At 41.8% G+C, this 136,697-nt stretch overlaps 3 protein-coding genes across 5 annotated transcripts; 1 reads left to right on the forward strand and 2 right to left on the reverse strand.

Annotated features, from left to right (window-relative positions):
• Nucleotides 1–6,558: 6,558 nt before the first annotated feature.
• On the forward strand, nt 6,559–65,700 carry ARMC8 (armadillo repeat containing 8). Of its 3 annotated transcripts, XM_056849785.1 has the most exons (23): nt 6,559–6,669; nt 10,249–10,325; nt 20,289–20,360; nt 34,128–34,270; nt 34,353–34,450; nt 36,593–36,685; nt 39,503–39,562; nt 42,185–42,265; nt 44,362–44,437; nt 44,527–44,617; nt 45,525–45,585; nt 46,722–46,922; nt 47,689–47,784; nt 49,281–49,363; nt 49,671–49,752; nt 52,262–52,348; nt 53,592–53,684; nt 54,249–54,398; nt 56,329–56,424; nt 58,047–58,142; nt 60,474–60,546; nt 64,255–64,348; nt 64,959–65,700. In XM_056849785.1, the coding sequence occupies exons 1-23, from the start codon at nt 6,625–6,627 to the stop codon at nt 64,990–64,992; spliced, it is 2,082 nt and encodes a 693-aa protein (XP_056705763.1). In that variant the 5' UTR covers nt 6,559–6,624; the 3' UTR covers nt 64,993–65,700. The 3 variants fall into 3 exon arrangements, with proteins under 3 accessions (XP_056705763.1, XP_056705765.1, XP_056705766.1); XM_056849787.1 differs by lacking the exon at nt 39,503–39,562; XM_056849788.1 differs by lacking the exon at nt 20,289–20,360.
• Nucleotides 65,701–71,839: 6,139 nt separating this feature from the next.
• Nucleotides 71,840–89,512, reverse strand: AGXT (alanine--glyoxylate aminotransferase). Its single transcript, XM_056850100.1, has 11 exons — nt 89,175–89,512; nt 86,098–86,290; nt 82,996–83,060; nt 82,665–82,765; nt 78,732–78,802; nt 77,758–77,842; nt 76,407–76,502; nt 75,820–75,889; nt 74,206–74,301; nt 73,229–73,357; nt 71,840–71,968 (listed from the first exon to the last, which is right to left on the reverse strand). The coding sequence occupies exons 1-11, from the start codon at nt 89,421–89,423 to the stop codon at nt 71,861–71,863; spliced, it is 1,263 nt and encodes a 420-aa protein (XP_056706078.1). The 5' UTR covers nt 89,424–89,512; the 3' UTR covers nt 71,840–71,860.
• Nucleotides 89,513–94,551: 5,039 nt separating this feature from the next.
• On the reverse strand, nt 94,552–116,659 carry LOC130478277 (allantoinase, mitochondrial-like). Its single transcript, XM_056850427.1, has 12 exons — nt 116,629–116,659; nt 114,864–115,021; nt 110,352–110,503; nt 106,163–106,277; nt 103,807–103,953; nt 103,279–103,324; nt 102,026–102,119; nt 100,216–100,402; nt 98,555–98,693; nt 97,160–97,332; nt 95,241–95,273; nt 94,552–94,713 (listed from the first exon to the last, which is right to left on the reverse strand). The coding sequence occupies exons 1-12, from the start codon at nt 116,657–116,659 to the stop codon at nt 94,552–94,554; spliced, it is 1,437 nt and encodes a 478-aa protein (XP_056706405.1).
• Nucleotides 116,660–136,697: the final 20,038 nt, after the last annotated feature.

Here is a 136,697-nt window from a genome sequence, read left to right on the forward strand (position 1 = left end):
TGTGTGTGTAAAATGTTGTCAAGTCACAGCTGATTTATGGCGACCCCAGCAAGGGGTTTTCAAGGCAAGTGAGAAGCAGAGGTGCTTTGCCATTGCCTTCTTCTGCAGAGTCTTCCTTGGCAGTCTCCCTTCCAAGTACCAAACCCGCTTAGCTTCCGAGATCCAACAAGACTGGGTTATACCATGCCACCTTTCCTCCATGTGGTAATATATTCTCTAGTTAATCTGCAGTAAAATTATATAGGCAATATATGTTTGCATCATGAGTTCTGATAAATTTGTATATATCAGTATCTCCATCCTAAAATATTCTCTATCTTCTTAGTCCAGGGATGGCAAAAAATGTTAGATGATTACAAAAAAGATATGGTGTGTTTGTGCCAGTTTTATAGGTTGTGAAAAATTGTTATATGTTAGGATCTCATACTACGTTTTAGCAAAACAAGGGATCAATCCAGGTTTTAACAAAACAAGGGATTGCTAATCCAGAAATAATATGAAGGTCACTTATGCCAGGCTGTAAAAAATTACTGCATGACTGGATATTCCTACCAGTATCTTGGGCTGATTCTGAACATTTGTCAGGCTCCCCCATCTGTTCATTAGTGTATTCTCCATTTCAGGGGCCTATAGCCATTTAATTTATCTGCTGGGGGTTTGCAGAAAATCAATAGGATATTTGATTTTCAAACAGCCTTGTTTGTATGTGCTTTTTGGACATTAGCTTGTTCTCCAATTCAGGAATAGTAAAGGTGTACGAGGGGGTTGCTTTTAGCTTGCTTGTACTTTTCTGATGAGTTTGTGTAAATTGTCACATGGCAGAACCCTATCTGGAATACAATCTGATATAGCAAAACACAAAATCAGGTTTTTTTAAATCACAACTTTTGGGCGGCACTATTGACTCAAGGGTAGCAAATCTAGATAGAATGTTATTGTGACAGACTTAGGGGTTATGAGAAATTGCTGTGTGTCAGAATCACTCATCTGAAGCCTAACCTGCCTTTCTGATGTGGGTGAAACACAGTGTTTGATTTCTTATGCCACCAATAGTGGGAATTTCTTATACCACCAATCGTGAGCTACTCTGAATCTTTTGATGTGTTGACAATGATTGACAAGGCAATAGAAGGAAATGTGGGAAAGTAATTTTTAGGGTATTTCATACAATTGTTTGTTTACTCTGAAATAATAAGTCCCACTGAGTTCAATGTGCCAATGACAATGAGCCTCTTTTATGGTATTTCTTCACATGCATATGAAGATTTTAAATTCTGGATAACAATGGAAGAGAACCAGTATTAAATTAAATGTACTTTATTTGCAGTATAGGTTACACAGCTGCATTTCATGTCTGGTAAATGCAGGTTTTGGTCAGCAAAAACTCTTTAAAAATGATAAGAATTTGTTAGGTTTTGTGCACCATAGGCTCTGACACAAGATGTTATAAAAAGTAACATTAATGCTTTCTCACATAGGGTAAACTTATATTGGAGGAAAAATTAATCCTAGGAAACACTGTATTATAATCTCTCGGGAGATAACCATTCAGGTAGCCAAATTTTGCCTCCGGTCTAGTGGGATTCGTAAACGGCTAATTGAAAACCCTTCCCCATAGAAGATCTTTCCTCCTACTCTTCAAATCATCCTTCCCAGAATCATCACCTTTTATTATCTTCTTTTATTATTTTAAACCTAACTTTGATTTTTATTCAGAGCTGATATTGTATTGAAATAAAACTTGATTGATTGAAGACTGTATCATAATACTGAAATATATCATCCTTTCATTTATATTTGATAAATTCATTTTGACTAATTGACATTTCTGTGAAACTCCATTATCTAGATAAATATTACCAACTTATTCATGTACAAGTATCAGTGTATGACTGAACACTGCAATGTCATTGTGGTAGGATCATAAGTTATAATGCTAGGATCCTCTGGTGGGTCATTCTGCTTTATCAGAAATGGGTCACTATGCCTTCTCAGAGTAACTGGTCACCGAATCATCTCTGCTGGGTGGAAGCTTGCAGCACTGGAATTCTTGGAGTGTGGTGGTGCTTTATGAGAATCTATAGAGTCAAGCGTGCCTTGATCTGCGGATACTTAAATCTGTGTATTGAAGCTGCTTTCATAGAAGTAAAGTTTTCCAACAAACTTGGGGGATCTCCCAGGTTTGCAGAAAATCTGAAAACCAGGGGGAAAAATTGTGCATGTATAAATTCCCCCAAACATAGGAGCTTTGTCTGTGCATGGGCACACAACACTTCTCTAGTATATGGTTGAGAGGGAGGCAGGCTGTGGCAGCACTTCAGCTGGGCAGGCTGGCTGGCAAATGAAGTGGGGAGGATGGGAGGACAGAGCGGTGGGGAGAGACAGGTCTCCATTGCTGTGAGGTGGGAAGCGGAAGTCACAACCACCACTCTACTTGGCCAGGAGAGGAGCAGTTGTTGTTGCTCTCGAGCACTGCTGCTGCGCCTCCCAGGTGCAACTTCCAGCATTGCTGCTGAGGCTGGTGCAGCTCCCCACATCACAGCTGTGGCCCATTGGCCTGGCACAGCTCTCTGTCTTGCCACCAACTCCCACCATTGCTGATGTTGCTCCTGGGCCCAGCACAGCTCCCAGCATCACCACTAAAGGCCGCAGGCCTGGCGCAACTCACCAACACTGCCCCTGGGCCCAGCATGGCTCTCCTCATTGCTGCCATGGCCCTAGACACAGCATGGCTCTCAGCCTTGCTGCTGCTACCACCACCATTGCCACAACTCCTGGGCCCAGTGCGGCTCCTGGTGTCACCACAGCTCCCAGGCCCAGTGCAGCTCACCGCTGCTGCCCCGGGCCCAGCGTGGCTCCCAGCATTGCTGCTACAACTCCCAAACTCAGCATGGCTCTCCACCTTGCCACCATTGTCCCCAGGCCCAATGCAGCTCCTAGCATTACCACTGTAGCTCCCTATGTTGCTGCTCTGGCCCTCCTGACTCACTGACCTGGGGCATATTCATAATCCTTGGTGCTGATTCTTAGAGCTGCCTTGTGGGCATGTATGAGGTATCAGGGTATCAGGTTGTGCAAGGCTTTAAAAGGTGAACAGCAGTACTAAGAACAGAGGCAATTTAGCAGTCCATGTAGTGAGCTTAAACCCAGGGTAGACTGTTCATAATGCACATGCTAGGCCTGGTTCATGTGACCCTTTGAAACATGATGAATGGAGGACACGCTGTGATGGGGAGGGGGAGCGAGCAGGCAGACCATTGGGCAGGGGATGGGTGTGGGAGGGTACACAGAGCAGCAAAGATTAGGGTGGGGGAAAGGGGAGGAAGGAAAGGCAGGGGGAGTGGGATGCTCCCCTGCAAGTTCCTTGTGGGTCCCTGTCTATATTCCTATATTTCTGCTGTCTCTAGCCTGGAGAGAAGGGGTACCCAGGCAAAGGAGTATGCTAGTAGTTTGGAATGGGGCTGCCAGTGTCCCTGCCCCCCTCTACCAGGTCAGCTGGATTCCTACTCCTGTTCACTTGTCACTGCATGGTCAGCTCATCAGGAGATGGGCTATCTGTTAGAGTTCTTAAATGAGACATGTTAGCCACACAACATGAACCATTCGGATTTCTACTGCAATAGTCTCAGCAGGTGGCGTATCTGCGTCCTGGCTGTCTGAGGGCCCAGGAACTGTGGGGTCTTCTGGGATATTGATCTCCACGGGGTTAGCCACCACAGCCTCGTCTTCTGAAAAGAACTCATCAGGCCTAACTACACTGCCTGGCTAGGTTGCAGTGCCACCAGGGTGCTCTGTCAGCGCATCTTGAAGGTATTGTATTACCTGGTGTATTGCCTAATCAGCTGCCTGTGTGCTTTTGCCGCCCACCTCAGGACTGCACTGTTAGTGTACTTATTGCTTTTCATTCTTTACATACCCTCACAACCGCTCCAAAGTTAGGTTAGGCTGGTAAGAGGTAGTGACTTTCAGTGTCCTACACAGTGAGCTGAATGACAGGGTGACTAGGGTTTTAGGTGGAACACTCACAACCCAACACAACCATCAGAGGATGCTACCGGGTCTGAAAAACTTGAGGCTTTGTTCTCTACCTTTAATTGATTATCAGTATTGTCCATCAATGGAGCATCTTTTTTGCTTTGTTTCCTCTGGGTTTCTTAAAACATGCCCTGGACCACTACCCCATTTTTGTCATTGAGCAGAATAACTACCATGAGGTGAATCATCTTGTTAGTTTACTAGTTACACAAGGAAAAGATGGAACAGTTGCTTTCTTGAATTAAGGAAACATTCTGTGGCAACATTTGAGGAAGCCTTGCCCTTCCCATACATTTGCATTAGACAGGCAGGCAGTTGTAGATTTTCTAGTACCATGGCCTAGTCTACATAAGCATCAGATCATGTGGTAAAATTGTTCCAGAATAGAATTACATCATACTGAAGGTGAAGAATTAAATGCTTCCATCATATCAAAATACTCCTTGTACACACAAAATAAAATATCAAAGGTTCTAGCTTAGCATTTGCCCTGACACACTAGTTTCTAAACTGAGAAAGTGACTGGCCCAAGATTACCCAGTGAGCTTCATGACTAAAGGTTAATTCATATGCTACCAAGTCCATATGCTCCCCATGTGGATTTTCTATAGATGGGTTCTTGGAGCCCCTAGCTGAGAATTTCATTCCCAGGCATGTATAGGGCCATTCTGGATTGGGATACTAATGCATGAGAAGGGGTTTCAGCCTCCCTCAGGGTTGCCATGTCTCTTGCTATGGTGGCAGACCTCCTGCCAGCAACCCTTTTCTTTCACCCCCCACTCAGGATAGTGGAAGGAAAAAATAAACAAAAAACACTGCTGTGCCATCACTTCTAGGGAAAACCCAGATGTCAGTCCGTTCTAGCAATTGCTAGAAACTGTATGGTACCATAGATTTTCTGGTGATTCCTAGAGAGGGCTGCTGTCACTTCTAGACCTTCCCTGGAAGTGACATCACACTGTCGCCTGCAGCCCCCATGTCCTGCCACCCTGGACTCCCACCAGTTGCCAGGCTGTACCTGGCAACCTTATCTTCTTCCCTTTCCTTGATCTGAAACAGCCCAGAGGGGGAGCCAGTATCTGGCCATGAGGGAGACTTACTGATGGCTACATGTAAATTTCCCCAGTGGGGCAGAGAGTGTCTCACTGGGTAAAATAATGTGGTGGAGAAGGCTGTAGCCCCTTCTCATGTGCTGTGGTCTTGAGTTGTGCCCATATATGCCTGGGAATTAAGATTCCAGGAACTCCAAGTGCACATCTGACCCAAAATCCTTGTGTTGACTGCATGTCTGTCACATGGACTTTGTAATGTGAATCACCCCAGAGTGGTGATCTGAAGCTGTGTCTCACACATTCTAGTCTGGCATTCAAGCCACTACACCACACTGTTTCTATAGATCAGACATCAGAGGATTAAATAATCGCCACTACCCTCACATACTAACTCTCCCCACATTGTCAAGAGACAATGCATGAGTGGATTCTGTCTACTTCATAGTAAACAGTTTAGATCTGTATAGCTAGTGCTTAGGGTTTGGGGGGCATTTGCCCGCTATCTCATGTTTGTTTATTTAGAAGAAGAAGAGTTGGTTTTTATATGCCGACTTTCTCTACTACTTAAGGAAGAATCAAACCAGCTTACAATCACCTTCCCTTCCCCACCCCACAACAGACACTTTGTGAGGAGGGTGCGGCTGGGAGAGCATGACTAGCCCAAGGTCACCCAGCTGGCTTCATGTGTAGGAGTGGGGAAACAAATCCAGTTCACCAGATTAGCCTCCACTGCTCACGTGGACAAGTGCAGAATCAAACCCAGTTCTCTAGATCAGAGTCCACCGCTCCAAACCACTGCACCACACTTACTTCATTTATAGCCTGCCTTTCTTGTATACATAAAACTGTTTATTTAAAGGAACTTTCATAAAGGAAACCTTCCGATTCTAAATAATAATGGCATATAAATCTCACAGAAATATACAGTCGTAGAATGTGCTCGTTATATGTGGTTCGCTAAGCGTACAAATCTCCCGTAACAAAATTAATATTTCCAAGTTCTTTTCCCAAAACCTATTTTCCCAGTAGATGGCGCGCTAGGACTATGTGTAAACTCAGCTCTCCTTCTACCTCCATCATAATACTCTCCTAATTCTCTCCTCCCTTCACGGCCAAGGACAGATTTAGACAGGTGGTTTTAGACTTCGCACATGCGCTTAACGGAACAGCTGCCGAGCCCTCATTCCGCTTCCCATTGGCTGACGCACAAATGTCTAAAAGCGGAGCTCGCGCCGCGCTCCTCTTACCCTGAGTTCCGTAAGCAGGTGGGAGTAAATCCACCAACTTCCGGCAATAATCCCTCCCTCAGACAAAAGTTCTTATGACGCATGCGCGCTATCAACCGTAAGGAGAAGCAGTTTAGTTTTTTCGTTAGCCGATTCGCGCTTCAACGGGAAACCCTCCCTCCCGCCCTCCTTCCTTCTCCCTTCCTCCCCGTTCCCGGCGATGTGGTCTCGCTTGGCGGCGGCGGCGGTGGTAGCGCTCGTGGCGCCGGGTGTTGCGTGGGGTTGAACGGCCAGCCCTGGCGCGCACCAAGATGGCGTGTGTGCTGGAGACACCACTCCGCATGAGTGTCCTGTCGGTGAGTGGAGGCCTGGGGCGGCGGCGGCAGTTGTGGGTCCTGGTGGCGGGGCTCCCGTCGGGCGGCTTCCTTTTGCCTTAGAGCGGAGACGGCAGGTCTGCCCCTGCGGTGGCCAGCGGGGCGAGTGAGGGACTGCCTCCTGAGGCTGCTTGTAGCGGGTCCCGCCCTCCTCCCGGTCTTTCCCTCCACCACAAGAGCTCCCCGGCGGGTGACACGGAGGCCTTTCCTCGCGCGGGTTCCTTTCCCCTTTGGCGGTCCAAAACAGGAATTAAGTGGCACCTTTAAGGCTAGCCAAGTTTATTCCAGCAACAGCTTTCTCTCACTTCGTCAGATGTGTATGGCATAGAAAATCTTTGTAGAGATTTTATAGACAGAGAAGGCATTGGGCTGTGGGTGATCCTGTCTGACAAGATAGAGTGAATTGCCATGCAGGGTCAGACTACCAATGCATTTAATTCAGTTCTCTTCAGTATGGTGTCCAGCCAGATACCACGGGGTAGGATGGCATCAGCCCTTTGATGACAGACAGCTCTTGTGTATTGAGACGGAGTGAATAATATTTCCATTTGTGTGTTTTTTGTGCCCAACTTGTGACTTTTAACCATGATCCCTTTTTTCTGAATCCCCCCCTCTTGTGCTAAAGACGTTCCAACTTTGAAATTACTGTACTTGAATGCACAAACTTGCATAATTGCTTACTCTCAAGCTGTTTTATTATCTTCCTAATTAGTTTGCTTTTCTGATGTCATCAGGGGAGGACTTATTGGATATGCATATGAACTTGCATTTAAGTTGCTAGAGTGTTGCCTTCTCTGTTACTTTCTTTGCTACCCTGCCGGTTCACATTGACTTGTTCTCTGTATGTCAGAGTTCGAGTACAAAACAAGATCCTGCATAGTTTGGCATGAGTGTAAAGCCAAATCCTAAACCCTACCTAAAGAGATCCTTTATTGTTAAATGAGTGGAATATCTCTGGAAATGCTGCATAGGAACATCTCTAAGCATTTTTATTCTTGATTTTAGTTGTGAGAGATGGGGTGAAGAAAAATATTTGAGTGTGGATTAGATTGATGTGCAAAGCCCTGCTTGATCACCTGAAGTCAGTAGTATGAAACTGGGGCAATCAAGTTGAGCAGTCTTTTGTAAAGCTTTTAAATAGAGTCTGGCTTACCTGTCTAGCAGAGCTTTGATATAAGTGTATCCTCAACCGTTTTCTATGTTTCTCTTCTGCAGTAAGGGTTGTACTCTTCAAGATGATAGTCACACTTGTTGCTTCAAAGAAATTTCTCTTGCCACTTTTTTCTTATCTATACTTTAGTGTTCTTACCACAGTTGTCAGTCTTGTTGCCTACATGATGATTCCTTGATCTAATATTTAAAAAATGACGCAGTAGACTGTAAGGCTCTAAAAAGAAGTTGCAGATGCATAGTTAATGCTTTTCTGTAGCTAATTTTTACGTAAGTTTCAGAATTGTAGAGAAGAGTACTTAATTGAGCTGTAGATAATCTAATTTAATTGTGCTGCTTAGAAGAATCTTTGCATTTAAGATGGAGTTCTTACTCATGTCGAGTGTGGTTTTTTATTTCTTTATTTCCAATTTTATCTTTAAATTTCAGAGTCAGGCCTGGTAATAAGTAATTGAGTTTACTAGCTGTTTCAACTTACTGCAAGAAATGCAACCATGCAAATAGTGAGCTGAGATTTGGAGGAAATCTCCTTCATCCTGCAATTATTTTTATTAGAGTTTGTGTTGGTTTCCATTTCCAGCCTTGCTGTCCAGTTATTTAAATTAGCCAATGACTTCATCTCTATTGAAGCTGGAATATGGTCACTATGCTACTATGCCATTGTCTAGTGGCTTCAAATTGTTCTTCAGAACAGTTCATTTGACACTTGTCAAGAACTTCTTGAAGAGAGGATCTGTGGTAGTGTACGGTATAAACTTCTCTGAAAAATAGCTTGTCCACAGTTTGTTGCACCTAACAATCTTCCCCTGCAATGTACTGTTCCAAAAAAGTGTTGAGTATGTTTTGTGTTATACTTCTGGCTTCTATGGAACAGCATCTGACCCAGCAAACCTGGCCAATAGTGATGTTGGGTTTCCAGAAAAATTAAGAGAAACATTCTAGTGCCCTAAACTGAGCATGATTTCCTGTACCATGTTTATTTGGCTTACATTTAGTCAACAAATGTAATATCCCAATAGCAGAACTCTTGTCGTTTGGCTGTTATCTCTGTGTGTGATTACAACCCTATAGGGAGGCATTTAAATAAAAAATTTAGCTCTGGGTCTGATTTTACCTGCCAAGTCAGTCAGGTGAATTAAATTTTTTAAATTAGGATTGATATCTGTTTTTGATTGTGTTCTCCATCCTCACTTTACAAGCCAATGAAACATTAATTACTCTCACACAATTCATTACAGCTTTGAAACTGCCAAGTTTGCCTAATATCATATTGACAGTGGTGTCACTTGTTAGTTTTATGAAATGACAAATATTTAGAAAAAACAGCACTTGAAAATGTTCCCATATTTAATGGCCAGAGCTTCACATGAACTGAATATGTACCCTATAAAATGTTCAGAGTCCTCTGAAATACACTTTAATTATGTGACAAATAAGTAAGTGTTCCTTGTCAGAAAAGTCAGTGTGGAAAGGGTTCCCTGAAGATAAAAAGTTTGAAAACCACTGCTCTTGCCTAAGTGATTACAGAAACTGGTTTAGTGGCAAAGCATGCAGTGATTTCTGAGGTAGTTACTATAGTATGGGTGGAAATCTGTATTGGTATATTGAAATAGTATAGTATAATCCTAGTATAAATAATTTCAGAAGAAGGAATGAAATTAAAAGTAGAGCATTGAATCTAAAACCCTGACTATAGGCTTTAAAAGTCTTTTCTGCAAGCTAACACTACCATATTGGAAGAGCAGAATAAATGTACATTTCAAATAAAACAAGGTCCAAAATGGTGCTGCAGTGTCTACCTGTAAACAATAAACAGCAATATACTGCAATTAATGTGATTTATCTACAGTAAGAAAATAACAATTCGTTATACATGTAGTGCAAAGAATGTCAAAAGCATTTATAAATGCCCTGAAAAGGAAACATTATTAGTCCTAGAACATATGGCTAGGAAAGTGTCCTTTTCTTCAAGAGGTAAATAAGTTGGTCTACAGACGTCTGGTTTACGTTCTGTTTCGGCTTGAGATAGCCTTTCTCAGGGGCCACTACAAAGATAAAATAATACTACAGTGCAGAATACGGCATAAACATGAGAACAAGATAAAGATAACAATGATCCAATATAAAAAATTATATACTTACACACTTGCTGTTTCTAACACTGCTTGCGCGTTGGCAAAGCAGCCGTGCTGACATAGCGTATTTAAGACTTAGTCACATGAGTGCAATACTCTTCAGCTGACATCAATTAATTATGTCTTTTAGTTTTGCTGCCAGAATAGCTTTACAGTTTGTCGCTAAGTTTAAGTCATAAATGTACATTATTTTTGCCTTCTTCGGTATTTAAAACTTTTTCTGCCAAATTGACCATAAAATGTCATTTTTTTACAGGAAGTCACGGCTAGCAGTCGCCATTATGTTGACAGATTATTTGATCCTGATCCCCAGAAAGTCCTGCAAGGAGTCATGTAAGTAATAAACATTTTTCTTCAGTCTTACTGTCATTTGTGTTGGTTTGGATTCTGTTTTCACAGTTTTTGCAGTACATATGTGTAGCTGCACATTCTCTCCCCTGCTCCAGCAAGGTATATTAGGAAACTATCTTCTTGTATAAATCATGGATAGCACTCTTACTCTTAAATATATACTCTTTGCCATTTGTTTACCTTGCATAACAGTTCACTTCTCTATTTGGAACAATCTCTGGATGATAAGTCAAAAACTTTTAAACAGTTATTTCTTAAATTTATACTATTTTTTAAAAAAAATCCGTAACACTGAATATCTGTTTCAAAGATAACTTTACATGCACTGTGGATTAATTCAAACAAATTAGAGAATACATTTTTATTCTGTTAAAGTTTAAAAATGGTTCAGGTATAATATCAAATTGGCTCATGGTGTTTAAATGGGTTTTTGCCTTCCCTTCCTTCCCTTTTCTTTTGCACCAAATCAGTTTTCTTGGTTCAGATGCACCAGCAAATTCATGCTGCAAAAAAGAGGCAAGGGGGACAATCCAAATATGAATGGGAAAGCCATGGTTTGCTGTTTGTGTGAACCAAGCTACTGAATTAAAAGCTGTCTTTTTATGTCTAAAATGGGTGGGTGGGGATTCTATCATAGATTATACACCATTATGTGTTACTGTGGGTTTTCTGTCAAATCCAGGAACTAATAAGGCATTGTGCTAGGATCCCGGAGATGCCATCCTATATCTCATCAGAATCATCCACAGAGCCCACATGAATAATCTTGCTGCTCTTTATGCTGTGCAACTACTTAGGTTCTGTAATATGTTCAGTTTTCAAATTAGAAGACGAGTTGGTTTTTATATGCCGACTTTCTCTACACTTAAGGGAGACTCAAACCGGCTTACAATCACCTTCCCTTGCCCAAGGTCACCCAGCTGGCTTCATGTGTAGGAGCGGGGAAACAAATCTAGTTCACCAGATTAGCCTCTTCCGTTTATGTGGAGGAGTGGGGAAACAAACCCAGTTCTCCAGATCAGAGTCCACCACTCCAAACCACTGCTCTTAACCACTACACCACTCTGGCTCCATAATAATAATAATAATAAAATAATAAAAATTAAGATTTTATTCTGAAATGCATTGACCTTCAGGTTCAGTTTGGGTTTCACAGACAATACTGAAATTATTTGGGTGGGATCACAACCCTGATTTACTGTCAAGCTGAGTATTTATTCCCTGTTCTCCCCCTCCCCCATGCTGTGTGCTGAGATTGAAAGCCAGAGTCCTTAGCAAACTCTAGTTCATTGTGGGAGCCAATAGTATTTACTTTAACAAATTGTGGTTCATGCTAGGAAAGGAACAGATCTCAGTGTGCTGGGTGGCAAATGTGCAAACCCTACAGGTAATAAGGTTTGTTCCAGTCACTGAAGAAATTTGGATTGTTTACAATATCTGAATAGAGCCTAAATTGTAATTCCATGATAGAATACTGTGTTGCCTAGTAAGTACTAGCCCTTGCTTCTGATATGTTTTGCATGTTTATCATACTCAGTATCTTTGCATATGTAAGGGTAGACTCAGATAAATCTTCTGTGTCTAAGCAAATAACATTTTGCAGTGCACATAGACCACATGATTAAAGGGTTTGGATTGTGTTCCTAACCGTTATACTTGGTCTCTATTAGTCCATTGTTTGTATCAACTAGTTGCATGCTTGTTTAGAAATTATACAAATTTGAAAGTAGGGCAATTTAAATTATTTAAATCAAAATTTCAAATCTGTCTGTCCTGGACTGTCGTTGCTTATATCATGCTTCTGTGAATTTAGAACAAAGAAGTTAAAAATTGCTCAGTTTCAGAGGCACGTACCCCTTTCAGTTTGATGCTTTACTGTTCAATGTGGTGGATCCATTGCAAAACTTCTGCTGATGGAATTTTTGCTGATTCCCCTCTCATGTTATTTTTGGGGATCTCCTGTCTCTCATGAGCAGCATTCTGGGATGCATTTGGAGCTCCACAAGGGGATGGAGGTAGAGAATTCCTGCTTTGCTGTTGGAAATTTTTTCAGTGAGTGAAGACTTTGCATGAGATCCAACCATAAGACTTCTCTCCCATTTCGCCAGAACGTCTTTCTATTATGAAGTGGTTATACATATAATATGCTATAATGAATCGTATGGGTTGAATTCCTTGGTGGCTTTGTGTCCTTAGAAAAACTTTAATTAACAGAAGTGTCATTCTGTGAAGGCGCATTCTGAAAAGAGCAAGAGTCTTTCCATAGGGCATCTTTGGATCCAACTCTGTATCCAAAAAAATACTTAACTCTTAAACTTTTAAGTTAGTAGAACTCTTCAAGCTTCTTCTGACTACTTTCCAGGTCCCTCAGAAACTCACAATATGGTAAACAGCTCAAATATTTCTTATTCTCACACATTTTCTTAGTCTTTGATTGGAAGTACTAAAACGTCCTAAAACAGTGATGGTCAGGAATGGTAGCTAGTTGCTTATTAGAGTTATCCAAGGAATGCTACACATTCAGAAGTGCAATAATAGGGGGAAACAGTTACTTCAAAGGAGATGACCAACTTTACATTTGTTGAACTTTATTTATTTTCAGGCTCACCCAATCTCGTCATTATCTCGGAAGCTAGGCCTGGTCGGCCCTGGTTAGTATTTGGATGGGAGACCACCAAGGAAGTCCAGGGTTACTATGTAGAGGCAGGCAATAGCAAGCCAACTCTGTTAGTCTCTTGCTTTGAAAATCCAACTGGGTCGCTGTAAGTGTGCTGTGACTTGACTGCACTTTTTGCCACCATTTATTTGTATTTGAGTTTTACAGTGATAGGAGAAGGACAATTTTTTCAGTTCCGTTGTTACCATGACCCAGTGTGGGCTTTTTGTGGCAAGAGAAAATAGAAGTCAGCCCTCTAAATTGAGGTGGCTTCTCATTACTCGAAAACCTTTTCTCTTTGAAACAAACTAGAATTGCTGTTATAGCTAGGATTGAGTACATCTTTGTGGAACCTCGCCTTTACATTTGGATGTCTATGTTCTAAAAAAATGTTTTCTTGTAATCAGCCTTGAGCTGTTACTGTAGAGTTTTTCAGTGTTGGTTCTTAAATGCAACTTAAATTAAACTCATATGTATGAATGGGGTAGAAGTACAGTTTGATAACTGAGTTCACATTTTGTAGGCATGCAAAATGCTTTGTTTGAGTATTGAGTATGGTATCTTTACTTGAGCATGTCCATTCTTTTAATGTGGGAGGGAGCTGAGGGAACAATCAGAATGACTAAAAGGATAGAATTGAACTAGGAAGAGCTATTGCAAGTAGGAGTTGTAATGGTACATATTGTACCCTAGATCCAGGAGCAGATAACCTCTACTACTTAAGAATTCTTGGTGAATACATACCCATATCTAGTATGTATTATATGCCCAGTTTCTCTTCTCCTTGGGTTCAGTCATGCAACCCATGAACAGAAGGAAAGTCCACATCTTTCCTACCTACCCCATCAGGCTCCTGAGATGGGCAAAAAAGCTTGGCATCACTGGAGCCCCATGAGCAAATAGCCATGAAAGACTATTGTGAAGAAGGGGCGTGGAGCAATGTTGTCCCTACTTGTCTTTTGTACTGATGGAGCATCAGTGGAAACTCTGCCAGGTGAAGGGAAAGGAGGGCAACCTCACCTCATTCCCTGTCTTTACAGCAACTGCCAAATTAAAATTCTTACAAGACTCCCATAATTCTGAGTTGCACCAAAAGTTGTCTCTCATGAGGCTGCTGGGAAAGGGAGAAGAGTGAAAGATCTGCATCTTGCCCTGTACCTGAAATTTGTAGGGGGTGGTGTAAGCATCTAATTCATGCCCAAATTTGTGGTATCAAGGCACAGTTTATGAACATAAGAACATAAGAGCTGTGCTGGATCAGACCAGTGATCCATCTAGTCCAGTATCCTATCTCATACGGTGGCCAACCAGTTCCTCTGGAGGGTTAGCAACAGGACATAGAGGGTGAGGTCTTCTCCTGATGCTTCCTCCTGGCCATGGGATTCAGAGATTAACTGCCTCTGAATGTGGTGGTTTCCTTTAGTCACCATGGCTAGTAGCCACTGGTAGACCTATCCTCCGTGAATCTATCTAATCCCCTTTTTAAGCTGTCTGTTCCTGTGGCCATCACTTCATCCTCTAGCAGCGACTTCCACATTTTAATCACTGTGTAAATAAGTATTTATTTTTGTCTGTCCTGAATCTATTTCCCATCATCTTCATTGGATGCCCTCAAGTTCTAGTATTTTGGAAGAGGGAGAAAAAGTTCTCTTTGGTCATTTTTTCATGGTGGCTTGCAGCGGTTTCACTTTTGTTTTGCCACGCTGCTAATTTTTTATTTTTCATGACTGCTTCGAATTTGAGAAAACCGCTTCATCCCCGCATCAAGTCAAACCTGTTTTGGTCCGTTCTTTGCTGTTGCTATGCAGTTTTTGGTGCAGAGCTCCATGAAAAAAGAGGGACCGGCATCTAGTGGCCAGATGGAGCAAAGCAGCAGCAGCACCCAAGAGAGGGAAAAGTGGGCAAAGTGGGGGGGCGATGATGGCCCCGGAGCAGTCTGACGGGAGGGGGGGCAACGCTGACCATTCGTGAAAGGAGGGGAAGAGTGACCAAGTAAGGGGCGGGGGGAAACAGGGAGCATGGCAAATAGAAAAATTATATAAGGAAACCAGAGGGACTGGGGTTTTTTTGGGGCTCCGGGGCCATGTCCACAGAGTTGAACTGCACAAGGTAATCCGCTGGACGGAGCTTGGGCAGAGTTGGGGGTGGTCATAAAGCATGAGCTAGGTGGAAGGGGAGGCCTCCTGCAAAGGGGACAGACATAACCGTTATTGAATACTGCGTGTTTTGTTCCCATGAAAAACCATAACTACTTTGGGATAGACAGGGATAAATCGTGCCCATGAAAATCTTTTTTAAATCGAGGGTTTTTTTTCCTCCGCTGCAAGAGTGAAACAAAATCTACTGTGAAAAGTTGGCCTTTGTCAACTCTCTCCACCCTGTATGTAATTGTTTGGTTCCTAAACTGAGAAGTCCCAGACTCTTCAGCATTTCCTAATAAGGAATGTGCTCCAACCCCTTAATCATCTTGATTGCCCTCTTCTGTACTTTTTCCAGCTCTTCAATGTCCTTTTTGAAATATGGAGAACAGAACTGTACACAGTATTCCGATTGAGGCTGCACCATAGATCTATACAGGGGAATTATAGTATTGGCCTTTTTATTCTCAGTCTCTTTCCTAATAATCCTCTACATAGAGTTGGCCTTCTTCACTGATGCAGCACACTGGGTTGATACGTTCATTGAGCTATCTACTACAACCCCAAGATCTTTTTTCCTCTCAGTCTCATCAAGTTCAGACCCCATTAGCCTATACTTGAAACTGGGATTTTTTTGTTCCAATGTACATCACCTTACACCTACCAACATTTGAACTTCATTTGTCACACTCACCCAATTTGTGGTGATCCTCCTGGAACTCTTCACAGTCATCCTTGGTTTTCACGATCCTGAATAATTTTGTCATCTGCAAACTTGGCCACTACACTACTTGCCCCTAGTTCCAGATCATTTATGAACAAATTAAATAGTACCAGCCCCAATACTGATCCTTGTGGGACCCCACTGCTTACTTTTCTCCATTGGGGGAACTGTCCATTTATTTCTACTCTTTGCTTCCTGTCATTTATGGTTGCTAGTGAACCACTGCCCTGAGCTGGATGACCCAGGGTATGCTGATCTCATCAGATTTCAGAAATTAAGCAGGGTCTGCCCTGGTTAGTACTTGGATGGGTGACCACCACGGAAGTCCAGGGTTGCTACACAGAGGCAGGCAACGGCAAACCACCTCTGAGCATCTCTTGCCTTGAAAAACCCTTGATGGGGTCATTGTAAGTCAGCTACAACTTTACGGGACTTTCCATTATCACCAGTCAACCCACTTCCCCACAACATTCTGTAGCACATAGAGGATTTGAGGGGATGAGGACTTGACATCATTCACTTCATTCCAGGCTTTGGATACTCATAGAAGATCATGGGTTGTACATGCAGCAAGAGACATTTTTGCTGCTTCTGAATATCGCCAAGCTTGAAGTGAAGTGAAGCCGGCCACTCACATTCTTTGTAAACTCAGGAGACGGTGGGGTCCCTCTGCCTCCTCTGGCATCAAACAAGGTCTCCTCACCTCCAATTTCTCTCTGATGCCTGAATAACTTCAAGGGAAGGAATATGTTATTTATGCTGGGCAGACAGTAGCTAACATTTGGTTGCTTCTAGGTTCCTAGACAGCTGTACACCTGAATCTCTTTCCAGTATAGCACTACTGCCCATATTGTACTTATTTATTTGTGGAGTGATGTGAGCACAAAAGTCTGCTCCTTTTGAGTTTAGCACATATCCACACAACGTAATTTCTTCCATTCCTGAGATTACTTTTTACCAATACACTCATTAGTTAAAGATTGTCAAGATTGTCCAGAAATTAAACATTACTGATAAGAAAGGATGATTTCGGCATAAAAGTTATTAGATACCTGAGTGATACCTTGGTTGCTTTCTAAAGTTGCCCAAAATAATCTGGCCTGCAAAGCTATGTTTGTTAACTCAGAAGTCAGAGTTGGATGTACTATCCATTATTTTTAGATGCTAACTTCCTTTTTAACTGTAATACAAAACAAGTACAAAGTGTAATATAAAGTGTCAATGTTGTATACTGATTAACATTCCTGCCAATACTGGTGAATGCTCGCCATCTATTAATGGGTGGCGTCTGTGTGTCTGATTTTGGTAAAAGCTTATTAGTTTTGCCTGAACTGGTAATTATCATATTTTTCTTAACCGTTCCTTCCAATTCTACACTAACTGTGCTGGCTGCCACCCATACCTGTATGAGGATAGCAATTTCCTATCATACCCCATATTTAAAATTTCTAAGTGTATGTTTTTGATCTTGAGTAAATGGTATTGTGTTATCCCCTTAATGTTCATTATTTTAATTAAGGGTGTATTTGATTCTTGGGCAGTTATATAGAATCATAGAGTTGGAAGGGACCACCAGGGTCATCTAGTCCAACCCCCTGCACAATGCAGGAAATTCTCAACTACCTTCCCCACACACACCCCGTGACCCCTACTCCATGCCCGGAAGATGGCCGAGATGCCCTCCCTCTCATGATCTGCCTATGGTCATAGAATCAGCATTGCTGACAGATGGCCATCCTGCCTCTGCTTAAAAACCTCCAGGGAAGGAGCACTTACCACCTCCCAAGGAAGCCTGTTCCGCTGAGGAATCACTCTCTTAGAAAATTCTTCCTAATGTCTAGACACCATAGCATACAGTGGGGAGTGAGACTTTTCCAGGTCACATTTTTTTCAATATTTTGAATGCTATATATTTTTAAATGAGGATGCTTCAGGTACTACTTTGTCATAATGAGCTGAGAACTCCCAGTTCAGATCTTCCCTCAACCATGAACTCAAAGGGTGGCCCTTAACCAGGTTGTGAGAAATCAGTCTAAATTCCAATAATTAAGTCTGTAATATCGGTTTACTTTATAGCATGATTGCAAGGATTATTGCATTAACGTATATAAAGCACTTTGGCTAATAAACTGTAACCCTCATTCAGGGGTAGACCGGCTCTTAAACTTACTGGGAAAGTTCCTGGTAGGCTGTTCATTTGGATCCAGAAGCAAGCTAAGCGGCCCATGTTATGTTGATGGTAGAGATGTGGAAACCTAGGGGGGAAATGGGAGCATTTGGAAATACCACTCCCCCCGTTTTTTTCCTGAGGACTTTTTTTTTCAGTTTTTCAATAGAAAAACTGGACATTTTGGAGAACTAAAAAGACTTGTATAAAATATTTTCTCCTTAGAATGCATAAAATGCTTTTAAAGACAGGGTGGGCATACACAGCTCTTAAATCAAAGTTGAATTTCTGCACCTAGAAGGAAACTTAATCCTCATGAGGGGGACATGCAAGTCTTACATTGATTTTCAACTGTAGTATGCCCTCTGTTGTCCTTTTGACCTGATTTGTCTCTTGTGGTTGACCTGTTCACCTGTTCCTTTACTGTGACACACCCACCCACAGATTGGTAACTTAGCTTATTGCCCTACCTTACTGGAGAGAAAAAAACATTGGATTGAGGTGGGGCAGAAACTGTACCAAAGCCTCATGGAAAAGCTCTGAACATTTCATTGCAATCTGAGATCTTTAACCAGTAGCCACAGAAGGAAGAAAACAGCATCTAGCTGGAACTAAATCTAGCTGTGCAGATATTATTATTGACCTTTTGTGTGACCCTTTTTTGACCAAATAATATAATGTTATTTGCCACAAAGTTTGTGTTTTCTGTTTAACTCCTTTTAAATCTATTTCTCAAATAGCAAAAATTAAGGTACATGTACTAGGGTAGCATCAGGTGCATCAATTTGCTGTTTTCTCTCAGGTGTTGGGTATACTGGCAATTTAGCTTGTATAAAACTAAGGTGTTTATAACTAAAAGGCAAAGGTTGTCCCCTGTGCAAACACTGGGACATTACTGACCCATAGGGTGATGTCCTATCACAACATTTTCTAGGCAGACTGCATTTACGGGGTGGTGGTTTGCCAGTGCCTTCCCCAGTCATCTACCCTTTACCTCCTGCAAGCTGGGTACTCATTTTACCTACCCTGGAAGGATGGCAGGCTGAGTCAGCCTTGAGCTGGCTGCCTGAAACTGACTTCCATCAGGATCAAACTCAGGTTGTGAGAGGAGCTTTGACTGCAGTACTGCAGCTTACCACTCTGTACCACAGGGCTTCTGTGTATAACTTAAGTTCCATAAATATGTCAAATATTGTAATCGTATATGCAAATCAAGTTAGAAATGATACCTTTTATGTTGTTGAAGCAGTAAAATTAGTTTAGTTTTGGTAGGGCAGTAAGTATGGCATATATTTCAATCCCCCCCCCCCATTTCCATTTTTTTCCTGGAAAAAAAGCTCCAGAAAAGAAGTTTGTGTCTTTGGCTTCAAAACTGCCAGAAATTTTACTTCTCTAGCTGACAGGACCTTAGGGGCTGTTTTCCTTAGCTTACTCCAGTGCCGTGTGAATGTCCCAATCTGTCCTGCCCTTATTAATCATCTTGCAGCTTGATGTTTTTAGAAATTATTCTTACAGTGGTTTCTCAAGGCCCCTTAGATTATGTTCTAATTGTAAATAAGTTATCCATGAGAATTCCAGTAATAATTTTTTTGTTCCATTGCATAACTAGTAGAAAAATTGTGTAAGTAAAGTCCTTATTTTTAATTAAAATGTATATTTCTTTTTGGAGACTCCAGTGCTTTAGAGGTTAAGTAGCTGTGTTAAACTCTTCAAGTCTATATTCACTATACTTAAAATACCAGGGAAAAGGTGGTTCAGAAAGTAGGTCTGACCTTGCATCGCAAATATTAGTAGCCGTATTAGTTTGTAGTAGTAGTAGAACTCAAATTTTGTTCTGTTCCAAAAAGGAAAATGCTGTAAATACCTAAGCACTGGAACTGTGTGACCATGCTCTCAGAATAACCTGGGGTTAACAAATGTCCTTTCTCCCCATATTCATTGTTAACAAAATGTTATGGCTTTACCATAGTATGAGAATCAGTGTTTCTGCAAATGGCCCAAACAACAATAACCATCACTGGTTCCTTTGCTATCCCCTAATACATGTGAGAGAACAGGTTTATTTTTTGAATGGCTGGGTCATAGACATATACCATAGATTTGAATGGACAGTGCTCATGGGGAGTGTTGCTGATGTCTTTTTCAGTATTTAGATACAGTGTGGCAAGCTGTTTGATCTCAGTGGAACTAAATTCTGCAAAACTGAGCCCTTAGTACCTCAGCATAATTTACTAGGGTTTTTCTCTTTCTGGATTTACAGAGATATGAAAAATGCTGTAATTGGAAACAACAAACAAAAAGCCAACTTGATTGTTTTGGGAGCAGTTCCAAGGTATGTCCTCTGCTACTCTCCTTTTCACTAACTCACAGCAGGTCTGAAGCTCAAGCTTTTAAAATTATGGCACTTCAGTTTGACTGTTGACTTTATCTTGTCTTAACTGTAACTGAGACTTAGTATATCTAGTTCTTGTAGAAGTAATTGTTTAGATACTTCAAAAATTGGAATTTATTTTGCTTTTAAACTCCTATGTGTATGTCTCCAGTGCCAAAAGGTGCATTGTTAGCAAAGCCATTGGAAACCACTATAGGCATTTCTTTGCATTTTGGTTGCATAGAACAATTGAAAACAAGAAAGGAACAAGACAAAACAAATAGCAGCATGAGGAAGAACAAATCAAATTTGCAAGTTTCATTTTGAACCTCGAAGCTTAATGTCTTTTATAGATGGTATTAGGCATCAGAATTTCTTATGACCCTGATTAAACATAAGGATTCCTTTATGCCAATAAGGATAATTATGCCAACAAGGTTAATCACTGACATAAGGATTCCAAGGCCTGCTAATTGTAAAATGGCTATAACACAGAGTGAATAGTTTATTTAAAGTTGAATGTTCTATCCTCTTGTTGTATGTGGTGGTGGTGGTGGGGAAACAAGGAACAAGTCTGCTTTCCCAATATCACTGTTGCACCAGCAGTACAACAGAATAGTTGTATTCCAGTCTGTCTATCTGATAGTAGTGTCCTTGCAGTGTATTAGACTAAGATTCTCTAGTACATCTACTGGTTAGTAGGTATAAGACTTCTTCTGAAATGTCATTCAAGACAAAGATACATTTTTAATGCAAACATCTATGTTGCATTTGCAATTGAATAATAGCATACATCTTCTCCAGAAAAGACACACATTTTCTGGACCATTTCCCAGAATTCTGCCAAGCACTTTTGACAGTGTATTTCCATCTGCAAAACAGACTTGTTGTCTTTAAAAAAAAGTTTACCATAGCTCTTCCACAAGAAAAAAAAACCCTCTGAAAGTAGCTGTTATAAATGTATTAAATGTTCCTGTAATGCCCACCACTTCAAGAAGCTTTGTTTTATGATTCTACCTAATCCTCACTTAAGATGTCTGTTAGTAGAATTTTTCAAGACAGATTTCAAGTTAATTTACTTAACTCCAACTCACATGGTGTAGTTTTAATCTACTAATAAGACAAAGAATGACACTGCTTGTGTTCTTGGCCTGTGGTTGGCCAAGGGAATTTGTACTGCTTGTTCAATGCTGATGGATTTCGTTTAATGTAATGTTTATGCTTTTTCTGGTAGGGGTATCACCCTAGAGGAGTGTAAGCTCTGTAGCTACAACCAGAGCTGTGATGTAGTGATGGATTTTTGTAGCTTTGCAAATGCAGACATGCTACCTTACTCATGAGTATTGCTGGGCAGGAATTGCATTTATGTTGGCTTTTGTTTAATTTCTTGAGAATTGAGAATTATAACCACTGAAAACAGAATGGAAATGAAATAAAGATGGGCATTAGCTCAGTTTATTTCGTTTGTGAAATTTAAATACATTTAAATATATAAAATACTTGCTTTTCAAAGCTGTTCATTGTAGGCCAGTGCTTCTAAAGGCAGTGTATTGAGCATCTTCAGTATTGTGAAAATAGTCAGTGTGACCCAAGATTTTCCTGTTGGCTCTAGTCTGTGCTGGCTTGATAAGTTAATTTTTCTGTACTCATAATGTCTCAATCATAAGCTATTGATGAAAACTTCCAACAGTCTGGAAAATATTACCAATTCCTGGTTGAGTACTTATGTGAATGTATAGTGAAACTGCTGTGTAGAAATCAAGCCATCTGCTTGATCAGATTTCTTTTAAGGCTTTGGATGCAAGCCAATGAAGTGGCTAGAAGTTTGGTAGCATGTGGCTTAAATGTGCTGAGATGCCGGACATGCTGTTCCCTCTCTTCTCCCTCCTTCTTTCCTATGCCACTAGATTTCTATCTTCTTCCTTTAGTGCAGATTATGGGTAGTGTTGCATCTGCATTGAAAGCCAAACTAAACATGATGGCAGCCACAGGTCCATTCTGTGGCTGCCTGTGCCATTTTAGAAGCAGTTGTAATTCTTTAAAAATTGCTGTGAAGCCCTGATCCAGATTGGGGCACAGCATGGGGGGACTTCTGCACCTGAAAAGACATGTGGGGGTACAAGAGCTCCTGGGACTGCTGTGTCCCCAGTCTGGATCAGGACCTCCCTTTGAAGCTTTTCTTTTTGAAGACTGCAACTTTTAGGTCTGCAATGGAATGACCTGGAAGATTAAAGTGTTCTTCCACTGTTTTTTTAGTGTTGTGGTTTTTTTATGTTGGGTTTATGTCCATTTGTTCTTTTGCATAGGGACTGACCTGTTTGATGTAGAGAATGGAAGGACATTGCTGGAGGTGGGTAGATATGTTTGGTGACCCATATGTTTCGAGTTTAAGATAGTTTTTAATTCTTCCATTAAGTGCTTGCACAGTGCTGTCCAGAAAATGTACATCTTGTGTGGATTGGTTCATGTGGTAGTATGGTGGATCACCAAACATATCTACATACATCCAGTCATTATCCTGAACCCACCAAACAATCCATTGTCTTATAGCCAAGCTCTATGCTACAGCCGCATCTGTTCTGATCCCTCTGACAGAGATTCTCACCTGCAGGATCTACAGCAGTCATTCTTGGAATTACAGTATCCACCTGATGTAGTAAGGAAACAGATAAACAGAGGCAGAATTATACCAAGGAATACCCTGCTACAAGATAGGCCCAAACAAAACAACAACAGAACTTCACTAACTCACAGCTCTCAGCTGAAATTGGTTCAATGCTTCATTAATGACATACAACCTGTGATGGACAATGATACTCCTCTATCAGAGGCATTGGGAGGCAAGCAGTTTCTTGCCCACAGGGAACCGCCAAACCTTAAACAACTTCTTACCCACAACAATGCCCTTCTTAACACAAACTGTGGGGTCAGGGCCTGCAACAAACCAAGATGCCAATTCTATCCCCATATTCATTCTGACAACACAATCTCTGGACCTAACACCACCAGGGATACCATCTCAGGTTCATTCACTCGTTCATCTTCCAGTATTATATATTCCATCAAATATCAGCAGTGCCCTTCCGGTGTCTACAATGCGAGGTTGCTGAACTTGAGTTCATTCACAAATTCAGAACAATGAACCTCCTGTGCGGAACAGGGACATAGGATTCTTGTCTCCCTATAGATGCTAATTTTCTGCCCATAAGCATTTCTCCTCCGCTCAGTCAATTTGATTACTGTGTACATTGTACCTCTGCGTCCTGTGTTCTTTCTTTGCATCACCCCTCCAACCTTCTGACTGGGGTATAAGGACTCAGATCTCCATTCCGACTCGTGTCTGATGAAAGGTGCATGGACTCTCAAAAGTTTATACCTCCAAAATCTAATTGGTCTCTAAGGTGCTACTGGACTGGAAACATTTTTAAAAATGCAAAAAATTACTCTGGTAGACACTGGCACATTCTGGCTAGGAAAAAAATTCTGTATTATGGAATGTGTCTTTTATTTTAACATATAAAAATAACAAAATGATGTCAACCAGGGAGTGGGTAGCAGAGGAAGAAGGTTGACTCAAAGCTTCACTGATGGAAACCTTGGGTCTTGATGTGCACTCAAGCAAAGCTCACAAATTAGGTCAAATGCTTCAATTTGATTTTCAATTTGAAATTAAATCAGAAGAGTTTCTGTCTAGGCATTAGAAAGAATTTTCTAACAGTGGTTCCTCAGTGGAACAGGCTTCCGTGGGAGGTAGTAAGCGCTCCTTCCCTGGAGGTTTTTACGCAGAGGTTACATGGCCATCTGTAATCAATGCTGATTCTATGACCTAATCAAATCATGAGAGGGAGGGCCATCTTCTGGGCATGGAGTATGGGTCGCTGGGTGTGTGGGGGGGAGGTAGTTGTGAATTTCCTGCGTTGTGCAGGGGGTTGGATTAGATGACCCTGGTGGACCCTTCCAACTCTGATTCTGTGATTCTATGATTTCAAGCAGAATAAATATGCATTAATCTCTTGAATCAGTAGATATAAACTATCAGATTTCAGCAATATGAAAACAAGTTATTGAAGGTGTATGTGTAATTAAAATGGTTCCTAACTTCAGTGTAACAATGCAGAGAGGTGAAGAAAGAATGGTGCTGGAAGGAAGTTCAGCTCATTACTCAAATTGGTACATTAATTGGGCATGTAACATACAAAATATCTTCTACATATATAGGGTCAGCCAATATCACTGGGGCAATTGTTTGGGACTGATGAGTCTAGTGTATAACTGAGTCCCAGTCTGATAAAGCACTCCAGTTAAGTAGGAAGAACAAAGATTTTTTTTCTCCGGATGATAGCTGTGTCTATATCCAATAGAACAGCTAGATCCGAGTCCCAGTAGCACCTTACAGATCAACAAGAATTTTGGGGTATAAGTTTTCAAAAATCAAAGCTCCCTTTGTCAGATCTGATGAGGGGAGCTTTGACTCATGAAAGCTTCTTATACTCTGAAAATCTTGTTGGTCTCTAAGGTGCTACAAAAAAGAAATAATTTCAGATAAAACAGCCTTTATTCACCTAACAAGACACAAAGCTAGAAAAATGAAATGCAAGAGAAAGGAAAAAACACAAAACATTTCCATAAAGTAACACAATCCTAGTAATGCTGCCCTTGATAATTGGCTAGAAGAAGAAGAGTAGGGTTTTATACCCCACTTTTCTGTACCCTAAGGAGTCTCAAAGGCTTACGAACAGATTCCCTTCCTCTCCCCAGAACTGGCACCTTGTGAGGTAGGTGGGGCTGAGAGAGTTCTGAGAAAGCTGTCACTGGCACAAGATCACCCAGCAGGCTTCATGTGAAGGAGTGGGGAATTGACCCTGGTTCAGATTAGAATCTGCCACTCTTAACCACTGTACCACACTGGCTAATTGTGGGGGGGGGGTAATAAAGGGTGAAAGGAAAAACATACGTAGTCTTGTGCTGAGGTCAGGGGTAAGAACATAAGAAAGGCCCTGCTGGATCAGACCAAGGCCCATCAAGTCCAGCAGTCTGTTCACACAGTGGCCAACCAGGTGCCTCTAGGAAGCCACTAACAAGACGAGTGCAGCAGCATCATCCTCCCTGTGTTCCACCGCACCCAAAATAATAGGCATGCTCCTCTGATACTAGAGAGAATAGGTATGCAGCATGACTAATATCCATTTTAACTAACAACCATGAATATCCCTCTCCTCCATGAATATGTCCACTCCCCTCTTAAAGCCCTCCAAGCTGGCAGCCATCACCACATCCTGGGGCAGGGAGTTTCACAATTTAACTATGCGTTGTGTGAAAAAATACTTCCTTTTATCTGTTTTGAATCTCTCACCCTCCAGCTTTAGCAGATGACCCCGTGTTCTAGTATTATGGGAGAGGGAGAAAAACCTCTCCCTGTCCACTCTCTCCAAACCATGCATAATTTTATAGACCTCTATCATGTCTCCCCTCAGCCGCCTTCTTTCCAAGCTAAACAGCCCTAAGCGTCTTAACCGCTCCCCATAGGACAGTTGCTCTAGTCCCCTAATCATTTTGGTTGCTCTTTTCTGCACCTTCTCAAGCTCTGTAATATCCTTTTTTAGGTGTGGTGACCAGAACTGTACACAGTATTCCAAGTGTGGTCTCACCATAGATTTGTACAAGGGCAGTATGATATCAGCAGTTTTATTCTCTATTCCTCGTCTAATTATGGCCAGCATGGAATTTGCCTTTTTTACAGCAGCCGCACACTGGGTTGACATCTTCATTGAGCTATCCACTACCACCCCAAGATCCCTTTCTTGGTCTGTCGCTGCCAGCACAGATCCCATCAGAGTGTATGTGAAGTTGGGATTTTTTGCCCCAATATGCATCACTTTACACTTGCTCACATTGAATCTCATTTGCCATTTTAATGCCCATTCTTCCAGTACGCAGAGATCCTTCTGGAGCTCTTCATAGTCCGATTTTGTTTTAACCACCCTAAATAATTTGGTGTAATCTGCAAACTTGGCTACTTCAATGTTTAACCTCAACTCCAGGTCATTGATGAACAGGTTGAAAAGCACCGGTCCCAACACAGATCCCTGAGGCACCCCACTGCTCACATTCCGCCATTGTGAGAACTGACCATTGATTCCTACTCTCTGCTTCCTATTTTTCAGCCAGCTCTCAATCCGTAAGAGGACTTGTCCTCTTATCCTGTGACTGTGAAGTTTGCTGAGCAGTCTTTGGTGGGGGACTTTGTCAAAAGCTTTTTGGAAATCCAAATATACAATATCCACAGGCTCTTTTCTGTCCACATGCTTATTGACGCTTTCAAAAAACTGTAATAGGTTAGTAAGACAGGACCTACCCTTACAGAAGCCATGTTGGGTTTTGCCCAGCAGACCTTGCCCTTCTATATGCTTGACAATTCTATCTTTAATAATGCTTTCCACTAATTTACCCGGAACAGACGTTAAGCTAACTGGCCTGTAATTTCCTGGGTCCCCCCTGGAACCTTTTTTATAAATGGGTGTTACATTGGCCATTCTCCAGTCCTCTGGTACAGAGGCTGATTGAAGGGACATATTACATATCTTTGTTAGAAGTTCAGCAATTTCCCATTTGAGTTCTTGAAGAACTCTAGGATGAATACCGTCTGGTCCCTGTGACTTGTTAGTTTGCAGTTTGTGTAGACGTTCTAGAAGGGTAGAAGGAGAAAAAGCTGGTCCTGGTCAGGGAATTCCCAGTGTGAGGGGAAACTTCCCAAACCAAATAGGGATTCAAATAAGGGATAAAGGTACAGGGCCAAGGAAGGGGATTCACTGGTTTAGCAAAGAGGGTAAAGGTCCAGGAAATAAGCCAACTGTGAAGCTGGGGAAGGAGGTTTGGGTGCAGAGTCAGCTCCAGAGTTTGGGGGTCTTAGTGTGCCCTATTTTTGTCTTGGAAATATGTGATGCAGAAAGTTGGTCATCTAGGGGGATGTGGCTGTCCAAATAAGAGCACGGGAGATCAGAAAGCAGGATGCAGCAGGACAACTCAGGAGAGGTGACTGAATTATCAGAGTAGCAGACCAATTTGGGCTGGTCCAATAAAGGCTGAGCAGTGGCTTGATTGAATTAGTGGGGTTAGCTGTATTGTGAGGAAGGTTCTGTGGCCTCAGGTTATTATCCAGCAAATGTGAGTCAATGACTACTTCATGGCTGTGAGGGAGCTTTCGAAGGATGAAAACAAACCAGTCCTCTTGCAGCATTCCAGCAGGTGGGCTATCCCCATGTGAGTTCAGGGTACTTTTATGTTAAACTGGATAGCTTTATCCAGGCCTGTGGTATTCAAGTCAGATGATGTTTTGGGATGAGCAAATATGAGGGGGGGGGGCTTGTTCTCATTAAGGGCCAAAGAAAAAATGGCATGCCTATTAGGTGCCATGAAACATAGGCAGGATGCTACTGCAGTTGTCTTGTCAGTGGGCTTCCTAGAGGCACTTGGTAGGCCAATGTGTGAACAGATTGCTGGACTTTATGGGGGTCTGATCCAGCATGGCTCTTCTTATGTTCTTATGTGACTACTGAAGGATGAGAGTTGCACTGAATAACTTCATTGACCTTTTAATCTTAAAAAATGTAGTTTGAAATAGTTATATTTCCAGTTTCTGCCAAAAATTACTGCCAGGAAAGAATAATCTTTGTTTTTTAATTTTTTAATTTTTGAAAAAAAAATCAAAAAGAAAAGGGGAGGGGAGAAATTGAAAAAATGATATACAATACATTTAAAATTTCTTCTTTTTTGTTACTTTGTTACTGCCACTCTTCATATAAAGTGTGGATGAAGGTAGTTCACCAGTAGATCTGAGGGAAGGCTGACTAAACATCTGTCTGCACATTTGGCCTCCTAGAGGTTGAAGTCTTGTCTTTATTTTCATCTGGATGATGAAGCGTTAAGGGGCTAGTTCTGTGTTCCTGGATTTTCCCAGTTCACTCACCTGAGGCATGGGTGCAGGTATGTGCAAGGAAAGGCCAGAACAAGGGTGTGGACCATGTTCTGTCTGTGGGCTTCTTGTTGGCAATCTCTAATCTGTCCGTGTTGTAGTAGAATGACAGTTCCTCAACTATCTAATATGTTACTTTGATCAAAAGGTAGGTGACTTCTGTAGAACAAATGCAACCTTGTTCATTTGCCTCCAAGTGATTAAATCACACCGTTTTTGGGGATCAAAGTGTCTATATTTAATATAAAGGAAAGTATCTAAAGGGACCAGAAGGTTGGTGTGAAAGTAGTTATTAGCTATAGTTTCCTCAGTTTTAATGACTTTCATTAATATAATAATGGTGACCAAAATCTTATAATGTTATTACACATGACTCTGCCTGATCACTAAGCATGATAAACTGTGATCACGGTGATAAAATGAAGGAGCGCAACACTAAAGGGCTTGGTATTGAGCAGTGGAATAAGCAGAGTATCGGAGCCTGAAGTGTCAGGATCACCAGAACGCTGATGGGCTGCGACTGTATGCATTGCTTTGCTGAGAAATAAGGTATGCCAGCACTGCAGTACCCTCCTTTTCCCTACTTGTGAGGAATAAGGGCTCTCCCACCTTGATGTTTCCATGTCAGCGTTTGCATTCCTTGGGGGGTCTTTGGGCTCACCTCGCCGGTTTTGATGTCTCTTTGGATGGGAAATGAACTAGCATGGACTGTCTTGGCTGATGCGGACTGGTCAGGCTCTGCTGAAGATCTCCTGGGCCTTGCTGATTCCACCAGGGGTTTCCTGCATTCCCCAGTCACCATTTCCCCCCACTTCTTCATAACATAAGAAAAACCATGCTGGATCAGACCAAGGCCCATCAAGTCCTGCAGTCAGTTCCCACAGCGGCCAACCAGGTGTCTCTAGGAAGCCCACAAACAAGACGTCTGCATCAGCATCTTGCCTGTGTTCCACCGCACCTAATATAATGGGCATGCTCCTCTGATACTGGAGAGAGTAGATATGTATCATGACTAGTATCCATTTTTACTAGTAGCCATGAATAGCCCTCTCCTCCATGAACATGTCCACTCCCCTCTTGAAGCCTTCCAAGTTGGCAGCTATCACCCCATCCTGGGGCAAGGAGTTAGCTGCAAAGCCAACCATGTCTCCTTGACCCATGCCCCTCTTGGCTGGTCATGGCCAGCGTGGAGGGGGTACGAACTGACGTGGAAGCAAGTGGATTAGGAGTTCCTCCAGGACATAACCACCAGAAGTCTTGCTTTATAAGAAACAGTGTCTTTTATTTACAGTGCACAGATAAAACATACCATCAAGTACACTTCTCCACTACTACTTCCAGGCTGCAATTGGTGTTACTGAAGCACAGTTACATATACACTCACTGCAGCTGATCTGAATTAGGCCACCTGTGGACCTTCCCAAAGCATTGCATCAGCAAACTGCCCAGATCCGGATTCCTGCAGTTCCCTTTGGTACCAGCAAGGCTATTGCTTCTGCTTACATCATCTTTGACCTCCCAGATCTCTCAGATCTGACAGCTATCACACAGCTGTTACTGTCAGATTATTACAATCCACTTGATACTCTGACACGAACTTCCTTAGAAGATATTATAAACCTGTTCCTAACTTCAGGGTTCTTCCCTGGAATGCTAAAAGAGGAATTGCATGGGCTGTTCTGCGCTGGGCGGCTGGGAGGGGCCTCCCGCCCCCAGCTGGCTGGCTGCGTCCCAGCCGGCTCCCGGGGCGGCCCGGCTCCGTGCCCCGCTGCCGCTGCATTCGCTCCATAAGACGCACTGACATTTCCCCTCACTTTTGAGGAGGAAAAAAGTGCGTCTTATAGAGCGAAAAATACTGTAGCTTCCTTGACTTGCAATGTTTACCATGCAGGCATTCTTTTGGAGTTGGCAGTGCTTAGGGTTATAGCATACAGAGAATCAAGCTATGGAGAAAGGGGAAAAAGCAGTGCTGAAGGGCAAAAGCTCATAGAAACACAGATTTTTACCTTAAGGGATCATACAAATAATATAGTCCAGTTCCTGCTATGAGGCCAGATACCCTTTATAGTTGAGGCATCTGTGATGTTGGCACTGTGTAGCGCTTTTGGTGCTTAAAGACATGTACATTGTCTTGTGATCCCTATAGCAGCATGGTAAGGTAAGCCGTTATTATCTCTGTTACAAATATGTAGGCGGGGCGATGCTGCTGAGAGTGACCTTCTTAAAAAGGGTTTAAACTTAAATATGTTTTTATTATAAAATATTAACGTTCCCAGCTTACCAATATCTAATGTTAATAAAACACAATTTCATACGTCAGAACAAAGATCTGTTTAAAGAGTATAATATATTTAAACCTCTCATTTTTAAAAAAAGAATTCATTTTACCTCAAGTAGCTTCCTTGACACTGCTGATTTACCATTCACAACCTGTTTATATTCTTTAAAATTATAGATTACCTTTTATCTGTGCCTCTGTTATAGTACACTGTGTAGTACATTAGCCACAGCAGTGCTCATCCTGGTAAAATCTAGGTCAGATTACTACAATGTGCTATATGTGGGGCTGCCCTTGAAAAATGTTCAGAAACTGGTACAGAATGCTGCAGCCAGGATGCTGACTGGAGTGCATTATAGGAACCACATTACCCCAGTATTGGTCCAACTTCACTGGCTCCCAGTCTGTTTCCAGGGCCAATTCAAGGTGCTCATGCTGGCCTTTAAAGTCTTATTATGGTTTGGGACCAGCATACCTTAAGGATCGCCTACTCCCATATGAACCTACCTGTGCTCATATTCTGATGCCCTGCTTCAGGTGCCCCCAGTTTCTGAATTTAATTGTTATTAAACTTTAATTGTTGTTTTATTTTTATGTCCAGGTATTCTGTGGCACTGTGTGTTTGTAGGATTTACAATTTACTGCTCTCCATCTGTCCTTACCACCTCTATGCTGTCCTTTCTATAGATTTTATTATGTTGTCATGGTTGGAGTGTATGAAGCTTCTAGCGTGAGCTACTTGCTACATGTATTTTCAGGTAGACACACATGAGTGTTCTGATCTATATGGTTTTGTTTTTAGAAATCAAGTAGAAAATTGGTTTCTCCTTACAGACTCCTCTGATTGCCTATCCACTCCTGTTTTGTACAAAAGTGCTGAATTAATATTTGTAATAGTATGTCTTCATGGGGCTCACGTGGTAATTAGGTTGGGGATGTAAAGCTATAGAGACCACATAGTATATTCCTAGCAATATCTAGCAGCATGAGCATTAATTGTTAGTGCTGCCATTCAGTATAGCATGCGCCAGGCAGGAATTCATTAAGTGTGTATGCAACAAGTGTTTAGGAAAGCTCATCTGTTGAATTTTTCCTGAATACATCTTTAAACCCTATGTCATGTGAAAAGACTGAGGCAAGAAGTGGGTGTGTGGACCTAATTTGTAAGCCAGCATAGTATGTGAGACTGCCCTTCTATGGTAATACAGGGCAGAATTCTGAATATACCATACTCAGACAGGATCTGCCCTTGCTCTTCTGGCTCTATTGACACATTAGCCCATGCCCTTTTGGAATGCCGCTTTTACGAGGAACTTCGATTGCACTATATTTCCCCCTTTTAATATACAAATCCAATGCCTCTGTGAATGACATAATGCCTTTTTTACTAAGCGACAGGGACCCCAAGGCTACATTGTCAGTGGCAAGATTTGTTTCAGTCCTTATATCCCTCCAACACTAGATATATGCTGCTCAAGATCAATTGATCAAGGAGCTTCTAAGGGATAAAAGGAAAGGAAAGTATGTGAGACTGTATGGCATGTATACAGCACTAACGTTCGAACCAATGCTTAACAAAATTACCTCACTTTTCGGAGTGTAGATGATTTTGCAAGTGACTTTTCTTTTAAAACATGAATTTTGATCCTGGAACATGTTACTATTCCACCAGGTTTCTGAGATTCCAACCTCGTTTTCTTCTAAATATATGCCCTATAAATAGCCCATTTTAGTGTTGGCATAAATGTATCTTCCCTCTATCTGTCTCTTTCTTATTCTTCTTAAGGGTGGCTAAAAATCAGTGCTTTTTTAAAATGAAAAAATCAGACTTTTTAATTTAAACTGGATTTTAAAAAAATGCTTTTTTAAAAAAAAATCTAAAGATTCTTTTCTATTTCAGATATATTATAGGGAAAAGGTTATTCATCATGAAATAAGGATTAGTTTTTAATTATAAAGCATGAGGCTGTATATTCATACAATGTTTAAATTTTTTGGCAAATGAATTCCATTAATCCATTCTCAATGTCATGCTTTTCCAGAAGTTTCTGTAAAATTATTTTGGGCAATTTTTCCATCTAGAAGACATTACCACAGATGCTTGATTTTGCAGTTCTCAAAACTGTGAATTTATGTCTGGCATCTTGGCTTTTGTTGGCTTTGCCACGTAAGTCATTTTGTAAGTGGTCTCTGTTTAAAACTGTTGGAGCATTCACAGAAACTGCTGTGGAATGGGCGTTATCTCCTTTCCTTCCTATAAACTCCCGGTGTCTCCTCCTTTCATTCCTGTGTCTGCCTTCTGTCATCCTATCCATGGAATAGCCAATCTACTCCTCTCTAGCAGCCTATTCCTGAGGTGTGGGGCTGAATGTGGTCTGGAGGTGGCGTGACCTCGCCACTAGCGTAAGTGCCCCCTTATAATGGAATAAGAGGCAGTTACGCTGGTGGCAGGGGCAGTTCCATTGGCACCTGGGCACCGCGGAGCTGTTTGCCGCTCCTCCAATGCCTCAGTCTCTCCAAGATCTAAATCCCAGAAGAGAAATGCAGCGCCGGCATGGCAGGGGCGTTCCCGGGGGCAGAGCTGACAGTAGTCAGCTTCCAAAGCCTCTCCAGCCCAGGAACACCCCCCCCCCCCCGAACATCAGCGTTGCTTTCAATGGGGGGAAAGCCCCATTTTCTTTTTTAACCTTTTAAAGAGGCTTTTTGAAGCCTTGCAGTAGCTGGGAAACCTCTTTGGAGGTTCCTCGCAGTGCCTTGGCTACATTGTTCCCGACCGCCGCAAGGCTCAGGAATGGGCTTCCTTTCTTCCTGCTTTAGCAGCTACCGGTACTTTAAGTTTGCATAAACCCTCCTGATATTGTTCCATCTCATTTTCCATTGCCTTATGGCTCTCTCATCAATTTTCCTCACTGTAAGCCCTGATCTGGATAGCCCAGGTTAGCCTGATTTCATCAGATCTCAGAGGCTAAGCAGGGTTGACCCTGGCTAGTATTAAGATGAGAGGCCTCCAAGGAATACCAGGGTCGTGACACACAGGCAGGCAATGGCAAACCACCTCTGTTAGTCTCTTGCCTTGGAAACCCTACAGGGTTGCCATAAGTCAGCTGTGACTTGACAGCAAAAACAAACAAAAAAAACAGGTCCTGGATATTATTGCTTTTCCCCCTGTTTTATCTATCTAATACAAATTGGAAAAACTATGAGGAAGGACCGTGCATGCATATTCTGCATTCTGTATGGCACTTAGCACATGGCACTAAATAAATATAGAACATATTCCTCTTTTAGAATTATTTGTGATATTTTAGTCAACCTAAACACAAGACACACAAGGGAAGGAAGAAAGACCAGTTTTACAGTGGAATTTTTTGTCCATTTGGATGGTGGAATCCCCTTCTTTTTGTATTAAAGAATACAAATAATTTCTATGTTTAAATTATACTCTGAGGTGACTGTTCTTCTGTGTTTCCATGTGTAGGTTGCTTTACTTGCTTCAGCAAGAAACCTCCAGCACAGAGTTGAAAACTGAATGTGCAGTGGTGCTGGGAAGCCTTGCAATGGGTACAGAAAATAATGTTAAATCTCTTCTGGACTGCCATATCATACCAGCCTTACTACAAGGTACCTTTATTTTTGTTACTGTGCTGGCTACTTACCTGTACATTGTAAGATCTAGAAAAAGTATCTCAACTTGTGTTCGCAGGATTACTGTCACCAGATCTTAAATTTATAGAAGCTTGCCTCAGGTGTCTTCGCACCATTTTTACCAGCCCTGTAACTCCCGAAGAACTGTTGTACACGGTAAGTTTATAGGCACCAGGTATATCTTTTCTCTCTCCTGAAGTACTAATGTATTGTTCAAGTTAGTGTATTGCTGAGACCGTAATTACATTTCTCATATGGCAATTGTTCCATTCATTATCATAAAGACCATAGCTGAAGGAGGGCTAGCTTTTAGAAAAGGAAAACATTTCCAGTGCTCTTGTGTTCACTAGAGCACCTTCAGCGTCAAGCACTAGCCATGTGTTTCTAAGATATTAAAGCAAATCATTGAGAATTTTGTAACCCATTAAAAAGCATGTGGTACAACTGCTGTCTGTTGAGACAGAAACAAGTAAGGCTGTCTCTTACCCCCCTGTAAATTATGCAAATAACTTTGGTAACATAATCTAAAAATACTGTAATTAAAAATTATAGTACAGGAAAAATACCAATGTAAAATAATGGGTCAGAATGGTTTCCACCTAATGGATGACAATTTCTTCATTTGTTAAACCTTGAAATGTGTTTGCTTATTGAATAATTGTTTATATGATTAGGTATTCTTTGGCTAAGAATACGACGGCGTAAGTAGCCTGGATGCCGGCGCAGCCCCTTCCTGGCCTCCTGAGGACTTTCGTCCTCAGAAGTCAGGAATGCGCGGTCAATAAACTAAATTTTCCCCAAAAATAAATTTCTCCCAATATACACATTTACCATGTGCTCATTATTATTATTATTTTTTAAAGAGGTTAATGAAAATAACCCCAGTCCCAGAACATCTTGTTCAACTAGATGGCAGTTTTAATAGAGTCTGCTACTCTTAATCACCACATCCCACATGCTTTAATAGACTGATAGTCCTACTCCTAAGCATTTTAATATGCTTAAAGAATTTGAATTGAATATTGAACTATGGGGAAGATTGAGGTATTTAGATGTAGACTTAAGTATTTAAATTTATAGATGAGATAGTCATAGTTCCAATTTCTATACAGGATACTGATCCCTTTCATTGAATGTGGCCTTAAGTACAGGAAATAAGCACAGCCTGCCATCCCTTAGAACAGCCCATGCAATTTCTTTATAGTAGTCTATCTAAGATAATTTAATTACTATGTTTACCTACTCGTGTTCAAATTGATGCTCTGTCAGATACAGAAAATTAAAACAATTCTTGAAGCATAAATGTGACATAGGTTTTTCCTCATGTGTGTGATAAAGTAGTATTCCAATTGTCGACACTAGCGTGTCACCTCCTCTATGTCTTCAGAGTTAGGAATGAGCAAGGGTCACCATGACAAGAGTGATGGAAATGTGGCTGTACAAAAACACTGTCAGTGAATACTCTCTGCTGGTCATTCCCACTCTCCAAAGTATTTGCAGATGAGAATACGGATTTCCTCCATAATTTTTAAAAAAATTGTGACTAGCTAAGCCAAATTTATCCCACTAACCAATTATTGCAGCTTGCTTGGTGCTTGACAGCAACATCTGCAGTCCTGGGCAGACAATTAAAACAGTAGACTTATCATGGGTTGCCAGTTATGTAAAGCCAGAACATTTCTGATTTTTATATTTCTTTACATTTATTATTTTGCTTTGCAGGAATAATAATTTGCAAAACCTCAAAATTCTTTTGAGAAAGGGAGTTAGAGTAGTAGGGCTTCCAACATGGCAGAGACCACTTTTGCTTATGTTACTTGCTTTACATGCTCTGTGCTCTAATGGTGCTATTAAGTAATAACTAGTGATGATGCTGATCCATGGAGTTGTGAAAATGAAAAGCAATGAAAAATTCTATTTGGAGCCTCTGCTGGCTTCTAAGCATTTAGCGAATGCTATCATTTGTTTCTGACTATTACTTAGCATTACTGTAGCCCAAAAATCTTTTTAAGCATCAATGAAAGTCTATTTTTTCTGATAATTCTGCCATATCTTGTGGTATGCACTAAACCTTTGTTCTGAAATGGGACATCTAAATTCTCTCATTAAACTTTCAGATAGGTATAATTTAAACCTCCCTATTTTAGAGCCCCAGGTTGCTGCAGCTTCTTCTCCTCCTCCTCCTCTCCCCCCCCCCCAATAGAGAGAGAGGCTAGAAAAGGGCATGTTTCAAATATAACTGACTGGTGTTTTTGTAATTTTAGTTTTAATGTTCAGTTTTCTTTCCTGACTTTCTAGGATGCTACGGTTATTCCCCACCTCATGGCACTGCTCAGTAGGTCTCGATATACTCAAGAATACATTTGTCAGATCTTCTCACATTGCTGCAAAGTAAGAAAGGAACATGACTATTCTCTATAGGGGTCTGTAAAAACCAAGTCTTCCCTCTTGGCTTTCATAATATTGTTCTGTTAAGATACTTGTTGTTCTCTTTGAGTGAAAACAGTAGGCCATTTGCAGCACAATCTCATTTTTTCATTTGAATGCAGGACTTCTGCGGTTTTGCTCATTAAAGAAAATTAAGAGTTGAAAATGGGCTGAGGATAGACATATTATGATGAAGATAGCCAGATATCTCACAGCATGACTGCAATGTAGGAGTTTTAATGAGTTTCTCATTGAAGCGCTCAAATCAGAGCAACAGGATTTTTTGGGGTTTTTGTTATAATCTACAGAACAATTAACTTGTTTTGTGAGGCAGTTTATCCTCACAAAATTTATCATTGTATTTTTAAATAAGATATACCGTAAATACTCGGGTATAAGCCGACCCGAGTATAAGCCGACCCCCCAAATTTGAGGCCAGAAAAGGGAATTTCTTATTGACCCGCGTATAAGCCGAGGGTCAATAAGAAATTCCCTTTACCGGCAATGCTGCGCTCTAAAATGGCGGCCGCCATTTTAGAGCGCAGGGCCCCTGCCCCAGGTCGCCCTCCTGCCGGCCTCCCGGGCCCTCCCGACCCACCCCAACCCACCCCGACCCCAGTGCCATCCAAGGGGGGGAGGGGGAAGAGCCCCTGAACCCCCTACTTACCGGGAGAGGCGGTGAATCGGCGGCGGCGGCGCGGCCTTCCTGGGCCGGCAGGAGGCCCCTCCAGGCCCCTGCCGGCAGAAGGAAGGCGCGTGGGCGGCGGCGGAGCGGCCGGCAGGGGCCTCCTGCCGGCCCAGGAAGGCCCCTGCCGGCCGGGTAAAGGTTCGCGGGCGATGGCGGCGATGATGGCGGTAAGTTTCCCCCTCCCCCCTCCCGTCCCCTACCGTATTGACCCGCGTATAAGCCGAGTTCGGCTTTTTCAGCCCTTTTTTTGGGCTGAAAAACCCGTCTTATACGCGAGTATATACGGTAGATCTTGGAATTGGCCAACTGCAATTTGTCTTCTTAACAGCTTTTTTTTTTTTTTTTGGTCTTTGGGGCAATTGATTGGCTAGCAGTTGTTGGTCATCATTTGCAAAACCCATATTGTACTTTTCCAAAGGCCCAATCCAAAATGCAACAAGAAAAAATCTGAGTTTGCAGAATAGTATCAGTACTTCCCCCCCCCCCCCATAGTTCCTGCACTGTCTACTCACCTGCCACGTATTGTGTTCTCTATATATCCGGTATTTAGCTATGTGTACTGGACAAGTTTGTCGTGGTATATTTCCCAGGATTTTGAGTAAAGTAAGATTATAAAAGAGGAAGAGAGCTGTTCATAGACCTTCGTTGCCCTTTAAAGTTTCAAAAGGAACGTTTCCTTAAAACTGTTCTTTATTGTTTTCAGACTATCATACCTTGTTGCTCTAACCCTTGGGCCCTGTGCATATGGGAGCTTCTCATGCTTCCAGTTTCTGTGGTTTTAGCATAAAACTGAAAGTGTTGGGAACTGTCCCTGGAAAATAGGTTTAAGAAGTTTTTAAAGGGCTTTGTACATCACCCTATGTAGGCTATGATGCCTCTGAGTTCAGCCTGCAATTTTGTAAGCCTCTCCTGTGTTGGGAATTCGGGCAGGCTATGCATAAGAATAGGGCCACTGTTCAGAAGTAGAGCATCCCAGTGATCTCCACTTAAGAAAGGATGAGGAAGTAGTAGACGTTCTGCAGGAGACTCTTTACCAGTCAGAATAAATCATACTGACCTTGAGAGATCAATGGACTGACTTGGTATAAGGCACTTCCAAGTGTTCATGTTTGGTCTGTGGGAACCAAATGTTTTGCCTCTGTGCAGGAAATCTTTTGCAAGGAAGAGGCATTCAAACTTATGATCTGACATCTGCAATCTTACTTTCCTGAAAGAACGTGGCTGCCACATGCTATTTCTGCATGTTTGTATCAGCCCACTTTATGCAGCTGATACAAAGCAATCTGGGTTTTGTTCAATTATATGTCAGATGTGAATGTTGCAAATTTGAAATGATCTGTAACAGTTGATGGCGGACAAGAACAAAACATAAGTGATAACTTTGTCAGGGAACACATTTTTGAAATATACCCCTTTATATGTATTTTTTGTTAAGCCCAAGTGACTTGGATCAATCATTTTTATGTTGCCTGCCAGATGAGTGAAAGGCACTTTCTGAAATGATTGGCTTCGCAATATGACTTGAGCATGTTACGCTGTGCTGATTGACCAGAAATTGCTCTGGGAAATACTTGTTTTATCAAAGCAGATGTGTCCAAAGCTCTTCACATACACATCTGTCTAATTCGTACTACAGGATTGTTGTTAGTATGTCAGTGTTCTCTGTGTATTGCTGATGGTGGATTGAGGCAGAAAAGACAATAATTTGCCTATAAAGTTTGTGGCAGAAATGAGATTTGAACAGGGCTTCATGATTGTCATTTTGGTTTCATAGCCATCATTTTACACTAGCTCTGTCATGTATATGTGTATATATTTAAATTGTATATAGTACTTCGTTATAGAAATGTGCCTCTTTCTTGTGCATGCTTGCTGAATGCACAACAGGAATGAGTACTGCCCATTATATTAAAATATTGGCTGTACACCTGACAGACTAAGGTTCATTTCCTAAGTCACTCTCATTCATGGGGGAGGGATGGTGGCATTGCAGAGGAAGTAAATCCACAAAATGGTAGGGCAAAATATAGGCAAACTTGAAATTATACTTGACTTTAATTTTGTTTTTACATCTTTTAATATCTGTCCTTCAGCTCCGACACTGGCATAGCTGCGGCTTTAAATCCTCGCCTCAGCCACTTCTATGTGCCAATGTAAGTTTTTTAATCTATATAACAGTATATCAATTGCATTTTTAACTAGAAAAATTGTCAGTGGTTGTTGCTGGAGTAACCCTTCCAAGTTTAACTTCTTTTCACATCTTACTAAGTTAAGCACTTGTAGCATAGCATCAGACTTTTCACTTGAGTGAGAGTGTGTTTGTGGTTTGCTAATAAAATAATTTTTAAAAGAAAACAAGATGTATTCTATTGCTCTGATTTGGAGCTACTAGCTTTATCTGACCAAGGCAAAAACAGAATAGTAATCTGTATTTTGAAATTTATGCCAGATGAGCTAGAAAGATCATAAAGTCCAAATCACATACCCTAAGGTAGGTAGGGAATCCTGTCAACTTTCCACGTGTGTCACAAGTGAGCAAAAGCCAACGGTGTGTTCCCCCATCGCACCATAGATGTGAGTGGGAAAGGGTTCTGAATCACTATTAGCTGAGTAACTAGAAGAAAGGGGGAATCTTCCCTTGTCTTAAATAGGATATTAGATTGGAGTCCAGTAGCACTGTAGAGATTTTCATGCTGTAAGCTTTCATTTCCAGCTATTATTAAATATGACAGTTTATTAGATCCTGAGCACAAAGTAAAACCTAGTTATCATGTCTTCTCAATGTACTGGCATATGTTAATCATTCTGGCAATATTACATGCCGCTGGTTATAAACTCCCATGATGGAAGGAGTTTCAGGAAGCAGATCTGCCCTGCGTTCTCCTTCCCTCCCCAGTCCCTCCTTCCTCCCCATAAAGTTGCTTCTGTGGTTTGGGGGCCCCTCTTGAGTAATGAATCATATGGCACATGAGACTCCAGAGAGTGGAGGAAATCAGGCATGATCACACATTACTTGTTCTTGTCTCGCAGACCCCCTGCCTCCCTATGCGGCAGGGCATGTTGGACAGGAAGGTCCCTCAATCCCCAGCAGCAGTTTTGCAGAGGACTTGTGGGGAAAAGGGAGATGCCCCCCAATTTGTGGGGTTTTAGATGCAGCCCTCACAACATGCTGAATATCTCCACTTGTCTAATTGATTCTGAAAGCTGTCGTAGAATAAAGGTTTTACATACTACATTCATATAGAGCTGTTTAAAGGATAAGTGGATTTGCATAATAATTGGGCTTGATAGAGTAAATATTTTTTCTCCAAGGTTTCTGAAATCTGAAGTCGTAGAACTTCTTATATGACTTGGACTAGCTATAAGTTTATGGTTAATATTCTGTTGGATGGGAGAGAGAAGGGAACAGGAAATCAAATTAGCTGATTAGTTCAAAGTGACAAAAGGTTAGTTCCGCAGGTGGACTTTCAAGTTTTTTAAAAAGAGATGTCCACTGGAAAGAGGGCAAATATCCTGCCATAGATCATTCCAGAGGCAGAGAGCAACCAAGGAGAAAGAATAAAGATAATTTAAGAGGAAATAGTCAACACATTCAAAAATTGTACATTAGCAATAAAAAACTAAAACCAGATTGGACGCTGAGGCTTTCAGTGTCTGATTTTTACAAATATATTAAACCAAGCAGATTTAATCTAGTATCCCTTGTTTTCTAGATGCCATGGGGTGTCCCAATAAATATGCACCCTTCCCTTGATGGCACTTTCCACCGCCAGCAACTTAGAGACTAATATGATTTTCAGGGTATAAGCTTTTGAGGGTCAAAGCTCCCTTAGTCAGATAAGAGTTGGAATGGAGATGTTTTATCTCAGTCAAAAGGTGAGAAGGGTGTCCATCAATGTTCATGTACGACAACAATTTGCATTTGAGAAATAGTTCTTAAGGCTCAGATGTACAGCATTAATCCGCAAGGACTTTGCAGCTAAGTTTGTCATCACTGCTTCTAACATTACGGACCTTACATTATTGAAAACCTATACAGGAAAGTTGCCAAAAAACTATTCCGGAAGACACTTGTCTTTAAAGTGGGAATGAGTGGTTGCCACTTCAAGATGCACAAGTTGGCAAGTGTGCAAAGCCTTTGCCTAATTTTACAGCTCAGTCAGACCGTCCTAGCATTGCCAAAACAAGTTACTAAAATATAAGCAGGAGAATAACCGCTGTGGTTCTTTCTGCAATCCTGCTTCCCAAGATTTATTCAATCAGAGAAAATAGGCTGCTAGGCATGTGTTTTTGGTAATAGGATGCAGCAGAACCTCTTATCTTCAACCCCTATTGCTAGAACTGACCTCAACAGGTAAGGGAAAGCTGAGAGTCTCCTTTCATAGCATCTTCCATATTTTAGATTTCAAGGCAACTCTGATATGACAGGAATTGGTAATCCAGTGCATAGTACTATATGACGTTTGATTATATTTAAATGAATATGAGTGGAACTTGGATTGAGAATCATTTATGTTAGTACGTAATTAAAATACATTGCTGGAAGACACCTGGAAGATCATTTTGAATCATGAAACTGAAATGTATTAGGTACCACATTTCATCCTAAAATAACTAAAATTGCTGGTTAAGTTTGAGAGGTATACTGAAAAAACAGACATGGTCTTAATGGTAAATGGACACTATTAATCTTGAAAACTAATAAGCCTCTAATTGTGCTTAGGGAACAGCAATCTTTTCATTCTTTCTTTGAAACGGCTTATTATTTTTTACAGGGTCCTGATCATCAGACAGTCCTATTTAACCACGGAGCAGTGCAAAATATTGCTCATCTGTTAACTTCTGCATCTTATAAAGTAAGGCATTAATATAATCTCTGTTCTTTAAAGTGAGCTATTTTGAAATCTTGATGCAGCAACATAGATTGAGAGAAGGTATAAGTACAGGCATGCATTCTACTCTGGTGGGTGGGTGGGGGACTACAGGTGTTTCCACTATGAGTTGGATTCATATATAGGTATATGGGAGACTTCCTGGGTAGTGTTTCCTATGAAGGATTTTTTTCAGGTGGGAAGTGAGAGAAAAATGAAAGTGTCACATCGTGGAAGAGTGAAGGGAAAGGAATGTCTCTTTCAGGGCGGCATTATACTTCTCATGCAGTAATAGTCATAATTGGCAAACAATTTTTAAAAATGTAACCACATGAACTTTGCATCTGAAAATTCAAAATACAAACAAATTGATTTCGTGACATTCTGTCAAGGGCAATATTAAGTAAAACAATTGCATGCTCCAAAAAAGATCATGCAGAGTTGCTCAATTTCTGTCTTTATTGGGGAGCTGATCTGTACACCAACTTGAGGTAATAAAAAGAACCCAGATTTCTGAATGACTTTGAGAGAATTGAAATATAAGGTTTATATATTTTTTTCCTGTTCATGTTCAGAAATTTGAGAGCCTATGTGCTAAGCATGTGGGCAAATAAAAAAACATGTCCCAAATTATTAAATATTTTAAAAGTTCAATCCCCAAGTTGAGATAATACATACAAGCCCTTAATTCTAAGAACAGAAAGAATAAATTTAACTACACACAGAGTAACTCCCTTATCACTACCAGCCAAGAGAAATAAAGGGTGAAAATCATGCGAGCAGACAGGAAACTTAGCAACAAGAGGTGTTATAAAGCAAGCCCTTTGTTATAAAGCAAACCACAACTAAATAAACCTCATATAAACCACAAGTAAAGAAAAAATGAGTTAATTATTCAATTTCTGCTCTTCTGCATGGTCAGGATCTGTGGGCTCGAGGGGGTTATATGTTGTTAGTCTTAGTGCTTAATTTTTTAGGTTGAGAGGAGAAAAGAACTGAGAACAAATACTCTTAACATGGTATGTTGGGATACTGCAGAAATCTCACCTCAGTCTCCCAGCACACCATGCAGGAAGAGGGTTATTGAGTCTCTCATCCCTTTCTAAACCTCTTATAGTTTCACTGTGCAAAAAGAAAAACTTGTCACAGGTTGCATATTTGAAACTGTATAATGAATGTTCACTCGATGATTCACTACATAGAAATGTTCTGCAAGCACTAATTACTAATATTTCTGTTACATTCTTCCATAATGGAATATGTTCTAGTAGCATTATTGTGGTGTCTATATTTAAATGTTGACAAGTAGAAGCTAAGTGGATGCAATTGAGGTTTCCTATTGTTGGCTCAGAAAAGTGAATGTTTCCCATGTGCTTATCCTTTTATTAAGTGACAGTGGGGAGCCACGGGTGCCATTATTTTGGCTCATTAGTCTCTAAAGTTTAAGCACCTTAGCCCAGGAGTTCTCAAAATGCGATGTAGTCACCCGTCCTAAGTTGTAGGGAAAAATAACTGTGCAAACATCAAGGGCAGAGTGCTAGATTATACCTATTTCTGTCTTGAGGGCAGAGGAGTCAAAGTCAAAGAAAAGGATCTGATTGACAAGGCCTACAATATTGTAGGTGGAAGGAGTTGGTCCTATTTCCCCCCATATTTAATAGTCAAGTGCTGGTCTCTCTGAAGATAGACATAGCTGTGCAAATCAGCCACCGCTGCGTTTTGAATCTTTAAATTCTTTACTCTACCCTCACAGAAAACTATGTCTGTGCTAACCAAATGGCAGCATTTTGAACACCCATAGCTGCCTAAAATGGCATGTGAAAACCAGCAGGAGCTGGAAGTGGGAACTGGGGGATGGTGGGTGGGTGTGAAAAGGAGATCTGGCAGCCGATGAAGGAAAGCCAGAGGTGATAGCAAATGGGGTGGGGGGGGGTCCTCTCCCATATGAGTCTTGCAGTCCTCCACTTTAAAATATTAGCAATATTTCGTGGACTTTCACCAAATTTTAAATAAAAAATGACTTTCATTGAGTATACATAACACATACATATTTTGTAAATATAAATGCTGTGTATCTACAGGTTCGAATGCAGGCACTGAAATGCTTCTCGGTTCTAGCCTTTGAAAATCCCCAGGTATCAATGACTCTTGTAAATGGTAAGCTGAACAATATCACTGGTAACATGCAGACCCACAGTATAGTTACAATTGAATTATTTCATGAATTTTTTCCCCCTGGTTTGCAGTGTTGGTTGATGGAGAATTATTACCACAGATTTTTGTGAAGATGTTACAAAGAGACAAGCCTATTGAAATGCAGCTTACATCAGCCAAATGGTAATCCTCTTTAGCATGTACAATGTGATAGATTCATAGTTGTTAAATAGATTTAATTATTCATATTAATATTGACTTGCAGAAGTTATGACTATGCTACACTAATCTGTAGACTCAAAGCCAAGTTTAACAACAATATTTATCAACGTCTACAGTTTTTGCTACAACCTTTTATTTACTACTTTCCTTAGTCTATTAGTGGTTGTACAAACCTATAATAGAGTCTGTGTATGTGCACACAAAGTACCATCCCTCTTTACAACTGTCCTTCACCGATTGAATACACTGATCGCATTTGGGTTCTTCACAAATTGTAGAAGCATAGCAATTCACCAGATCTTTTCCCCTTATCCGTCTAGTACAGGGGTCCACAATCTTATCGAGCTTGTGGGCACTTTTAGAATTTTGAGAACCAGGAATGGGCATCACCCCAAATGGCTGCCATGGAGTATAGGGCTAATCCCAAAACGTTGGGAAGCTGCAAGTCAAGCATCCTTTTACTATGAAGTCCGTTGTTGCTGGGATCTCCTGCTCCAATTAGGTGGTGAAAAGCCAGGATTGGCTCTTTGCTTTGGGAGGTAGTCTGAGACCCAAGCAGATACAGCCCAAGCATGCTGTTCTTTGCAACTGAGGGCTAAATAGGCTCATGGCAAATTCTGCACTAAATACAAGGTTGCCAATTTATATGTGGATAGAGCTTTTAGAGTAAGGGATCCTTTTGTAATGGGAAATGTAGATTCTCTGGCTGTCTGAAGAATTCTTTGTATGTTATAGCAAAATCTACTTCTTCACCATTGGGTAAATTGTGTGAAGTATTTCTCTTTGATTTACTGTAGTCTCCTGAGCTTTTTATTACCTAGATACATTGAAGTTGGCAATAAATTAGCATTTTGATGTTTTATTATAGCCTTACTTACATGTGCAGAGCTGGAGCAATCCTCACTGATGATACCTGCATTGTATTAAAGGTAAGTGGATTAAATATACTTCATCTGCAAAATAAGCAGTAGACACAGTGGCTTTTTAAACTGCAAGGATTGAGTAGTGCTACAGGATGGCAGCACCCCTGTCTCCTCCCTCTCATTGCAGCCTTCTGTGTCCCCAAGAATTGTGTTCCTGTGGGTCAGTGGACCTCAAGAAAGGGTGGGGGCGAATGGGGTTTGCAGCAGAAGGGCTGAATTGGTAAAAACCATTCTCCCCTCCTCTGCCACAAATGAAAACGCAATTCCTTCGGAGGTGCTGCTGCTTCACCAATGGAACAGCACTATAGGATCCAAGCCAATACATACCAGTTGCCAAGGCTCACAGCAAGCCGTGCACTCTGTCACTAAAATCAGTGTTTCTGCTCAGGATTTGAAAAGCAGATAATAGAACTGCTCCTCATGGCAGTAATGGTAACTAGAAGTTGCTGAGTGTGTGTTTATGGGAGCTGTACTCTTTTCACTCTGGATTACCATTGGCCTTTATTTGTCAAATGCAAAGTCTGCAGTATATGGTCTATGTGAAGAGCCCTTTTGAAATAGAGCTTGCAGTTAGTACACAATGAATGTACGTTGCCTAAGGAAAGTGTGGCCATGGGAACACTAGATTTAATTAAATATATTTTCAAAAATTCTATTGCATGGTTGTCTTGAGTACAAGATGATTATGGAAATGAGGTGGTCTTGGAGTCAAAGTGAGGATCCGAATATAAGATAGAAGAAAATACCAAGACCACAGTTACACAGCCTGGATAACCTACAAGAACCAAAGAACTGTTTTTGTTCAATGATACCTTTATTCTACAAGAATGCTAAGCCAGTCTCAAATCATGAAGTTAATGCATATTTTGGTTCAAGTAAATCTTGGCATGTCTAAGGGGATGTTGGCATGGATAAATTCTGTGTAGGATTCTAATAGTCTGTATAATTGTCAAGAAATGGCATACAATCACGACAGCAAAGGAATGTCTGTAGCACTGTCTGTCTGTGAATATTTACTGTTGTACAGGTGCTTACGTAGATTTTTGAAAAGCTGTTTGATTAGAGAACACCTAAACATCATAAATCTAAGGCTTACAGATAGGTGAAAAACAAGCTGAAAACTGTCATTTTGTACCCTGCAGACACTACCATGTTTGGTACGGATGTGTTGTAAAGAGAGGCTACTAGAAGAGAGAGTAGACGGAGCAGAAACTCTTGCCTATTTGATTGAAACAGATGTTGAACTTCAAAGAATTGCCAGTATTACTGACCACCTTATTGCAATGCTTGCAGACTACTTCAAGTACCCCAGTTCAGTGAGTGCTATCACTGATATAAAAAGGGTGAGTTTTCTCATTAAATACAAAACTTCCCAAAAGCACAAGAAAACAATGTCTACACAGTTTATCTAAACAATGTCTAAAGTATACAGTGTATCTAAACAGTGTCTAAAGTATATAAAGTAACAATGTGTAAAAGTAGCAATGTCTAAAATATAGAAAGAATACATTTATAATAAATATTATTCTCAGCAACTAATTGGCAGGCTTGCTATCATTAAACATTCTAAAGTAATTTTATCTGGTGATATTAAGGATATCATAAATAGGTTTTAGTCTTTGTACAATTTTTTGCAAGTGACGTATCTTTTTTATTATAATTTGTTTATTTTTAGTGCCATGCTTAGGTAAAGCACTGAAGTACCATTCTGGCTCAATGTTTAGGCTTAATTCAGATATCATAAACACACCTGAATGATTTGTGACCAGCACAAACCTGGTTGCTTGTAGAGTTCATTCCTCCCCTCCCTCTTCTCTCTGCCTATCTCATGCAATATACTGCGACTGAAAGCTAAAATATTGAACCAACTCCAGTTAATCATGATGTCGGAATTCAGACAGTTTAACAAACTGAGATTAGGTTTTAGCCTAGTTAAAAATTGCAATCTAAAAGGGTGATAGAAGTACCAAAAAGGCATATTGTTTGCAAGTAGAAGCATGCCTTGTTTTCTGTTTGCCTTCACTCTCATATGGAAATTATTTCTGTTATATGTACAATTAAAGATTGTGCAAGTTAAGGATAATCTAAACTGGATTGTTTTTCTATTAGCTTGACCATGATTTAAAGCATGCGCATGAGTTGCGCCAGGCTGCATTCAAGTTGTATGCTGCACTTGGAGCTAATGATGAAGACATACGAAAAAAGGTGAGGATTCATGTGAAAGGATTGTATATTCCTAGAAGTGATAAGGCAGCTGTCTCTGGCTTGCTAAGTAAATGAAATGAATACTAAAACTTCCTTTCTGTCAGAAGGTACAGGATTTTGATTCCTTCTACTCCCACCCCTGTTTGAATGATCTACTGAACTTCCTTTCCTTTTTTGGTCAGTCAGAGACCTAACAGTTAACATTCAGGAACTTGTTCAAGACAAAGCTAGTTTTTGCTAGTTTATAGAGTCCAGATCTGTGCTGTTTTATCTTTCAATAGATTTTATAGGAAGACATTTAGAGTAAGGATCATTGTTCTCAGGAACTAATTGGCAGGCTTGCTATCATTAAACATTCCAAAGTAATTTTACTAAGTGATATTAAGAATATGTCATAAATAAGTTTTAGTCTTTGCACAATATTCTGCAAGTGACTTCTTGGAATAAAAATCCTATCCATGTGCAATAGATTGGTGGAGGTGGGGAGATAATGCTAGTTATACTAATCGTACAAAGGAAGATTATATGGCATCAAGCACATGTAAGCAAAAATGTATAAAACTATAGCTTGACTATGGGACTGTATCTTGCTTGTCAAGCTACAATACAGTAACATCTATAGAGCCAAATGATGTCACTATGATTTGTACATTTAAAATATGGTTATATAAACAATACAAGATCTATCGGAAGAATGTGTGGTATTTTCCCTGGTATAAAAACATTGCACTTTGAATACTTGGTAAAATTAGTATCTCAAATGAAAAAACGAACTTGAAGATGTGTGGTCTATTTGCAACAGATATTTTATCTGGGGGGAAAGTACTCGTGGAAAAATGAACTTAAAATGTGAGTATGGTTAAGATAGCAAGTAATATGTGCAGTAATCTTTAGAATGATCTTGTGTGTTATAATTTGTATGAACATACAAGATTGAGGATGCATGCTAGCAGATGCTGTCACTTTTGCCATAGAGAAACATGGTATCAGAGCCTCCTTTTAGTGTATAGAAGGTAGTATCCCTGAAAGATGGATGGAGTCTTTGTAAAAATGTGAGAATGTTCTGCATATTTAATTGCAGCTGCCATCATCACACAGGTGGGTGGGGTGGGGTGGGGAGAAACAGGTTCTATCTTGCAAAAGTGTCACTTCATTTAGTTCATATTGCTTCATTGTAGCTTTTAGCAAATGAGGTCAATAATGTAGATGCCTTGGCCTGTTTGAGGGATTTCATTATTCTTAGGGCTGAACCAAAATATGTTCCCCCTTCATTTTCCTGCCCTGCTGAATCTGAAACAGGGCGAGGGGGGTGGTTCTTGGTTGATTTCAAACGGGACTGAAAAGGAGCCTACTGTGAACAAAATAAAGACAGTGGAGGAGGCTTTGGTGAATGTTTTTTCCTTCTTCCTGGGTTGTGAACTTCAACTCACCCTTAAATATTGTAAAAAGTCAACTCTTTCAGGAACTTGCTCTGATGCCATTATCTTTTCCCTCAGATAATTGAAACTGAAAATATCATGGATCGGATTGTGAATGGCTTGTCTGAGTCTAGCATCAAGGTGCGCTTAGCTGCTGTCAGGTATGAATTTACCTAGTTTTGCATCCAGTGTGCTTATTTTGCACTTTATTTGCTAGGAAATGCAGTAAACTGATCTTAAGATTCTAATAGTGACATCCTGAGCACAATTATACCCTTCTAAGGCAATTGATTCTGCTTAAGATGGCACTGTAAATCAATTTGGGCAAAACCAGTAGCTTGTAAAGAGAGTTACAATAAGCCCTTTACATTCTCACTTAACTTTGCATTAAAATTAATTTTTAAGAAAATACTTAGGGGGGAAAATAAGCCATGTCTAGGGCATCTTATGTGTTGTTTCTCTTTGCAGATGTTTGCACAGTTTGTCTCGATCCGTGCAGCAGCTTCGGACAAGTTTCCAAGACCATGCTGTATGGAAACCCTTAATGAAGGTACACTACTCCTTCAACAGTTTAATTTGGAGTTGAAACATTATGGTGTAAATTGCAGTGCATATTCTTTTTAACACAAATATGCAAAATTTCAAACTTTTATGTTGCTGTATGAATCACTGGTTGAATGATGTTCACATTAGGTGTTGATCAAGGTAATTATTTCTGTCAGCCTCTAAGTATTATTGTTAAGAGGCAAAATTCAGTTCCTTTCCTCCTGGCTTTCCTCCACATTTGAAGAAGGTGATTAGTTGTGTGTACATTGCTTCTGTGGGATGTGTGAGAACACTCAGATTATTACCTTAACAAAAATATTAATCCCTGAGGTCACTTGACTGTTAGAGCTATTAATTTCTGTTGACAAAATGTGATGCCCAAGCGTATGCAATTTTATGATTTATAAACTGTGGTAGAATTGCATTCTAGGTGAATTCAAAAGAATATTGGGGAAGCAACTGCATGTGTGTTTTTTTGTTTTGTTTTTTTGTAATGGGATCACCTAAATGTTCTGACATTTGCCTTACAGATATAATAACATAGTCCATAATATTCTAGATTTAAAAATCTGAGTTGGGCCAGGAAATGGTAAAATTCTCATCATGCCCTGACACCTTATAGCTCAGATTCTTAATACTAGAACAGCCAATCATTTCTTAAGATTGTAGATAACCTTGACCTAGATGAGTCTGTGAGCACTTCTCTCAAAATTCCAGAAGGTATTATGTAGGTGGCACCACAAGAACATACTGAGGTGGGGCCAGGGAAACAATGTTGGGAGATTCTAAGCAAGTTGTCGCCTTGTATCTCCCTATACTGAAGAGACAGAGGAAAGTCAGGATTGGCTGTTAAAGTTGGGGAAGAAATGTTGTTTGGTTTCAATATTCAAAGAAATGGGGGTGGGTGGGGAGGCTTGTTCCCTAAGCAGTCACAGAGAGAGGTTTCCAAGCCCAGAGATATAAATAAATCAGTCTGTGCTTGTGTCCAAGTTGAGGGTACATAGCTGTGACATACCTGACAGGATGAGCTTATCTAACCAGTCAGTTGGTAAAAAGTGACCTGAAGTTCCCTGGTTTCCCCACCCCCGTTCCAAAACCCTTTGGATTTTATACCCCAAACTGAAGAAGAAATACTCTGGCAAATGCTGTGGAGGCTTAGGGATCACTGCTGTAGATAAAGTTGAAGATTGTGGATGAAGCGTTGGGTTTTTTTAATGGCATTGTGGTGACAATGGTGAAGTGTGTATAACAGTGTATAACAGATGCTGGTCTGTAGAACAAGCGTGGTGTAGTGGTTAGAGCAGCAGACTCTACTTTGGAGGACCGGGTTTGATTCCCCCACTCCTCCACATGAGTGGCAGGCTGGAGAACCAGGTTTGATACCCTACTCCTCCACATGAAGCTTGTTGGGTGATCTCGAGCAAGTCACAGTTCTCTCAGAACTCTCTGAGCCCCACCTACCTCTCAAGGTGCCTATTTGGGAGGTGGGGAAGGCAATTGTAAGCTGCTTTTAGACTCCTTATGGTAGAGAAAAGCAGGGTATAAAAACCAACTCTTCTTCTTCTAGAGGTGTTTCAGGCATGAGTGCCTTTTATGTGTCCGCAGACTGTTCCTAATAGCAGTATCCCTGCATTGAGTTGTCACCAATTAACAGATGAAATCACTCAGAGAACAGAAGAATGATTGTGCTGTCTTGAAAATCAGTCTGTCCTGGGTTTGTTCCATGACTTATTAAGAGGAAAGGCACTTCAGCTGAATGTCTGGATTAAGGAATAGGAGTTTCCACCTTATTTACATCCTGACTCCCACCAACACACCAGGATGATGAAGAGGAGGAGTTGGTTTTTATATGCCGACTTTCTCTACCACTTAAGGAAGAACCAAACTGGCTTTCAATTACTTTCCCTTTCCCTCCCCACAACAGACACCTTGTGAGGTAGGTGAGGCTGAGAGAGCTCTAAGACAGCTGTGACTAACCCAATGTCACCCAGCTGGCTTAGTTGTAGGAGTGGGGAAACCAATCTAGTTCACCAGATTAGCCTCCGCCACTCATGTGGAGGAGTGGGGAATTAAACCCAGTTCTCCATATCAGAGTCCACCTTTCCAAACCACCACTCTTAACCACTACACCAAGCTGAGTGCTACATTACTCAGAGGACTTACTTAGTCTGTTCACACTCATTTTTTAATTGTTATTGTTGTTATTATTGGAAAATACAATGTCCATGGAATCAACTACATATGCAGTCCTTGGGATTTTTTCACTGCAATCCTAAGGAGCATTACTCCAGTCTAAACCCATTGAAATGAATGGGTTTAGACTGGAGTAACTCTCCTTGGGATTACACTGTTAAGACTTTCAGGTGGTGGTAAGGTGAGCTGAAATGGAGTATCCAGGTTGTGAACAATGGTAGGCAGCATAGGAAGTTTAGTTAGGCACTTGGTATAAACAGCATTGTCCCCTTATTGTTATAATATTTGTAGTTTGTACTCATTTTTCTTTCTCCTCTTAGGTTTTACAGAATGCTCCAGATGAAATCCTAGTGGTAGCATCTTCAACTCTATGCAATCTTCTCTTAGAATTTTCTCCAAGCAAAGAGGTTTGTTTTTTAATCAGAAAATATACTTGTGACTTTTTGCAAGATAAAATTGAAGGCGATGTCTGCTGCTACTTAGGAGTCCTGCCTTGGGCTTGAAATTCTTCTAATCCCGTCCGATTTTCATAACTATCAGCAACTTTTTTCTTTCAAAATAGTGACTAGACCTTGGGGCCTAGTCACAGACTCTCAGCGTTACCCACCTCATAGGGTTGTTGTGAGGAGGAGAGGAGGAAGAAGAAGAGTTGGTTTTTATATGCCGACTTTCTCTGCCACTTAAGGGAGAATCAAACCAGATTACAATCACCTTCCCTTCCCCTCCCCACAACAGACACCCTGTGAGGTAGGTGAGGTTGAGAGAGAGTGACTTGCCCAAGGTCACCCAGCTGGCTTTGTGTGTAGGAGTGGAGATGCAAATCCACTTCACCAGATTAGCCTCTGCAGCTCATGTGGAGGGGTGGGGAATCAATCCCGGTTCTGCAGATCAGACCCCACCGCTCCAAACCACCGTTCTTAACCACTAGAAGAATGGTAGAAGCCACTTTGCATCCCCATTGGGGGGAAAGGCAGGATATAAATGAAATAAATAAATGAAAACAATTTAATTCTTGGCATTTAAAAGTAGCTTGTTGATGAACTATGTAAAAACCAACAAGATTAGTAACTTCTAAAGGCCAGTTGAAAGCAGAATATTTTCACCTTCCTTTAGAACACCAACAGAGGAAACTAGGAAAATTTCTCCTGGAAGAGCCAGTTATGCCTCTGGGAAGATTTGTCACTGGAGCAGAGCTTCCTTAGCTAAATCTGTGTTGGGAGATTACTTTGTGTGCCACATGTGTACACTTGAGCGTTGCATAGAGATGTCATAGCCTTACATGTTGTAGTCTTTTACTGCATTGTTTACATATTTGCTTTCTCTATACGCATGTAGGATGCGCAGCGTGCATCTGATGAAAGTCCATGAATGATTTTGCCATAATAAATCTGTTAGTATGAACAGAAAACAGAAAAAAAGTGGCACCTTAAAGACCAACAGGACTACCTGAGCTGGCCTTTAAAGTATTATATTCAGTATTTTCTACATATGTGTTAAATCTCAGCTGCAGGAAGCTTAAGAAAATTCTAAACCATTATGTGTTTTGTGGTCTGAACACTTAACCAGCTGCTGTTTTTGTACATGTGTAAATTTAAGTCAATTTTTAGTTGAGATTTTTCATACTAATTGGTTTTTTTTTTTTAAATAAAGCCTATTCTAGAATCGGGAGCCATAGATCTCCTCTGTAGTTTAACCCAGAGTGACAATCTTGCCTTGCGAGTGAATGGCGTTTGGGCTTTAATGGTAAGCATGCTTGTTAAATGGATAGTTTTTGCAAAAATATTACATCCTCTCTGCAAAATGGTACTATAGCAATATTGAAAATGAAATTATAAAAATGTACTCATGGAGAGTATCAAACCACTTATTAAAACTGGCAGAGTTCATATCTCTTTGTGCATGTATGCCAGTGCCTGACATTTCAGTGTAATAAACTGTGTTTTAATGTAGTTATGTTCAGTAAACACTAAATTTTAACAGGGCCTTGCTATGCAGCATTACACCTTCCTAGACCCATTGATATCAACGAAGGGTGTAACTCTCCTTAGTATTGCACTGCTAATTATCTATACCTTAAGTAATTTTTAAAATGAGTTAAATAAATCTTAAAATTGAAAGTCTGTAAAGCTCTAGGAAGCCTTCCAGGAGTGTTTAGAAACTTGCTGCTAAGAAATGTTCATTGCATACTGTAGTTGGTTTACCTGTTTATATACAACAGATGGTGACAACTTGTGTAATGAAACTTGACCTTTTGTGAAAAATATTGGGATGACAGCAAATATAAGATTAGTTTTCTCTGTCCTTTAGAATATGGCATTTCAAGCAGAACAAAAGATCAAGGCAGATATTCTACGAGGCTTGAGTACAGAGCAGCTTTTCCAATTATTGTCAGATTCTGATGTAAATGTACTCATGAAGACATTGGGACTACTTAGAAACCTGTTGTCTACTCGTCCAGTAAGTAGAACCATGAATCACTCTTCTGAAGAAGTTGCTTTCAGAGTATGAAAAAAAAAGTACAGCATCTGCTGTACTTTGTATGATTATGTACTGTGGTTCTGATAATGGAATTGGACCATGGCTGTAACCATCAGCCACTGCTAGAGCTTGCTCTGAGCATTGGCCCAGAAGATCTACACTGAAGACAGGGGCATACAGGCGTTGTACGTGCCTGTAAATTTGCTTTTTTTCTAGCAGGTAGTCTAAAACACCCACTTTTCTTGATATATAGAGGATATTATTGATGAGGTTGTCACAGAAGGGCCTTGATAAGCAGGTTTCCAAATATTTATTTTACACAATTTCTAGCCCTGCCTTTCTGCCCTCATAAGGGCCGCCAAGACAGCTAACGAATTAAAACATACATGATAAAATCACACTTTAAAACCAACCTCAACCCATCATTAAAACAATTAAAGCCAGAACTAAAATACATATAAAAACAGCAATTAAAACTGTGGGTTAGGAAGGAAGGATCACTGAGGGATCGCCAAAGAAAACAAAGAAGTCTTCACCCTCTGGTGGAAGATGGCAACAGAAGGGGACAGACACATCTCCCTGGGGGGAGAGTTCCAGAGTTTTGTTGCCACTATCAAGAAGGTGCTTTCCCGGGTTGTCACCTACTTAATCTCAGAAGGCAGGGGCACCTGAAGCAGGACCTCCAAAGATTACTGTAATGTTAGGGTAGGTTAATCAAGGAATCAGGTATGTTGGTATCAAACTATATAACCCTTTAAATGTCAGCACCAAATTGGGAGCCAGTGTAAATGGGCCAAGACTGGAGTGATACGGTCTCTAATGACTGACTCCAGTCAACCCTGGCAACTACATTCCTGGGTGGAAAATATCTGGCCACTGTGGTGCATGTCCTGGTTACATCTAGATTAGATCACTGCAATGCACCTTCCGTAGGACTGCCCTTGAGAACTCTTCATAAACGTCAATGAACAGTTCTCAAGGGCAGTCCTATGGAAGGTGCATTGCAGTGATCTAGATGTAACCAGGGCATGCACCACAGTGGCCAGATATTTTCCACCCAGGAATGGCTGCAGCTACCTAACCAGTCAAAGCCAGTAAAAAGGCACTCCTGGGCACAGCTGCCACCTGCTTATCCAGCAGTAGGCCTGGGTCCAAGAACACCCCTAGACTATGGACCTGTTCTTCCAAGGGAAGTGCATACAGAACAGATGACGCCTTCAATCTTGGGCTCAGACCTTCTGCGCACCAGTACCACTTCATCTTGTTTGGATTAAGCTTCAGTTTATTTAGCCTGCATCCACTCCAAAACTGCTTCTGGGCAGGGTTTCTACAATGTATCTTTATCTTGCATTTCTAATTGGGAATGAAGGGTTAGACCTTGGAAGCATAGTTGAAGTGCAGAGGAAGAAATAACTTATTGTTCTTAATAGGCATCCCAAATTATGCATGTTTCTTGTGTGTGAGATGTGTGCATTAAAAAAAAACATCCTTGATTCAGCTATTGTTTCTCTTAATTCATGTTCTACTTTTCATTATCATGGTAGACTCTCTTTTATAGTCACTCCTAAAAACTCACTCCTAAAAACTCATCCACATCGACGCAAGATGTTTTAGTAACAATGTTTCAGTGGAAATTATCTCTGTTCATTGATGCAACTTGTACATATGTAAGACCCTGTCGGGCTCCCACATAAGTCAATATAGATTGGCTCATATTTTTATTCTTTAGGTTTTTGTTGACCAAGTAATAAATGTAAATTTAAGCTAAAAATATGTTTTGTCATTAGGAATTAATTTTAGTGAGACTATGTACAATGAGATTTCTGCTAAAGAAATTGTTCAGTGAATTTTGTCTTTTAACTTTTTGAAATAAGTGGTTTACTAATTTCATATTTATAACTTCTGACAGCATATAGATCAGATCATAAGTACTCATGGCAAACAAATCATGCAAGCGGTAACGCTCATTCTGGAAGGAGAGCACAATGTAGAAGTCAAAGAACAGGTATTGTGTACTGTTTTAAGTTATACATATGTATCAGTGCAAGTGGGATTGTGCTTACGTCTGCTAAACAAAATAATGAATTCTGTGCTAAGATGAAAATTCTGTAGCTAAAAAAGTTCAGTTTGGTAGCCTGTGTAAAGAAACCTATGCACATACAAACAGGTGATCTAAGACAAAGCTTCTTAAACTGTGGGTCGTGACCTCATATGGGGACTTGTAACTAAATGGGGTCACGAATTTTGTTAAAATTTTTAAAATAAATTTCTTTATGATTATCAGTAAATGTTTTATTTGTATACCTATTTTATATGCTTATATACCCGGGGTCGCGTAAAAATTTCTCGAGCGAACAGGGGTCGCGAGTGGAAAAAGTTTAAGAAGCCCAGATCTAAGAGAATCGAAGGGAGGGAATCCCATCTCCCCCTGCCCCCACCCGTCATTTATCTTCCCCCTATGTGGGCGGTTTCCCTCCCAGGCCCCTCCCTTTCTGGTCCCTCCCACTGTTTTACTTTCCCCAGCCATCACTCCTGCTGCCTCCATGTCCTTATTCTGGGATTACCAAACTATGTTGCCTGCTGACCAGCCTACCCATTGCTTTTCTCATACTCCCTACTTCCTCACTGGGCTGTGTACTTTTTCAGCACTGGCTGTTCAGCCTGCCTGCCATGGTTCTCCCTCCACCTGCTAGGCTCATGTGGTTTCTCTGATAGTGGTGCTGGTGCCGACTCATCCTCTGCCTCCTCCCTTTACTCCCCTTTTCATCCTCCTGTCTGGTAGCATCGTTTTCGCACCACTTCAGCTGGTGTTCATTGTTGAAGATGGTGCTCATGACATAGCTATTGTGGTGACATCTGCTCTGTTAAGGTTGTGATGACCACTGAAGCACACAGCTCACTTGTTTGATTTGGAGGCTTTTTTAAACGTCCAGTTGTTTTTGTGAAGCTTTTGTATTTTTCCATAAACCTTGGATTTCCCCCAAGTTAGTAGAAATATCTCCTTTATCAGTGCAAGACCCTAATTTATGGATTTAAGAATCTGCATCTCGGGCTGTGCTCAGAATTAGGTATAGTGATCAATAAATGTCTATTTATTTGTGATTTGCTGTGGGATGGTGTAGCCATGAAAGATGCAAATAGCATGGAGGTTCTGCAGTGTGTCTGCTCACAGTAGGGACTTTTCCCTCTCTTGCAGGCCAATACAAACAAAAACCTTCCAGAAGCAAAGCCTGTTGCATGTTTAGGATTGTGCCAGACACACTACCCATACGTTGCCAGGAAAAATCCCAGGCATCAGAGAGGCTTTCAAGTGGAGCGCTCTACTGGCAATTGTTGAAAGCTTAAGTGGCCAAAGAAAAACCAGCAAAAGCTTAGAGATTATTTACCCTGTAGTCATTCTAGAACTCCTTGGGCTTGAGAGGAACACTCTGTAGCCGAAAACAAAGTTGTAAGATCACCTCAGGATAGTAGCATGCTCCCCAGTTTTTGACTCTTAATCTTGTTGGGGCTGGACAAAGAATCGTGTCCCAAGGGCATTTGGGACAAGAAACTGGACTCTGCAGTGTCTGGGCTGTTCTCTGTATGTCATCAATTACTTTTATTCTGTCCCTCCATCCCCCTTTTCAGACATTATGTATACTTGCCAACATAGCAGATGGAACAACAGCAAAAGAACTAATTATGACAAATGATGATATCTTGCAAAAAATTAAGTATTACATGGTAAGTAATTTTATTTTATTGATCTTCCTATTGCTTGTTTTACATAAGACTTAGGAAGGTGCCATCATTCAGTGGTAGAGCATGTCTTTTGTATGCAGATCCCTGGCTTCTCAATTGTAAAAGGGTTTCAGGTATCAGGTGCTGGGAAGAACCTGCCCATAGCTTGAGCTGGAGGGTGAGAGATTCAAAACAGATAAAAGGAAGTATTTTTTCACACAACGCATAGTTAAATTGTGGAACTCCTTGCCCCAGGATGTGGTGATGGCTGCCAGCTTGGAGGGCTTTAAGAGGGGAGTGGACATATTCATGGAGGAGAGGGTTATTCATGGCTGTTAGAATGGATACTAGTCATGCTGTATACCTATTCTCTCTAGTATCAGAGGAGTATGCCTATTATTTTGGGTGCGGTGGAACACAGGCAGGATGGTGCTGCTGCACTCGTCTTGTTAGTGGCTTCATAGAGGCACCTGGTTGGCCACTGTGTGAACAGACTGCTGGACTTGATGGGCCTTGGTCTGATCCAGCAGGGCCTTTCTTATGTTCTTATGAGATCTTCCAGAGTTGGCCTTTTCGGTGTCAGCCTTGCAGGATGTAACTGGTGGGTATTTTGGGGAGGGGGCCTGCCCATGGTTGCCCTCAAACTCTGGAACTCCCTCCCGTTCCAAACTAAATTGACCCTTTCTTTGATAACCTTTTAGAGATATTTAAGACAGTTCCTCTCAGGAGGGCTTTCAAAAGGGGCTAAGTTAAGCATTTCCCAGAAGCTGACTGGTTTTTTGTGACATTATTTTTTCTATTTTTATCACAACTGTTGTTTTTATTGTTTTTGTGATGCCTGTTTTCCATGGCTCCAAGGTTTTAAAGACAAACTTGGAAGGTCTCTGGGAAAGATTTTAACTGCTACTGTTTTACTCATTTTGTTGTTCTCTTTTTATTATGTTAGTTTAATGATTGTTTTTACTTTCTTTTCCTCTTGTTAGTTGCCCTGAGTGCTTTTTTTAAATACAAGGGTGGCAGTCAGTGGGATAGATGCACCATTAAACTGATTTGGTGCATGGCGGTCACATAAGTTCAGTAAAAAAAGACATTAAGTAGATAGCTAATCAGTTCAGAGTATTGTTCTTCATGACTTTCATGCAATCCCATGATGGAAACTGACCGAGCATAGGCCAGGTGTAAAGTTTTTCCAGAGTTGCTCCAGAGCATAAGGCGTGCTCTCCTTGTCCTATTCTAATGGTTTTGCCCGTACTTACATCACATTGAGAGGAGGAAGGGCATGCCTTTCCTCCTCAGTTGTTTTTTCACTCCCACAGTGAGAAGACTGCTGGAGAGCTTCTCCAAGAATTGCTTGTGTTTTAACCACAAGGAACAGGGAGAAAAACACAGTAACTATATGTTAAGACTTTGTGGTCAAACTTTGTTTTTCCTGAACAGTTGATCTTTTGATTACAAGTAGCACAGCAAGGATGTTCTCTCAAATGTTCTCACATTGCAGCCACACTTACAACACCCCTCTTTATGATGAATGCAAACACGGCTTGTGTTCTGTGCTTCCTTGTGTATGGAGTGCGTTTGGAAGCTTCCTGGTTTGGAAGCCTTCAGCCTCTGCTGTGCTGATGTTCAAATGCAGGCGCCTGGGCAAATGGAAATCAAATCTGATGTGCAAAGTGGGATGTGTCTATTGATCCTGCTGTCACCCTCTTGTTATGAGGGTAGATATCATCACTCTCAATTCAGATATAGTAGGAAACCATGGTTTATTTTTACTGTTTGTGTATGAAGCAGGATTCAGCTCACAGATGGTCATTCTGATTTGTTTTGACAAATGCTGGTTACATCTCTTGGTATGCTGGTTTCATCTGCCTCCCCACAGCGATTCAGCTGGTACCCTTGCCTTCATTGTGCTGAGTGATGCCAGATGTCCACAATCCAGGATGTCCACATTCATGTGTCGCGCAAAACTGTAGTTAAGGCGAATTGTGGTTAATTAATTGGCAACAACTGTTAACAAATCCTGGCTTGACGTACTCTAAACATAGTTAGTGGAGTAGCCTGCATTTACACAATCACACCAACCACTGTTAATTTAATTAAACAGTGGTTTCATGTGACAAGCTAGAATGAAACATTAGCTTTATAATATAACATGTAATGAAGTTCTGGTTTTATAATGTAATGTAACTAATGTCTTAACTATTCAGGTTCTTCTTGTGTTGTTGTGCAATGAGCACTTTCTGGTATACTTCAAGGATAATAATTTGAGAGCACCAGCCAGATAACTGTAATTGTTTAAGAATGTGTATATTTAAATGGCTTTCTGTTCAAATTTAGAGTCATTCGAATGCTAAACTTCAGCTTGCTGCCATGTTTTGCGTATCTAATCTTATATGGAATGAAGAAGAAGGTAAGATTATGTGATTCTTGGGTTTGCTGTGTGAAACATTTTTATGGGAAGTCCATAGGCTGTAATTTAAGAAATAGACTGCCCTAATTTAAGAAAGGAATCACTGATTGAACCTGTGAATTATGAAACAAAGGGCATTGTATAGAACACTTTTTCATGTTAGGTGTGGAGAAGGAAAGATTAAAAGAAAAGAGAGGGAGAAAGGGCCATATAATTCCCTTTGCCCACTAAAGAAGGTGTACATGAAGGCATAATGTTGGTGAAAAACCACATAAACGTTGGATCAGTGTTCCATTGATATCCACCACTGAACATTATGCATAGAGTACAGTCTACTTCTTTTGGTTCATTCAGAACATACTTATGCAAACAGGTCTGGAAGACATTTTGGCCAACCATAGTGACTTCCCATATCTTTTTAGGAAAGCCAGCCTGAGGCTGTGAGACAATACAGTTATATATTGGCTCTGAGTTTCCTCCTTCTGTAGCAGCAGTCTCTTACAACGACTAGTGTTAATGTCACATCTATAAACCATTTCCAGGTAGGAGCCCCATTGAACCTAGTAGCGTTCATTTATTTTCCACTGCAAATGCCTTACTTATAAGGAGAAAGAGCTTTGGGTTTCGTGCTTTTTGAAGACCTAACAAGTTGAAAAAAATAAATTCTTGGACAGTTCCATTAATGGAATTATAAGCATAGAAACTTGAAAAACATAGCCTAAAAATACAGTCTGAATCCTCTCCTTGAATTATTAATAAGAAGTAGCACAGAAGGGTTCTCAAAGCAATCCACAGTGGAAACGACAGGAAGTGGTTGAGGAGCTAGGAAAAGAAATTAGCATCGGTTGGCTGAATTAAGATAGTCAGAAACAAGTTGTGAGCTCATGGTGCTCCCCTGTTTCCCAGATCTCTCACTCATCCCTTTTCAGTTTCCTCTTTAGTACTGACTGTAGTTTGCCCATTCCATTCTAATCGGCAAACTCTAGTTAGCACTTAAAGTTTAATGGTATGATCCTCTGGTAGTATAAGATAAGATCTTACTATTGATGGTAGGATATTCAGTAGCGAAGATACATTGGTCAAATATTGGAAATGTAATTTATAGAATTATTGGAATATATGTGAATGTTGGCCATTGGCTATTCTTAATGACTTGCACAAGGTATTAGACAGGACAGGGGTGGGGAACCTTTTTCCTGCCAAGGGCCATTTGCACATTTATGACATCATTCGGGGGCCATACCAGGTGTAGATCTCCCGGTGGGGGGGGGGGAGAGGCTAGGATTGCCAGGTCTCCAGCCACCACCTGGAGGTTGGCAACCCCAGGGGAGGCCACACAGAGAAGGCCTGCAGGGTGCCCCCACTCCCCCCTCCCAGGCGGAAGGGCAGCCAGCAGTGCGCCCGAGCAAACGAGGTGCCAGGGGGGCACAGCCCACAGTCGATCGGCAAGGGAGGAAGAAAAACAGAGAAAGAGGAAAAGGGAGGAAAGGAGAGAGAGGGAGAAAGAAATGGAGAGAGAGGGAGAAAGAAAGAAAAGGATGAAGGGAGACAAAGAAAAGGACAGAGGGAGGCAAAGAAAGAGACAGAAAAAGAGGGAGAGAAAGGAGAGTGACAGAAAAAGAGGAAGAAAAGAGAGAAAAGCCTTCCCCCACACACACACCCGCTGGCCCCGCGCGACCGGGCCCCAGCCTCCCCTGCCCACACACACACCCGGTGGCGCACAGAGCCCTGCGCGACCGGGCCCCAGTCTCCATGCCCTTTCCTCCCCAGAGTCCACAAAAGGGCCTCCTCCGAAGCCCAATTGGCTCCTGCATGCATGCTCTGCCACCGGGAGCCGCCAGCCTCTTTCCCCCTCCCTCTCGTTGCTCAACAGCCGACAGTCGGCGAGAGGAGGTCCAAAGGGCCGCAGCACCACTGTAAGCCGTGGCGCCAGGAACACCTTCTGGAGGGCCGCCGTGCGCCCCGCCTCTGCAGTAGGGCCCCGGAGCTCCCGAGGGCCACAAAAAATGTCCTCCGGCCTGAGGTTCCCCACCCCTGAGATAGGAGTAGTCAGCAGCCAGAATCATATATGTAAGGTATTGGTAGTTGCGGGGGTGGGGGAGTATTTACAGTAACAGAATGAGGGAAGAAGGTATATGAGTATTCTGTTATGGCTAGACTAGTACACTGTATAAGAACTAAACTGACCCATGGGGTGACGTCACATCCCGACGTTTACTAGGCAGACTTTGTTTACGGAGTGGTTTGTTTACGGGGTGCCTTCCCCAATCATCTTCCCTTTACCCCCAGCAAGCTGGGTACTAGTGATTGATTATTGGAAATTACTATTTGTAGAAAGATGCATTTTATTCATAGACTTACCGGTACTATAATCTACTACAGGTTTAGTATCCCTTATCCAGAATACATGGGACCAGAAGTGTTCTGCATTTCACATCTTTCCATATTTTGGAATATTTGCATGTACATAATGAGATACATTGGGGATGGGACCCAAGTCTAAACATGAAATTCATTTATGTTTTATATACGCTTTTCACACATAGTCTGAATGTAATTTTAAACAACATTTTTAATAATTTTGTGTACATTGGACCATCAGAAAGCAAAGGTGAGAGAGGCTTTGCACAGGTCTACTCAACCTGTATTGAGTTTGTACCAAAACTGGTAATGCAAAAGGAAACCCATAAGAACTTGCAGGGGAGAGGAATGCCGTCCCCCACCAGCTACCATTCTCTGGGATAAGAGCTAATGAAGCCAGCCCACTCACCCCACCAGTCAAGTAATGGGTGGGGGACTTTCAGCTCCAAGCTGTCCACATTTAGCTCACTAGTGGCTTGAGTTGGGGGGCTTAGAACTGAAAGCACACTACTCTCAGCTCCAAGTACACCACCCCCCTCGCTAGCAAATGGTGAGATTGAAGGAGAAAATATAGGATGCGCTTTCAGCTCCAACTTATCATGGCTTCTGTGTGTCTGTGTGGCAGGCTTAAAGTGGATATACTTTGTGTTCCAAGCCCAGGCTTCCCCGCAGTCATCTAGCTATTGGTGGCAGGGTGATGGAGGCTTAGAATGGGAAGTTCATCTTTAATGCTTTCTGTTCTAAGCTGCCTACTCTGATTCCTTCTTCCTCTCTGCACCACCACGGCTGCTGTCATCCCCCACCACTGCCTTTGCCACTGCCTACTGTTCAACTCCTGCCCACCTTTTCCTCTCTCCACCTTGCCTCTGTCACCATTGCCTTGCTCCTCCCCCTCTCCCTAAATCTCCCATCATTGCCATGTCCTCCTCCTGCTGTTGCTTTTCTCCCTCTCCTCTTGCCCTATTTTTAAATGCCTGTTTGTAATGCTGCTTGTGATCTCAAAAGTTCTTGGTCGGCATTTCTTTTTGTTAGAGATGCAAGGTCTGTGCAAATGCATGTTACTTCTCTGGTTTGGGTGGTTACATTTTTAAAAACCTTTTGGCAGGACTTTCGAAATACAGGAGCCACTAGTAAGAGAACTCTTATTCTAGTACTAATTAGCTCTGCCTGAGAAGCTAGTGGCAACCAAAGAAAGCTCACCTTCTGTTCTTAATTTATTGCTGGTAGTGTTCGTAGCATCTGGAGTTAACTGGGATTCTGATCCAAGAGTTCGTATGCACAATTTTATACTACACACCTTGTAACTCTTAAAATAATTATTAACAATGTGCCATGTTATTGTATTAGGTTCCCAAGAACGTCAAGATAAACTCAGAGATATCGGAATAGTAGATATTCTACACAAATTGAGTCAGTCATCAGATCCAAATCTTTGTGACAAGTAAGTACAAAAAAAGACTCCAAAACCAGATTTGAAACCAAAACCAAAAAAGACTACAAAACCAGATTGGTCTATATTAATATATGTAGGTGCATTGCAGTAGTGTACATAGGTAAAGTTAGACATTTTTAATTTCCCCCAAACCTTTTAATCTCCCCTGTTAGTTAAGGGGTGTCTGAAATAATCAGGATATCCGAAACTTGTATGGCTAAGTTCCTTGGCTGATACCTTGAGATATATTTGAAAAAGCTTTCATTTCATAATGCATAAGGATTAGTGCTCCCCAGGAATAAGATTCTCCCCTTTCACTTAGACCAAGGGCACAGCCATACTAGCATAAATATTTAGGTCTCTTGTAGTATTGCTTTGGGTCTTCCCAACAAACTACAGATCACCATTTAATATTTGCATAATACCTAATTCCTGCTTTACTGAAAGAAGCTATTTCTAATTTGAATAGCTGCCATCTAATTATGTGAGATTCTTCAAGTTTATCCAGTTTGCAGTATTTCAGTCTGCCTATTGATTTTTTTAAAAATATAGTTCTAGATATCCATGTATGCTTGTGTTTTCTCAGGAAAAAAAATTGACAAAATATTTCTCGTTACAGGGCAAAGACAGCACTCCAGCAGTATCTTGCATGATCAAGGACAAGTTGAACTTTTGTACAACTCTCAAAGCTATATTATAAGGAATAACGGGAAATAGCCGCACCTAATTCCTTATCTTTTGCACAAGGCACCTTGGGCTGCATTTCTCTCAGGTGCAGGGAGCTGCTTGGCAGGAGCAGTTTAAGTGATCAGGTCTCCAATGCACTTGAGGACTTTATTGAGGTAGTTCCTTCACTCAGAGGACTGTTCTGGGATTTTTCCCCCCTGAACTACCTGAACTCTAACAGAACAATCAGTCATCTTATTTTCCCCTTTGGGCCTACAATTTTCTGCTTATACTGCAGCCTATGTACGGCTGTGTCTGGGTGGGTGTGATACCTCAGAGCTTTGTTTTCCTCTCTCTTTGAGTTTTTTTCTACAGATTTTCAAAGGTTAACCATTCTTCGCTGTATGAAATCTTTAAAGAATTATATACAATTTGAATTGAAATGTTATTTAAAAGGTTTTGTCCCATGAAGTTTATTTTGAACAGATGAATGTTTTTAAGTAAAATATATGCATTTGTTAACCTCACCTTAATGTATCTATATTTTCTCTTTCAAAACAAAATGAGGTGAGATAGATAACTGGTAGCACATGTAATGCGACTGAAATTAGCCTCTTACTGCCATGTGTTGTAAGCTCCAGCTCCCTGGACTTGGGACAACAGAATTCAGAGAGCCCGAGGTGGAGCCTTTTAAAGTTAAGTACATTGGAAGGTTAAACTTGCAGATGTCATACCTGCTGGGTTTAGTTTAGGCCAGTGAGAAAAATATAATTCCCCGTGCCAGTGCCACTGCTGCCTCAGAAACAACACTTGTTATAACACTTGTTATTACTTGGTCAACATCGTTCTTAGATGACTTGAACCTGTGATGGATAGATTGTAGTGAAAAAACTGGCTGCAGTTTGGAACCGCGTGGTGGTAAGAGTTGGAAGCCCTGTTGAAGAATAGGCTATAAATGAGTCCCTGCTTTTGTTTGGTTTTTTAAATAGTTTTCCAGGCGTGCATGATGACAGTGGCTTTTGATTCTGCAAACCACTTGCTGTCTGTCTCATGCCTTCTAGTTCATCAAGTGGGTTTTCTGTGGCGTGTACCCGCAGGTCTTTGCATCAAAGGACAAGAACCCCAGTCAGAGGCAATGTTTCATTTCACTCATCAAGTCATTCATAGACTCTTTCTATAATTAAACATTCACATACTTAGTCACATCACATTGATTATGCTAAGAAGAAAGAATTTGACCCTTGATTAGAAATATTAATGAGCTGCAAAACAAAAAAAGAGTTTTATATAAGTTTTTTTTCTATTGTTTTATTCTGAAAGGCAAGTAATAGTGATTCAGGGATAGTAAAAAGTGATGTCATTTCTCAGTGTCATTGCTACACGCTTGTTGGGGTTGGACTTCTGTAGGTCTGCACAGTGTGTGCCCACCTGCTAAACTAGTACCTCAGAAATAAAGCCTTATTTAAATCATTCAAAGTGATTGTAGCCTTAATAATACTGAGAAAAATCACTTCCTTGTCAGATTTGTCCAAATCCACTCCCCAGCGCAAGGAGTGGGAAGAGGGGAGGGCTCCCTCAGCCTGGCTGCTGCTTTTGCACTCTGGATTATTATTACACGTGCACTTCTGATGTTGTTGTGATGCCTACATCAGCCATATGCATATCCATTTACTTTAAAAATATAGATATGCCTAAAACTGTGTTGAATACAGCTGAGATGTGCAAATTTTCATCTTCACACTTGGAGGTTGCTTTTTAATAGCGTGACCCTTAATGTAAAGGCGGATAGAAACTATGCTAAGACAATCTGGGTAATGCTTGGGAAACAGGTTGGTAAAATATTAGGATGATAGCTGATTATCGAAGTGGCATTTTGCACTCAGTGAAGCTTTGTGAATACTTTTTGATGTTGCTATAAATATGTACAAATAGAAAACACTGTAAATAAAAAGATGACCTTTTTCTGGAGAACATATTTAAAATGGCTTGGCCCCATTGATATTTTTTGCTTTTGTGATAGAAAGGTTCATAATCTGAATATTCTTAATTTAAAACTATGAAAATCCAATTAGCTATATCCTGTTAGTCTCTCAGTCATTCAGAGGATGGATGAGTTAATCTTTTAACTTCTTCTCAGTATTATGGTGCCAGTAATTTTAACAGGAAGTTTGTTTACACGATGAATCCTCACCTTTCATTTGAAATGTCATTTCCCCAGTTCTGATTATGGAGAAGCTAGGGCTGTTGTCAAACTTTGGTAACATACAGCAATTTGTGTATAGACTCCAGTTTGGCTGCTTCTTTTTGTCTGTTCCACCTCTTGGCAAGGGTGCACAACTTCCCTATACCACTGTCAATGTAGTCAGACAATTTCAAGGGGCACTGCTGCACAATAAACTGTAATATGTGCTATCGTATGTCACTACAAGCTGTGGTTGGCAAACCAGCTACAAATCCTAGTTTGAAATCCTGATTTGGTGCCAGCAAGCAAACTCCAGTTGGACCATTCAGAAGTCACAAATAACTGGAGTTTGATAAAGCCACAGTTTATCCTGATGTATGAATGCAACCTTTGAGTCAACCTTTAAGTCAACTTGTTCAAGAACCCGTTTACCTTTATAATTTTATGTAGCTGACTGGAATATTTAATGAAAGGTTGTAAAAGGATGTTTTAACATTTGTTCTAGGACAAAATTGTTTGTTTGTTTATTTTTATTCCGCACTTCTTAAACGACTTGGGCACAGAACGACTAACAATATTCTATGTCATTAATTAAAAAGCATACACGCCAGTATAACCAATATGCACAAAAAAGCAGAGATTAACAATACATCTAAAATACTAAAAAAGCTGGTGCCCTCAGTTTTTCCTTAACAAAGGTACACAATCAGGAGCAGTAGTCAGATATGACAGCGCAGAAATAACCAACAGGGGATCTTTTCCTGAGGGTCCAGCTGGGAGGCCAACCGATTTACAACCGTCGCTGCCCTCCGCCATAGGACCAGTGGAACATCTCAGTCTTGCAGGCCCCGCAGAACGGAGTCAAATCAATTTATGCATACCCTTTCTATTCCAACTTCTGAAGTATGTACCTGCTACTTCCTACTCATGCTCTGGTTGTTTTCCTCATCTTTGCAAAACGGCAAATGACTAAAAGTTGATGAATATTTTGGTAACTTTGTAACTGTTTCTATTGCAGAATCTTAGGAGTTGAAAGTGACCTTAAGATTTCCTATAACACCATCCATCCACATACCATTCAATTTCCTGTCCATTTAACCCTCATAGAAATGAATGCACTTTATCCAGCCTTTAATATGTTAACTTCTTATTCAATCTTGTTCTTTTGTGTAAGTGCCAGATGTTGGTACTCAGATGGAGGAACAGTTTACTTAATGGCCCAAGGGGAATTACTTTCCTTTCTTGAAGTATAGGCCTTGAACACTTTTCTGAGAATTTGCAAGAGAAAGTGTTCTTGGTCTACTGACACAAATTCACTCCATCCAACAAGCAGCTTTTTAAAAACTGCATTTCTTTAGAAAATAAAATCATCAGCTTATAGGAATGAATTTAGGAATATAAAAGCTTATCAAACGTAAAACAATTTAGCAGTCCTACACCTATCTTACTTAGCCATTTTGGGGAAATATAGTTTCTAAAACTATAGAAATTAAAGGAAACTGGATGACCTGTTTAAATAAAATATATTAATTTTGTTTTAGAAAGCCACCAACCAGGTGCTGCTGATGTTCCGCAGGCCTGGTATCAAGGATTTGAACCCTTGTAACAATGAGGTTCTAGATCCATGGAACAGATAACCACTACTTGACCATCTGCTTATATTGTAACAATATGAGATCTCAGCTGTGGAGACAGAAGGATTTTGGAGGGAGAAATATAGCCATCTGTACTGGAATTCTCTGTGAGTGTCTCCTTTCAGTATAACTAAAAGTGTAATGAATACACAAGAGGTATATGATGGTTGTTTGCTGACATGCAGCTGACCTGCCATGAGTTGATCTGGCAGGAAATAAAGGAAGCAGGACTGAGTGAGATGCAGGAGGAAAGTGGTCTCATGTGCTGTTTATGGATGGTCTGTAGTTGAAGATCACGATGGGTAGCAATGTTTGTCTGTAGCAGTAGAAAAGAGCAAGAGTCCAGTAGCACCTTAAAGACCAACAAAATTTCTGGACTGAATAGAGACTTGGGATTCATGTCTCAATACCAATGCTGATTTCTCCATTCTTACTACCCTTCTGCATATCACACCTGATCCAATCACGCCTGCTAATGTAATTTACCTGCTATTGCCATTGGGTGTCTGAATTCACTTTTCTCTACTTAAGGATAGATGGACTTACAGTCTACCTGTATCCTAAGAAGTGAGCTGTGACTCACAAAAGCTCATACCCTACCAGAAATTTTATTGGTCTTTAAGGTGCTACTGGACACTTGCTCTTTTCTATTGTAGTTGAAGTTGTGTTTATTTCACAGAAAGGAAACATGGGTGGAATTATTTGGCATAGAGTCTCTGAATAAAATAGCTATGTACCAGGATGGTAAGTATAATAGAGTCATTGCATTTAAGTGTCTCTTGAGGAAATTCCTTTAATGCGTTTCAGTATTCAAAGAGAACTTGCAAAATCAAAAGTGAGTAAAATTCTCAGCATAGTAATGTTTAGGTCTGGAATTAGCAGGTTCTGGCTCAATTTGAATAGCTTAATACTCCACACATATATTTAGGTCTGAGCTGGGAAGACCTGAAGCTGGATTTTGCCCTTACTAGACTTCATCTGTCCAAATTGACTCAGAACTATGTAATGCAAAATGCAAGTTTGCTTATCGCGCTGGGTCAGTAATACAGAATTGTATTCTTGTTTACAGAAATTGAAAATTAGCACGTTTCTAGTGATTGTTTTATTAACCTTTTATTAGAAGAATATTAGAAATGTTTGGCCTTCTTGAATAAGGAGGGCAGGGTGGTGAATTGTCTGTTGTTGGAGTGTAGAATACTTGATTTGCATGAATAAAGGCATTAGGTCTCCCATAGTAATGCAAAGGAATAGGTGTGGAACAAAAACATGTTTTGGAGCAATTTGCTTTATACTTGAATGGGTTTAGTACTGTTGAAAGAATTTGTCGTTCTTTGGCAGTGCTTCCACTAGGTAAGGGTCACATCCTCCTTCAACTTCCTTGTAAACATTCGCTGGTATTAAAAACACAATACACTGATACTGTACAGCTCTTCTCCTGGTTAGCATTTCATTGCAAATTCTCTGTGAAATGTGAATGATGAGTAAGCCACTGGTCACTTGTTTTCCTACACCATCAGAGTTCAAATATCTGCTGCACATTGCATACCCCTTTTTAAAAATTAGTTTGGAGACTGTGCTTTACCTCTTTCCAGTGACAGGTTTACAGAAGGTTATCCAAGGAGCAGACATGGCAGAAGCTACAGTGGAAAACTTAACTTGGTGATGCTTGCTTATTTTGGTATGTTTGTGACCAAGGGTTTTGCGCAAAAAAACTTCAAGTGAGCCCTGTTCATCTTTCACCAACCACTTCCTGGCATTGGCAAAAGGCTGTGCTTGGCTTGCTAAGGTGTTGATAGAAGATGTGTTCAGGGTCTCATTGTACAGAACCTTGTAGGAAGTTGCTGGAGTGAATACTAGGGGTGTGTAATAATTATTTTTTGGTACTTTCCAGATTCAGGTTTAATAGATCTGAAATTTTTTGGAAAATCCCCAAAAGAAAACAAATCCCCAAAAAAACCAAATCCCCTTACTGATACGGGTTTTTTTTGGCTTTTTTTGAATATCCAAAAATGTTTGGGTCCAGTAAAATTTTGTGGGGCTCGGGGGGGGGGAGGCGATTTTTAAAGGTAGAGCCCCAAATGTTCAGCATAGCTGCAGGTGACTCTCCCTACAAGAACCTCCAAGTTTGGTGAAGATTGGGTCAGGGGGTCCAATTTTATGTGCCCCCAAATTTTCCTCCATTGTTTCCAATGGAAGAGGGATGTGGGCATCCTCTTTGGGGTCCCATAAAATTGGACCCCCTAGGCCAATCTTCACCAAACTTGGGGGGTTCTTGTAAGGAAAGTCATCTGCAGCTATGCTGCAAATTTGGTGGCTCTACTTAAAAAAAAAAAACACCCCCCCCCGAGCCCCGCAAAGATAATGGACCTGAAAAAGCTGATAAAAATTGGCTTTTTTTGGCTTTGCATTTTCGTCTCCATTAAAATTGTGCCTCTTTTTTTGGATCAGCTTAGACGAATGCACACCCCTAGTGAATACCTCTTTCTGGCTGCTACCCAAAGGAAAAAGAGGTAAGAACAAATCTCAGCACCACAAACACAGCCAGAGGCAAAAACCTTTGTGGGAAATATTTGAAAGTTTTGTGTGGGGAGACCTACTTGTGAGATTGTGTGCACAGGCCAAGTTGGTCAATGGTACATCCAGTGATGTGAAGAAAAACAAGGAAGGAGCAACAGAACAGTAGGTGGACAAACCCCAACCTTAAGGAAACTTCTTACATGCAGTTTTGTTGTGGTAGTGTGCATAGTATAACATGCATTGAAAACCTAGATTTTCCCTTGTAAAATGAAAGCTTTGGTTATGCCAGTTAGTGAATGAAGAAAACAGGTTGAGAAGTACTTTTGAGTGTGTAAAAAGGTCGCAGAATATTTCGCAGAACTTGGATCCTAAGTTCGTTACTTGTTTCCTGTAGTTTTTCTCTTCTGTACAGATAAGTGTCAATGTGTAGTGCTGTGAACTGTGATGGAATAGAATGAATGTTTGATGATATAGTATTAGGTGCATTGGAGGAGGAATGAGGGTAGAGATATAGGTGGGGTCTCATAGCTTGTTCTTCAGACAGTGTTGAAGGGCATCTTCCAAGGCGTGAAGAACTCTGTCCACATTAAATTTAGTGCAGTTGTAGCCCATCAATCCTATTCGAAAAACCTGACAATAAAGGAAATATCCAAAAGTGGAATTATAAATGCTCTGAAAATCATTATCTTGGCAGCTCACTAGGGGTATTGGATCCAGTTTTGAGGAGGGTATGCTTTTAATTATCTCAGATTTTTGAGACTGTCCTTACAATTTCTGGACTTTTTTTCAAGGTTTTTTTTTTTTAGTCCCAAAATTTCAAGACTATTTTAGCAATCCCCCCATTCTCCCATCCCCTGGAGGCAGCAGGGGGATGAAGAAGAAGCTGGTCTCACCAAACAACTGTTTGGCAGCATCTCCAGTCCCTTTAAATTTTAAATACTCATTGTTTTCTATGGGAAAACCTGGCATCCAAAATTTGAGGCCAGTTCTACGCCCATGGAAAATAATGGAACTTTAAAATGTACGGGGAGTGGAGACACCAACTAACCACTGGTTAGGTAGACTTGTTCTCCAGGCTAGGGCTGCAGCCCATTGGAAATAATGGAGCCATCCTTTCTTACAGATGGTAGATAGGCCAGTTCTTCCAGTCATGGGAAGTAATGTGCCCAATATTTCCTGTGGGCAGTAGAAAGGCCAAGTCTACCCAAGTCTTTATTTTCCATTTCTGTAAAGTCTACTATGGTATATTTGCCCCATTTATTATTGGCAACTTGAGGCGCAAACAGATGGTGGCATTCCAGAAATCTGCAGTCAGCTCTCATGATGTTTTGATGTATAATAGCAATCATTGGGGCTTACAAATCAGACTAGAACAGCAGTGTTTGGGGAAAAGGGTCATTAGTCTGCCACATCTTCTGATCTAAATTTCCTGGGGGAAGAAAGTGGACCACTGATTTGTTTTGAGAAGCTGCTGTAGGGGGTAGTTCAGTGCTCGGTCTGAGGCAGCCCAGTCTAATGTAACAGTCCTTACTGCTGGTTTAGGTTAAAATTAAAATGTTGCTAGAGTTGATAGTGGAATTCAAGCATAACAAATGAATTGAGCCATTATTTATGTTTACAGAAAATCCATAATTGGGCTCTTCTGCTTCAGAATTTATTTATTAAAACATTTATACCCACCTCTTCTCTTGGTTGGGGATTGCATTTTCCCCTAACTGCTCACCAATTAACAAACAGAAGGCTAGACTAGAACCCTCTTGGCTGTCTTGCTAAGGCATCTTTTGGTGGGCTTGTACCTCTGATCCACTAGTCTTTAATATGTAACAAACCAAACAGCATGAAAGAAATCACGCACCATTTGTTACTTTTTTGTCCCCATGATTTACCTACCTTGCCTGCTGAAGGGCCCAGGCCTCCCGAAACCTCAATCCCATGATTTTTCATAATGTATTGAGTCATTTCCTTCCAGTCATATCCTTTAGGTACAGAAATAGTGGTGATTGTGGGAAGCCTTGCCTCCTGAAACATGAAAATAAAGGGTCAGAGCCACAAAGAGATACTCTAGATTTGTATTTTTAAAAGTTGTGTGCTCTCCAGAGGCACCATCCATGTGAAAGGTGTTTCTTCCTAGCCATCATGCCCAATCACACAGGTGTCCACACCTTCAGATGTTGTTCCTTGCTTGGGTGAAATTTCTCACTTGAGAAATAACTTTTGGCTAATTTATAATAGTCTGTTGACCAAATATCCAATTGGTTAGTCAACATAATGCAATGTATAGCTGGAGACAGATAATAGTTTTTAATATTGAAAATTGGGTCCAGAGAGGTTTCACTTTCCATAATGAATACACACTGCCTGTGTTGCACTGCTGAGTGAAATAGATTTGCAGATTTTAAAAAATCTCTGTTCTAGAGCTGAAACTGGGACAAGTGCAAATAGTAGGAACAGCTCTCCCTCTTTCATATTATTGTCATGCTTCAGCCTAAGTGAACTATGAGGAAGGGTCGTGGCTCTTTGTCACAGCGTCTACCTTGCATGCAAAAGGTCACAGGTACAATATCTGGCTTGTCAAGTTAGATAGTAGGTGACAGAAAAGGCCTCTACCAGAGACCCTGGAGAACTGCTGCCAATCAGAGTAGACAATGTTGCCCTTGATAGACCAATAAGGCAACTTCATGTGTTGCTATGAGCTCCTGTCTGCCTCTGATACTGATCTCTCCCCACCCACCCCCATTACTTTCTCCTAACTCATAGCACCAAGAGCCTTAACTCACTTTGCCTTGGCCTTCTGTCAGTAAGACCTTCATTTTCTCATTTACCCTCCCCAGACCCTACTTGTGTGACTGTAGCCTGACCAGTCATACCGGTTCCTTCACAAAGAGTTGGAGACCTAGCTTCTGCAGCCCTTCACACAGGTACAAACTAGTCTCCTTGTGACGCTTCCAGAAGTTTTCAAGTCCCTGTGTAGAAAATAAAGGTATCTCACCATATTTTAAACAGTGATAAAACAGTGATTTTAAACAGTGATATTTTTATCTTTAGAAATGTCAAGATTTGGAACCAAGATCAGGACTGGCTTTACCAGCTGTTTTACCAGTTGGAAGCTGATAAATTCCTATGAAATTTGCCCGCATCATATATTTTCAACAATGCATCTTACTTGCCAGTCAAGGGCGGCCTTAGAAAGTGAACCAGCCATCAGCCTTCAAGATTCCTTATTCTGCCTCCCGTTGAAGAAATATCACCTGCCCCTCTTATGAAAACAAGTACCCTTCAGTCTTCTGGGTGTATGGCTGGATTCAGGCCTATATTATTTTAGTATTGACTCCATCTAAGTGCCTGGTGCTTGACAAAGCAAGTGTTTGCAATAATTACACAGCTGCCACACTCATATTTCTTCCAGTTAAAAGTATGAAGTATATTCTTATACCCCTGGAGGGCATGTATGGGACCATGCAACTGTAGCTGGCCATTTATACACCTTAAACTTGCATCTGCCGATAACACTTTGCAAATTTACTGGGGGCAAACATCAATATAACACTTTTGTTGTAAACATAAGAGTTGCACAATCTGAAATTAATCTTAAATTATATTTTTAACAAAACAGTTGAAGTAGTGTTATTTCTAGATCAAGTCAAGCCTGAACTCTCCCTAGAAGCAAAAATGACCAAATTTTGGTCACATTATGAAAAGACAATAATGCTAGAAGTTGAACTCAGCAGGAAAAGAGGAATACCCGGCATGAGATGGATTGAATCAATCAAGGAAGCCTCAGTTTTCAAGACCTGAGCAAGGCTGTTAACGATAGGACATTTTGGAGGTCATTCATTCATAGAGTTGTCGTAAGGTGGAAGCAAACTTGATGGTACTTAACACAGTACCACAGAAATAACACTGTTATTTCAACAGCCTTTTTCCCCTTTACCCCATTCATAGAATCATAAGAGTTGGATGGTGCCATACAGGTCCTCTAGGTTCAATGCAGGATCAGTCTAGAGCATCCCTGGCAACTGTTCATCCAGTCACTGCTTGAAGACTGCCAGAGAGGGGGAGCTCACCCACCTCCCTAGGCAGCTGATTCCACTGCTGAACTACTTTCACTGTAAAAAATTTTTTTTCTAATGTTCAGCCAGTACCTTTCCACCTGTAATTTATACTTATTATTGCAAGTCCCAGCCTCCGCTGCCAACAGGAACAGCTCGCTGCCCTTCTTTAAGTGAAAGCCTTTCATATACTTAGAGCAATCTTGTCCCCCCTCAACCTCCTCTTTTTCAAACTAAACATTCTCAAGTCCCTCAGCCTTTCCTTGTAGGGCTTTGTCCCCAAGCATCCTTGTCCCTCTCCTCTGCACACACTCCAGTCTGTCCATATCCTTTTTAGAGTGAGGTCTGCCGAACTGCACACATTAGTCCAGGTGCAGCCTGACCAGTGCAGTCAATTCCACCCCTCCTCTTTCATAGCCAGCAGTGACTGACCTGTTCTGCAAGAATTGCTAAGCCCTCTCGTAGACCAAAGAATGTGTTGATAGGTGCAGTATGATGATACCTGTAAAAATGCATGCAACGCAAGGAAGAGATGCTCAGCATACATAAACCGGATTATCGAAACCTACCTTGTGAGCCCATTTCGTAACACGGAACAGGGCAACCATGTGAGAACATTGGGCCAATGTTTGTTTAAGGCTAGGAACTCATAACCAGTTGTGGACTGTTCTGGGTTTGAAATGTCTGAGGCTGAAAGTACAAATGAGGGCAAGTTGCATGGTTCTTAATTCCGCCCCGCCCCCTATCAGTGTTGAATGTAAAGCCACTGTGGATATTCTGTCTGAGAGTAAGAACAGTAGGCAGGAGGGGCTGCTTAACTGTTTCTCCTCCTGCCATTTGCCTCCTTCCCCCCACCCCCAATCTGGTTTTTCATCCATATTGAGGACTTGGGACTGTAGCTTTAAGGCTCAACTGGTAAATGGCAGTGTTGCTGTAAGGGTGGGTAACAGTTCTTGGAAACCAGGCAGCAGCTGTGCAGTTTGGAAAGGAAGTGGGTGGCACAGGATAAGCTCTCTTGCCTTATTAGGTTGTCATCACAGCCCCAGTATTTAGTCAGTTCTTCCATATCCAGATAGAAGGAAACTGGCTTTGTCTTCCTATTGTAAATCTTCTTCCTGACAATTTGGGGAAAAAAATATTGGGCATTTCAGGAAATCCATTTGTGGCCTTTTCGGCAGTTGCCAGAGTATAAATTGTAGACATCACACTTTATTTTCACTCTGCTGGTATGAGCTTAGACCAGACTATTCTGCATAACAAGGGTCAATTCTCCTGAAAACTGAATGGAGTTGGAAGTTAAACGTTCTGAGAGTTTGAGCAAGTACCTGTAGCATTGGCAATAAATGACCCTGATTAGATACTGGAGTTAGCACACAGCAGTGACAGGCTCCTTGGGAATGCTGCTAACCATGGAACCTGTGGGAGGGACTGAATGTTTTACTGGAGGTATCATGCTTGCACACACTCGAACAATTTAATACAAAATGATGACCTCTCTCACAAGCCTTCAGCACCCTTTGCTTTTTTACCTCAGAGCATAGTGCATGGAAGCAGTTTTACCTCAGAGCATAGTGCATGGAAGCAGTTTTACCTCAGAGCATAGTGCATGGAAGCAGTATCGGAGACTACACTGAGAAATCACAGTTAACTGCCAGTGCTCGTAACAATGATAACTGGAAACGCTGGGTCTAAGCCAAGAGTATTCAATTTCTCTGAGCCTCTGGGCAATTTTGGAATTTTGAGAACAATGAGAGGGGTGCCACCACAAAATGGCTGCCACAGGGGCCTGCGGCAACCATAAAAGGTTCCAGTAGGGCAGTGGGTTACCAGGGCTTTATCACAGTATACTGGGAGGTTGCAAACCAAACATCCTACTGTGACAGATGCAGCTAATTCTGAATAATGTTCCTTGCAGAGACAATGGTGGTGCCTTCTGGATTCTTTTGAAGTACCTCCTATTCTGATGAGGTAGAAGAAACCCAGTACTAGCTATTTGCTTTGAGCAAGAGGCGATTAGGCACCAGGGAGACCCATTGGCAGGCAACATGATGCCTACGGGTGCCACACTGAGGATCAGTGGTCTAAGAAATCTGTTCTGGCAGTTCCATGGGATTTTAAAAGCCATCTCTGAAGTCTACTTGATAGAAAGGTCTGCAGCCTGCTGCTTGTTTCTAATATGACATGCCCAACTTCAGAATTTGCAAGCAGAACTGAGTTTTGAATTACTTGTAGATGTAGGCAGGTAGCTAGTACAACAGGAGGAAAATGGACCTCCTGCTCATTTCCTTTTACCTTCGCTGTTTTCCCCCCAAAAGTATTTTGTATTCCTCATGCTGCTGAGAATGAGGCATCTCACAAATCTAGCCTTACCTGGCTCTCATGCTGAAAGAGATGGGAGAAGCACCAGGTGGAGCACTTAAGACTTTCTGGGAACCGGAGTAGACAATGTCAATTCCTGTGTGTTCAATGGGAGGGGAGACTTGTTAGAGTTCCTATCATAGGAAGAATTTTATCACTTTGGGATAACAAAAACTAGTCTGGATATCTGTCCAGTTCTTCAGTATGATCATCTAATACTGTGATACTGCTTTTGTCATTTTGTAAGGCAGTAGAATCATAGACAAGTTTCAAAAACCATTTGGGGAAATTATTTATATATCTCTTTTCTCCACAATGAGCAGGGCTTTAAGATGTGCTGAGGCACTAAGCTATGTCACGTTTAAGATACAACTTAGCATCTTTGGTAAGCTTAGTTAACTTGATATTACCAAAAATGTAAAACTTTAAAATTACATTTGGGTGGCATGTTCACACTATACATTTAAACTGATTTAACTTTAATTCTCTCTTTCAATGAAAGCCTAAGGGATTGATTGTTTTGAGATGGGGGCTATGAATTTCTAATAGCACCTCACAAAGCTCTAAGTTCCAGAATCCTTTTGGGGAGGGGATCTGTGGCTGTAAAAGTGGTCAAACCAAAATATCTATGTAGGATACATATAGGTGGTGGGGAATACCATGGCCTACACATTTCTGTTTCCATAATTGCCACATAAGAACCATTTGTTTTAGCCCTGCATACCAGCCTTATGTGATATATCATAGGAACACAGTATCTCTTCTAATGAGTTTTTTGTTTCCCTGCTGGTGTTACTTTACAGATAGTTGAACCCAGTCTCAAAAAGAGCTTCAGTCTCCCAGCATGAGCCTTTACTAGGGATGCTTAGATAAGCAAGTCTTCTCTGGAATCTCAGAAGTGAATAAACTCCATTTTGTACAGACCTTCACAATTAAAAATTGAGCTACATTCTTGTTAAAATAATAGATTCCTATGTCTTGCCTACCTTGTTGGTCCATGAACAATGGAGTACCCCCTAGTGATGCCACAGCATCCACCAGCAGCAAGCAATTATGTCTAAAAAGATAAAAGGAAAATATAGGCTGCATGTTCTGTGGGGTTCAGTGATTCTTTTCTGTGTAGGATTTTTAAAAAATGAAAGTAAACAGCAGGTCATAGGTGAATAAGGAAAGCAGTTGCTTAACCCTTTCCTCTCTAGTAGCCTCACACTTCAAAATTTTTGACCGAATATTTTTTTGGGGGGGATTCAGGGGAACCTCTGCTCTCTCCAGCTGGTGAAAAAGCTGTCTGGCAAAGGTAATTTTGAGCTGCTATTTGCCAGATGTATCTTTCCAACACTCTACCTCATAGCTTGCCCAAGCAGCTTTGAGGGTTTTGTTTAAAAATGCAGGAAAAAAGCATTTCAGACCTCCAGTATGAGCCCTAGCAAGAAACAAATACGCTTTCTCTGTATGTCTTTTCTCTAAGCCTTATGGTAGCTTGCACTAAGCCTTATGGTAGCTTGCACTATGCACTTGTAACATGACAACAAATTTACACAGGGCTAATAAACATTAATCGAGAAGACTCAGTACACATCTAGCCCGAGAAATACAGCCTGCACTATAACTTGTCAATTTTTAAAAGTCCCAGTGAAAGAGCTCTGCCTTTACATACTCTTTAAACAAATGAGAGGAGCCCCTCAGGTATCTTCAGACAGGGCGTTTCATTATGTTGGCCTAGTTAGTTATCATTTGGGCTTGAGCAGCTGCATAAAAAGCAGAATGCAATACAGAGCAGACACTAGTTAGAAATGCACAACTGGTGCCCAGATATACGCCGGGAGATGCAGGCCTTCAGTTATGGGGGTTCTGAGTTTCAGTGGCTTGATAAATAAGCAGCAGCCCCATGATCTGAGCCTGGAAAGCAACCAATGAAGATGTTATGATAAAGCTTGTTATCTGTGGAAAGTGACTAGCCCTTGATAGCTTCTGGATTACGTACAAGAACAGCTCTGTGTAGAGTGCATTACACTAGTCTAGAGGTACAATGGGGGGGGGAGCGGATAAAGAAAGTGAAGACAAAGCAAAGCAGGATAGCCGGTCAGAGGCCGAAGGGCAAGAGTGAAAAAGGCACATGCCAGAGATGTCTAGAGAGCAACACAGTGCGAAGGTGTTTCTATGCAAATGCCAGAAGCCTCCAACCTAAAATGGAAGAATTGGAGTGCTTGGTTTTAAGGGGAAACATAGATATACTGAGTGTAACTGAAACCCGGTGAAACGGACAGAACCAGTGGGATATAGTCATCACTGGATACAAACTATCGGAATGACAGGGAAGGGCAAACTGGAAGAGGTGTTGCTATGTACGTCAAGGAAGACAATGTCTAACGAACTAGAAACATTACAAAAGGGCCAACTCCTTCACAGAATCTCTGCAGGTGACAATGTGTGTGTGTGTAAAGTGCTGTCAAGTCGCAGCCGACTTATGGCGACCCCTTTTTGGGGTTTCATGGCAAGAGACTAACAGAGGTGGTTTGCCAGTGCCTTCCTCTGCATAATGACCCTGGTATTCCTTGGTGGTCTCCCATCCAAATACTAACCAGGGCTGACCCTGCTTAGTTTCTGAGATTTGACGAGATCAGGCTAGCCTGGGCCATCCAGGTCAGGGCAAAGATATCTTACTTTACCAATATAGAGCCAAGTTTTATAGCCCCAAATGTAATTTAGTACTGGGGACGTGCTGTGGGGCCCCTGACCAAAAAGGCTCAGTGTGATATTGAAATTAAAGATGAAATCAAAGAGGCAACCAAAGGAGAGGAATAGTGGGTGACTTTAACCACCCTAATATTGACTGGATAAAATGCATGTTCCAGTCATGCCAAAGAGGTACAATTTCTAGATAATCTAAATGACTCTTCCCTAAAGCAGCTGGTCATAGAACCAACCAGAGGGGAAACAACCCTTGACTTAATCCTCAGCAGTGCTGCCTAGGACCTAGTGCAAGATGTGGAAGTGGTTCTACCATTTGGAAACAGTGATCACAATGGCATCAGATTTAATTTACAAGTATGGGGAAAAGTGTCAGGGGACTCCCAACACTGTCTTATTTGACTTCAAGAGGAAACTTCTGTAGAATGAGAAATCTTGTAAAAAAAGAAGCTGAAAAGAACATTCAAGAGAGTCAAATCTCTTGAAAAGGCTTGAGGGTTACTCTAAGGGCAAAAACGCATGGCCTCTTTATCCTCCTTTAATCCCTGTTTCAGCCAGGATCGAACGCATACGTTTTGCCTAATGTGCGTTTGAGCCTGGCTAAAACAGGGATTAAAGGAGGATAAAGCGACCATGCATTTTCGCCCTTAGAGTTTCGCCCTCAAGCTAGAGACTCAGTCGGATATATACTATAGGTGAGGAAAGTTAGTACAAAGTCTAAGAGGTGAAAAATGCTTCCTTCAGAAACTGGAAGGCTTAACCAAAGGAGGCAAACAAAAACCAACACAAAGTTACACAAGCAGACAACTAAGGATGCACAAAAGGAATTTTGAGAAACGTATTGCTTAAGATAAAAACCAATAAAGAATTCTTTAAATACTTTAGGAATAGGAAACTGGCTGGGGAAGCAGTTGGACCATTGGATGACAATGGAATTAAAGGAGCACTAACGCAGGATAAGACGATTGCTGAGAAGCTAAACAATTTTTATCTGTCTTCACTACTTAAGATATAAGGCAAATAACTGTTCCTGAACGGATGTTTTCAGGAGGAGAGGATGTGGAGCTTAGGCAAATAGCAGTGACAAGGGAAGAAAGTTCTAGAATGCATAGAAAAACTGCAAATTAACATATCACCAGGAGCAGATTTGTATCCAACCTAGAGTTCTTAAAGAACTCCGATGTGAAACTGCTGATTTTCTAACTAAGATCTGCAACATGTCCCTAAGATCAGCCTCTGTACCAGAGGACTGGAGAGTGGCCTGTGTAACTCTCATTTTGAAAAAAGGATCCAGGGGCCATCTGGGGAATTACTGGCCGGTTAGTTTAATGTCTGTTCCAGGTAAATTGATGGAAAGCATTATTAAAGATGAAATTGTCAAGCATGAAGGACAAGCAGGCTCTGCTGAATAAAACCCAGCATGGCTTCTGTAAAGGTAAGTCATATCTCGCCAACCTTTTAGATGTCTTTGAAAGTGTCAGTAAAAATGTGGACAGGAATGAGCTGGTAGACATTATTTATTTGGATTTTCCGAAGGCTTTTGACAAAGTCCTTCACCAAAGACTGAGCAAACTTCAGAGTCATGGAACAAGTGGACAAGTCCTCTTATGGATTGGAAATTGGCCAAAAAACAGGAAGCAGAGAGTAGGAATAAGTGGTGAGTTCTCGCAATGAAGGGATGTGAGCAGCGGGGGTCCCTCAGCAATCTGTTTTGGGACTGGTGAGGCTGGGTGCATGGCATGCACACAACAAGCAACATCCCACCATTCACATTCCACACTCCACCTTCTCTAGCAGGTAAACAAGAAGCTCTCCCTCTACTGTACTCCCTGCACACAAAGGAATAGCTCCTTTTTGCGCGCACACTGTGTGTGCTAAGAAGACATTAGCTAGTTTAGATGCCAGGTTCTGGAACCCAAGCCTGACAGAACCAGGTCTCTCCAACATGATAGAAATGGCATGTTTTCTCTCTGGATTGTAAAACTAATTCTATCCGGTGTAATGGAGCTATTCCCAGGCTTTACCAGGATTTGGGGCTCCATCTTGCTAGTCCATCTTCATAACTGTCAAGCTGTTATCTGCCCATCTGCCTCTCATCCATAATAGCTTCACAGGAAGGTGTGGGCCACAGCATGCACAGTAAACTAGTCAGCTTACAGTATGGGTTTATTGCCTTATTTATAAGGTACCTGTTGCAACTGAAGTCAAGCTTCTGTAGTCCTACTGACCTGTGACAAAGTTCTCCAAGGCCATCTAATGGCTGAACCACTCCAGTAGATGATTCTCCATGAGTGATGAAAAACAAAATTGGAGTGTGCTGCACCAAGTTCTTTAAGAGAGAAAGGAGAGGGGGAATCATGTACTAGAAAAAGGAGTCAAGAGAAACATGTTCCTAATCGAATTATAGAATCATAGAGTTGGAAGGGACCACCAGGGTCGTCATCTAGGAGCAAATACCTACACAAGGATTCTAGGAAATGAAATCTGTTCATGTTTCGCTTCAAACGAATAGTAAGAAAACTTTTGCTGTACTTTCAATGTGATTTGCCAACAACTCACCCTCTCTATTTCTTCTAGAGTAAAATACTCTCCGGGGGCCTTTACAAGCTGGTAAACATCTGCACCTACAAGTAAAAAATAACAAATTGTGTTATTTGAATATCACGCTGTAAAGAAGAGAAAGAAATTGCTCATAATTCCTGTAGAGTATTATTAAATAAAAATTCACCTAGAGCCCATCAGGCCCCTCTCAGGACAAATAACATGGGTTTTATTGCTTACCACAGCCACTGATAACTCCTTAAAGTACCATCCTAAGCAGAGCTACACCCTTGGACTAAAGTGGGCACTGCTAATTTGTATAGTGCCTTGGTTCATCTCCGTGGCCCCTGTGCAGTCTCGCATGGGAATTGCGCATGCGCAGGCTGGCCTGCACATGTGCAGTTCCCATGTGTGCCTGCACAGAGGACCACTAGATGACCAACAGTTACAGGTGGGTGCAACATTGTTTTTCATCTACGTGGCCTCTGTGCAGTCTCACATGGGAGTTGCGCAGGCTGGCCTGCGCATGTGCAGTTCCCATGTGTGCCTGTACAGAGGACCACTGGATGAACAACAGTTACAGGTAAGTGCAACGTTATTTTCCCCTATGCATGAGAATAATAGGGACCATATATGCCTCTTTTAAAGGTCTGAGCAGAAAGGTTGAAACAGACAAAAATGCCCATCTAGCATTTAGAGACACATGCAGTGTTGTGGCCAATAAGGACCTGAAACCAGCACACAAGTTCCTTGGGAAAAGTTATCATGTAAGCACAAGTTGACTTGCCCTCTTCAATACATCAAAATCCAACAAAATAGACAACTCATGCTTGTTTGTTTATTTAAATATTTTTATCCCAGCGTGGTGTAGTGGTTAAGAGCATAGAATCATAGAGTTGGAAGGGAATACCAGGGCCATCAAGTCCAACCCCCTGCATAATGCAGGAAATTCACAACTACCTCCCGCCTTAGAGCAGCGGACTCTAATGTGGAGAACCAGGTTCGATTCCCCACTCCTCCACATGAAACCTGCTGTGTAACCTTGGGCCAGTCACAGTTCTCTCAGAACTCTCTCAGTCCACATGGAGGCAGGCAATGGCAAACCACCCCTGAATGTCTCTTGCCTTGAAAACCCTTACTGAAGAACCATAAGTCTGTAAGTGTCGTAAGTCAGCACTTTCTACCACCATCCCACCTCTGCACAGCATTGTGCTTGAGATGACTAATAAATGAAAGAGTTAAAACAATTAATACATAACATACAAACCATTTAAAAATTAACAAACTAAAATTAGTTATACACCTTTAAAAACTATAGCAATACATTGATCGTCAGTCCGTAAAACATTGTGTAAATCAACCCTTAGTGCAACAGAGATAGCCCAGTTTTCAGTCCTGAAGGAAGAGTACATAAGCACAGCTGTCATTCTGGTTGTATAGCCAACCACAACCAATTCCATTAGGGCCACAGCATTTTTTTCTGTTTGAAATGAGTCATGTATTAACTTGAGTACATGGCAGCAGCCTGTCAAAGTCCAGTCAGGTCCCATGGCAACCTGCACAGTTGGCCATTTTAATAATTAAATCTGTTATTTTTAAAACGAAATGTTGGGATGGAAGGCAAGAATAGGAGAGGAGTGTTCATGGCTCTTTTAGAGGGGTTGTTGTAATAGCCAGTTGCAAAGAAACAGCAATGAGTCTTACAGCACCTTAAAGACTTACAGATTTATTGCAGCCAACTTTGTCAGATGCATAGAAGTATTATCTTCAACTGGATAGGTATTTCATGAGTATGAAGGAAAAATGTGAACATTGGGCTCAAAAGACCCCTGGCAGCCCATTCCTGAGCCTTGTGGTGGCCAGGGATAGCATAGCTGTGCTGTCGTCACAGCACATCCAAAGAGGTATCCCGGCGGCCACAAGGCTAAAAAAAGCCTTTTTAAAAATTTAAATTCTGAAAATGGGGCTTTCCCCCCATAGAAAACAGGGAAAACCTGGTGCAGCAACATTGTTGCTGGAGGGGGCGTTCCTGGGCTGGAGGGGCATAGGAAGCAGACGAACATCAGCTCCGCCCCCCGTGAACAATCCATAGTAGTGTGTTTTCTCTGTATTCATATATATAAAATCTGTATGCTTGTTATCTGAAGATAACATCATGCATCTGGTGAAGTAGCCTGTAGCCCCTGAAAGCTTCCACTGCAAAAAATCTGCTAGCCTTTACAATTACCTTGCTGTTTCTAGACATTACACTTAGAGGTGATCCTCCCTTATAAGATCTTGTGATCTAATCTTTTCCTCTTTGTGCCGAAAATCTTCTATGAGTGTTTAAATCAACACTTGAACTGCAGGAGAGGAGTTGACCTTTCCCAATTTTTTTCTGTGGTGACTGCAGAAACTGGCAACATGGAATCTTTTTAAAAGTCCCCTGAGTGCACACTTCTGCAACCCTGAGATTCAAGGATTCCAGGAAAAGAACACCCATGGGTTACAACAGAGAGAGAAACAAACAAAAATAGAGATTCTTTCAAAACCAGTTGTTTATGTGCCAAAATACTTTAATTTTTTTTAAGCACAAAGGGCTAGATTTGGTTCTTTTCTATATTATTTTTGTAATTGGAGCAATATCCCAGGAGCAAAAAAGACGGGAACCCCATGGAGTTGGGAGAGTCAGCTCACCTCTAATTGCTATAAATTCTACCTACACTTAAGTCAGCATTTAATCATGCACTAATTTCTGCCGGACCATTAAATCAAATTAAAAATATGATTCTTCCAATTAAGAAGACAAAAGAAAAAGGGCTAGTAAAAACCCTTTGTGTAAACTTGTAGTGCCCTATTTTACTTACAATTTTACTTACAATAGCAGTATGAAGTACAAACCAGGAGAGGCTGCACTTAGTAGTTTTTGTTTTTTTTTAAAGAAACAGCAACATGCTCTACTGGACATGTGATGGGAACAGAGAACAGATACCTTGAATCACTGCAGCTACTGCATAGTAAAAGACCCTAGTAAAGATGGAATGGCATGGTTACGGGAGAAAATATGTGAGAGTTTCATAGCTTCTATTTAGAGCAACCTTGCTACTAACTACAGGTTAGCGGAAAAGGGTCCATACATACCAAGCCTCTTTGCAATGTCAATTGCTCGTTCTCCCCAGAATCCATTCACAGCAATCAGCACTTTTTCTCCTTGCTCCACAATGTTCAGGAAGGCAGCTTCCATGGCACAATGACCAGTACCACTCACAGCCAGTGTGAGCGGGTTCTGTGTCTGGAACGCATACTGGATTCCTAGCTTGATCTCATCCATTATCTGAGGGCAAGAGGCAAAGACATCCTAAATTTCAAAAAGCCTTCCCAAAGCCAGCAGTATGAATGTATTTTCATCCATGATTAGGGTTGCCAGGTCCCTCTCCACCACCGGTGGGAGGTTTTGGGGGTGGAGCCTGAGGAGGGAGGGGAGGGACTTCAACGCCATAGAGTCCAATTGCCAAAGCGGCCATTTTCTCCAGGTGAACTGACCTCTATCGGCTGGAGATCAGTTGAAATAGCAAGAGATCTCCTGCTACTATCTGGCAGTTACTATAATCTGGAGGTGTACTGATACAAAACTAGTAAATCCCTAAGGAAATAATCTCAGTACACAGCCACTGATCGTTTTAGCTTATGCAAATTTACTTATATATTATATATACAATATGCACATGTGTATGCGTAGCACTCTTCTCACTAAAGTTCTGAGCTGCAGATAGCCTAAACGTGTTGAAAATAATAGGCTTAAAACTCTATACAAATAAACAATTTTCTTCAAATATTACATTCATTTCAGAACATACAAACCCCCGGGGGAATCATTCTTACAACCAGCAGTCGGGTCGCAAAGTCTTATTGGATATTTTTCAATTCGCCACAACTCAGGCAGTATGAATCAAGATAGTTTCCAGTCGCGGTCAGCTGATCCCGCGTAAGCCAATCCGGTGGCTCCAATCCCGTTACTGCTGGTAAACCGGTTCCAAGCGCTAGCTTCTGTGGCTTCGCGTTGTTGTTATGATAATTATGGCACAAAATTTGGTGTTACAAGTTCCCGGTTGTCTTATCCTTGTTTCGCAAAGTACACTTCGCTTCCTCAGACCGTGCCCTTATTCATTTCTGACTGCAGACTTGCAGTTCACAAGCATGGGTCATTAGAGTTCAAGGAAGTGTGTGCAGTTCTCCTTCCTTAATTGGATGGTATAGGAACAGCTACCATGCTTTTGTGCAAGGGGAAAAGTTAAATTACTAAGGCTCCATCTACATATTACAAAGTCCTTGTGTTTATTGGGGACCAACAAACAATTTGATTTACACATGCAATGGGAAACTTTGTATCAACACGCTGATGGCATTGAGGCCTAGGTCTTAATTTGCGCCAGCTAAGACCCCACAGTGTGGAATAGTAGAGTACCAGACTAAGCTAAATGAAGAAAACCCAAGGAATGGAATAATAATGTTGCTTGATATAATTGGGAATGAATTGATGTGCCCACTTATGTTTCTTTTTGATTTCACATGTTGTCATTGTCAGCAGTTTTGATTTGCCCCATTTTGGTTGCTGTTGTTGATAATTCCTGACATATCACTTTGTGCCATTAATGTAGCAATTGATACAAAATAATGTTAAAAATGTGATCATTTTAACAGGAATAAATGATTTGAGGACTGAGCAACAGGTACAATAATAAAGTCTCACAGGTTAATTTCTCACAAGGCAGAAACAAAACTGACGGGACTATTCATACTGAACACAGTTTTTGACCAAAGTGGACAGTTTTCACAATTTGGTCTCATCCCTATAAACAAGAGTTTTTAAATGGGGTAGATATGGGAAGGGTCAATATTCTGTGAGCCTATATGTGTGTTAATGCTCCCAGAATACATACAAATTAAGATGGCACTCCCATGTTCTTGAGCATGGCTTTGGGACAAATTAGGCATAAGGGAGAGCTTCACTCAATATAATCTATGTTTATGTGCTGGGATCACTCTGACCAGCAATTAACAATTATTTTCCTGGATTGAAACAGAGTTAAAAAGAATATCTATAATCCTGACTGACAGATATAGGAATGAAAATCACCAGAAGTGAACAGTAATCAGTTGTAAGAGTTAGATTTTTAAAGAGTTGAACATCCTTAGTGGATCATATTCAAAGAAACATCTGCAACTCATAAGAACATAAGAAAGGCCCTGCTGGATCAGACCAAGGCCCATCAAGTCCAGCAGTCTGTTCACACAGTGGCCAACCAGGTGCCTTTAGGAAGCCACAAACAAGATGACTGCAGCAGCACCATCCTGCCTGTGTCCACCGCACCCAAAATAATAGGCATGCTCCTCTGATACTAGAGAGAATAGGTATGCAGCATGACCAGTATCCATTCTAACTAATAACCATGAATACTCCTCCATGAATATGTCCACTCCCCTCTTAAAGCCCTCCAAGCTGGCAGCCATCACCACATTCTGGGGCAGGGAGTTCCACAATTTAACTATGTGTTGTGTGAAAAAATATTTCCTTTTGTCTGTTTTGAATCTCTTGCTCTCCAGCTTTAGCAGATGACCCCGTGTTCTAGTATTATGGGAGAGGGAGAAAAACTTCTCCCTGTCCACTCTCTCCAAACCATGAATAATTTTATAGACCTCTATCATGTCTCCCCTCAGCCGGCTTCTTTCCAAGCTAAACAGCCCTAAACGTCCTAACCGCTCCCCATAGGACAGTTGCTCTAGTCCCTTAATCATTTTGGTTGCTCTTTTCGGCACCTTCTCAAGCTCTGTAATATCCTTTTTTAGGTGTGGTGACCAGAACTGGACACAGTATTCCAAGTGTGGTCTCGCCACACTCATATTGGTTCACTTAAATCATGGGGTGAAACACACGCGGAAGAAAATCTAGATACTGACTCCATGATGGACATTCTCCTGGTTTGATCAGTACACACGATAGAGAATTGTTGCTGTCGAATCAAAATTGCATTTCTTAGTAAATTGGACGAATCAAACATTTAAAAAGAAAAAGAGCTATGGGCGAAAGTGCAACTAAGTTGGCTTTTCTGAGTGATGCCTGAGGCATGGAAAGGAACAGCTGGGAGAACAGTATAGAAAAGCTGAAGTAGGAATCTTTCATAAGGAACCTCAGGAGAAGCTGAGACTATAGCCCTTACCTGGATCATCTCTTTGTGGACATGTCCTATGAGCTGTCGACCACCTGCGGACAGGATCCGTGGAGGGCAATTGGAGGGCCCCGGGCCCAGCAACAACCTGTCTGGGACAGACAGTGGCTGTAACAGAGCTGCAGGGGGTGGCATCAGATGTTTTTGAGAAGACATAGTGCGACAACACTGAATCGAAAGCAGAGGAAGCTGAACACGAGCCCAACCTGCTGCCTGCAGTACTAAGAGTGAACTGCCCATCCCTGACCTTAAATAGACAACTGGTAGGGACAAGAAAAACAAACAGATTGTTGATATGATAAACGGCGGGTCACTTCCCTCTAGTTTTCCTCCACTTTGAAAAAAATCTTCCAGTGAATCAATGGCTGGTGAACTGGTTCTTGTTCTGGCACAGGCATCCAGGGGCCAATCAGTAACGCAGCTTCCAATCTACTGCGCCCTCCTTGCCTGAGACTTTTGCAGCTGTTAGGAGCTGAGATCTTCAACATTACACAGGCCAAGTTCTGCGAATGATGTTCCTTCTAGTTCTTTGGACAAGACAAGACAGAAATCCCATGTTTGTCTAGGCTCTTTAAAAGTTGCTTCCCTCACAGATTGGAGAGAAAGAGTAGAATGGAATCATTCTTCAGGAGTCCAGTTGCATCCTGAGCCAGTGACCCCAATTTAGATTCAATAAAATCTACAGATGTTTTATTCTTCATTGTAGTGATCCTTGTTAATAGTTTGCCAACAATAGCAAAACCTACATTAACAGTGCGTTAACAAATAACCATGCGTGTCTCCTTTCCCCTGCTTGATTATTATTCCAGAGCCTGAAGAAATCTTCTTCTGTCCCAAAGAAATTGTAGCTTTTATGTTATTGCAAAGATTTATACTCACATTCTTTCCCCTCATCCTTATAGTTCCTCTTTTTTAAAATTGTGTTTGCTGTGCTTTCTCAACACTCAAATTTCAGTTCTTATCTGTCTGTCCTATGTCCACTGCACACTCTATTATTTGATCCTAAATAATTATGCAGGCATTAATTTACAATACTATGGATCAAAAATAAATAAAAAGAAAAGGGTATAAAACAATAATTGGTTGAAAAAATGTTTTGATTGATAAAATTTGAGAAAATATACTATAATACTATTTCCCCTTTGCCCAAGACCCCCTTACTTTCCCTCTCTCAGCCGAGTTGTGTTGTAAGGGTACTGAGTGGCTGGGTGGAAAATGGAAAGTGCTCTTTAAAGAGTTAAAGAAGAAAAAGAGTTGTTTTTTATACCCTGCTTTTCTCTACCTTAAGGAGTCTCAAAGCAGCTTACAATCTCTTCCTCTCCTCATAGCAGGCACCTTGTGAGGTAGGTGGGGCTGAGAGAGATCTGAGAGATATGTGACTGGCCCAAGGTCACCCAGCAGGCTTCATGTGGAGGAGTGGGGGATCAAACCCAGTCCTCCAGACTAGACTCTGCCACTCTTAACCACAACACCATGCAGAGGAACGGCAGAGTCATGCTACCCTACATCCCTTTGAAAGTGGAACTTACCTTCACCCCTCACCCCTCCCTGGTGGCTGCAGGTGGAGAGCACCCAGCTGGATGCTCTACCCACAGCCATCCCATAATTCCTCCTTTTGAACTCTCATGATGGTTTATTTTTGATTGGTCTTAAAGGGGGAAGCCTCAGGAAGTCCATGAGTTATGCTCACAGAATGAGCACAATTAGGTGTGGACATTCCCTTGAAATGCAAAATTTCCTGCTCTCCATGCAGGGAAGAATCCCTTTGTGGAAGCAGTGTTAGTGAAACACCACAAAGGGTGTTAAGAGTACTGTAAATAGTGATTCTACTCAGAATGTAAAATTGGATTGAGCGAAAATATTGCCTTTCTCATCTAACAAATGTTTCTGTCAAAAGATTTTGTGCATGAATTCCGTCTTTCAAACATATACACCCACAACCTTAAAACCTTCTGGAAAAGGAGCTTCAACACTTTCTTGGAACTTTTTTCTCCTTTTCAGATATTCCAACTAAATCTGCATAGCTATAACACGAATCCATTGTTTTTAGGGTTGCCAACCTCCAGGTACTAGCTGGAGATTTCCTGCTATTACAACTGATCTCCAGTTGATATAGATCAGTTCACTTGGAAATAATGGCTGCTTTGGCAATTGGACTCTATGGCATTGAAGTCCCTCCCTGCCCTCCTCAGGCTCCGCCCCCCAAACCTCTCTTTGGTGGCGAAGAGGGACCTGGCAATCCTAACTGTTCTTCTCTCAGCATCCTTGGCAATCTGTTCTTCCAGCATCCTTTCAGATATTTGAGAACTGCTACTAAACCTTTCGGGCCACATCAGATGAACCACTGGGAATTCTGTAGCCAGAGCTCTCAGCATTTTTAAAAAACCCAGTTATCAAGTATGTGGGGCCCCAGTTTATATTGGGACCATTGCATGAGGACAGGGGCTACATTTTCCCCATGCAGGAGGTGGCTGCTTGAAACAGTTCACCTTTCAAGATGGTAACAGAAGTAATGACGAACTTCTATATGAAGCAGCAGCTAATGAGGCATACAGTGAAATTCCTTGTTCATGAGGAATGAATTGTTCAAAAGGCCTCAGGTGATTGCATTCATTTATGGCATTAATTGTAAAAGATTCAACCAGGAAAAACATTCATAATGCATTGTAAAATGAAGTTCCTGGCATCCGACGCATACTTCCATATGATAAAGGAAAGCTTCTTCTGTATCCTGCCAGTCTCTCTTTCTCTAGGCATTTATTGTACCTTTAGGTATTTATTGCACCTTTCTTTGTGCTTTATTGATTTAGTTGGGATGTGTCTGTGTTTGTATCATGAGACCACACTGTTATCTGAGCTTTTCTTTGATGTGATAGCTGGCCAAGTAAACTCAAAAGAGCTTCCCTGATGTCTTCCTTAAATCATAGACTGTTACAGAACACAGTCACCAGCTGTTGGGAAACAGCAGGGGGATAATCTCTGGTAACATACAACTGACCTATTGCTAATTTTAACTTGCAAGCAAATCACCAACCTGAGCAATATGGGGGCCTCAGTCAAGGGGAAATGAGCATTGTGAGCAAAGTAATTTGCTGTTCAAACATGTTATTTACATTTTTATTTACAAGCACTGCAGCATTACCTATACTATCAGTCTTAACAGGGCATTTTCCATTGAGTTCCATTGAGTTCTGTGTGCGTGGTGTAAAGTGCCGCAAAGTTGCAGCTGTCTTAGGGCGACCCCCATAGGGTTTTCAAGGGAAGGGACTAACAGAGGTGGTTTGCCATTGCCTGCCTCCGCATCACAATCCTAGGGTCATTAATGCAGGGGAAATTTGCCCTGGGTTTGCCACTCAGCAGACACACGTTTCTGATCTGAATTCTAAGAACTGTACTCATTGGGGCTTTTTGCCCTGAAGATCTTCCAGGACTACCTTGTGCTCCATTATTCATCTCCAGCAAAATATGGAGCTTTTGAGTCCCTCTCCCAGCACTCCCTCCCCCCTGCTGGTATATTAATTGACCAATGGGGTGGGGGGAAGGAACGCTGTGTCTGAAATTGGGAGAATCCCTGAGATTTTTAACTCAAAAGAAGCCCCAAAGCAGTCCCACAGGGATTGCAAGGCTAATAACCAAGCATAAATGGCCTAGAATTCCTTGGTGGTCTCCTATCCAAATACTAAGCAGGGCCAACCCTGCTTTGCCTCCGAGACCTGGCTAGCCTGGGCCATCTAGGTCAGGGCATTGAGTTCAGTGCCCTATGTAAATAAAACAGTACCAGATCCCTAATGAAACCTTAGAGGCTTTATTTGGAATTGGTTACAGTAAAATTACCTTAACATTATTTCTATAAAAGTATTAGCACTCATTCCAAGTTCTAATATTGTGCTATGGAATCCCAACCACCTGTGGCTCTCCAGATGTATGCAGACTTGAGAGCACAGAAATGTGTATTTCCACATCAAGTGTGTACTGTGGAAAATACAGTATGTGGTGCCATGCTGCGGTGAATAAATTTAGGTTAGGCTTAATTGACTATGATCAGTTTTGGACTAGAAGCAATGGGTCTAATATTGTAACTCTAAGCAGTTATAGCCTTCTTAGGATCATTGAGCACAATGGGTTTAGGAGGGTATAACTCTGTTTAGCATTGCATTGTAAATTACCATAAGTGCAGGTACTTTGACTTAAGTGGCTGGATCATTTCTCTTCAATCTTCCTTTGGGGTTTTACTTTTTTAAAAAGCTCTTTGTGAGTCATTTGGTTCTGAGCGTCCTTCCTATTACTGGCATAGCTTTTCATTGTGTTTCTGATATTAAGTCTTCTCAGTTTTCATTTAGCGCTGCTCCGCATGATCCCTTGCCAGTTACCAGCAGTCTAAATGGTCTGGCAGATGTGCGTTACAGCACATCAGTGGCATCCTTTCATTTTGACAACATGTCTCTGTACCCAAGGATTTTCAAGTGAAGTCAAACATTTTTACAAGGAAAGCGATATTATTCAGGGTTGCTTAGCTGGCAGAGGCAGGACAATTTATTTTATTTATTACAATATTTACTTATATTTATTACAATAAGAATATGCTGCCTTTCCCACTGACACCAGACCAGAACCTATTTGCTGCATCAAAGATTCATTTTGTCTGCAAGGTGGCTTACATTATCTTAGGCACTGTCAGAGAAAGGACAAAATTAAGAACTCCTAAAAATGAAAAGTACAAAACTCTTAAGGTACATAATTCAAATATATTAACCAGACATCCCTTTTTGATCAAACCCTGATTAGGGGATCAATAGTTCATTTCTGTGACAGATATGTTCCATCGAAGCTTCTGCATCATCTAGTTTCAAATGATCACAATCAACAGATAGCTTTTATTGACAAGTGATTGCACCCCCATAGATGATTGCTATCCCATTCACTGAAAGCACTGGGATTTGCTAGATTTGATAACATGCATAAGAAATCTATTGAGATTAAGCAGCAACAACAGAAAAAATATTCCATATCTTTCAAGACAGGATTCTCCACAGGTCTGATCACCTTTATTTATCTTACTGGAGACTAAAAAAGGATGAGTTTTTGACCATATGCTGATCCAAGAATGTCTCTTTTTTCTGTTCCATTTTCGTATATAACTGACATATCAGTTGACACCGTAGGCTCATTTATTTATGTATCAGCTGTGGCAATATCTGAGTCCTCTGTAGCTGTCCTCATTGTGAACTGACCTCAGTATGGGTTATGGGATGGCTTTTTATGTCTGTTGCCATTCTTTGCCACTCCATTTCTTCCTGGAACCTGCATTTTTCTTTTGTCTGGGGTACTTTAGGTTGGCCAGTACATTTGTTGCTCTCACTTTCACCCACTAGTAATAAGGAGAAGCGACTCTCGTTGGCATTTTTCTCTGAGTTGCAAGCAGGTCTCCTTGTGGTTTGGGGGCAAATTTCCCATTCAGGTAAGCCAGCCTGCCACGGACAAGAGTTGCAAAGACCTCACCACGAATCTGGAACCCCAAGTAGGGTGTCAGCTAGGGTGGTAAAGGAAGTAAAGACAATGAGAATGTAAAAGCCAGAACCCTGGGCTATGTATTTGTCTATTTAATATCCCTAACCTAAGATGCCTGGTATTAAAATTACCCTCCCCCCTAGCATATTAGTGGTGACAGATGCCTGTATGGGTGAATGCATAAAACAGGTGAAAACAAAATGAATTTGTAAGAGGCCGATCTTCTGATACAGAGCCCTCCCCCCGAGATGACTATATTTTCATGAGACTTCTGCTGCTGTTGAGAAGCCCTCATGTTCTCTGTACATCCCCAAGTTCAGCTATTTCTTCTCAAGGAAGCATTCAAGGACTACACTTCTCAAGGAAGCACCAAAAACTCCATCTGGTAAAATCATAAAGTTTCTAGCAATTTCTAGAGAGGCATGATGTCACTTCAGGGAAAATCTCAGAAATGACATCATGCTGTCACCACCCACATTAAAAAAATCTTTCTCCTGATGGCCACTGGAGTGCAGTAAATCAAGCAGATGAGGCAATATTATTCCATACCTTATGCTTGTGATGAATGATATCTTTATTCACCTGAGAAAAAACAGAGATGTTCTTTGTCAGATTAGAGAGAATATTTCCTCAAACCTGATGCCTTTGTGCTATGTCAAACTAATATCTTAATTAGTTTTAGTCTTTAATGCCCTAGGATCACTTCCTCTCAGTTCAACCTGTCCTAGCTGAGATCAGTGAATGGGGCCTTCCTAGGGTTGCCAGGTCCTTCCTGGCCACCAGTGGGGGTTTGGGGGGGGGTAGGGTTACCAGCTCCAGGTTGAGAAATTTCTGGAGATTTGGGGGTGGAGCCTGGAGATGACAGGGATCTCAGAGGGGTACAATGCCATAGAGTCCACCCTCCAAAGTAGCCCTTTTCGCCAGGGGTATTGATCTCTGTAGTCAGGCGATGAGCTGTAACTCTGGGAGATCCCCAGGTTCCACCTGGAGGCTGGCATCTCTAGGCCTTCCTGAAAGAACCTGCTTTGTCTGAGGTAAGATTGGCAGCCAGGGATTCATGGGAGGGCCTTTTCCCTCCACGAAAGGTGACTGCCTTTACAGGCCCTCTGAAGAAACCTGCAATTTTTAATGTTTTGCAATGCCTTTCAGTTGACTGACTGCTTCGTAATGTTGCCAACTTCCAGGTAAGGCCTGGAAATCTCTCCCAATTACAACTGATCTCTAGACTACAAAGATCAGTTTCCCTGGACAAAGTGGCTGCTTTTGGAAGGTGGACTCTGTGGCATTATACTCTGCTGAGGACCCTTGCCTCCCCAAACCCTAGCCGCTAGGTATTTCCTAACCCAGAACTGGTAACCCTATTGCTTTGCCATGTTCACTTTTATTGTTGTCCTCTGTGGTTTTACAATGATGTTTTAAAATCCAACGGTTTTACATGTTTTAAATTTCAAATATTTTCTATTATTGATGTGAGCTTCCTTGGGGACGCTAGAGTACAGAAAACTAACGAAATAAAATTAGTAAATAAACAGAAATTTCCCTAGCTCTACCTCGTATTTATGGTATCCTACCTTCCTTTCATCCTGAAACTCAAAGCAGCATACTTAAGTTCCCCACCAAGCACTGACCAGATCCGGTCCTGATTAGCTTCAACAAGATTACCTTTTCATGTACCTTTAAATCATACCCTGGGATATGAAAAACAGGTTCACAGGTCACAAACATTAAAAGAAACTGATGCCTCAGTGAACATTCTTACAAAACCTGCTTCTACAACCTGCAGTCCAAGCCCATCAAAACAAGGAGCAAAGACTAGACTCAACAGCATGATAACTATTGTGTGGTGTCCTTTATATTAAAAACTTCCAGAAATAACAGCCCATTCCTGAGAATGGCGAGGCCATTCCCGGCGGAGGTCGAGCACCGCGGGACTGCGCCTCTCACCTCCGTTGGTGTGGCCTCTCCGTGGCGCCAGCAATGGCGTGATGAGGCCACGCCGGCGCAGGAGGGGGGCGTTCCGGGGCGGGGGGAGGAGCCGCCAATCAGGCGGCTCCCTAGCCCCTTTCGGCCACTTCCGCTGGCACTGGGAATGGCGGTGCTGCACCTGCTTTTTAGCAGGCACAGCCTCGCTATTCCCTATGGGGCAAAAGGCCCCGGTTAAACAAAAAAAGCCACGAAATGGCTTTTTAAAAACGGTGTACGGGGAGCGGCTTAGGAAGAGGCGCCGCTGCGCCTCTTCCCCGCCGTCCCCATACGCCTCAGCTCAGGAATGGGCTGTGAGTGGCTCTTCCACATATTATTCTCTGTCTGGCATTATGAAATGGCCTTGTTTTCCATAATGACAACATAATGTGTCTTTTAAAATAAAAGTTTACTGATTAACTTTATACCCCGCCTTTCTTTCTAATCTAGGCCCCCCAAACAGCTCACAAAATAACAATTTGACTCATATCAGTTTCCATAGTTACCTGAAACTCCTTGTCTGGATTCCAGATTACTAAATCTGCATCCATCCCTGGGCTGAGTGACCCTTTGCGGTCTTCCAGTCTGCTCAGAACAGCAGGATTTTTGCACATCAGTCGCACTACATCATGTAAAGAAAACCCTCTGGGTTTGGCAGAAGTCCAGAAGAGAGGGAGACCTGTGTGATTTCCAGTACACATTTGGAGAAGAAAATATTGTTCTGGTTCATTATCAGAGAAAAATCACTTGTAGTCACTCAGAATTCCTCAATCAGAAGCTTTGCTAAAAGTCTATAAGAACAGGATCAATTGCTACAAGAAGGTAGGATATAAATGTCTTAAACAAAAACGAGTGAAAACAACTGCTGTTTTATTCTTGATGCATTAGTCATACTTCATTAATCTCACCATTTTATTTTAATGATAATACTACCTCTTGACTCTGCATGAGCAAGACACAAATGAAGAGCTGAAGCACTGCTAGACATGTGTACTATGGAAACTAGATGTCCGGTCAGGGTACATATGATTCTCTAAGAGCCATATTGATCTGCAGATTTTAGCTATGTTTAATACTATTACTTAGAAGAACTACAGTTCGTACAGGAAGGAAATGAATGCTTCTACTAAGATGACACCTGTGTGCTTCACCAATAAACAAGTACATTTGTTAACTTCAGAATTAGCATTTCTTAATTCAAAATACCAAGCCTGAACTGACCCTAGAAGCTAAAATGACTAAACTGAGGCTATTGTATTGTGGTCACATTATGAGAAGACAAGAGTCACTGGAGAAGACAGTCATGCTAGGAAAAGTTGAGGGCAGCAGGAAAAGAGGAAGACCCAACAAGAAATGGATGGACTCAATAAAGGAAGCCACAGCCCTCAGTTTGCAAGATCTGAGCAAGGCTGTCAAAGGACATTTTGGAGGACATTGATTCATAGGGTCGCCATGAGTCAGAAGCGACTTGACGGCACTTAACACACACACACACAATTCAAAATATATACAGATTTAATTGATTAATGTGCTAAGAGTTCTACAAATTGAGCTCTAGCCTCAATTTACATAGAAGTATGTTGAATTTGATGGGACTTACTTCATAGTAACTACATTTGGGTGCCAGCCTCTCATTTATTGAACCTTCCTTTCAAAAGAATTAGTTCAGTGAGTTTCCACAGTTTAAAAACTGAACTAATATATACTTGTACTTTAAGGTGTGGGAAGCTTTGAATGGGGGCATTGACCAGCTATGGTAAAGAAATATGGGGCAACTGAATGTCAGATGTTCTTTGGCTGTGAGAAAGGACCTTCATATTTTAGCAGCATCTCTTCATAGAATGAGGAAAACTAAAATAGCAGCAGACTCCAATGAATGATGCTGCTCATATACATCTTACCAAACTGTAGTGAGGCAATCCCTTCTTGGGCCTTGAGGAAATCTCCATTGCTCAGATCTTTCATCTTCGGGGAACATGGAGTGTGGGCTGAGACAACCATGTCTATGTGTCTTTTCTGCAAAGCTGCCCATAACTGCTCCTGAAGATACAAGAGAACCACAGCAGATAAGGAATTCAAGGAAACATTTCACCTTTCTTTTTGGGCAAGGTGAAGTCACAGAACTATGACAGGGCCAGTACACACAGGGCAAACTCATCCACTGATATTCCAGCTAAGAGAGTTAGCACGGGGGCGGGGGGTGCCATCAAGTCACATCTGACTTATGGTGACCCCTGGTGGGGTCTCCACTGCAAGAGATGTTCAGAGATGGTTTGCCATTTCCTGCCTCCACATCAGGATCCTGGTATTCCTTGGAGGTCTCCCATCCAAATACTTTCCAGGGTCAACCCTGCTTAGGTTGAGATCTGATGAGATCTGATGAGATCAGGCTAGCTAGCCTGGGCTATTCAGATCAGGGTGCAGTAGGTTTACCTCATACTATTGGAAAATTTCCAGGGTAGAATCTAAGACAGGGCTCCCCAACTTTTTTTGAGCCTGTGGGCAAGGTGGGTGCAGCAACAAAATGGCTGCCACAGGAAGCAGAACTGAGCACAAAATTGTCACAGTTTAACTTCAGTAATGCAGTGCAGATCCTTGTGTTGCGTTGGCAGCTGCTGCCAAAGCAACATTTTGAAAAATCTGCACAGCCATTCAAATCTTCAATAGTCAATCAGAAGCCTTGCTGGTGCCCTGGCCCGGCACATTTCCTAAAAAGACTTGGTGGGCACCAGAAAAGGTGTCAGCGGGCACCATGGTACCCATGGATACCATGGCCGGGACCTCAATCTAAGACATAATGACAACAACATGAGAGTTGGCTTGTCAAGGCAAAATAGATTGGGCATGGAAAGGGAACTGCTTTATTTGATGATGTGCGTCTACAGGTATATAGGCGGCATGTTGATTCTTCTTGTCTTCTTAGCTACATCTGGTGGAACATTAAATCCTTTTGAACTGTCCTAAGAACAGGAGATGCTACTTTGCAGTGATTCAGTTCTAACCTGATGGGATGGTCCCAGAAGATAATATTGGATGATTTTGTCTCATCCTCTGGGAACTACTCTGTGAGTACTGCAAAGTTTCATTTTGTCTCTCCAATGATATTTAATATCTGTATTCAGATACTGGGAGAGATTATTGATCAGTCTAGAGTGCAATGTCATCAATATGCTTGATTATATCCAGTTCTGTTTCCTTTTTTTCATAAAATCCAGGAGAATCAATGGGTTCCTTGAACCTTTGGAATCTGAAAGAGGATTAATAAACTGAACCTGAATTCAGGCAAGGGAAAGTTGATGGCTGTGATTATCCTTGGGGTAACACTGTCCTCAGGCATTCATTCCTGTATTGGCCTAACCAATAATCACACAAATACTGGTTTATTTTGTTGTAACCGAATTCTTATTGACCTTGCTACCAATTTCTCCTCAGCAAATTTGTCTTCAGGCACACATCCTCTCACCTCTTAATTTACATCTTTAGTGTGTGCCCTTTATGCTGATATACTTTCCTCTACATCTTGTTTCCCTCATTTCCCATGTATTTCATGGACACTCCTCACCTGGTTACTTTTCTCCCTGATAGGAGGGCAGCATTTGTAGTATGTGCCTCCTGGAGGAATGCATTCAGATGACAGGTTGAGGTAGTGGTGGGTGGTTTCTACAGTGATTGGTGCTCCTTTTTGGCGTGCATCCTTGATAATGGGCAAGGCTTGTGCAGAGGACAGGTTGCTGATGTGGCACGGCACCCTGTAAGGTTGAAAGAAGATGATTAAGTTTCATTGAAGATGAAAGAAGATGATTAAGTTTCAAACCTCTCTCAGTTTGGCTGATCAATTTAGTCTGTGGTTCCTTGAGTAAATGTAGAGGTTCTGTAGTACAGCATTTGGTTTTGAAGCATGGTCAGATTTGATTAAACATATTCAAGAAATAGGAGCACAGGTATGACAGATCTCCTCTTGTTTTATTTATTTCCCCCTCACCAACCATTACTATCACTCCAGAGACTTACGACTTGTTTCTTGTTGTTTTTCTGTCCGACACTTAAGATGGTTGGGGGATAGAATATGGCACAAGAGAGGCTTAATTAAATGTAAACTCAAAACTGTTTTATTTACCGGTATTTCTTTTGGGGGAATGAAAAAGTCAGGTTTGCAGGGAGGTTTCAGAAAATAAACTTGGCAGGTAACAAACAGGAATGTGGAAACTTAGGATGTTGGTAAACAACAGATATTTTGTAATTAGGATGTAACTAATGTATTTCATAGACAGGTGTTGATATTTTTGATATATATGGAGATGGAAACCCTTGGCATTACTGCTTAGTTGCATAGACATAAGCTTCTTGAAACAATATTTCAAATGTTGTTGGAGTCACAGTTTCCACAGTTTCCCCCCCTTAAAACTGGTTAGGGATCACCCTCTTCACTTAGAAGCTATTTCCCTTAGGGAAGGTCACTCAAATTACTTCCCTTACACACACTTGATCCTTCTTGATCCTTCACAACTGTGTTCCTCTCACTCTGGCTGCCAGCCTCAACTGTCAGCTTCAACAGTCAGTTATAAACAGTCAGTTTCTTTAACAGTCTTTCTCAACGGCCACTTCTCAGGATTTATTTCTTTTCAAACTTCCTGTCACTCAAAGTTCTATGACTGGGACAACTCATGATTCTTCACCTGTCCATCACAACAGGATAGGGCACAAATGAAATCTATTAAATGCAAAAAGCTGTTTCTAAATTTCTTTTCAGAATCATTTTTTCAGTAACATTTATTTTGACAATCTGAAATTTTCTAATATTTTGCCAGTGTTTTAAAACTAAGTTTATGTGACTTTTTCAGGTGGGTAGCCATGTTGGTCTGCATTAGAAGAGTAAGATTTGAGTCCAGTATCACCTTAAATACAAACAAGTTTTCCACGGTATAAGCTTTAAAGAGTCTTTGACTTTTGACAGCGTATACCCTGGATATCTTGTTGGTCTTTAAGGTGCTACTTGGCTCAAATTTTGCTCTTCCATGTGACTTGTGTGACTAGCAATTTCAAATGCCTGAGTTGTGTGCCTTGATGGGTCAAGATATTTGGCTATAGTTACTTTTGGATTCTTCATGGTTTCCTAGTTCTAATTCTCTGACTCAGAATTTTTAGGTTCATGAGTCATGTACAAGTGTGACATCTTGACCCTTGTAACACCAATAATATGCCTTTGATTGCTTTCAAGTTTCTGCATCCCAAATATGGTTGACCATCAGGCACACTTCTGCCATGGTTCCTACAGCTTGCCACAAGCTAGCTCCACAGACATTTCGTACACCCAAACCAAGCTCATGGAAAAAAGAGAAAAAGTCAAACTGGTAAGAAGGCCATTTTCTCACTTGTACTGGAGACAGAGTTCAGCAATGGTGAAGGTGGCTTCCACTTCCATAGTATCAGGGTATGAGTCCAAGAATGTGCTGTACTCTATGGCGTCTGTGTGGGCAGGGAGAAAAATTAAGAAACACACTTGCCAACCTGTAAAATATAGTAAAAGGTAGAGGTCCCCTGTGCAAGCACCACGTCATTCCATCCTGACCTATGGGGTGACATCACATCCCGACGTTTACTAGGCAGACTTTGTTTATGGGGTGGTTTGCCAGTGCGTACAGAAATGTTAGTACGAGTACTGGTTGCAGATCAGGAATTCCAGGAAAATAGATCTTTGCAAAGGTCTTGGATGGGTTAAGAAAAGTTATTCCAAGAGCTTATGCGCAGCAAATTAATTTTCTTAGGGACAGGTGCCTACAATTTCCTTCCCAATTAATTTCTGGTGCTGCCCAGATCTTGTTCCATCCTATGTCTTCTTCCATCCATTGCCAGTATCTCAGGTATTTATCCTGACTGTTTACTGGCAGGAGCTATTGTCTCATCCGTTATTCGCCTAACATTGTTGTTCACTTTAATGATGTCCTCTATTATTTAATTTAGGGTCCTTTCAGGTAACCACTGGAATAAGCATATTAAGCTAGTGTTATATCATCCAATCTGACTTCAGATCTGTTTTCAAGAGGTGCTGCTTTTGACCTTTAAAACCCAGAGTACCTTCCACCCGTATCAATCAACCTAAGATTTGAGGCTGGTCCAGGGAGCCTTCCCCTGGGAAGCAGCAGAGGTCTGGGTGGTGGGAATCCAGGGAGGACATTTTTAGTTGTTGCTTTCCAACTTTGAACTCCATCTCACAAGAGGTGAGAATGGCTACACCCCAAAAGGTCTTCCAGATGGGTTTAAGACCTGCGTTTTCCAGACAGCCATTGAGTGAGAGGTAAAAGAAATGGAGGGGCAAGTGAAGTGGCACTATTTCCATATTCCGTTTTATTCATTTTTCTTGTATTTTAATGATGTTACTGACACTTTATTGTATCTTAAACAACTTTATTGTATCTTAAACAAACAATACAATAACTGACTCGTTATTGTACCTTAAACAAACAAGCAAACAAATAAATAAAATGGCTTTTTATTTATTTTTATTTATTTTATTTTACTCTGCTGTAAATTGCTTTGAGCACTTTTTATTGAAAGGAGGTATATAAAGTAAATTATCTGCTGGCATAAAAGGACAGATACAGGTTAGAATTATCATCATACATACCCTGTAGTACAGGTGTCCAGTGGTTTGGCTTCTGTTCAGCATGGAACTGGAGGGAAAATTCCAAATAGAATAATTAACATCAAGCTTTCTGAACGTGTTGTGGGAAATATAACAACACAGCATCCCTCCTTTTTGCCCATCATCAAATTTGTGGCAAGGTATACTGACACCAGAAAGTTAAAATAAAACAAAGGAAGGAAGTCCTAAGCAAAAATATCAAATTGCCCATGTGATGAGACAGCAGTCATAACAACTCCTTGCTTTTCTAGGACTTAGACATTTTCTAGAAATAGGACAGACAAGCTATTTCCTACAATCCAAACACTAATACAGTTCATAGCAATGTCTAAGGCTTAGCTGAATGTTGAGTTTCAGTTATTTTCTCTGTTGTGGTCACTCACAAACAAGAGTTAAGATAATATGAATCTTACCATCCAAATTAGGAAATTGTTGGAGCTGTGATGAGGCATAGTAGTTAATCTCAAGGAATAGGGCTGGAATAGAAACCCAGAAGCCCCAGACTCTTACCAGGAGCATACACTCTGTGTCTTGCAGTTCGTTCATTGCCACATGCAAGTCCTGCAGACATACATGGGGAAAGTCCTCCACTCCAGTGGCCATCAGGAAGCACTGGAATCCAGGGACACCAGCTTTCAGCATTGGCAGGAGCTCGGCCTAATGCAGAATATGGACACGCAGTCCCAGGCAGCATGAGGTGAAGGTAACAAAATAGAAAGGAGGACGGCACAAAAATGGCCATGGGGTATGTTAGGTTCTGTATCATAAAATTTGCTGCAGGCATCCAGCCACAATTAGAACAAACTAATTATGACTACACAAGTACCAGATTATTTGCCCCTCCCGCATGTTTCTGGTCATTCAGCTAAATAATGGTATCCGTGTAGGACACATTAAAATGAATGGGATTTATGTTGGAAGAGGAACAGATATCATAAACCCAGATACTTGGCTGGAATATACTGGAACAATTCTTCAGCATAGCTTGAAAAAAGGCCCACCTTTTAAATTAGTGATAATTCAGCTCTAAGGAGTCAGCAAGACACACAATGCTTTGTGATGGAGCCAGTTTGCTCTTCTCATCTGAAGGATACAGAATGAGCTATTAGGGTTGCCGGCACAAGGCTGGAAACCAGCTGGAGAATCACCAAGGCAGTGGGGGAACTCGCTGATGACGTAATGGCATCACTGGCAATGTACTGATGTCAATTTCCATGTGACATAAGTGTGATGCTAGGGGTGGTCTAGCATTCGGGTAAAACTATATGGTTTATTTTTGCCTGAACACCAGAGTGCCCCTGAAGAAGAAGAAGGGTTTTTTATATGCCGGCTTTCTCTACCACTTCAGGAAGAATCAAACCGGCTTACAATCATCTTCCCTTCCCCTCCCCGCAACAGACACTCTGTGAGGTAGGTGGGGCTGAGAGAGCTCTAAGAGAGCTGTGACTAGCCCAAGGTCACCCAGCTGGCTTCATGGGTAGGAGTGGGGAAACAAACCTGGTTCAAAAGATTAACATCCAACACTCATGTGGAGGAGTGGGAAAGCAAACCCAGTTCTCCAGATTAGAGTCCACCGCTCATAACCACCGCTCTTAACTACACCACGTTAGTGATGCACTGACGTCACTTCCAATCACATGTTGGGATGCTGGCCATCAACCCCCTATTTTGTTCTTTATTTTTCTAACACTACTCAGCTGAGGGGGGGGGGAATACCCCCGCTTCAGCAGAAACTTGGTAAGCCTATAAGTTAGGATCAAACGAAAAGCAAATGGTTTTTTTTTTGTTCTTCATTTTGCCTTTAGTCTTCTAGATAGGGCTTTTTTTTTTTTGTAAATCAAGAGTTCCTAATTAAGTACAGAAGTGTCTCTGTGTGATTGTGCTGTTCTTATAACACAATAGCTACTTCCTTCACATCAGTGGTTCTTTTGATTAACACTTTCCCCCTTTCTCCATACAAAGGCATTGCCATCCTTGCCTTGAGATAATCCTTCTAAGGAGGCAACCTTTTGGAAATTTGTTGAACACTCAGAGCCTTAATTCTGCATGGATTCTCATTGATGTGATGACAAGACAGCATACGACAAGTAAAGCATGTTTCAGGGGCTCAGTTTAGATTGCACCTTTTGATAAAATTACAGGAATCTCAGCAGACAAGGATATTTCTGACATGTTAGCTCCCAATTGTTTAAGATTGTCTGTGACCTTCAGGGCTGTTTCTCTTGGGATTTTGTATGAGAGAATGCCAAAGTATTGGCTTGGATCCCACAGAAAATTTCTGTGGGTGAAAGGGAGTGGATTTTAAACAATATCCCCCTCCTGCTGCAGACCTCCGACTTCTCGCTTATGTTGCTTCTGAGGTTTACCTGTATTTTAGAGGGCACTTTGGGCTGCAGGCAAGTTGCTCTCTGCAAATAGAAATCCCTACCTTCTGCAGAAATCCTCCTTGGGGATCCAGGGGTGGATTGGCCATTATGGCCACCAGGAAAAGTTCCAGTGGGTCAATATGGCTAAGGGCTGCCTCTCCTGAACACCACCACCAAGACCCAGCCAGCTGGGTGACTCATGTGGCCCATCTAACCTATTCTACTTTGGTTCAATCACACACATTAGGAAAGCAGATAAAGACACTTCCGTAGACATTCTCACATTATAAAACACATACTGTTTTCAGAGAGTGCATCTGTGTGCATGCCACTGCAATACAGAAAGCAGCTTAAAACTTCTGGTGTTGGGAAGGACATGTTTTCACTCGCTGTTTTATTGACTGGAGGAACACTTCTGGAATTCTCCCTGGTCCTTTTGCCTTTGTGGCCTTCCCCCAAAATATGCAAACAAAAGGGAGCTGATACAGTTGGATACAAACCTGATTTCCAGGAATGATGCCACCCCAAAAAGCTACATCAATATGGCACTGCCCCCTGGCAGACAGCAGCTTGCTATCCAAGCCAGCCAAAGTTGTGGTTGGAGGACAGCTATATCTGAGTGATGGAGAGAGATGGAAGACACGGGCTGTTAATGCATGGCTAGGATGTCATTGGTTGGTCCCTCTCATGTCTCACATTTTCTATCCTGAGATCAAAAAAACTGAACGCATGGTGAACTCCGCCCTGCATCAATCCAGAAAAAGATCAGGGAGGAATGTTCCCATGCGCAGCTCCACTGATAGTAGGGGAGTGGTCATCATTTTCGTCACCACATTGTGATTGGCTGATGCTGGGTAAGGGTTGACCTAACACTGAGGGTTTAAAAACAAAACAAAAAAGTTTTAATACCAGCATTACAACAACGGAGATTCGCTACATTCATGGGAGAATGGCAAGACAAAACAGCCATAAGTTTTCAGCCAAGGAGATGTTACCAATAAGGTTACTCAGCTGTGTGTCCCATTTAATTTCTGGTCCAGTGTAGCTGCCACACTTAAATGCAGCCTGTAATACATCTTAAGCACTGAATATATTAACTGATATTTCCCAAAGAACCAAATCTGATGTCCGCATGACCTAAATTTGCACACAGTATGAAGAACCCCTCCCTTTTTCTCCAGGAGCCAGCTGAATCCTATAATGGCATCTGCTTTCTGACGTTATCTGCTTTCTGACATTTTGTTTATGCTGTTGTCAAAGAGTCCACTATTTACAACAAAACTTTCTCATCACCTTTGCAGTGGAAATCCTGTTAAGGTGTCCTTATCTTTAGTTGTTTCTCTGAATTCAATCCTCGCCACCAAACAATCCAAGCACAAATTAATACAAGCAAAAAGCATCAATGGAATCAATTTTTTACTACCAGGTAGCAAAATACATGACAAAGCCTTGCATATTATTGTGACGAGCGAGTCTGGACAATTTATGTTCAGGTTTCTATTTTTGTTTGCACTTCCCCCTAATTTTCATAACTGTTGTTTACATGTCTTGAAAGGTTAGTTGAAAATGTCTAAATCATGAAATAATTTCTCGGCCACAGTTCCTATTGCATCAGAGGGCTTCAAATAACAAGGACTGAATGAGAGTAATATTCATCATCAGATTAAGTAACAAAGGCATCAGGATAGTTCAATTTCAGAGGGCATTTGGTGGAGAGTGAACTGTCTGAGCAGATCAAGCTGTATGTTTTTAATCTGCACATTGTTCTTTTTTTGGTTAATGGACTCTTATGTTTTGCAACCTTGAAACTTGCTGATGCTCTGTAAGCCACCTTGAGTCTAAAGAAATCAGGCAGGATATATATTCTTAAATCCTGTTAAGGTGTCCTTATCTTTAGTTGTTTCTCTGAATTCAATCCTCGCCACCAAACAATCCAAGTACAAATTAATACAAGCAAAAAGCATCAATGGAATCAATTTTTTACTACCAGGTAGCAAAATATATGACAAAGCCTTGCATATTATTGTGACGAGCGAGTCTGGACAATTTATGTTCAGGTTTCTATTTTTGTTTGCACTTCCCCCTAATTTTCATAACTGTTGTTTACAGATCAAGCTGTATGTTTTTAATCTGCACATTGTTCTTTTTTTGGTTAATGGACTCTTATGTTTTGCAACCTTGAAACTTGCTGTTGCTCTGTAAGCCACCTTGAGTCTAAAGAAATTAGGCAGGATATATATTCTTAAATAAATAAACAGACCCCATAAGAACATAAGAAAGGCCCTGCTGGATCCGACCAAGGCCCATCAAGTCCATAAGTCTGTTCACACAGTGGCCATCCAGGTGCCTTCACGAAGCCACTACCAAGACGAGTGCAGCAGCACCATCCTGCCTGTGTTCCACCGCACCCAAAATAATAGGCATGCTCCTCAGATACTAGAGAGAATAAGTATGCAGCATGACCAGTATCCATTCTAACTAATTACCATGAATACCCCTCTCCTCCATTAATATGTCCACTCCCTCTTAAAGCCCTCCAAGCTGGCAGCCATCAGCACATCCTGGGGCAGGGAGTTCCACAATTTAACTATACGTTGTGCGAAAAAATACTTCCTTTTATCCTTTTTGAATCTCTCACCCTCCAGCTTTAGCAGATGACCCCGTGTTCTAGTATTATGGGAGAGGGAAAAAAACGTCTCCCTATCCACTCTCTCCAAACCATGCATAATTTTATAGACCTCTATCATGTCTCCCCTCAGCCGCCTTCTTTCCAAGCTAAACAGCCCTAAGCGTCTTAACCGCTCCCCATAGGACAGTTGCTCTAGTCCCCTAATCATTTTGGTTGCTCTTTTCTGCACCTTCTTAAGCTCTGTAATATCCTTTTTTAGGTGTGGTGACCAGAACTGTACACAGTATTCCAAGTGTGGTCTCACCATAGATTTGTACAAGGGCAGTATGATATCAGCAGTTTTATTCTCTATTCCTCGTCTGATTATAGCCAGCATGGAATTTGCCTTTTTTACAGCAGCCGCACACTGGGTTGACATCTTCATTGAGCTATCCACTACCACCCCAAGATCCCTTTCTTGGTCTGTCGCTGCCAGCACAGATCCCATCAGTGTAAATGTGAAGTTGGGATTTTTTGTCCCAATATGCATCACTTTACACTTACTCACATTGAATCTCATTTGCCATTTTAATGCCCATTCTTCCAGTATGCAGAGATCCTTCTGGAGCTCTTCACAGTCCGATTTTGTTTGTGTTTAGCAATATGCCCCTCAAAATCTTTTTTTGCATCTCTAATTATCTGCTTGCATTTCCTTTGTGCAAGTTTGTGTTTGCTTCTGTTCGCCTCGTTTGGGCAAACCTTCCATTCTCTGAAGGAAGAGTTTTTTTCTCTAATTGCTTCCTTCACCTTACCCCATCTTTATTTTCTTTCCCCCCTTCCTTCCAATCATTCCCCCCCAGTCTAGTTCCAGTATAAATCTTCCCTTAATTGTAATCTGCTCTGTTCAATGTGATGATTCCTGAAGATTATGTTTTCCTTTTCTCAGGATCACAATTTGAATTTTTGCTGATAAATCTGTTTCATCAGACTATCAGATTCAAACATTCATGTACCACTGAAGGGACCATAAGTTTCCCAATGCATATGCCTGTTTGGTTTCAGAAGGTCCATGATGGCATTATTTCCTGAACCACTGGTTTTAATGCGCTTTTTTATGTTATTAAATGTTACTGTCCTGATGTTGTATCCTTATTTGTTTTTATCCTTTTGTGAGTTGCCTAATGTGTTATTTTGAATAACAGAAAGGCAATACAGACATTTTCGAATCTAAAATTAATAAATGTGAGCCACCTGCCATGGGGAGGGGGTAACTGATGATGTGGTAAAATTATATGTATATGTGTGGAGGACAATCAAAAGGGAAAATATGGATTTTGAAAGCAGGGTTGCTAATCTTCAAGTGGCACCTGGAGATCTCCCGGAATTACAACTGATCTCCAGATTACAGAGATCAGTTTCCTTGGAGAAAACGGCTGCTTTGGAGGGTCTTTATACCCCTCTGAGGTTCCTCCTTTCCCCAATCCCCCTACCCAGGCTCAATCCCAAAATGTCCAGGAATTTATCAACCCAGATATGGCAACCCTAACTTTGATATGGAATTAAACGTGCAAATCAACAGTTCCTGGAAGGTGCCATAATCTACAGTGTTTAAATATGATCAGCAGATGGCACTGCAGGACCACATATAGCATTTAAGACTTAAGATGAGTCACTTTCCCTACAGATAGAGGAGAAGCCTTGTTTGCAGCTTTCTTAAGCAACTCTTGTCACAAATCAGTGAAATGGGCACAGAAAGAAAAGCTTTGTGTAGAGATACATAAAGCAATAGCAGCTGGCCAAAACAAAGGGTCTGTGATCTTTGGCTTAAATAGATTCATGAGTTGGGGGGGGGGCGGTCTCCACGTTTGTCACTATAGGGGCAAATCTTAACAATTGGATTTCTGTGTTGGCACTCATGGTAAAAGAAAGGAAGGATAATGCAGTGAAAAAGAGTCCCATGCCAACAATGATTGCTTTCTTATGTTGATTGTATGGACTACACTGAGCTCAGGGTTGCCCCTATCTGCGGTGCACCTGAGCCTGGAATAGCCATATTCCTTCCCACCCTTCTGGTACCGTACAGTGGCATGTCAACAATGGTGGTGATGCCTCCTGCAGCTGCAGCCTTAGTCACTGATGTAAATCCTTCACAAGCCAAGTGCCCAGGCTCACATATGTGCACATGAGGGTCTACAATCCCTGGCATGACCACGAGGTCTCCAACATCTAGCACCTGTAAGAGAAGAGGGCAGGAAGTTAGGAGTGCATATAGCTGTACCGTCCTACATGAGCCAGTGTCCGTTTCTCTGCTGAAGGGTAGGCTGTGCTTTTCCTCCTGCAATGACATATTTCTACAAGTCCAATGCAGATTTTTTGCTGCCACCACCCCAATGCTTAGGACAAGCTTTAAAGGCACCTGACATGTTTATCTGGTTAAACACTTATCTGTTTCCTTCAAAGAAGCCACTTAAAAAACACACTTTAAATTTCACTCTCAGCAGGAGAGGTGGGAAGTGCATCCAAACCACAAGGGCCAGCCAGTTATCATTCTGCACAACCAGCTTCTCTGGGAAACCGGAAGCCCAATTCCTTAGGAAAGTTGTATGTTTGGGCAAAAAAGGGAACACATATATATTCACAGTGGACTCACCACTCAAACTATGTGCATCTGTATATAGCCTCAAACATTATTACAGAACATGCCAAGGTGATCTTCAGTACTGAACAATGATTGGTTGTGTATTGCCCAGAAAATATTTGTGCTCTGTACAGGCTCATTAGAATTCTGGATTTTAATTCACAGCACAGTTTAAGAATGTGGCTTTTGAGAGTTGTCATGGAAAGCTTGAAAGAATGATGGCACAACATTTTAAAGGGCCAGAAACTAGGACAGACACTTCAAAACCCAACAGCAATAGTCCAGCACATAGTAAAGTGAATATACCCCTGCTATGGCAGATGGTGGTTCACATTTGTTAGAGTTTCTAAACATATTTCATAATTTATTTGATCATCGAGAGTTGCAAGGCTAGACTTCTTGATCACAGCAGCTGATCAGAAGACTCAAGAGATTTGCTGTATTTCCCAGAATACCAGGAACAGTTTCCTAAATCTTACTTTTTTGTGGGAAAGCTCTCATTTGTCAACAAGCTATTTTACTGTTATCCCCTAGGAAATGTACGCAGAGTTCAAATACCCCCAAAGTATCTTAAGGATTGTTGTTTCTTATTGGTTAGGTTGAGCAATATCTTAAGATGATTAACATTGAACACATAGGGAATTATTTTTCCTCTAAAGTTTTGTTAATGTTTGGTAATGTCTGGGTTTTTAAACCAATTGTACGGTGTTTTCTTAATTTCCTGCCTGGTGTACAGTGCTATGAAACCATTTTAAGGCTGTACATCCAAAGAGCCTTATGGCAAGTGGAAGACCAACAAAATGTATTATAACATGATAATTTGTAGTTTTACTTCATCAGGTACATTGGGATTACTATTTGCAGTGTGGCGGGATATTATTCTAACACTTTTCAGGCAGACATAAAACCGCCCCACCTTTTTCAGAGGATGAAGCAGACTCACACTAGTACTGCAAAAGGTCAATAAGGAAATTTTCATGTTCCTTCCTGTCTGGGCAAGACTAGCTAGAAAGAGGCTCTGCTGAACTTGGGCTTTCAGCTTTTGGAGGACAATGAAACTGCCTCTGAGCAAGGTCAGAGAAGAATAGTTTGGATACCATTCCATCAAGACTTGCCCAGGCCAGGGCTGTTTATCAGGGTTGCCAACCTCCAGGCAGTAGCTGGAGATCTCCCACTATTACAACTGATTTCCAGCCAATAGAGATCAGATCACCTGGAGAAAATGGCCACTTTGGCAATTGGACTCTATGGCATTGAAGTCCCTCCCCTCCCCAAACCACACCCTTTTCAGGCTCCGCCCCAAAAACCTCCCACCAGTGGCAAATTGGGACCTGGCAACCCTGTTTATGGAGTTGGGCATGGGCAAGACAAGGAGACAGAAGACATGACAAAATCAGAAGATAGTATAAAAATAATAGTGAAGAAAGGGATATATCTTGTCATGCTGACAATGCCCCGGCCCCTGTAGCAAAGAAGGGTGTACAATTAAACAACCTGAAAACTTAGAAACTCTTTTGAAGGTAGGTCATATCTAATGAACACAGTGGGCAGAAACACATTTGTGTGAAGTGAAAGCTCACATGATTGTTTCCCCATACAATCCCCCCCATGCATATCAAGCTGATGTAATTTTAGCAACTAACAGATGTAAATTTTTTGGGGGGCAGTATTAGGAGGAATTTGTCCAAAACATTTCTAGAAAATATTCAACTGAACCGAAGTAGTGTGCTTATCTAGCAAACAAACAAATAATAATGGGATTAAATCAGTTAATTTTCATATAAATAGAAAATTATTTCAGGCTCTGAGCTGTCAGCAGGGGACAAATGCGGCCAGAAGGAACACTTGCTAGTTGAAACACAGGGCTTAGCTGTGAGGTTCATCTATTCTATAGACCAGTATATGATCTCAATTACCTAGCTATACTGGTTTGCAACCCAGAACTGCTTAATGGAAATATATAAAACAAGTTTTCTAGGTTACATCTGAAAAATTCTTTTGATCTATGCCAACATTTCAGTAATTCAATGACTATGTAGAGCCATATGCTCATATTTTAATATCCATTAAGTGTCTTGTACGGATGTGTTTTGTACTGATGACTCGCACCAGATGGACTGCATTTTGTAGGGAAGAGTACCAGCAGCATTCCTACCAAAATCTCTCCTGTGAACTCAGCAGTGAGAGAAACTTGTGGGCTGCTCATGGACAATTTGCAAACAGAATAAATCAATAATTACCCAAGCAGTATTGATGACACTGTGATCAGCAGAATCCTGTGATAAAGGGTCACTGACCAGGCAACTGAAAGTTCAGCCCTCAGGAGAAAATGGCTAAAAACAGGGCACCTCACCCTGGCCTATACACAGTGCCATTAGGTATAAATTGGTTCATTGCCCCTCACTGACATTATGCCCATGGTGCCTCATTCTTCACTCAGTTCTGAGGAAAGTCAGTGGAGTCCTGGTAGCATAAAATCTGTGTAACTGAGTGGATAATCAGCTCCCAGCAATGTAATGTTTTGGGCTGGGCTCAGTTCCCTTCCACAAGCTGCCTCTCCAAATAGTGTGCTCTGGAGTTGCTTTTTCTTTTTCTTTGGTAAATATATTTGGTGTCCAATTGTATTGTGTGGGAAGAATGTTGTTTTGTGGTAAATGTGGGGCTGGGTCCAGTGATCCATCAGTGGAAGGTAAATGCTATGTATTTTGGTAAGTTCTGCACCCTCCAGCAGTCTATTTCAACCTCCAGAAAATTGATTCCCAGGTCATAGAACCCACATTGGCTAATAGCCATGCAGGTTGGGGTGGCTGCACTGAGGAGAGGGGAAGTGGTAAAATTGCTTCTCTTTCTTCTACAGAGCTGCACTTGGTGAAGAGGGACAAGGGAGTGATTTTGCCTCACTTCAGTACAGCATTCATCCCAAATGGTTATTAGTCCATGTGGGTCCTGTGACCCCCTCCCCCAAGAATCAACTTCATTGGGGCAACATGAACACATGAAGCTGCTTTATACTGAGTCAGATCATTGGTCTCTCAAGGTTCGTACTGTCTACTCTGACTGCCAACAGCTCTCCCTGGACCTCTGGCAGAAATTTTCCATATTACCTGCTACATAATCCTTTTAACTGGAGATGCTGGGGATTGAACCTGGGACCTTCTGCATGCAAAGCAGATGCTCTGCCAGTAAGCCATGGACCTTCCTCTAAAGCAGTGGTCTCCAAAGGGGGCAGTACCACCCCCTGGGGGGCGGTGGGATTACCTAGGAGGGCACTAAGAGGCAAGGGGGCAGCAGGGGGGTGCTAGAGGTGGGCCCCTTTCAACTGTGTTGTTCACTAATTTACAATAGTTCAAGGAGGCGCTGGAGTTGAGTTTGTGGAACCACTGCTCTAAAGGGACTGATGGAATGTGGCAAAGATCTGTGTTCCCTGTGATGATGGATTACTGGATCCAACCTTTGGGAGATACCTGTAATTATGCTCTGTGGGGAAGCAGCTATTAGTTAGGAACTCTATTCAGGAAAGGAATACAAGCTGACTCAGTATTTCCCATTAGAGTAGAGTGACAATGAAACAGTCTGATAATTCTGTTTGTATGAAATTCTATAACATATTTTGGAATGTCACTACTCTTAGATGTTGAACTTACATGGCATTTTAACAATTCAAAATATCTTGGAAATGGAAATGAATACCTTTGGAAATCTCAATACTTTAAAATAACAGTAGTATTTTATAGAGATGTTTTATTATTTTACCTTTCAGTTCATCAGTCAGTTTTACTGCTATAAAGTCATTAGTGCAAATGAGGCTATATCATTGTATATGGTCTACAACCCACATCCTATGGATTTTATTCCCTCTGGCTACACACAGTTTGACAATTTTGCTTTGTACCAACCTGTGTAGAATTCCGACATATCTTACAATCTATTTTCTAATGCATTAGTTCATACTTGCCTTCTCTCCACTGGGTCGGACCCAGCTTCTCTTTGGTAGAACATCAACTATCTTGCCATTACAGATGACAATCTCTGCTGGAACGATGGTACTATCGAGCACCACCTTGTCACTCCTCACAGCCACAACCTCTGATCCTACATCCACTTTGGCCGACCCTTAATTAAAATTAATAAAGAGGTAGAATTCAGTTAAAAAAATTACATCTCTTCCAAGTTTCACTCTTTCTATTACACACACATTACACACATTATCACACTGTCTATATACTATACTTTTAACTAATTTCCCCTTGTATTATAGAAGAATCTTAAGAAAACTATTTTAACCAGCTGCTTTTCTTTATTAGAATGGTTCTGAATTATGAAAGTCCATCTTTGCTGATTATCTTTTCATTTCCTTTTAAGTTTTTGGTTTGGATAAATATAGTAAAAGTGTGCTGGGACTTCCAAAGATAACTACATAAAATTAAGAGGTTAAAGAATCCAAACTGTTAGAAATGTGAGGTGCCTAATGCTGATTTTGTTCACATGATGTGGGAATGTATATCTTAAACGTGCTTATATCTTAAAAGACTGCTTCACCAGGTTGATATCTGCACACAAAATATATGAGAAACTTATACTAACCAGTACTACAACAACAACCCAATATACCAGTTGTTTGAATAATTGAGAATAAACTTTACAACATATTCACTTACCTGGTTGGGTTTTAAACTGTTTGTATTTGCATTTGTTTACATCATTGTATTTCTATATATGTGTGCAGACTTAAGAAAAGGTTTTAACTAACCACTAATGAAGGCCCTAGAGGCCAAAACGCGTTTGGGTTTGTGGTTATAGATATCAACCTAAGTTTTGCCATTGTGTTATTTTAATGCTTTTTTGCAAAGCGCTTCTAATAAATTATATTTGTAATATTTCTACATAGACTTATATAAATCTTCCTCTCACCCAACCTCGGGTACCCAGCTTATCTTAAAAGTGCTACAGGGGTCAGTTACTGAAATGTGTAATCAAAGCTATAACTGCCTAGCTGAACTGGTCTGGAATTCATTGCATGTTAGATATTAGTTCAAGTAATATTCTTAATAGGAATGAACTGTTGGCTTTAGGGATTTTGTTGATAGTGACATTTTTAATTCAATGAAATAGAAAAACAGGAGTGGTATAGATATAGATTAGCTTCAGAGTATGTTTGGCTTAGCAACGTATCAATATTCATCCATTTATACCACACCTTTCTCCACAGTGGGGATGTAAAGTAGCTTACAGTGTTCTCCTATCCTCTATTTTATCATTTTAGGAGCTTAAGCAAGTGCCTTCAGGAGGGAAGGCAGCATGGTATTGCTTGATCTCATCAGATCTTGGAAGCTAAGCAGGGTCAGTACGTGGGAGACCTCCAAGGAAGACTCTGCAGAGCAAGGTAATGGCAAACCACCTGTTCCTCACTTGGCTTGAAAGCCCCTTGCTGGGGTTGCCAGAGGTTGGCTGTGACGTGATGGTACTATACACACACAAGAAAGTGCCTTCAAGGGTAACAATGATGATTACTGTTCTAAAGAAGATTTTGATCTTGCTAATTCAGGGTGAGATTATAGATTCTGGATCAGGAATGGAACACAGCTAGGCATGGCATATACTTTATTTATTTACTTTAATAATACCCTGCCTTTCTACCTAACAGGAACTCAAAACTTTCAGTCCAGAATCCTTTATCTGGATTACGCTATGTTCTGTCTCCTCAGTAGCCCCTCACTCACCTGTTGGTGTGATGTTGTTTTTCCTAGACATGTTAGGCAAGAGATGAGGATCAGATCTCTCAGGTATTGCTGCTTGCAACTCAGTGGCTCAGTTCTCTCTCCCTTTCTTGTGCACCCAGTGGATTATTGTGGGTCTTGGCTAGACTGTAAGGCAGGGTACAAAATGAGTTTATAAAACAAGTTTTCCTATGTTCCACTCAGAGACCTTGGAGGTTAGTGATTGTGCTGGCAGAGTTAATCTTTAATTGCTTGACCTTTTGCAAATAGAAAGTTACCTTTCTTTAGTGAACAAAAAAAAAACAAAAAAAAACAGTGGCAAAGTGTGTTTTCTTATTGCTTATATTACTGTTTGGTCTAAAGTTTCAGCTAAAATGTCATAAGTGAATGCACTAGCAACTTACCTTGCAATTTAAACGTGTCCAGTATACAAGCATCCAACACGACTTAAAATTTCTGTTCCCACCGCGACGCCTTCCTCCGCTGTATTGGATAAAATTCGTATGTTTTCCCCTCGCACTCCCCGATTTAAAGCGTATTTTTGGGAAGAGAAACGGGGGTAGCGCTTCCGCCATCACAGTAATGACCGCTGTCAAATTCCCACGGATGCGCGGCAGCATTCACGTGCCAGCTTGAAGGAGTATTGTGATTGGCTGAGGTGGTAGCCTGCCACGCATGCCCACTTGGTGCTCAAAACAAGGACGGCGATTGGTCCAGCGTCAGCGCCAGGGGAAATTAAGGAAAATTCACGGGGCACTTCATAATGGTTGTGGTAAAGCCAGTTTTAAAAATGGCGGCAAAAAGGGGACAAACAAAACCTGTGATTGTAATGCAGGGAAGGAGTTTTACTTTGGGAAAGCGAAACTTGCCGCCATCTCACCCCTCACATCTGCCTTTGCCTAAGCAGTCAAAAATAAAGAGATGTTGCACATCGCCTCAACAAGCCCTCCCAATCAAACGACATGACATGGGCATAAGCGCAAGCCACAGATGTTCCATTTATTTTGAGCAGAGGAAAGATGACACAACCTCATGGTGTTTCGTGCAAGCAATGAAAAAACAGATTTTCTGTTTGCATTTTAAGGCTCCGGGCGAGGAAAACGTTTCATTTCTATTAATTTGCCGTATAAGCGAATGCTCTTAACGCGGAGAAATTGTGCTCTGGAGACGTCTCCGGAATCCTTCGGTTGAGATGAAGTGCGAACATGCAAGGAAAGCCCGCAGAAATCGGAGCTGCAAACGCAAGGAAAGCCCATTCTTTTCTCCCAGGAAATGGCAGGGCCTTTGCTCAGTTGCAAGCTGCTACTTTTACAGGAAATTTTATTTTGACAGTATTTATTTGTTGGTAGCTTTTTAATACTTGAATAATAGTAATACTTCCCTGGCCTCAAGCAAGGTCATCCCCATGGCAACTATTTTATATGCAGTAGTATAGAGACTTGCTCTAATGTAACTACAGAGGGGTATCTTGAGCATGGAAAGCGAGGCAGAGAACCAGGCTGTGGGCTCCACCTGCAGACTGATAACTGATTTCCCTCACTAGGAGGCACTGCCACATTGCCAGATGGAGCTGCTTTCCTAACATCAACTCCATATTCCATTTAATGGATAAGGATGGAGTGGTCCACTGTATCAAAGGCTGCTACTAGATGTAACAATATCAACTGGGATGACTGTCCCATCCAGCTTCAAATGAAAATCAACCACCAGCGCAACCAAAGCTGTCTTGGTTCTGTAACAGGCTTGAAACCAGACTGAAATGGGTTAAGGGCAGATATGTCATTCAAGAAGTGAAGAAGAAGGAGAAAAAGAAGAGTTTTTTTATATCCTGCTTTTCTCTACCGAAAGGAGTCTCAAAGTGACTTACAATCACCTTCCCTTCCCCCCCTCCAACAGCCCAAGGTCACCCAACAGGCTGTATGTGGAGGAGTGGGGAATCTAATCTGGTTCTCCAGATTAGAGTCTGCCGCTCATAACCACCATACCATGCTGGCTCTCCATGCTGGAACTGCTCTGTTACCACACATTCTATCACCTTCCCCAGAAATGGTAAATTGAAGACCACATAATTGGCCACCTCATCCTTAGCTAATGAAATGTTTTAGAGCACAGGTCTAATAACTGTTTCCTTCAAGGTCTAGGGAGAGCCCCCTTGGTCAACAATGCCTTAAATATTCAATACCTTTTCCCAACACAATTCCATGGGATCCACTGAAGCCAATATCCTCTTATGTAATTTATGACCCTAGATTTTAGTGATGAACTTTTTTGCAAGTATCTTCCTCAAATAAACTACTCTATTTAACATATTTTTCCCTAGGAGTGTACTGATAATCAATTAATTTGATAGATTTAACCCCCTTCCATTTTTTTAATGACTTAAGACCAAACTACACACGATATTGATGTTCCATGACTGGAAACTCTATCTTTCAGCCCCCCCCCCAATGATCCTTGATCTGCATCAGGGCTAGAGCATTGGGTAAGGGAAGGTTAACTCTACTTACCTCAGGTGTGGCTTTAGAAATATGATCTGACCACAATAATGGTGTCATTCAATGCACAGCTTACCACAGATTTTTCACATGGTTGATCTGCCAGCCATGGAATCAGATTCCACCAAGTAGCTCCACAATGCCTCCTTTGGCAACAATATTTTCTGTTTTCCTGTTCACTTCTAAATCAGCTTTATCCTGTCTGCACTGGTTTTCTAAAAAGTGATGTTTTCTGTCGGGCGGGGGGCATCAAGTCATTCATGACATTGTGGATGATGGTGCTGGATGCTCCCCCACTAATTTTTTAATGGTTTTGCGCATGTGCTCCAGCACTGATGCACACCACCATTAAACGAGAAAAACACTATTGAGACTGTGCATTAGCGATAGTGTGTTGCGCTTATAATTTGAGAAGTGGCAAACCTCTGTGTTTGAAGTATCTTCCTACAGAAACATGTTCCCATTGATCAATTAAGACCATTCTAACTCACTGCAATTGGCCCCAGGGAGTTCACTAGGCGATTCTGGGAATGTTGTGGGAAAGTCGCTTCTCTCACACACATGTATCTCATCTGCCATTTTGCACACTCAAGGAAAGCTGGCTTGGAAACGAATTAAAAAAACATCACAGTGCTTGGGAAAACAGTGAAGAAAAAATGGTTCAAGAACTACAAAAAGGAAACGTGCAGAAATAAAAAAACTAAAATGAAGCTTTTGGTGACATAAAACGTTGTAAACCATTTGTGCAGAAAAGGGCCTTGAAATGAATATATGTTGAAATCACTTTTTCGCTGAGATCCTACTAGAGCTACCTGCTAGACAGTTGCTAACTCTGGATTGAGAAATTCTTGGGAGATTTTGGGAGTGAAGATTGCAGAGAGTAGAGTTTGGGGAGCGGACAGACATTCAGATATTAGAATAACCAGTGGATGCACTGTACTGGCTAAGAGAACAGGGTTTAATGCCATGGAGTCCACCCTCCAAAGCAGCCATTTTCTCTAGGAGAACTGATCTCTGTGGTCTAGAGCTCAATGGTAATTCTGGGAGATTTCCAGGCCCCACCCGGAGGTTGGCAACCCTAGCTACCAATGACTTGTGTGTTGCTTGTTTATTCTTCTTCTTAGATTGAAACAATCCAAACAAATAAAATAATGGAAATAAAATGTCTTTTTTATACCTTATAAGTAGGCAATGTGAAATATAAAAAAATTCTTGGTAGTTTCCTTTTGAAAGATATCCACATGCTCATTGAAAAAGACTATATGGGTGCATTGTGACCAAGAGATGACCTTTATGTTGCTTTTAACATTTGGTAGATACGAAACTTGGATATAAGCTTCTTTTCTTGTTGGTGCTAATGAACATTTCCATCTGGCAGGAATGTCAACATTCTGACTAGAAAATTCCAGCCAGAAGAAATTGGAAATAAAGCTATACAGATGAAGGCCTGACCTCATTTGCCCTTGGACTAAATCAGGGCATTCCTGATGTGATCAGCAGAGCTAGACCCATAAATCAGGTCTGGAGCAATGACTCAAAGTGGATGGACCTTTAGCAGGTGTTGCAGTTAAAACAAGAAAACATAAAGACTGATGTGATAAAATACTATTGCCATAAGAATATTAGGGAATTCCTGAGGTATATTCAAAGATTTTATCTAACAGGCAGAGTGAGAAATGAAAAAGTTTGGTATGACAGAGTGAAGAGTTTGAGAAATAAAATAATTGATTTTGCTACTGGATTTGTGAAAGATGTTGGGATTAACACAGGCTGATAATCTTTAATGAAGTAAGGAAAGGTTTGAGTGACATCTTTTTTTCTTATGTCAAATTAATGCTTAATGTAGAAAGTGTTATTTGCTATTATCCTCTTCATTCTTTGTACAGTGAGTCTGTATATGGTTGACTGGAAGGGAAGAGAATCCATGAAAGGGGGATGGTGGGATGGGGGACATGATGGAGACATATCAAACAAGTCATATTCTGAAAATAGAGTGAGTTTGACAGGAAAGAAATATGAAATTACAAGGGGAAATATTTCCTGCTTGATTTTTTTTTCTGGATAGCAATTAACCTTCTTACTGCAAGAAGATGGGTAACTTAAGCAATATGCTGCGCACTGGACATTTTCATTCAAAAACCTCTTTGTGCAGGGTGTAGTCATTGTCTCTGCTGCTTCCTAGAGGAGATCTGCTGCCTGCCCACTTCAGTGCTGTGACAACAGATTTCAGATTTTCTGCTCTTTTTTTCTCTTTAGCTGATGTAGCTGTTGAGGTACTCTGTAGGGCCAGTCCAAGACTTTTAGCCCTAGAAATCCTTCTGCCTTTCCACATTTGTGTTTGAGTATCATATAAACAACACATTAGCCTATCAAGAGTTGATTAGGGTATTATTTTTGGGGATAGCCATTAACCTCCCATTGCCTAGTTAGTGTGTGTAAAGTGCCGTCAAGTTGCAGTCAACTTATGGCAACCCAGTACAGTTTTCAAGGCAAGAGACAAACAGATGTGGTTTGCCATTGCCTTCCTCGGCATAACGACCCTGGTGTTATCTGGTGCTCTCCCATCCAAGTACTAAACAGGGCCAACCCTGCTTAGATTTGAGATCTGATGAGATCAGGCTATTCCTCACTGCTTCCATTATTCTATGATGAAATTCGGTGCATGTTTTTGTATTACTGTCAACTTTTGGCTGTCATTATCCCACAACAGTGATCTATCAATACTGCCGTAAAACCTTTTTCCAGTATGCTCCAAAACTGCAAGCGATTTCTTGAGCAGTCAGTAAAATATATCCCCCCCGGTTTGATACAGCTTTGCAATGGGCTTGTTGGGATATTGTAGAAAATATGTATATAATATAAACAGCAATCTTAAGCAAGTCTACTCATATATAAGTGTTCCAGGAAAGTGTTTTTAGGATTGCAGTTATACGGTCAAACTATATAATCCAATTGGCTAAGAGTTGGGTTGGGGGATTTACTTTCCTCACAGCCTTACAGGAACCCTGACCCAATTCATGGCTAAATGTATGAAATAGTTTGACCATTGGTTTCAGATATTAGAATGACCAGTGGATGCACTGTACTGGCTAGGAGAAGAACTGGTTGACCCTTGGTTTCAGATATTAGAACAACCAGTGGATGCACTGTACTGGCTAAGAGAAGAACTGGTAAGGCAGCAGCCACTTTTCCAGGAGGGACTCAGAAAACTGAGAATTAGTGATTTCTTCATAACCAACTGTAACCTTGTAGCGAAGCCTAACAGCTTATGTATATTTCTGTGACTACAAATTGTTAGAGTAATAGAAGCTGTAGAACTAAATACTGTTTCTGGTTTCATAAGAATTAATTATTTGAATAGCATACGTTAAGTTAGGGCTACCAAAAGTTACTAAGTAAACAAAATAGTTTCTGATAAACATAGCTTATTTTCCTCAAACATTCAATTTTAACCTTATGTCATATGCCAATACAAAAACCAGCTCAAGAAGTATATAAACCAGACAAAGCTAAGAACATCAATATAATTCAGAGATTGGAGCCATTAACAGATAAGACATCTTTCTACAAACCTGAAAAATGCCACAGGTTTGCAGAAAAATCTGCAATCTTAAAACAGGGGGATATTAACATACCCAATAATAGAAATAGCACCTGTAGTTTTAAGAAATGAATGCCCTCAGTGGCCATTACTACAAGTCTTCAATCCTTGGTTTCTGTCAGTAAAAGTGTGTGTGTGTGGGGGGGGGGGTTTCCAGGGCTGAAATTGGAGCCAGGTCTCCAGCAATCATCAGGCAACTTGCTATGACGCAAATTGTGTGACTCATCCAAGGCTGGCTGCTTACTACTGTTCCACAGCAGCTACCCCACAGCAGCCACCCCACAAAACTGCTGTAGGTGTAGGGGATGCTGCCTCCAGGTGGGACCTCATCTCCAGGCTACAGAGATTGGTTCCCTGGAGAAAATGGATGCTTTGGAGAGTGGACTCTATGGCATAGTACCCCACTGAGGTCCCTGTCCTCACCAGGCTCCTTCCCCAAATCTCCAGGGGTTTTCCAACCTGGATCTGGCAATCCTACTCCCCCATCCTACTCCTCTGGGGGGACCTGGCAACTGTAGTGTGGTGTAATTGTTAGAGTTTCAGATTAGAATCTGGGAGGCCTAGGTCTGAATTACCACTGTGCCTGGAAGTTTACTGCGTGACCTTTGGCCAGTAATACTTTCTCAGCTTAACTTACCTCACAGGGTTGTTGTGAGGATAAAATGGAGGAGAGGAGAATCATGTAATCTGCTTTGGGTCCCCATTGTGGAGAAAGGTGAGATCTAAATGAAGTAATAAATATATCTGAAGATATATTTTTCATGTTTCTCATCTCTGCTTCTTTGCCCTGTTTCTCTCAAGACTCAGAATTCTTCTCCTTAGGCATCATTTAAACTGCACTTTATCCCTAGCGTGATGTAGTGGTTAAGAGCAGTGGACTCTAATCTGGAGAACTGGGTTTGATTCTTCATAACACATGACCGGGCGGTGGACTCTAATCTGAAGATCCAGATTAGATTCCCCACTCCTCCACACGCAGCCTGCTGGGTGATCTTGGGCTAGTCAGTTTTCTCAGAACTCTTTCAGCCCCACCTACCTCACAAGGCGCCTGTTGTGGGAAGGGGGAGAAGGGAAGGTGATTGCAATCTGCTTTGAGACCCCTTATGGTAGAGAAAAGCAAGGTATAAAAACCAGCTCTTTTGTCTTCTTTAAAACTCTGTCACACTAAATAATCATAGTAGTTTGAAGTCGTTCCCCCCCCCCCCAACACCACTTTTAGAGCCAGTGTTGTGTAGTGGTTAAAGTGTCAGACTAGGATGTGGAAAACACAGGTGTGAATCCTCATTCTACCATGGATGACCTTGGGCCAGTCACACACTTTCAGCCTATTCTACTTTATAGGGTGGTTATTAGGATAAAATGAAGGAGAGGAGAATGATATTGGCAGCTTTGGGTCTCCATTGGGGAGAAAGGTGGGGCATAAATAAATTCTTAGCACAAGGGTGATAATGATCTTGAAAAATGCATTCCAAGCCAAGGGGAAGTTTTAGCGGAGAGAGCTGCACAGGTCAAGTAGGTAGTATTTGCAAAGTGCCATCTACTATTGTTGATCTTTTAAAACATTCCTATTCTGATACAAATTTTAAAAGCCAATAATTAAATTAAAAGCCAGTGTGATGTAGTGGCTAGAGCAGTGGTCCCTAACCCTTCTGAGCCTACAGGCACCTGAGGAATTCTAAAACACTATGGTGGGTACTGCCACAAAATGGCTGTCACGGCTTACCTTCAGCCCTATAGTGAAAACCTTTGCTTTGGCAGCCGTTGCCGCCGTGGCACAATGTTTTCAAAAGTCTGCACAGCCATTCAAATCTTCAGCGGCACATCAGAATCCATGCCTGACTCCCTCACAGGGTTGCTGTGAGGATGCAACGGAGGAAAGGAGAATGAGTTAACAGTTCCTTGACCTCCTTGGATGGAGAATAGGAGTAAAAACGGACTCCGTAAATAACAATTTTAAAATCCTCGCTTATAAGGCTAAGGGCTCCGTGCTGCAGGCGGGGTGGGCCAACCACCGGCTCCATCCCGGCCACGGCACAGAACGCCATTTAGATCCTCCACTTCAGGCAGGTATCGAAATGTCTCGGGCTGGGCTCTGCACGGATGGGAGGCGAGGGCTGGCAGGGCTCCTCCCCTACAATACAGCAGGTGCATCAACGGGGCTGGGAGGAGTCCCGCCTCCCTTTGGCTCCGTCCTTGGAGGGTGCCTGCCTGCCTGCCTGCCTGGGGCTGGATGGAGAGGGGATGCGTCCCCCGACCCGTGCAAAGGAGGGCCTCCCCCCCTGACTCTCCCCAGATCCGCAGCGGGGGAGCCGCCAGCCGCGGAGCGGTGAGGTCACGCGCCCAGTCCTCTCCAGCCACGCCATCGACCGCGGCAGGAGCCTGAGCGCAGCCGGGGCTCCCCCTAGCGGCTGCGGTGCACAGGCTGCTCCGGCCCGCCCGCCAATCAGCGGGCGAGCAGCATCCCCCGAGCATCCCCGGGAGAGCGCAGCATCAGCACCACCACGCCAGAGAGGCGGCCGGACGCGCCTCGCTTCCCCGGGCTGGCAGGAGCCGCGGCCGGGGTCCCTCCGAGGCCAGCGCCCGCCTCTCCCCAGCCAGGGCCGGTTGCAGAGAGCCCTTGAGCCCCGCAGGAGGTAAGCCGCATCCTTCCGTTGCCTTGTGGCACCCCACATTCCTCGCCCTCGGGGATCAGCATTCCCCCACCGTTGCGGTGGGGCCCCCCTGGTGGACCAGTGCCCACGGGAGCGGCCTCCAGCCTCCCCGTTCCCGCGGATCCTATTCATTCTGCATTGAGTTGCCCCTGGTTGCGCATCTCTCCCCCACCCCCACCCCCTGGTTGCGCATCTCTCCCCCACCCCCACCCCCGCGGCTGGCTTTCGAGAGAGGACAATGGACCGGTTTCCAGGCGAGGCGGCTTTGAATTCACTGGGGAAACCATCACGGGTGTGTGTGCGCGCCTCCGTCCAATCGTGGGCCCTCTTTTCCTCAGGACCCCTGCTGCCCAAAGCGCTGTGTGACAGGGTGGTGAGGAGGGAGCGGGGAGGTGTCTGGGCAAATCCCATCGTGTATTCCCCCCCTGAAACGCAGAGCACAAAGTGCAGGGTGTGTTTGTGCGTGATGTCATAGCCAGAAATGGCAGCGTGAAAAAGGGCAGCATCATATCAGAACATGGTGATGAAAGGAGAAAGGGAAGCATCTCTTGGGAAAGGACATTGCTTGTTGGTGGTTGGGTGCTATTCAGAATTCAGGGCTGAGCTCCGTTTGTGTCACAAAATACCTGCTAGCGTGGCCTTGTGGTGTGGGGTGGCTGTCCTGTGGTTTCATGACATGCTTATATTTTCCCTGATCCTTCATAAAGAGGGGAGACACCCTTTCTCTTTGGGCACAACTGTAGGATCTCTGTTGCTTTGTGGGAAGGAACAGAGACCCTCATAGTGTCTGAGGAAGATCTGTTGCACCGTGAGCTTTCTGAAAGACATCCAGCCAGGATACTGCCATGCATTGCTAATCAACATCACCCCACCCCATATATTCCTGCGCCAATGGCTGTCACAGAGAGCCCTGGACAGAATGCAGAGTCATGAGGACTGGGTGAGGGCCGGCCATGCAGTCAGTAGAAACCATATTCTGGGGTTGTTTCAGCGTCTTGTGATTCATATTCTTGTGCTTGAACAGCCCCAGCTCCTTCCGTTGAAAGAGCATTTGAAAGAGAGATGGAGAGAGAATGCATTCAAAATGTCTTCCTCAGCAGATGTATTCCACTCTCTTTGCCTGTGTTAGAGGCTCTAGGCACATTTCATAGCTTTGTTTTCTGTGTGGATGAGCTGGGGGAATCTCACAAAATCTTTACAGGAATCTTCAAGGAAACCTGTATCATAGTATGCATCCTAAAAATTCTGCCATGTACTGTAGGTAAAAGAAGCCTTCAGTATATGAACAAAGGTGGGTCCCTTGCCATCTGGTACATTTGAGGAGGAGGAAGATATCCAGTTATGGAAAACTTTCAGATCCCTTTAAAACGGCCAGTTCTGATGTGGGTGGAGGACTTGGCTAGGTGTCAGCCATTTTATAAGGTTTGCTATAGTAACAGCATTGCTAGCTTATATACTAGCACACTAATGTTCCAATGTCCTGGTTAGGAGTATATGAGCTTGTGGAGGATAAAATAGAGGATATAAGTTATGATTGCTAGGTACATGATGCAAGCCAGCAACTGGGTTGAGCATAAAAGGGCTTTTACCTGATCTCTGAGTTCTTTGACATTTTCAGATAGAGAGAAACTGTACAGCGTGATGTGATAGTATCTGTCTGTCAGCAAAAAACGATTCATCTTCCCAAATGATATTGAAATGACAAAAGTGCCTGCTGGTGTTAGAAATGATGGATCTGGGTATAGTTTGAATGGCCTGCTTTGAAGTTACTCAAGGCCATCTTAGGAACGGTGTGATTGCTGACAACTTGGCTGAATTCAGTTACTTATGCTACTATCTATTAAGGGCTAGAACCCTGACCTGGATGCCCCAGGCTAGCCTGATCTTGTCAGATCTCAGAAGCTAAGCAGGGTTGGCCTTGGTTAGTACTTGGATGGGAGACCACCAAGGACTACGAGGGTTGCTACACAGGCAGGCAATGGCAAACCACCGCTGTTAGTCTTTTGCCTTGAAAAATATACTGAGTTGCCAGGAGTCGGCTGTGAACTGACAGCACTTTACACAATAAGGACTAGAGCAAGAGATATTCCTGCCAAAGCATGTCATTGCTATACTATGCTGTGAAAAGAAAACTTGTATTCTACAAATTTGAAAATTTTGGTTGGAAAGGAGATAGTGTTATTCTCCTGTGCTAATCCATGCATTTCATAATGTAAGGCCAGGCAGAAGGAGTCACAAACTGCGTTGCAAGGTGTATGCATTTGCTGTAATGGTAGACCCTTTACGATGAGAAACAACTCAGTGTTGCAGTAAAACATATAATGCAGAATGAATTTCATCCTAAATCCTACCAGAGCTGGATACTCATCATTTTGATTGCTGTTTTTGCTTCAGCATTTTAAACTTCCACTGAAATAAAATGGACAAAATCACATGACTCTGAGATGTGTTAAGAGACTTCTGAACGATGCAAATAAATATTCATCCACAGAAGCTTACCTTTGGGCAAGGTTGCAAGCTGCACATATCTTTATATCATTATGAAGAGAGCTGCCTGTATCTTATCGGTGCCTTTTAGGACCAGGAATCAGGATTCACAGCCCCTACCACCCCCCGCTTTGTATTGAAAAACAGAATTTCTCTTTGCTCCGTGCACGTTGACATCATGACTGCTGCATCATGACCTACCATTATCACTTCTTTTTGGTCTTATTTTTTTACATGTTTCCTCACATTCAGGCCTAGTGTTCTATATTTGACTACGTCACTGCTAACGTCATTGCCAAGGTATCGGGGGAGGGGGGATAAGCTTTATATCAGTGCTGTCAAACTTTCAGCCTGGGGCCAACCCCTGGAGAGCTGTTATCCAGCCCACAAGCCAGCTGAGGCAGATACCACCACTCCCAGCCCCGATCTGGGCTAGTGAGGCATGGCCCCACCCGACCAAGTGACATTTATGTTATATCCGGCCCTCGTAACAAATGAGTTTGACACCCCTGCTTTAGATGCTGTGGGCTAGGCAATACTTAGCCAATTGTACTATGACAAGGGCTTGCTTAAATCATAGCATTTCCAAACATAATATCCTTAAATGTTGTCATATTTTCCTTTTGTTGTCTTGTGAGTGCCTGACTTCACTGGCTATAAATTAGCTTCCTTAAGTGTTGTACAGGTAATGTTTTTATCAATTTAAACTAAAACAGCACTTGCTTTCTCCCCCCCCCCCTGCAACCATGTCATGCTGTTGACTCATTCAGATTGTGATTCATTTTATCCCACCACACATAGCTTGTATTTAACACCCTTAGGGGACTGAGAGCACAATCCTAAACAGAGTTACACCCTTCTAAGTCTGATGTCTCCAATGGACTTATAACTTTGCTTAGAATTGCACTGTGAGGAAACCACCTTCTTATGTACCTCTAGGTGGTGGCTGGAGACCTCCGGCTATTACAACTGATCTCCAGGCGACAGAAATCATTTCCCCTGGAGAAAATGGTCGCTTTGGCAATTGGACTCTATGCCATTGAAGTCCCTCCCCTCCCAACCCCCCTTTTCATACTCCACCCCCAAAATCTCCAGGTATTTCCCAACCTGGAGCTGGCAACCCTAGCAGTAGGGCTGGGTAAAATCTGTCTGCCTGGAGAAAAGTTCCTAGTCAGATCATACTAGGATGGATAGATCAGTGGTCTGACACAGTGTAAGGCAGCTCCTTATTAATTAATTAATTAAGACATTTAAATTCTGCCTTTTCTCATGATACAAGGCAGCTTATAATAATAGTTAAAACATTTTCAGTTTAAAACCAAAAATCAAGTAACAAACCCCCAACCCCTCCCTTCTTAAAAGATGCCTGCCAATTCAGACTCACTCAAACTAGCAGACTTCACCTTTTCATGGAGCCCCCATTCCATGGAGCCAGAGCCACGGTAGAAAAGGCCTGGGCTCTGGTTGGTGCCACATGGGCCACCCTAAATGCTGGGATAGCCAACAGATGACTGCCTGATGAATGTAGTTGGTGCACAGGGACCTATGATTGCCTTCTCTCCTCACTTGGATCTTCCTTAGGGTTTCCAACCTCCAGGTGGTAGCTGGAGATCTCCCGCTATTACAATTGATCTGCAGGCAACTGAGATCAGTTCACCTGGAGAAAGTGGCCACTTTAGAAGGTAGACTCTATGGCATTGTTAGGGTTGCCAGGTCCCTCTTCACTACCAGTGGGAGGTTTTGTAGGCGGAGCCTGAGGAGGGCAAGGTTTGGGGAGGGGAGGGACTTCAATGCCATAGAGTCCAATTGCCAAAGCAGCCATTTTCTCCAGGGGAACTGATCTCTATTGGCTGGAGATCAGTTGTAATAGCAGGAGATCTCCATCTAGTACCTGGAGGTTGGCAACCCTAGGCATTGTACCCCACTGAGGTCCCTCCCATCCCCAAACCCTGTCCCCAAAGCTGGCAACCCTATTCTTCCTGCGTGTCGTGTTTCCATTGTAAAATTACATCTTAATTATACCATTTGTATATCATGCCTATTCAGTGAATATCCATAGAGAAGCAATTTTCACTGGGGGTGGGGAAGAAAAGCAGGATAGAAAGCTTTTTAGTTGATTGATCAATACATTCTGAAGTTAGATATGAAACATCAGCAATTTATTGGTGTAATGCAGGGGTGGGGAACCTTTTTTCCACCAAGGGCCATCTGGATATTTATAACATCGTTCGCGGGCCGTACTAAATTATCAACTTAAAAATTAGCTAACCGAGCCCCAAGCAGGCAGCTGCCCCAGATGACCCCCCCCCGGGCACGGGCAAGCAGGTAGGCATCCAACCGGTGGTGTGCTCGCCCACCTGGTGGCAGAGGATGGTCGCCAGTCTTAGATCCTTCTGAGCGAGAGCTCTGCCAGGACCCACAAAGGGCCAGACCAAATAGTTTCGCAGGCCTTAAACGGCCCCCGGGACTCTATGCCATTGAAGTCCCTCCCCTCTCCAAACCCCGCTCTCCTCAGGCTCCACCCCCAAAATCTCCAGGTATTTCCCAACCCGGAGCTAGCAACCATATCAGTCAGGCTCTCAGTCAAGCTGGGTATTTGCAAGGAATTTGCAAGGTTAGGTGTTTATTTCATTTAATGTCCACCTTTCTCACTGAGACACAAGATGGATTACAAAGGTTAGGGTTATACTAACCTTTAAAAGGTATAATTATACATTGCATGTAATTAGGGATGCCAACCTCCAGATGGGGCCTGGAGATCTGAAATTACAACTGATCACTAGACTACAGAGAACAGTTCCCCTGGAAATAATGGCTGCTTTGGAGGGGGGGGGGTCTATGTAAGGTTGCCTGGCGATCTCCCGGAATTAGAACTGATCTCCAGGCAACAGATGTCAGTTCTCCTGTAGAAAATGGCTGCTTTGGAGGGTGGACTCTGTGGCATTATAACCTGCTGAGGTCCTGCCGCTCCTAGGGTTGCCAGATCCCCCCTGGCCACCAGTGGGGTATGAGGGGGTAGGGTTGCCAGATCCAGGTTGGGAAACACCCGGAAATTTGGGGATGAAGCCTGGGCAGGATAGGGACCTCATTGGGGTACAGTGCCATAGAGTCCACCCTCCAAAGCTGACCTCTGATCTCTGTAGCGTGGAAATGAGCTGTAATCCCAAGGGATCCCCAGGTCCTACATGGAGGCTGGCATCCCTAGTCCCTCTCCAACCCTCTGAACAGGCTCCACTCATAAAATCTCCAGGAATTTTCCAACCCAGAGTTGGCAACCACAGATCTATGGCATTATACCCTGCTGAGATCCCTGCCCTCCTCAGACTGCACCCTCACGTCTCCAGGATTTTCTCTATGTGTGGTTCCAAAATTCTTTTTACTGATTTCAAAATAAATAAATAAATAAATAGTGCAATGCCGCATCTGCATCTGAGTTCTAGAGAAGATGATTTGTATGGGGGTGTAGGAAGACAGATTTCTTAATCTGTTCCTTTAGACTATTTTTCAACAACAACAAAATTGCCATCTCCAATCTGTTTCTCCCCTACTGGGATTGGGCGGTAGGGATAATATTTCCTCAGTGGAACTGCATGGAAATTGTAGCCATGATGGGACAAAAACAACCCTGTGAGGAAGAGGTAGAACCGCAGTTAGGACTAGTATGCAGGAAGGAGAGGGATGTTCGTTCGCTCCTCTGTCTGGACCAACATTGTTTCCTTCCCAGTCAGGCTTACTTGTAATATACAAGCATGGTATTGGGGTGGGGGGGATGATTGAAAATGGCACAGGATATTTGCAGGGGATAACTGGATGGTAGGGAAAGCGTTAAACATCTCTCCTGGTAATTGATCCCCCCCCCGCCCCATTTTGTTAACATTATAATGTTAACATTTGTTAACATTATAAAGGACATACAAGATTGGGAATCTGTGTGTTTCCTTGTAATGGCTTCCTCTGCTTAAGTACACATGCTGTAATTATTTTCCCAACAAATTTTTCTTAACAAATCTGGTTGCGGGAGCTGTCATTTAAAGGGTGAGACTGGTCAGAGGGAAAAGGGCTACTTAACTCTTTTCTCAGGTGCCTTTTCCCCCCACCAAAAAATGTTACCTTCCAATGCTTTAACTCCCGCTCTCCCACACTAGGGAAAATTTACTGGTGCTTGTTGTCACCCCCCCTTCCCCGCCCCAGCACCTTAGGTGTAAAAGCTGCTTTCAGATGGGGAGATGCGAATTATCCACACGAAAATGGCTCAAGAAGAAATAACCATGGTCTGCCTGTGATGGTTTCCCCTTTTAAATTGCAACCACCACTGCAGCTGCATTCTGTTAAAAGAAATTGCCCTTAGTCATGCCTGTTTCCAAAACTCCTCCTTTCTGAGCTGGAGGCAGTGGGGAACCAGCATACTGGCATTGCTAATCTAAATCTTTAATATCTATCTGGGGACGTATGCCTGCGAAAACTAATTTCCTTCCAGTTGTGATGGATTCAGATGTGCATTTCATCTTCTTTTTTAATATTGTGTGATGTTTGGACGGCTCAGTGTTCAGGGTATTGTTGAAATTCAGTGAATAAGAATACCATTATAATATCAGCTTCTAATGCTCATTCTCCATTGGCCAGCTAGGCTGTAGGAGCAGAAAACCAATTTTTTTCAGAACAAAGTGGATAAGTGCAGCCTGCGTGACAATGTAATGAAAGCCTTGAAAAATGTCCCCTCCTGCACGCCTGGGGGCATTCCAGATTGTAAGAAGAGAGCTAATCCTGGAGGATCCTAATCTCTCAAAAGAATCGAGATTTTGAAAAGGCTGACACCCCTAGTTTCAATTTAGTGATTTCTTTCTGAGACCCACCTCTCTGGAGAAGCTTCTTTTCATATTAGGTCCTCTCCCTTAAAACAGGTAGTTAGCATCCTCAGCATGAAAGCCGTGTGTATTCTTGATACATGAACAGGTCTCGTACAACTAACCAGAGCTGATATGGTATTGTAGTTAGAGTGTATAGGATCCTGGGGACACAGAGTAGTAGTTAAGAGTATCGGACTAGTGTCTGGGAGACCCAGGTTCAAATCTCCATTTGTGCTATGGAAACTTGCTGGGTGACCTTGGGCCAGTCACACACTCTCAGACTAACCTAGCTCACAGGATTGTTGTGAGGATAAAATGGAGGAGAGGAGGATGTAAGCTGCTTTAGTTCTCAATGGGGAGAAAGGTGGGGTATAAACGAATAAAATAAATAAATCCCCACGCTGCCATGAAACTCATTGAGTTCCCAGCTCTGGGTTGGGAAATACCTGGAGATTTTTGGAGTGGAGCCTGAGGAGGGTGGGGTTTGGGGAGGAAAGAGACTTCAATGGGATATAATGCCATAGAGTCCACTTTCCAAAGCAGCCATTTTCTCCAGGTGAACTGACCTTTGTTGCCTGGAGATCAGTTATAATAGTGGGAGATCTCCAACTACTACATGGAGGTTGGCAACTCTACTGAGTGACCATAGGCCAGTCGCACTTTCTCAGCCTCACCTATCACAAAGGGTTGTTGATAGGATAAAATTGCAAAGGGAGAACCGTGTGTGCTACCCTGAGCTTTTGGAAGAAGCGTCAAGATAAAAATGCATTCTATAGAGAGACAGTGCAACTAAACAGGAATGACCATGTTATATGAATTCTCCAAAGATTGTTCAATAGAACACACCACCTGAGATATTACTGCAGGACACAGAGGGTCTGTTTTCCTTCTATCTGTGATAGGGTTACCAACTTCAAGGTGATGCTTGGAGTTCTGCAGAAATTACAACTCATCTTCAGACTATCAATTCCACGGGAGGAAATAGCAGTTTTGAAGAGCTAACTCTATATCATTACATCCCAATTGAGCTCCCATACTCTGTTCTCTCCAGACATCACCCCCAATTCTCTAGGAATTTCTTAAATTGGTGGTGGCAACCCTGAATATGAACAAGACTTCAGTGTTGTGCTGGATTGAGTTATGAATTTGCAGGCCTGGTTAGTTCTACCTGAGTTTAGGATTATTTATACAATTTGGCAGTACAGCTGTGTGGAAGAGGGTGGCACATGTTCAGTGGTCAGCAAAACAAGCACAGGGACTGCTGGATCTTGTTGAAGAGAAGTTTCGAAAATTTGCTTTTGTTTGACATCCGCTTTCACTCCCTCCTTGGCTGCTCTAGTGCTTGCTGACTTCAGGCAGTGAGTCCTGGATGTAGCTGAGCTGATCAGTTCACTTAGCTCACTGAATTATTCATGTTGAAAACAAACCCAGGGGTGGGCCCTGGAGGCCCTACTCAGTTACTAAGATGTGCAGAGAAGCCAGGTTGAACTGATTTTATACTGCTTTGAAAGGGATGCTTGCAGATTCAGAACCCATGAGGAGAGAGAAGGCTCCCCCTCTAGAGTTGGCTTTGAATTTTCCAAAATTTCTTTCTTTTGAGCTATCTCAATTCAGTAAGGAATACAGTAATATTGTATGGTGCAGCAGGGAGGAGGGAATTTGATCTAAGGCTATATGTTCATCTTTAATAAGGGGTATCACCTAGTGGGAACTGGTTGCTCTGATTTTGTGAGGCATGACAGTTATTCCCTCAAAGTCTACAGTTGAAAGACCAAAAGCAAATGAAAGGCAGAAATGCTGTTAAACTCCTTGTGTAGCCTATGTAGAGACCAAGTGATAGCTGCTACCCTCCAGTGACCTTTTTGCCAGTCATTCTTGTGAACAATGAGCAAGATGCGGTTAAGAAAATCTCTGGGGGTGGTGGTTTATAAGAGCCAAAATTCTAAGTCTGGGTTGGATTTTTTTAAAATTTGCTGGAAACAGGATCAGCCAACATCCAATGCAGGGCCCTCAAAAGTAGGTCCTCTCATCTAGATGTGGTCCTCTCATCTACTCTGGTGCTCTTAAAGGCTCTCAATCTGTTGAATAATTTTTCAGGAGCATCATTCCACTAGCTGGTGTTGCAGTTCAGTGGGCCGACGCTCTTGACAAATTAAGCAGTTTGAGGGCTAGATGCAAAGCTCTTGTGGGCTAGATTTGGACATCAGCCCGTAATTTGCCCAGTTTTTTTCTAAGGTGCCTGAGAATTCTATGTATGCCAGATTCCATGGTAGATAAAAGGCAGGATATTAAATGGAATAAATAACTAGAACAGGCATAGCGGTTTAGATCTATGATTAGATCTCCCATCATTTTAAAAAAGACTGAAAAGCAACTGGGGAGTGGAGTCCAATTTTGGTGGGGAAAGGTGGGGAATTACAGATCTCCCACATCTATTAAGGCCCTAGAAATTATTCTGCTTGTTACTTGTTGAGGCTGATGTTCAGCCATCAAGTTCTTAGTTCTCCCCAGAAAAATGGGTCACGTGGGCATTTGCAAAAGAGACAGTACCACAGATTAGGGAAAATCTTGTTAAGTAATCCTTGCTAAATTAACTTGATACATGGGATTAATCAGTGATTTTTCTCATGGGCCTTTTGCTTCTCTGACTAGCAAAAGCTACCTTCCTACATGAGAATGATCTATTGGTAGCTTGGGCAGAAATATTACCAGCTCTTGTGCTCTAAGGAAAGATAATCCTGTAAATGTACCAGTTTATCATAAATGAGCCACATATGATGTTTTGGTGATTTTGCAGATCATATGATAAAACTTGGGGAGGGATGGTGCCATGGTATAGCTTGATCTTGTCAGATCTTGGAAGCTAGACAGGGTTGTACTTGGAAGAGAGACCACCAAGGAAGACTCTGCAGAGGGAGGCAAGAGCAAACCACCCTTCTAACTTGTCTTGAAAGCCCCTTGCTGGGGTTGCAATAAATTGTCTGAAACTTGATGGCACTTTACACACACATGATAAAACTTGCCAATGTAAAAGAGCACAATTCACTGTGATGCTGGGCCATTTGGATATTTATAACATCATTCGGGGGCCATACACAATTATCAACTTAAAAATTAGCCGACCAAGCCCCAATCAGGCAGCTGCCCCAGATGACCCCCCCCCGCATGCGAGCAGGCAGGCATCCAACCGGTGGTGCACTCGCCCACCTGGTGGCACAGGATGGTCTGTTGCACCAGCCGGGCATAGCTGTCCAGCCGCATGCAGGAGTTGCTCCTGCTCCGCATGGTCGGGGCTGGATTCTACAGCCGGCTCCTGCTACCTCCACCTGCAGGGATGAAATGAGGACACACTGGCTAAAAACCCCGCCCCCCCAGTGCATTCTGGCCCTGCCCCCTTTAACCCCTCCATTGTCGCCACTTCTGCCCCCAGCCCTCTTGTAGTACAGAGGGAATACATTTCTCCATGGCCCAGGTGGGAAAGGGTCAACACAGTTCCATAGCTAACGACTCTTCTGCAAGGGGGGAAAAGATTCCTTTTCTTGGCAAAACAAACTCACATCTGCCTTGAACAGAGGCTATTCCTGTCTGCGGGAGGGGGTGGATCACCAGTCTTAGATCCTTCTGAGCTAGAGATCTGCCAGGACCCACAAAGGGCCAGACTAAATGATGCCGCGGGCCTTAAATGCCCCCCAGGCCTGACATTCCCCTCCCCTGCTCTATAGTCATATTACAGAAACCTCCCCTCTCAAATCTGATTTATCTCTTTGTGGTGTAGAGAAATGTTTATGTTTCATTTGGCAAACGTATAACTACTTCTTCTATGTCAACCTGAGACATATGTCAGCCTTTCCCCAGACTTCGAGCATTGTTATCTATTGAATTGTGTTTTTTTTGACATGTTTTTTTTTTTTTTAAAAAATCCAGTCCTCTTTTAAAAAACTCTTTCCTTTAAATTCTGGTATTGGGGCATGTGGCTTCTGATTGCCGCAGG

This window comes from Euleptes europaea, chromosome 5 (genome assembly GCF_029931775.1).
Source record: "Euleptes europaea isolate rEulEur1 chromosome 5, rEulEur1.hap1, whole genome shotgun sequence".
NCBI lineage: Eukaryota > Metazoa > Chordata > Lepidosauria > Squamata > Sphaerodactylidae > Euleptes > Euleptes europaea.

Excerpts from the sequence above, each read along its gene's own strand:
- LOC130478277 (XM_056850427.1), bottom strand. The coding sequence starts at position 116,659 with ATGTCTAGGAAAAACAACATCACACCAACAG. Across the intron at positions 110,504-114,863 it reads TCCGACCCAGTGGAGAGAAG|GTGCTAGATGTTGGAGACCT; the intron begins GCAAGTATGAAC and ends CTTCTCTTACAG. Across the intron at positions 97,333-98,554 it reads GATTGCCTCACTACAGTTTG|GTCTCCCTCTCTTCTGGACT; the intron begins GTAAGATGTATA and ends GAAATCACACAG.
- AGXT (XM_056850100.1), bottom strand. The coding sequence starts at position 89,423 with ATGGGCAGTTCACTCTTAGTACTGCAGGCAGCAGGTTGGGCTCGTGTT. Across the intron at positions 86,291-89,174 it reads TCCACAAAGAGATGATCCAG|ATAATGGATGAGATCAAGCT; the intron begins GTAAGGGCTATA and ends TCTTGCCCTCAG. Across the intron at positions 73,358-74,205 it reads AACTCTTTGTGAAGGAACCG|GAGGCAAGGCTTCCCACAAT; the intron begins GTATGACTGGTC and ends TTCATGTTTCAG.
- ARMC8 (XM_056849785.1), top strand. The coding sequence starts at position 6,625 with ATGGCGTGTGTGCTGGAGACACCACTCCGCATGAGTGTCCTGTCG. Across the intron at positions 20,361-34,127 it reads GTTTTGGGAGCAGTTCCAAG|GTTGCTTTACTTGCTTCAGC; the intron begins GTATGTCCTCTG and ends TTCCATGTGTAG. Across the intron at positions 36,686-39,502 it reads TCTTCTCACATTGCTGCAAA|CTCCGACACTGGCATAGCTG; the intron begins GTAAGAAAGGAA and ends TCTGTCCTTCAG.